This window comes from Saccopteryx bilineata, chromosome 3 (genome assembly GCF_036850765.1).
Source record: "Saccopteryx bilineata isolate mSacBil1 chromosome 3, mSacBil1_pri_phased_curated, whole genome shotgun sequence".
NCBI lineage: Eukaryota > Metazoa > Chordata > Mammalia > Chiroptera > Emballonuridae > Saccopteryx > Saccopteryx bilineata.
Window position 1 is genome coordinate 124,313,849 of NC_089492.1, and position 144,179 is coordinate 124,458,027.

Genomic DNA, 144,179 nt, shown 5'->3' on the forward strand with positions numbered 1-144,179 from the left:
TAAGTCTATGCACATCCCCACTATATGCACATGGCACAGAGACGGCTTTTTAAAAATGTGTGATGAGTCAAATGCACCCCTCAGGGAGGAAGCAACATCGGCTAGAAGCTCCTCTAGTTTCTAGCAATCCCCTATCTCCTCTTAATCATAAGGTATTTGGGGAGGAATCCTTTTTCCTTAGCTTTTTATTTACTAGCTCAGTTCCCATCATTATGTGCGGACTACACAGCATTGCAGAAAGATTTATGAGCCCGATTTTAATCTTAGCTGCAGGGCATGCATCAGTGCTTATCTCTAAGTGGAGGTGTGTTTTATGTGGTCATTGTTTCACTAGATCACAGGGCTCAGCCAGCCAAATGGCTGCATACCTGAAGCCCAGGAGAAGGAGCCACCTTGGAGGAGTAGAAGGAGCCAGAACAAGGGCAAAGTGTCTGAGAGAAAGGTGTTTGTAATGTTTGTTATGGACTCTTCAGCCATGGCACGTAAATTCAATTAATCTCAAACATGTTTGGTGGGAACAAGGAATCTGGACCTGAGATGCGAAAGTCTCATTGGTGGAGTGGACTCCCCCCAGCCTGGTGCTTCTAGTAGGTGTGAGCTCAGGCAAAGTACAGGAACACAAAAGCCAGATTTCTTCCTGGAACCCGATCTGTCCACTCCCTTCCTCTGCATTCCAGGCTGAGAGAGGAGTTTCATGGATGGAACTGATGGGACACACAAGACCTGGTTTAAAGTTGCCATCCACAGTGTCGCAGTGACCTCTCCCTGCCCTCTGAGGCCCAGCCAAGCTGGCTTTCTCATCAGGGCCACAGGGAGGAGCTGAGCTGGGCTCCGCTAACGGCAGCTCCAATTACAGGGCCAAGGAAGGCCCTACTTAATATCCCGGGGCCTTTGACACTTGATCCTCAGTCACTGTCTTCCACTGACCTAATGGGCCAGAGAATGTCTTTCAGATTGAAACAATATTTTTGAACTTGAGAGCTCATCTATTTTTTTTCCAGAGAAGGCCCGTTTGAAGTGACTCTCAACTGTGTTATTCATTCATTCATTCATTCATTCACTCAGTATCTGTTAATGGCCTATTCTACTAGGTAGGGTATATGACACTTGTTAAAGAACAGAACTCTCTTAAGGTATGTGTCTATTTTTTCTAAAATTATCTTCAAAGAAGGTGAAAGATGATACGAGGAAACAACTGCCCAAACACAGCCTTAAAGAACTCTGGGTCACTCTACTCCTTACCCACCTGGGTTTGGAGGTGAGGAGCGTGACTAAGTGGAAAAGCACCCCAACCATCACAGACCTCTTCCCCTGCTGACCTGTAATCATAAATCAGAAAACAGATCACAGCCTGAACGATGTTCTGGGAGTCAGGAGGAAGCGTTACGGCCAAGTGGCCAGCTCTGGTCCTGCCTACCCCTCTCTCTAATCCTTTCTGCACTGTGTGTATGTGTACACGTGTATGAATAATGTCTTCCAGAAGTGCCTGTGCACCCAGAATCTCAGACTGCATTTTAATTTGGAAACAGGGTCTTTGCAGATGTAATTAGTGATGAATCTCAAGATAAAATCACCTTGGAGTTAGGGTAGTGGACCTTAAATTTAGTGTGGGCCTTAAATGCAATGACTGATAGCCTTAGGAGGAAAAAAGAGGACATAGAGAGACACACAGAGAAGGCCATGTGAGGATGGGGGTAGAGACTAGATTATACAAGAAATGACAAGGGTTGCTAGCAATCACCAAAAGTTTGGAGAAAAGCAAGGTGGTTTCTCCATTAGAGATGCCAGAAGGCACCAACCCTGACAGCACCTTGGCTTCAGCATTTTTGACTCCAGAACTCTGAAAAAAATATATTTGTGTTGTTTTAAGCACCCAGTTTGTGGTCATTTGCTGCACCAGACCTAGGAAATTAATACAATTTGGGAGTGGTTAATACTCCTCAGCACTAGATCTGCTTCCCTGTTGCCATTGTCTTCCTCTGAACAGTTCCAAACATCCTATTTTGTGACTAGAGGTAGGTAGAGGACAGTAGACAGACAACCATCTCCATTTTTCTACTCAGTGACGTGAAGGTGAAACTGGCTTGCAAGAACCCATCGCTTACATCTCTTCCTAAATCCATGTTCAATGACATCATGTTAGTACCTGGATATTCAGACATGGTGGGAAGTATTTACACTACAGAAATTGGCAAACACTACATGTCAGGGCTTGTTCCCCCAGAGAGCCAACTGTTAAACACTAACGAACATGCCACTGTCCCCACCTGTATATCAGCTACTTTCCCAATTCTCTTCATAGCTCCACTCTGTCCTATGCCTGCTAGAGAATGAGGGGGTCAGAAAAAGACAGTCATGTTATTATAAGCAAAGCTGCCACCTTCCTCTTGCTGAGAAGGCACTAGTTTAGCTCCTTTTTCCCTCTGAGCTCTGATCATTACTCTGTGTATTATTGTATATGAGGTCAACCCCCCACAGGCATGTGATTATTTATAACTTCAGAAAGTTTCTTTTGCTCAGTTATTTGCCAGGCTTTCATCTACAGCAGGCAGCATTTGATAGAAATATGGAAAATGGCCTGAACCTTAAATGACAAACAGATGAGGAGGTCTGATGAAAATCACACATGTTTGAACACCATGTGTTTTCACATGAAATATATATGGGATTTTTAATTGATGTTGACTCTAGCTCATGGTAACATTTTTAGCTATCTTAATTAGTGGGTTACAAGAAACAGTAAAGGAAGGAATGTGATCAAGGTGACCCTAGAGAAAACCTGATTTGAGGGACCTCTCTTTACCCCCATCTACCCCTCCCCAACCCAGCCTCATTATCTCATTGAAAAGGAAGCATTCTCCTATTCAACCTATCCCTCCTAGCACAATGCAACATTATCAGTCCTGCCTGACTTTGCTGTTTTCCCAGTCATGAAGATCTTAACAGGACATTGTGGCATTCATATTTTAGGCGATCGTTAATGTTGTTCTTGAATATTCCCAGTTGTCCATACTTGGGCACATGGTAGGATTGTACCTCTTAGCCCCCTGTGGTTGGATGGGCCCATGGGACTAGTTCTTGTTAATGAGTTAGGAAAGGCTATGATACATGTCATTTTCTGGGCCAGAGCATTTAATTCTCAATGGAAATCCATCCAAAGCTTTCTTTTCCTCAGGCAGAGTTACAAACGACACTAGAAATTGTAGCTGCCCCGTTAGCCTGGGTTCTAGAGTCCCTAGACACCTACAACAGACACGCAGACACACAAGATGAAACACTGTGTGGTTTAGATGTAATACTGAGATTTGAAGGCTATTTGTTTCCAGGGGAAAACTTGGTCTATCCTAACTATTAGCTTCTCCTTCCTTGCAAGAACACCAGGGCTTAGATAATACTAGGGCTCAGCTCTGATCAGAACTCAGGGAATGAACCCTGAGGGTTACTAACCCAAGCCACTTTAAATATCATAGAAGATGAGGCCCTGGCCAGTTGGCTCAGTGATAAAGCATCAGCCCAGCATGTGGAAGTCTCAGGTTAGATTTCCAGCCAGGGCACACAGGAAAAGTGCCCATCTGCTTCTCCACCCCACCCCCTCTTCTGTCTCTCTGTCTCTCTCTTCCCCTCCCACAGTCAAGGCTTCATTGGAGCAAAGTTGGCCTGGGTGCTGAAGATGACCCCATGACCTCTGCCTCAGGTGCTAGAATGACTCCGGTTGCATTAAAGCAAGGACCCCAGATGGGCAGAGCATCGCCCCCTAGTCGGCATGCCAGGTGGATCCCGGTGGGGCACATGTAGGAGTCTGTCTCTCTGCCTCCCTGCTTCTCTCTTCAGAAAAATACCAAAAAAAAAAATTATAGAAGGTGAGAGCCGAGATGGACTTACAAATAAAATTATGAAATGAAGGCCAACCCCTTCATTTACTTCTGAGAAATCTAAGGCCTGGGAGGAGGACATTTTCTGCCTTATATCATCCAGCTACTTGGTGGTGTTTTTGCATATACCACCTGGTGGGCAGATAAAATATACTATGCTCTCTTTGTTAAAGATGGAAACCCATTGCCCAGGTGATATTAATGTGTGTTGGGAGTGGGCTGTGGGCAGGCAGGATCCCTGTAGCCTGGGGTTTGGTTTTAGGACTAAGCCTTTCCCACCCTTTTTGATGTGGGGTGGTGCAATCTCATCATGCCTCAGATAAGTGACTTTGTATTAGAGACTTCCCTATTTTGTATATTGGATTAAAAGTTTTGATTTCTGCACTATAAAGTGGGGCAGATCGGGAGCTTGCTCTCTTGGTTCCTGAGATTAGCATTAGAGGAGAGAGCAGAGAGGAGAGCAGAGAGAGGCCATGTGGAGGCCAGGAGAAGCAGCCAAGATGGCAGAGTGTTGAAGGAGAAGCCAGTTTGTGCAGAGAGAAAGAGATAGGGAATAGAGGTGAATAAGGTTGGGGAGCTAGAAACCTTTGATTCTAGGAAACTCATATAAGTCAGTAGCTTTGTGAGCACTGAATGAGTGGTTTTGGAGCCCAGTGTATGTTTTTACTTGCCTGCCGGGTGCAAGCTAGGATTAAAGATGATGGCCCACCAGTTCTTGGCTCCATTGTTTCATTGCTGTCTGTCCAAATCCAATGCGAACCTGCATGGGCTGGGCGGCTGTGATAGTGGCCATGTATACTGGCTTTATACCACCTCTTCCACTAAGGAGCTAAGGTCCATTGATCTGATAACAATTTCTCTGGTTTAGTATCCTTATGCTATAATTCCTCTTAGAAGTTTCATGTTGGAGAGCATAGGATCTGGAGTCAAAGTGGCTGACTCAGCTCTGTGACTTACCAGCTGTGAGCCTCACCCCAGCCCCTTGAAGCTCTGCTGGCCTCATGTCCAACATCTGCTGAGTATGGATGGTTATAGGGTTATTGTGACGACATCTAAATGAGATCTATTTAAAATGCTTAGCACAGTGCCCAGAACATACACAGTCCAATAAGCATTCCCCATCATTATTACACTCATGGGGGTCCTGCTGGTGCCACTCCCAGGGAAGGTAGCTGGGACAACTAAGAACATGTCCCCAGAAGAAAGGGTGCTTACCTTTCCTAGGAACAAAAATGTACTGAGCTGATTCACTACATTGTTCTATTTGGATAACTCCAATCTTCGCAACGCATTCGAGACTGTTGGTTGTTTTGCCCAAATTATTCAGACAATTACCTCAGCTCTCCCTGTGCTTGAGCTATAAAGCCCAGGGCAATAGCAACTGATTTATTAGACTTCATCATCCCAAGAGACTGTAAGTTCTATTTTAGCATCAAAAAGAGAAAAACATCCCTCAGAAAGCTGGCCAAGGCCCAGGAAAGAATGAAATTGTTCCTCCGAACCCTATTTGATCCTAAAATGCCAGCTCAAGGATTGTTACTCAGGTAACCATGCGTGGCTGTGAGTGCTGTCTATCAGCAGGGAAAGAGTCCAAATGACAGGACAGGGTGTGCGCTGGCGCTGGCCGGCCGGTTGTCTTACTTCCTCTCCAGTCCCCAGGGAGCTAACGACCATCTCGGGAACATTTTGGCAAAATAAAAGTGTCAGCAGTGGGTTCCAACTGCATTTCCAGATCCCTGGAAAACACAAATACATCTCCCTCAAAAGGATTTCCACCATCTAGAGAAGGTCCTTTTCAAACAGTGAAAAATTTCTCATCCCAATTAGAAATAAGACTTGAATAATACGATGCCCTGAGAAAAGTGACATTTAAATGTTTTCTAAGGTAAAGCAGATTCTTTGCTGAAACGAGACTAGTGGAAAGAGCAGGCATGCGGGCCACATCGGCCCGCGTAATGAGTTTATGCGACCCGCGATTAAATTTTTAATATTCTCCGCTACTTTAAAATCTCAGCTACTCAGAAGCGGAAGCATCTTTGATCATTGGAAATCGAAGTATTTAAGAAGATAGTGATACACAGAAAAGAATTCCGCGTGTGACTAATCTAGGGTTAACTTCCCATAATTGGTTGAATGGATTTGCGATACTTCTTTATTTTTTAAAAAAAATTCCATTATAGATTTACAACTTTTGTACTCGTCTGTACTCAATATGAACTGTTTGACGTTTAGCGGCTATGTGAAACCCACATTCTTTTAGGCGGAGTTTGCCAGTGCGCACCCAAAGTCAAACAGTTCGTTATTTTTGTGGTCAAGTGTGCTGAATCAAGTGTCATCATAGCATAAACAATAGCTGCAGTTGATAACTGAAAACATGTCCAGGCTATTTGTAAAACAAAATAATTGTTTTATTTGCGATATAACCCCTTCAAGCTCATTTTATTAATTAAATATTGTTTCGATTGATTGTGATACAGTTTGGATATTTATACGGTATGTAATAATATTTTTATTAAAATAATATTGTATATTACATTTTTTCACTCACATTTATTCATAAACAAATTACATAATAAAATTTTGTTTCCTTAAACGAATCGTTTTTTTTATTTAACATTTTTTAATTTTAATATTTCGTATGGCCTGTGAAAAAAGTTTTCTTTCTAATCTGGCCCGGGAGCAAAAACTGTCGGCCACATCTGGGAAAAAGAGTTCTGTGTCCCTTGGTGAAGGACAGTAAGGAAGAGCCCATAGAAAGGAATAGCCTGGGCCCTGGCCAGTTAGCTCAGTCGAATAGAGCGTTGTCCCGAACCAACAAGGTTGTGAGTTCGATCCCCAGTCGGGGCACATATCAGAGCCCTCAATGTTTCTGTCACTGTCTCTCTCTCCCTACTTCTCTCTAAAAAAGGGAGGAAGGAAAGGAGGGAGGGAGGGAGGGAGGGAGGGAGGAAGGAAGGAAGGAAGGAAGGAAGGAAGGAAGGAAGGAAGGAAGGAAGGAGAAGAAAAAAAGAGGAAAGGAAGGACCTGCAAGTGTTAGGGTAGATGATTTTCACCCATTTCACAATTTGCTCTGCTTCTAGCTTTATGGACAAGCCCCAGGGCTTCCCTCAGAATCCAGCTAACCAGTTTCATTTGGCATTTTGGGACTTCTCACTAACACAAGTACAGAAGTAACCACAGGTTCATAGGCCAGAGGAAATTACTGTAAAGCAGGACCAGCAGCCAGATAATAAACCTTGTGTCCAGCAAGGCCTGTCTGGCGTTGGCTTTTCCCGACTTGTGTCCATGGTTTTCTGTTCTCTTTGGGAGAGTGCCCAAGGTATCAGTTTGCAGAGAACTGGATTTCAAGGCCCAGGAATTGTTCTTAGACCTCAAGCAGGAAAGGGATGGGGCAGGGCAGTGCAGAGGAGAAGGCAGGGGATGTATTCATCCATGCTAATGTATTACAGATTTGATGTTTGTATTACAGATTTGATAACATTTTGCTTCCTTCAGGGAGGGCAGAGTCTGGTCTATGTCAATTGAGTCAGGCTTGGCTGACCTAGGCTGGGCTCATTCATGCACCTATCTTCAGCTGGTGGGACTAATGGAATTTGGTTGGTCTAGGATGGCCCCATTTTGGACGTCTTAGCCTTTTCCGCATGTGTCTCTCCTATTTCTCCAGCAGGTTACTAGCAAGAGTCACAGGGTAAAAAGCATGAAGACAGGAATGACATTAATTGGGACCATTAATGAATTCAATCTACTACAGTATCTATCTTTCATGTTGGAAGACTCTCAAACATCTCCTGATTCTTGTTGATTCATTCATATTCAAGGGTGAGATAATGGAAAGCCATTGGAGGCTCAGTTTAGGAGGACAGGGCTTGTGGACAGCTGGAGGTCCTTGCAGGGTAATCAGAGAACGACTGACCTTTTCACTGGGGCCTCCAAATGTCAGCAAATGGCTCTTTTCATGAAGATGTTTAGCTTCTCCAGAGAAAAATCTCCTTCTAGGGTGGGGTATAGCCCCTGATAATTTTTGTTTTAGTTTTTCCCAGTTTTATTGAGATATAATTGACATAAAACATTGTCTAAGTTTAAGATATACAATGTAATGATTTGTTACATATATATATTACAAAATGATTACCATAGTAAGGTTAATTAACACATACATCACCTCACATAATGTCCATGTAGGTATATGTGTGCATGTGGGTGTGTTGAGAACATTTAAAATTCACCCTCTTAGCAACCTTCAGGTATATAATGAGGTATTGTTAACTATAGTCACCATGCTGTACATTAGCTATCCTGAACTTATTTATCTTATAAATGGACATTTGTATGCTTTGATCAATATCTCCCCATTTCCCCACCTTATTTCTACTCTCTGTTTCTATAAGTTCAACTTTTTTATATTCTACATATAAATGAGGTCATAATATTTGTCCTTTCCTCTGTAACTTATTTCACTTAGCATAATGCCCTGAAGATTCATCTATGTTGTTGCAAATGGCAAGATTTTCTTTTTTATGGTTGAATAACATTTCATTGTATATGTTCCACATCTTTATCCATTCATCTACCAATGGACACTTAGATTGTTTCCATATCCTAGCTATTAAAAAATTTTGCTGCAGTGAACACGAAAATGCAAATATCCACTTAAGATAGTGACTTAATTTCCTTTAAATAAATACCAGGAAGTGGGATTGTTGTGTCACATGGTCATTCTCTTTTTTTTTTTTTTTTATTTATTCATTTTTAGAGAGAAGAGAGAGAGGATGAGAGACAGAGACAGAGAGAGAGAGAGAGAGGAGAGAGAGACAGAGAGAGAGAGAATTGGGGAGGAGCTAGAAGCATCAACTCCCATATGTGCCTTGACCAGGCAAGCCCAGGGTTTCGAACCGGCGACCTCGGCATTTCCAGGTCGACGCTTTATCCACTGCGCCACCACAGGTCAGGCCGGTCATTCTCTTTTTAATACTTTGAGGAACTTCCAACTGTTTTCCATAGAAGCTACATTTTTAGCAATAGCATCCCAGGATTCCCTTTGTTTCATAACCTCACCAACACCTGTTATCTTTTGTCCCTTGGGTGTTAGCCATTCTAAGAAGTGTGAGATGACAACACACTGTGGGTTTGATTTGCATTTTTCTGACAATCAGTGATGATGAGCACCTCTTCACATACCTGTTGGTTTCTGTATGCCTTCTTTGGAAAAGATCTATTCAAGTCCCCTGCCCACTTTTTATTTGGATTAGTTTTTGTTGCTTTGTTGTCAAGTTATATGAGTTCCTTATATATTTTGGATATTAACTCCTTATCCAATGCATGGTTTGTAAATATTTGTTTTCCATTTCATAAGTTATCTATTCAATCTGTTGACTGTTTCCTTTGCTGTGCATCTGTAGCTCTGATAATTCTGAGAGCAAGTCAGAGGGAGAGCCTGACCTCTGCTTTTGCTGTGTCTGGCATTCCAAAGTCCAGGGTTTCCAGATTCCTTTTAACCAGAGATTAAACTTCTGGACTTCTAGGGGTGGAAGTGAGGGAGAGGGTAGTGTGGGAAGAAAGGTGGCAAGGAGAGGCTGCTTGGTTGTGATGGATTGGTGAGGAGGCGTGGGTCCATGCTCCGATCGCTGTGTGTTGAGACTTCCCCTCAACCTCCATGATGGTACCTAACATTGCCTAGTGCCTCCCAGCATGGAGCCTCTGGGGTTCTGTGGAGAAATCGGGGAGCTTCCCTGCAGCATACTTTTTCCAAAACCACTGAAGCTCCAACTTGAAAGTGGCTACTTCTGCGGAACCCAAATAGGACGTGGGGAGATGACTGAGGTTTTTTATATTTTAGCACTGCTTGATTTTAAAGAACATGCATATGTTTCTAAAATGACCTTAATTTTAAAAGAAAGGTAGACAAGAGAGGAAAGAGAGTTTTGCCACTTTTCTTGAGAGTTCATTTAGGAGCTGCAGTCCGAGCGACCATTAGCCCAGGCCCCTCTCTGCGTCTATCTGCTTACTTGGAGAAAAGATAAGGTTGCACTTCTCAACCTTATTCATTTCATGGCACAGATAAAAGGTGATAATATTTGCATAGCATACTGATTACTCATGTCCAGAGGTTGGTCCCAGGCTTCCCCAGGCCTCTCCCAGGTGCCCTAAGGGCCAAGGGCACAATAGCTAGACACACCTGTAATTTGAGCATGGCACACCAATAAGGAAGCTGTGCCTCTAATTATCTGTGGCAATGAAGCCATTATTTCCTTTCTTTCTAGTCTGTTACAGACTAAGACACATTTTATTTCAAGTGACTGGTACACAGCTCAAGTCACATGCCACTCACCACCCCCCAGTTCAATAGCACCCAGACTGGTCCACATCCTAGTCAATGAAACAACCCACTGATCACACACTTGGAGTCCCAGCAATGTCAAGTAGAGGAAATGTTTCAAAACACACCTTCATTTCTGTATTTCTCTCTTCATGGACAAATGTGTACTCCAGTTACTAAGTCTGTTTCATCAATATCTAACGTGACTTTTGGTAATGCTAACGTGCCAATTGCCAACTCTTATTTAAAATAAGAATAGGGCTGCCAAATTTGCCTTTGATGTGTACAGGAAGGTCTTAGTCCATCTGAGCTGCTCTAAGAAAATATCACACGGACTGGGTGGCTTATGAACAACATAAGTTTATTTTTCCATTCTGGAGACTAGGAAATCCAAAATCAAGCTGCCAGCAGATTTGGTGTCTGATGAGAGCCTGCTTCCTGGTTCATAGATGACCAGACTTGACCTTTGTCCTCACATGGAAGAAGGGGTGGGAGATCTCTCTTGTGTCTCGTATAAGTGCACTAATTCTATTTGTGAAGGCTCCACCTTCATAAGATAATTGCCTCCCAAAGTCCTTACCTCCAAATCACACACATTAAGGGTTAGGTTTCAACATATGAATTGGGGGAGGGGGCACACAAATATTCAATCTATAGCAAGTTGTGTATGCTTCCCCAGTGGCCCTCAAGTTCCACTCTGACATGGTAGGTGTGGATTCTTGACAACACGCACAAAGTTATGTCAGTCAGAGCCATTATTCAGGCTGCCAGATTCTGCCTGGTTATAAGGACTCCAAACAAGCCAGAGCACATTCACAGAGGGGTCTGCCATCCTAAAACAGCATCACAGGTGGGAACACGGAAACAGCCGGAGAGGTTCAGAATGGAGAAGAAAAAACATCCCAGAAGACACAGAGCTATCAATAAATATTTGAAGGGTTGTCACAAAGCAGATGAATTAGACATATTCTAAGAGGCTTCAAAATTTCACACAAGGAGCATATGTGTGGCAATGTCATCTTAATGTGCAGAAGAGCTTTCTAGCGGCCCTGGCCGGTTGGCTCTGCGGTAGAGCGTCGGCCTGGCATGCGGGGGACCCAGGTTCGATTCCCGGCCAGGGCACATAGGAGAAGCGCCCATTTGCTTCTCCACCCCCAACCCCTCCTTCCTCTCTGTCTCTCTCTTCCCCTCCCGCAGCCAAGGCTCCATTGGAGCGGAGATGGCCCGGGCGCTGGGGATGGCTCCTTGGCCTCTGCCCCAGGCGCTGGAGTGGCTCTGGTCGTGGCAGAGCGACACCCCGGAGGGGCAGAGCATCGCCCCCTGGTGGGCGGAGCGTCGCCCCTGGTGGGCGTGCCGGGTGGGTCCCGGTCGGGCGCATGCGGGAATCTGTCTGACTCTCTCTCCCCCTTTCCAGCTTCAAAAAAAAAAAAAAAAAAAAAAAAGAAGAGCTTTCTAGCAACTGTAGCTGCATAATGATGGAATGATTATTTCGCTGGGTATTGAGTTCCCTGTCGCCAGAGATATTCAAGCAGGAATATATTTGGAAAAGTGTCAAGTATTGCCAGATAAAATAAAGGATGTTCAGTTAAATTTGAATTTCAAATAATCCATAAGTGCTTTTTTAGTGTCATCTCATCTCAAACATCACACAGAACATACTTATTCTAGAATGTGTAAGTATACTTGTTTGGTACCTCTGGCCACCCTAAGTATTAGAGAGACGATCTGGGCTATGATTTTACCACTTTTTTATGACTACAGGAAGGTATGCTGAGACAGTCAGGCTGTTGTTGGTCTAAATGAAAAACGTAATTTTTCTAAAGAAAAACAGCCCTCCCGAGTGCCTTAGAGCTAATACAAACTCCCCAGCTGCTGCAGCAGGGGTTGCTGCCAGTCCAAGGCTCAATAAAATGGATCCTCCTCAGCTCTAGGGGATTGAGGGCTGCAGGGCTGCCTCACACAACAATGAGAACTTGTCGGTTTTGTTTAGTAAACATAATATGTGACACCAGGCACTCCCCTCAGCTTGTTTATATCTGGCTGCACTGGCAGCCAGAGGCAAGGCCTGTGGCTCCTCGGTCAGGCATCTTGTTAGAAAGAAAGCAAAAACCATAGGTGTTCCCTGGAGAAAAGACAGAAGATCCAATCAGAAAAGAATTCATGCAAAACTTCACTGCTTCCACCAAGACCTCTGGCCCCTGCCATGCCACCTTGTGGGAGGAGAGGCTCCAACATCCCGTCTCTCCCCCAGCCCCCACCCTGAGCGCTGTGCCCTCAACTCAACCATCAGGTCTGTCTCTTGGCCTGACAGGCCCTCTGGAGCTGACCCACCACATTGCCACGTTCATGAGTCCTAAACTGAAACAGAAAGTATCAGGAAGTAATTCTGAATTTCCTGCCTTTCATCAGTTTAAGCCAGATGCTCACCCCTCACCGGCTTAGCCCACCGAGGAAGGCAGGCTCGTGCCCTGAGCCAAAGCGTTAATGCTGCAAAACCTCCCAAAGCCTTGTAGTCTTTAAAAGGGAAACAGAAACTGAAGCCTGAAAATGCCTAGCCTGACTCCCAGGGCTCTCCTCACACCTAGAGACCTGCTTAAAACTGCTCCACTGCACCTGAGTGCCATTCCTCATCGCACCTGCTGCCAGGTAAGCTGACAGCACCCAGCTACGGACTGTGTGTCTGTTGGGCAGAAAAATATATTATGCTCACTTTGTTAAAGAGAGTGCTGCCCACGTGGAAGCCCATCACCCAGGTGATAATATTAATTGCCCTTCTTGCTTGAGATGGCCGTGGTTATGTTAATATGTGTTTGGGGAGGGCTTTTGCACCAAAAGGTTTTAAAAGGAAGAGAGATCACGTTGTTCTGGGGAACAGTGATTAAGTTCTAGGAGAGCAGAGAGAAGGAGATGGGGAACAGAGGTGAATAAGGTTGGTGAGGTAGTTCTAGGAAACTCGGATAAGTCAGTGACTTTAGGAGCTCTGAATGGAAAGGGAAGTGTTTTCCCACTGTGTGTATTTCTTGCCTGCCGGGTGCAAACTAGGATTAAAGCTAATGGCCCACCAGTTCTTGGCTCTGTTGTTTTCATTACCGTCTGTCCGAATCAAATGCAAACCTGAATTGGCCAGGCGGCTATGATGGTGGCTGTGGCTACTGGCTTCACGGTGTCGGTCCAGCTCCGAACTGCTCTGCGACATTCTGAAGAACAAAGAAGGTGGCGGTGGAGGATGCACCCAGCTTTGTGAGGGGGTTGCGAGGGGGTGGGGGAGAAAAGACCCAGTTCAACCTGAAAATGGCCAAACCCATTCATTAACTGGCAGAACAGAAAGCAGGGAAGGCTGGCTTGTCTGGGGTGGGCATCCAGACCCCCATGCGCCTGCTACAAAGCAGGGTGGTGCTGAGCAGCCAAAGTCAAAACCCATCAGCCCCATGGTTCGGACCACGCTGAAGAGCAAAGCTGAAAACAGACCCGATGCAGCTTGGCAGGCTGCCACAAGACGGTTCTGGTCCCCATCCCGCAGAAATGGGCACTTTGTCAGCAGCCCCAAGAGGCCAGAAAGCCCAAATTCCAACTTTGTTCCATCAAGTATCCGGAAATAAAAAGTGAATCAGAAAGAAATGTGAATCATATGCTTCTGTGCACTTGTGGGGGATCTGCCCTGAGCAGGTGACCTGCAAACTCAACATCCATCCATGTGGGCTGGGTTCCCCACAGGACCCCTCGGGAAGCATTTGTGTTAAGGCCACGATAGCACCCCTGGTGACTATGTTTCATCCAGCTTCAGCCAGGTTCTTCCAGCTGGCTCACTAGAGAATTTTTATATTTGTTGGAGAAAGACCCAGAAGACTCAGGTTGGCTAGGAAGTTCCTCACCCCATCTAGATTCAATATCCCCTTCCCATCCCCTCCACGAACATCCCCATCCAACACCCAGAAAAAAATTTTTAATTCTCTTCTTTTCCCCTTCTAAGTCATCTTAGCCAGTGAGAAAATACGATCCTGTCATCACAGAAAGGAAGCCGGTGTCCCCTGCCTCACCTTACCACGATTTGTGCCAGAATTAAAATAAATGGTTTTAAAAAGAGAATCAAGAGAGAAAGGAGTAGGTGACAGATGATGAAGGGATAAAATGGGCAGGGGGAGGGAATGGGAAGGTAGGAGGGAGACGGAGAGAACAGAGAGTAGAAACAGGGTGGAGGGCTGAGGTGTAGGAGAAAGTAGGAAGAAAGAACAAAGGATGGGGAGGGAGGCTGGCAAAGGGAAGAGAGAATTAGAACACAGTTCTCCCTTATCTCAGCCTTCCTGAGAATAACGTTTCACTTATTAAAGGCTAAGACACTGCCAATTCGGTGGCTGTCCAGGGGCTGCAGGATTCTAGCCTCCCAGCCCTGGGCGAGAGCAAGGGGACAGGACATGAAGAAGACTCCACAGCAGCCCAGGCAGAGGGGCCATGGAGCAGTCAGGGAGGGGTGTGGGGAGCCCAGCCCCTACACAGTGGTAGGTCACAAGTGGCTCAGGGCATTCACCTACACACCCTGGGGCAGGTCGGGACTCCAAGTAGGAGGGACAGATGTCATTCCCTAGGCTTCCTTTCACCAAAACCTTCCTCTGTTTGGGATGGGGTCTTTACTTGTTCACCTCGCTGACTTCCTGCCTTTAAGATCTCCCCATAGCTTTGTTCTCACTAAGACACTCCCCACCCTGGCAGTTCCTTCTAGAGAGTTGTAGAAAACTGGAGTAAAGAAAGATATCAAAGACGCCCTCACGGAGCACTCCATGTCCATCTGGAGAGAAGGACTTGATGGTAGGGTTTCCAGAAGCCTCATCCCCACCCTAATCCAAACTGCTTATCCTTAGAAAATTGCCCCCTGCCTGAAATCCCACCACTTATCACTTTTCAGTTACTGATAACTTATTGTGAACAGGCTTATATCTGATTGCACAAGAAGGGGAGGTCCTAGGATTGTCAGCCATACTTTATGTATGAGTGTGCCGGTACACACGCATTTATACATACCATACATTCACACAACCTTTCCAATGACTATGGAAATTACCCCAAATTCAGTGGTGTGAAACAACCATGCATTACGCTGATGAATCACATGGGTCAGGAATTCACAGTAGAGTGGGGACAACTTGTCTCTGCTCCATGATGATGGGGCTTTCATCTGGAAGACCCAAAGCGGGGGGCTGGAATCCTCTGGAGCCTCACTCACTCATATCCCTGGCAGCTGACTGTGGCTGAACCTGAAATCTTAGCTGGGTGTTGTTGGTTGCAGTGTTTGTCACCAACGCATGGCCTCTCCGTGTGGTGCGGGCTTCCACATGATGGCTACATTCCCAGGGTCAATGTCCCTCGATGGGAAGCCAGTCAGAAGGTATATCACCTTATGACCACACTCAGAAGTTACACAGCCCTTCTCCTGCCACACTGCACCTGTCAAGGCAGTCATGGAGACCTGCCCAGCTGTCAAGGTGGGTGATGACTCTCCAGTCTCTACCTTGGGCCCATTCCTCTCTCCTAGATCCTGGGTCTGATCACCCAACTGCTTATTAAACTTGTCCACCTAACTGATTATCAAACTTCATCCAGGGTATCAGGCTCCACAAGACCCACCCTGGACTCACTGTTTCTGCCCCATTCCTCTTCCTGAGAGAAAGTGGCTCTTCCAAGTCACAGCTCATTTGTTCTACTCTCTCTGAACATACAGCTGTCCCATTTTTTTCCCCAAAATACATGCTTTTTCAAACATTTTATGAAGACTATTCATTTCTTATGTCTATATTACATACAGAACAATCAAATATCATCAGGTAAAATGGTGATCGCATTCCAAAATATTGGGAGGTTTTTGCAAGGAAAAAAATTATTTGCGTAATTCTAAAAGCCTGAGTTACACCATAGGAAACTTGATGAGGTAGAAAAAATGACGTAATGGAAAGGTGGCATCGGAAAGGTTATAGAAAAGAAGGTAATAAAAGGAGGAAGACTGGGTAGGGAGAGGAAGAGAAAAATCGTCAAAGTCTCTGCTTTATCCTGACATCTCACTCACACAAGGAAATAGCTTCTGGAGAACCTGACAAGCTTGTAAGATAATATCTCACCCCTGGCCTTGCACATTTTTATGAAACAGTCATTCTCTCATGAATGCTATTGATAGTTCCCTTTTTGGGAGTGGTGGCTGTCTCACATCACCCATCCACAGAGCCCTTGCTAGTGAAGCATTCAACTTGGACACCCAGGCTATCAACTAGTTATCAGCAAACCACAGCCCAGGCCAGACCTAGTCCACGACCTGTTGCAGTACTGCGTGTAAGCTAAGAATGGTTTCCACATTTTTTAATGGGTGGAAAATACCTAAACAAGAATACTCTCTCATGACACATGAAAATTATGAAATTAAAATTTTAGTGTCCATAAAGTTTTGTTGAATACCCCCATGCCCATTTCTTTATACATGGTCTACAGCGGCTTTCACACCGCAGTGGCAGGGTAGTTGCAACAGAGACCATATCGTCCATCAGTCCTAGGACATTTACCATCCAGTTCTTTCCTGAAAAGTGTGCTGACCTCTGCCTTAAATCCATCCAGTTACTCTCTCCCCTTCCCCAACTTCCTTAATAAAAAGCATATGTACTTCTACACCATCCACTATTAGTTGAACCCAGGGTTATATACAGACAATCTGCATGTGCAGCTCCTCTCCCCTTTGCCAACAAAGCCCTTTGTGATTGCTCCTGTCTACACTGAACTTTTCCTTTCTCTGAAATCCACCTGTTGCACTACTAGCTAGTGTGACAATTTATTCCATTACATTATTTATATTTTGTTGTGTTAGTGCTATAAATCCTTGAAGTAAGTTCTGTATGTTACTCAATTTAATACACATGGCTTGAAGTCTTTGTATGTGCAAACCACTGTAGAGAATTTGAAGATGGTTAAGATACAATCTCTGCCTCCATGGAATTATAATCTTGTGAGAGGAGAAATAAATTAATATCTAATGCACAATGATAGATGATGATGATGATGATAGATAGATAGATAGATAGATAGATAGATAATGGATGGATAGATAGATAGATAGATAGATAGATAGATAGATAGATGATAGGTAGATAATGGATGGATAGGTAGATGATGATAGATAGATAGATAGATAGATAGATAGATAGATAGATAGATGATAGATAGATAATGGATGGATAGATAGATGATAGATAGATAGATAGATAGATAGATAAATGATAGATAGATGATAGATAGATAATGGATGGATAGATAGATGATAGATAGATAGATAGATAGATAGATAGATAAATGATAGATAGATAGATAGATAGATAGATAGATAGATAGATAATGGATGGATAGATAGATGATAGATAGATAGTAGATAGATAGATAGATAGATAGATAGATAGATAGATAGATAGATAGATAGATGATAGGTAGATAATGGATGGATAGATAGATGATAGATAAATGATAGATAGATAGATAGATAGATAGATAGATAGATAGATAGATAGATAGATAGATGATAGATAATGGATGGATAGATAGAGGATAGATAGATAGATAGATAGATAGATAGATAGATAGATAGATAGATAGATAGATAGATGCAAGTGTTCAAAAGAGGGAATGATCTCTTCTAGTTGGGGCACAGAGACTAAAAGCCAAACTGAGAAACAGCATGTCCTTAGGGGCCAACAGAAGACAGTGAAGACAACAGGATGGTGAACCCCAAGGAGACCAAGTTACCCCTGAGTCAGCTATCTCTTCCTACTTAAGGAATTTACCACAGGTTAGAAACTTGGAGGGCACAAGCTTCCTTCCCAGAGGAGAAATGTCTGCTTCCCTTGCCCAATGTATTGTACAGCACCCAGAACTACAGCCAGAGCCAGAGCTGACAAGTGCAGGGAGTGGGACTTTGGTTGCAGTATGAAGAAAGACTAATATTCAGAATTGTTCAAAGACGGAAAAGACCGCTTTAAGAGACTACAGGTAGCCTCTCACAAAGAGAGGTTTAAACATATACTAGGTGTTTCTCTAAGAGAACACAGGCAATGTTTGGACTAAAACCTGTACTCAAAAGTATGATTTACAAACCAGCAGTATCTACATCACCCAGAAGTTAAATGCTCTGCAGGTTCTCAGCCATCACACAGAATGACTAGATAAGAAGCTCCCAGACTCTGGTTATTAGAATTAACTAGACCTACAGATGATTCACAGACACATTAAAATTTAAGAAGCACAAACTAGATAATTTTCAGATTTCCTTCCAACCCTCAGAACCTTGTCTTTATAACTGGGATCTGAGACCCACTGAGAACAAGATATTAGTAATGTTATTAGAATAACATTTTTGCTATTTCTTTAAAAGAGATTCTCAAAACTGACCATAAGCTTTTTCAGATATTCAGTATCATGAGGCATTGCATTTAAGGATTAAGGAGATTCAGGATATATAGAAATAAAGCCTTCTACATGGTGTGCCATTATAGACATCTGAATTTTCATATGTGCTCAGTTCCACCAAGCCATCATGCTCACACCAACCAGTGCTTTCTTGGTTCATCTCAGACCCACACCACATGCTGTCACAGCCAAGAGGAGCCCTATAGCTTATTTCGATCCAACTCCAAGAGAAAGCTGAATTCCTGGGAGCCTCTGCTAGCCCAGCAACCAACATCCTGAGGCCTTCCGCATGTCAAATACTATCTGAGTGTAATTTCCCACTCCCAATACCAAAAGAAAAAAGGAAGGCAAAGCACTTGAGCAGTTCCTTCCCAGCCTCCCACCCCCACCCACATTGTATTCTGCACACACGCTGAAGCATTAGCATCGGCTGATTTGGAAGGAATATTGAAAATGAAGTGATAGCAGAGTAAATGTCAATGCATTCAGTGTGACACCGTGAGCACCAGATCTTAAACAGCTTCATCATTGTGGCATTTACTGTATCCTGAAATAATATTAATTCCACTGTTGTCCTTCTTGATGGAATCATCCATGAATATGGTTTATGGGCCTGGCCAAAGTGATAATAGGTTAAAAGAACAGCCTATCCAGTGTTCCACTAAATTAAGGTCGCTTCATGGAATTTAATGAAACAAGTGCTGCATGGGATTTTCAAAGGACGTTCGTGTAATTCATGTCTATTTAGGGCTCCTGATAACCAGAAACCTAATTTCTTAGAGTAAAATAGCTTTTTTGTAAAGCCTGGTCATATAGAAGAATAAAAAAGGAAAAAAATTTAAAGGGCAATAATCATACCTCAACTGTAATATTTTGTTATTTCTAATCCAAAGTTTAAGCAAAAAAAAAAAAAAAAAGTTGGGAAGGAGGCAATGAGACATTTTGAATAAAACTGAATATAAAAATTAATCAGATTCATATGTCATTCTGCTGTTGCATGCTGAAATAAGAATCCTGTCCTGCCCATTCCCTTCAGCCACATACATAAAAAAATAAAAAGGTCTTGGATAGAGAAAGCTACAACATGCAAGACATGCTGAGGGCTGAAAGAACTGTTCAGACTTTGAAAATGACAGGAGGAACATAAGGACAAATGTCCCTGACACCTATTTCCATTTCACTTGCCGAGGCTAAACAGGGCTCAAGGGTTCAAACCTTCTTTAAGAAAGACAGAACCCCAGATTCACGTCCCTGGAAATATAGGAGCATTCCATTGGAATTAATGCCCCTGGAAGTATACGAGCATTCCATTTCTCCTGCTGAAGACTGAGCCAAAAGTATTAAACAATAACAGATACTTATTTCACATCCAATGTGAGCGGTAGGACATTCCAACTGTGTTTTAGGGTAGAGGTAAGTTTCAAAGGAACTCATTGAGTTCTTTCTGGACTGTGCCTTTTTCATATTTCCTATCACCAATGAATTCATTTTTTTTTTTTTAGGATGGCAGTCACAAACTCAGATACCAACAGAGGTCAGACAGATAATTTATAAATAGGTGAAGTAGACAATGTGAACAGGTTAGGACCTTCTTCAACATGAGAATGCTTGTCCCGTTGATAAGGAGAAGCCAGCCTTGACCTCAGGATAATTGCTTCCATGCAGAAACCAACACTTAGTTGCTGTAGCTTGATTTTTCAAATGATCCCAGGAAATTCAAATTTTATATGAAGTACTCTAGCTCTAAAGCAGCACAACTTACTATTTTTGAACTATTACAGGACATCATGTCTGTGATCCTAACTCAGCTTCCATGTCAGGAGTCGGACCCTCTGTGTCAAGGCAACAGCCAACAGTGTCATTTAGGCTTTGAAACCCTGGGTTAGAAAAGGGACAGCAGTGCTAAATATAAGCCCAAAAGTATGTATAATGACAATGCAAAAAGCAATTAATTGATTTTATACATGAAATAAAGAGGTCACTCTTTTTCTATCGCATCCACTTTCTCTCTGCATTGGGTCTATTCATAGCCAGTTTTCAGTTGATCTTACTTTTTAGGCAAATCTTTGTAAAAGTGCCTGAGGTCAGGGTTATTTTCTCCAACTTCAGGCATTGGGAATGGTCTGTAGCCACTGCCATCTTCTAAGTGGTTCTTGTGTGGGTTCCCATGAAAAAAAAAAATCCTTTTTCCTCCTCCTAATGGCCAAACTCTTCTCTGAACTGCCCCTTTTCACTAAAAATTCGTGGTGATGTTTTTCTGAGCAATTTCAGTTATATCTCTCCAAACTAAACTGGGTTAATTACCGAGGAAGTTGGCTGTCTTTTAAGGGCCCAATTTACTCTGACCCAGAAGACAGATAGGTAATATATTTGGCACAAGCTCCCAGGGCGGTCTATCCGAACCCTCACTCAGGCATGGCAGGATGACCCAGTTTTTCTGCTTCTAAAAATGCAAAAGGTATAATCTGCCCACAGGCAAGTGTCCAGGTACCCTCTGAGAAGGTGTCCCCTAACTGTAAGCCAAAGAGAGAATTCTGTAACAACAGAAACCCCTGGCAGTGGGCAAGAAAAAAGAAAATGGCAAACATTGCAACAGCCATGCAAACCTCCAGGGGTTGGATGAAACCAGACAATATCTCCAGCTGTCTGGATCTCCCAGTAGAAAGACAGAGTGTGAAAATGCAGACCAACAGCTTGCCTTTCGCCTTGCCCTTCAGCCTCAACTATGTCTTTTCCTTGACACAGTAGTCTCTGCAGAATCCCTGCATCTCCTCCTATAAGCTCATAACAAGTACAGTCTGCACCACATGACACCTTGCCTTGCTCTACCTATCTATCTATTCAACTCTTTCTGCATCTATGCTGGAGCTCAATTATAAACTTTGTAAAAATAGGGTATATTTGGGGTATTGCTTTTTATTTAACACAGAGCTAACATGAACCCTTCAGCATAAGTGGGGCTCAATTAATATTCATGAAAAGGAAGAAAGGAAGTGTCCAACATGTAAAGGTCAAACTCAGCCACAGAGTAGAATGCCATTGCATAGAGGACATAGTCCAAAGCAGAAAAAGTGGCACACCACCCACCAGTTAACAAACACTTTATAAAATGTGATTTTCAGGCTGATATCCCAAGCTCCTGGTCACAAAAGCCTGGAGAGAAAGGCTGATATGATTTCTGTACATTCTTTGCTTCTGCCTAAGTACAGTCCTAGAATATTCACTTGAGTCCAATCATCCTAATAAAAAAAACTGTTAAGAAAGGAATATATCCCCTGAAATATGTTCAAATAACTGCAGACTCTGTGTGTGTGTGTGTGTGTGTGTGTGTGTCTTATTGAACAATTTACAATTGGTTTCTAATGAATCTAGTAGAAAGTCATTAATGGTGTGACATCTCTGGCTTCTCAAAATCAAAACAATGCACTCTGATTTGGAAAATATGAGAATATTTTTTCAGTGCAACCCAGCTAAATCTCTGAGGACTCAACTCTATCGGAATCAACATGATCTCCAAAGACTGGAACATGTTGGCTCAGGTCTGCTCTCTCTCCTCCCTGCCATGATGGCTCAACCTCCCTTCCCCTTGCTCCCACCATTGTCCTTACCTCCCCTTGAGCTCAACATCTTTCTCTCTGCTCAGCCCTGTTCTCTTACCTTTGCTCCAACCCAACTTGACTATGCACAATTCCTTACAAAGTCCCACCTATCTCTGGGTTAATGACTGTGCTCAATCTAGTATTTTTTTCTCACAATGCTTTTTCCTCTCCTTTCTTGACAGGATTCCACTCCTGTCCCCATTCTCATCCTTCAAACTGCAGTGTGTAAGTCATTTTCTCCGGGAAGTCTGATCATTCCAAAATATCCCCAAAAGCGTATCTCCCTACCCACCCATAACTCTTTAATTTTAACATTTATTTCATTCAATCTGAACTCCAGGCATTTGTGTGATTTTATTCCCTTTACTCAGCTTTATTTCAGAGATCAGAGCCATCTGTTTTCTTTATTTTTATGTTTCCTAGAACCTAACACTGTGGCTACTTAAAAAGATGATCAATAAATATTCATTGACCTACTTTGAATCCCGTTACTTTATCCCTCTATTAGTTATAAACAGGCTGAGAGATTGCAGATGTGAAAGAAATAAGAGTGGAAATCCCTCTCCAGACTGGACTTCTTCTTCCCAAGGTGGTAACACCTGGATCTGATGAGGTACAGGGGCTTGTGTCATCCCCTAACAACAGTGAAGACAAGTGAGTGGCTGTGCCCAAGAGACGGACACAGAAAATCTGGAGGGGGGTCTGTGGGCTTGTCCAGAAGGGCATCTATAGCAACAGAGACCTTACTTAAGCTGCACACCAGAAACATGTCTACAACATCATCTTGTGGTATAGAGGTGGAGTGGGCCTCCGTTATTTTTGCCAGATCATATATTCACTTTCTCCTTTGTATTTTGCTCCCTGTCTCATGGTTCCAGTGCAATCATTGCCCCCTCTCCCCAGACCCAGGAAGGGCAAATGGGTCTGAAGTCAGATTGGCCAAAGAAAGGCAACCCTAGGACATGCTGAAGCCTGCAAGAAAGAATTGCTTTTCATCTACCGGGACTGTCAAGTTGGTGAAATATGCGCCTAGAGCTCCTGGTGGTCACTTTTTTCTGTGATGTGGAGAGGATGGTCTAAGAATGAAGACAATGCCAAGGACAGCACAGCTGAGGGGGGAGGAAAAAGCAATGTCTTAAAGCTGTCATTGGATCCTTGGATCTTGCCATGCCTGAAGTCCTGATATGTGAGTTGTTTATCCTGCTTAGACCATTAGGTTTCTGTCTGTCACAGTCAGAAGAGTTCTGGCGGAAACGATAGGAAGCACTCTGCACTAGGCGGCAAGCGCCTGGCTACATACAGTTCTCTATGTGTGACCATAGTTAATTAAGCTCCTGAGACTTTTCCTTCATCCAGTTACACAAAGTCATTGTAGTAGGTTGATTCCTGAAGCTCCTTCCAGCCCTGACATTCTCTAAGTCATTTCCTACACTTGACATTCTACAATGCCATTCTCTAACTAAAGGAAAGGATATTAATTCTACCAGCGACCTACCATGTTGTGATACTACCCAGTGCTTTTACAACATTTCCTTTGTCTCAGATAACAGTTTTGCTCTTGACCACACCAGAACCATGTGAAGCTTTTTCTCTCATTGGGAGAGTTTGGGAATCCCAGCACTGGACTGGCAAAGTTACTTAAAGCTATGTTAGTTTTAGACAATAAAATGGTGCGGGCCTTAGTGGTCTTGTCTTAATCAACTAGAACCCAATGGGCAGTGTTAAATTAACTAAAAAAGGAGGCCATTAGATTGATGTGATTCCAAGCCAAAACTTTAGCTGTAAAGGCCTCCAGGTTAAGAAATCCAAGCCTGAAGATAACCAATCACAAACAGCCAAGTAGGCTTTAAGCTATAGCCAATCAAATCATTTCCTCCCTTTGCTTCCCCACCTTCTCAATAGGTCTTTCCTTGAGCTCCCATTGATTGAGCAGCACTCCTAAACGCTTTCAGTTTGGCACTGCACGATTCAATTTTTTGCTCAACTAAACTCAAAAATGTTAATATTCCTCAGTTTAGCTTTCAACAACAGAAACCTGACAGTGTTGCCTCAGGAAACTTCCTGATGAACTTAAAGTGAGTCCCTGTGTGCTTATTAAACGTGGGCATTGTTATCCACTTCCTGGAGAAAATAAAGCCAGAGAGAGTTCTTTTCTTCCAATCACTTAGTGTTAACTGGGAAGACAACATACACATCAGAGAGTGCAATGCCCATGTGGTCGGTGTAAAAAGCAGCTACCACTATGCAGAAATCGGGGAATACCTTCTGAATTCAGGAGCAAGGTGGAAAGGGACCCTCTCTGGAAATGCAACCAAGAGGGACAGGGCCTGCCATCTGCAGGAGTATTCATTCCACTTTGCTCTGTTTCATTTGGTTGTTATATTTGTCTTTGAACCATAAGCCCCTTCCAGCTACTCCTCCACACACACACACACACACACACACACACACACTTTTCTCTACCTCCCTCCACTTCTGTCCTCCTGTCATCTCATTTCTTCTCCTTTCGGAGCCTCTCTTCACCCTTTCCTCTCCACTGAGCTTTTCTGTGGGAACAGGCTTCTAATGTGACACCCTGGGGTCCTGCAGAAAGTGTATATTGAAGGTTGGGCGGGGTTGGAGGCATCAAGATTGAGCTCTTTAAATAACACTTAATGAACAATAAACACAATCCAGCCCAGCCAAACTGGTACTTAGCTACTAAGTACCCAGTCAATGGCCCATCTGTCATATTGTTAAGACCTTTAGAAGTTGTTTAACAAAATGTTAAATGAGATGACATTCAGCAGGCAGCAAAATGCTTGACTGCCTAATACAACCCAAAAGAGCCGGCCTGGTGGCGGTGTTTGATATAATGCTTTGTGTTCCCCTCCCAAGAACCCAGAGCAAGAGGTCTCCCTGCCTGTCACTTTCTATCTTAGTAAAGTGAGCCTGGGGTGGGAAGGACATGATTACCATTGGCAAGGAGGCCCCGGGCAGCCGATGAGGTGCTTTTCTGAGGAAGCATGACTGCAAAGGGGCACCTGGAAGTAAAGCTGGCAAAGAGAAAATAATAATAATTCATCTGGAGTGTCATTCTCCCCTCTTTCTTGTCGCCAGTGGACCCTACCTTTCTCTCTGTTGGCCTGGAAGGGAGAAGGCAGGGGTGGTAATGAGACTCGACTTTTTCTAAGAGCTGAAATATGAAGCCAATTACAAAGGGGAAGATTTCCAGCAAATTGGCACCTGATAGCTCACATTTATCTGCTTTAGATTTGCATAGTCTGGGTGGACAGGCTCTCTGCTTGGTCCAGGTAACAAAGACAGAATCTGTGCAGCAAGAAGTGAACGACTTATTCAGCTTCCCTTCAACCGCTGTTTTCAGAGTTCAACAATTAAAGATAATAAACAAAACAAATCACAATCGCATGAAGAACTGTTCTAAGGGGAGAGAAGAATGTAAAAAAAATCTTCCCCCCCCAAAAAAGAAGTCTTTTACCCCATTGGCTGATGGTGTGAACCCCAGAGTGGGGTTAAACCCAGAAGGTACAGCCCCAAAACTTTTGTAATGACGAAATTCTTCACCAGAGAGTAAGTTTCCAAATTCTTTTCATTTTCTTCCTCCTCCTCTACTTAGAATTCCTTGGCCTTTATTCCATGTTCAAACACTTACTTCAAGGAAGTAACTAATTATCCAGCAAATTTGACCAGCCCTTAGAACTCAACAGGAAATAGAAATTGCTTTCTCGTCTTGCTGGTTGAAAAAATAAAATAAAATCTAGTCTTAAAGAAATGAGTCCCTACCCTATAAAAACAACTCACTCAACTCAACAATAAAAAAGACAAATAACCCAATTGAAAGTGGGTAAAGGACTTGAACATTTCTCCAAAGAAGATGCATAAATGGCCAATAAGCACATGATATGATGAAATGATGCTTGACATCATTAGCCATTAGGGAAATGCAAATCAAACCCACAATGAAATACCACTTCAAATCCCCTGGAATGGCTATAATCAAAAAGACAGATAATAACAAGTGTTGGTAAGGATGGAGAGAAATTGGAATCCTCCCATTGCTGATGGGAATATAAGATGATACTGTAGGGGAAGAACAAACTTTCCCTGCCCTCAAGGTTCTTCTGGCTGGTCTACTAATAAAACAGGCATGAGGCAGATTAGTAAGAGAAAATGACCAAATTTCATGCATACATATCTATGGGAGCCCTGCCTACATGAGAAAGTCAGAGACTCCCACAAGCACAAGGGGATCAGAGGCAGAAAGGGAACATGGGGATTTAAGACATCCTGAGCTAGGGAGGGGATTAAGTGCTTTGAGAGCTGCAAAGGGTCATTGCAGGATGATAAGAAGAACAGATGCTTAGCAAGTAGAAGTTTATCCTGCCCTTCAGATAGGTCAAAGAGGTTATCTCTGATAATCTGCCATTATGGCCAAGAACCTTAATTCAAGTTCTTCTAGGTAGTCAAGGAAGGGGCAGAAGTTCCTCTTGAACCTGAAGCTAAAATGGCCCTTAGCTCAAAACAATCCACAGACCACAGAAGCACATCTTGGGGTGACTTGTTCTGAGCTCCCACAATATAATTACTTTGGACAATCACTCCACAAAATATTAAATGTGAGCTGACACTGACCCAGGTATCTCACTACTAGGTATATACTCAAAAGAGATAACATACCTGCAAACAAAGACTTACACACAAATGTTTACAGTAGCATTATTCATAATGAACAAAACGTGGAAACAGCCCAAATGTCCATCAACTGATGATGAAAGATAAACAAAATGTGGTAAATCTACACAGTGAATTTGCCCATAAAAATGAATGAAATATTGATACATGCTACAGCATGGATGAACTTTGAAAACATCCTGCTACGTGAAAGAAGCCTGTGACAAAAGACCACATACTGAATGATTCCATTTCTATAAAATGTCTAGAATAGACAAATCTATCTGGGCAGAAAGTAGAATACTGGCAGCTCAAGACTGGGGGGTTGTAGGTGTAGTACAGGAGGGTGGTTTTGAGGAGTGACTTCTAATGGGTTGGGGTTTCTTTAAGGAATAATAACAGTGTTCTTAAACTCATTGTAGCTATGTGATTATATTAAAAACCAATTGAGTTGTACATTTTAAATGGTATGTGAATTATATTGCAAAAAAGTTGTTTAAAAAAAAATAAAACAGCCAAAACATTTTTAACCCCCTGAATTACTTTGCTAAGGATTGTCATAACAAAGTACTATAAACTGGATGACTTAAACAACAGATATTTATTGTCCTACACTTTGAAAGACATTTGTAACCACAGAACCATTTTAAAATGGTCCTATCCTGTTTAACAAGATACTGAGTTGCTCTTCAGAGACAACAGACCAAAACCACTTGTCATACAGCCAAAGCAAGCGCAGAGGAGAGAACTTTGACCTCTAGCTGCACCCGGAACCAAAGTCTCGTTCTCCCCCACACCCTTACTACAGAGAGAGAGAGAGAGAGAGAGAGAGAGAGAGAGACAAAGAGACAGAGAGACACAGAGAGACACAGAGAGAGAATCAGAGAACTGAGATATATAACCAGAATTTTAATACTGGAACCCTTTTCGAAGAGTAGCATCTGTTGTCCAGGGAAATACATGCCGATGCCCCTTACTATAAATGGCTAAGCTCAGAGGTCCTCCAATTAAAACTTGCCCCACCAGTGTTTTCGCATATCTGTTTCCCCTTATACCTTTAAAAGCTGCCCTGAACCCAGAAGTGGATTTAACGACAGGCGCACCAAGCACACGCCCTGGGCCCCAACTTTAGAAGGGCCCCACAAAATCCCAACTTTATACTTTTTTCTTTTTGTAAAAAATTTTATTTAGACAATTAATTTTAACGGGGTGACATTGATCAATTAGAATACATAGATTCAGAGAGAACATCTCCAGATCATTTTGACATTTGATTATGTTGTATACCCATCACCCAAAGTCAAATTGTCCTCCGTCACCTTTTATTTTGTTTTCTTTATGCCCCTCCCCTTCCCCACCCCCTCCCTTTCCTCCCTTCCCCTCCCCCTGGTAACCACTGCACTCTTATCTATGTCCATGAGTCTCAATTTTGTGTATCATTTATGTATGGAATCAAACAGTTCTTAGTTTTTTCTGATATACATGTTTTACTCAATATAATGTTATCAAGGTCCATCCATGTTGTTGTAAATGATCTTATGTCATCATTTCTTATGGCTGAGTAGTATTCCATAGTATATATGTACCACATCTTCTTTATCCAGTCATCTATCAAAGGGTTTTTAGGTTGTTTCCATGTCTTGGCCACTGTGAACAATGCTGTGATGAACATGGGGCTGCATGTGTCTTTATGTACCAATGTTTTTTAGTTTTGGGGGTATATATACCCAGTAGAGGGATTGCTGGGTCATATGGTAGTTCTATTCTTAATTTTTTGAGGAACTGCCATGCTTTCTTCCATAATGATTGTACAACTTTACATTCCCACCAACAGTGAATGAGGGTTCCTTTTTCTCCACAGCCTCTCCAGCACTTGTTACCTGTCTTGTTGATCTAACAGGCGTGAGGTGATATCTCATTGTAGTTTTGATTTGCATTTCTCTAATAGCTAGTGAAGATGAGCATCTTTTCATATACCTGTTGGCCATTTGTATTTATTCCTGGGAGAAGTGTCTGTTCATGTCCTCTTCCCATTTTTTTATTGGATCGTTTGCTTGTTTGTTGTTGAGTTTTGTGAGTTCTTTGAATATTTTGGATATTAGGCCCTTATCTGAACTGTTGTTGGAAAATATCATCTCCCATTTAGTTGACTGTATGTTTGTTGTGTTGTCAGTTTCTTTTGCTGAGCAAAAGCTTCTTAGTCTGATGCAGTCCCATTCATTTATCTTTGCCTTCACTTCTCTTACCTTTGAAGTCAAATTCATAAAAAGCTCTTTATGACCAAGGTCCATGAGTTTAGTACCTATGTTTTCTTCTATGAAATTTATTGAACAAAGAATATTTTTCTATTTCATTGTATCTTTTTTTATTTCCCTTAGCAATGCTTTGTAGTTTCATTATATGGATCCTTTACATTCTTTGTTATGTTTATTCCTAGGTATTTAGTTGTTGTTGCAACCGTAAAAGGGATTATTTTTTTAATTCATTTTCTGATGTTTCATTGTTGGCATAAAGGAAGGCAATAGACTTCTGTATATTAATTTTGTATCCTGCGACCTTACTGTATTGGTTTATTGTTTCTAGTAGTCTTTTTGTGGAGTCTTTGGGGTTTTCGATGTACAGGATCATACCATCTGCAAAAAGTGAAATCTTTACTTCTTCTTTCCCAATATGAAGGCCTTCGATTTCTTTCTCTTGTCTGATTGCTCTGGCTAGAACTTCCAGCAGTATGTTGAATAGGAGTGGAGAGAGTAGGCAGTCTTGTCTTGTTCCTGATTTTAGAGGAAAAGTCTTCAGTTTTTTGCCATTTAATATAATGTTAGATGATGGTTTGTCATAAATGGCCTTTATTATGTTGAGATATTTTCCTTCTACAGCCAGTGCTCGACTTACGTACGACCATGATTGGTTCCAACAGACTGGTCATAACACAATTTGGTTGTAAGTTGAGTAGGCTATATGTACAGTACTGTGAAATGATGTTATAAAAATCTTTAAGTTACCTGGCAGTGGCGCAGTGGATAGAGCATCAAACTGGGATGTGGAAGGACCCAGGTTCGAGACCCCAAGGTCGCCAGCTTGAGCATGGGCTCAACTGGTTTGAACAAAAGCTTACCAGCTTGGATCCAAGGTTGCTGGCTCGAGCAAGGGGTTACTCTGTCTGCTGAAGGCCTGCGGTCGGGGCACATATGAGAAAGCAATCAATGAACAACTAAGGTGTTGCAACGAAAAATTGATGATTGATGCTTCTCATCTCTCTCTGTTCCTGTCTGTCTGTCCCTTTCTATCCATCTCTCTGACTCTCTCTCTCTCTAAAAAAAATACAAAAAACAGCCCTGGCCGTTTGGCTCAGTGGTAGAGTGTCGGCCTCGTGTACAGGAGTCCCGGGTTTGATTCCCAGCCAGGGCATACAGGAGAAGCGCCCATCTGCTTCTCCACCCCTCCCCCTCTCCTTCCTCTCTGTCTCTCTCTTCCCCTCCCGCAGCCAAGGCTCCATTGGAGCAAAGTTGGCCCGGGTGCTGAGGATGGCTCTAAGGCCTCTGTCTCAGGCGCCAGAATGAATGGCTCTAGTTGCAACAGAGCAATGCTCCAGATGGGCAGAGCATCGCCCCCTGGTGGGCATACCAGGTGGATCCCGGTCGGGCGCATGCAGGAGTCTGTCTGACTGCCTCCCTGTTTCCAACTTCATTTAAAAAAAAAAAAAAAACAAAAAACTTTAAGTCATATTTTATCATAATTTTCTTTCATTATTGTTATATATTATAATTTTCTTTGTTCATTTTATGCCATTTGTATCATCTCTACACCATTTTGTTTCTTATTTTTACATTCGTCAGGTTTAAGTAAAACACTGCATTACCAGTACAACTGGTTTAATATTTACAAAACATACAAAATTATAAAATACAGGTGCATACAAAAATACAAAATACTGTACAAGTGTAAAAAATACCATAGGAAACATTTTCCTAATTGCAAAACATATCAAAATATATAAACATGTATGAAACATTTTATTGGCCGGCCACTGGTGCTTGGCTGCTGATCATTAATGTTGTCATCTGAGGCAGCAGTTGGGTTTACTGGAGTTGGTTTTTCTCATAAACATGTGTGATCACATTCACTTTCTTTCTTCCTTCGTACTTGTTCATTGATTGCTTTCTCATATGTGCCTTGACCAGGGGGTTACAGCAGAGCGAGTGGCCCCTTGCTCAAGCCAGTGACCTTGGGCTCAAACCAGCAACCATGGGGTCATGTCTATGATCCCATGCTCAAGTCAGCACCCCTGCACTCAAGCTGGTGAACCCATGCAGAAGTCGGATGAGCCCGTGCTCATTTTCGTGTCGAGATCGATAGCCTTTCTTTCCTTCTTGGCAGGCTGAGGTGTAGACAAAGACAATTTCCTCTTGGTAGACATCTTGGGAGGGGTTTGATGAAAAATATCCAAGACACAAAACACAAATTTCTGTACCGAGTCTGGGATAACAGTTGAAATGGTGCACACAGAGATGGTAGTGCTGCCGGAAGCTGGTCAGTACTGTCGTACACCCAGCTGGGCAACGCTTGCGCTGCCAGACGCGGAGCAGTCGCTAGCGATTGTGGTCATAAAGTCGAATGGTCATAAGTTGCATAGGTCATAAGTCAATCAATATCTGTATACCCATTTCGTTTAGTGTTTTAAACATAAAATGATGTTATATTTTATCAAATGCCTTTTCTGCATCTATTGATAGAATCATATGGTTTTTGTTCTTTGTTTTGTTGTTATGGTATATTATGTTAACTGTTTTACATATGTTGAACCATCCTTTTGATTCTGGGATGAATCCCACTTGATCATGATAAATTATTTTTTTAATGTGTTGTTGTATTCGATTTGCTAGTATTTTGTTTAGGATTTTAGCATCTGTATTCATTAGAGATATTGGTCTGTAGTTTTCTTTTTGTGTGTTGTCCTTGCCAGGTTTTGGTATGAGGGTTACGTTGGCCTCATAAAATGTGTTTGGAAATATTGCATCTTCTTCAATTTTTTGGAAGACTTTGAGTAGAATAGGAACCTAGTCTTCTTTGAATGTTTGATTGAATTCACTAGTATAGCCATCTGGCCGTGGACTTTTATTTTTTGGGAGGTTTTTGATAGTTGTTTCTATTTCCTTCCTGCTTATGGGTCTGTTTAGGCTTCTACTTCTTTGTGACTCAGTCTAAGAAGATTGTATTGTTCTAGGAATTTATCCATTTCTTCTAGATTGTTAAATTTGGTGGCATATAGTTTTTCATAGTATTCTATGATAATTCTTTGTATATCTATGTTATCTGTGGTGATTTCTCCTCTTTCATTCTGGATTTTGTTTATATGAGTTCTTTCTCTTTTTTCCTTACTGAGTCTTGCCAAGGGTTTGTCAATTTTGTTGATCTTTTCAAAGAACCAGCTCCTTGTTTTACTGATTTTTTCTATAGTTTTTCTATTTTTTATTTCATTTATTTCTGATCTGATTTTTATTATTTCCTTTCTTCTGCTGGTTTCGAGTTGCCTTTGTTCCTCTTTTTCTAGTTCCTTAAGATATGATATTGGGTTGTTTACTTGGGCTCTCTCTTGTTTGTTCATATAGGACTGTAGTGATATGAACTTCCCCTTTTTACTACTTTTGCTGCATCCCAGAGATTCTGATATGTCGTATTGTCATTTTCCTTTATATATATGTATCTTTTGATCTCTGCTTTTATTTCTTCTTTGACCCACTCATTTTTAAAAGTATGTTGTTTAATTTCCACATTTTTGTGGGTTTGTTTACTTCTTTTTTGCAGTTGAATTCTAGTTTCAAAGCTTTGTGGTCAGAGAATATGCTTGGTATAATTTCAATCTTTCTGAATTTTTTGATGTCATTTTTGTGGCCAAACATATGGTCAATTCTTGAGAATGATCCATGTACACTGGAGAAAAATGTATACTCTGTCACTTTGGGATGAAATGTCCTGTAGATGTCTATCATATCCAATTGTTCTAGTGTTTTGTTTAAAGCCAATATTTTTTTATTGATTTTCTGTTTGGATGAATGATCTAAAGCCGTTAGCAGTGTATTGAGATCTCCAAGTATGATTATATTTTTGTCAGTTTTTATTTTTAGATCAGTTAGTAGATGTCTTATATACTTTGGTGCTCCTTGGTTTGGTGCATATATATTAAAAAGTGTTATGTCTTCTTGAGTCAATGTCCCCTTTATCATTATGAAATGACCATCTTTGTCTCTGATTACCTTTGCTGTCTTGTAGTCAGCATTGTTAGATATGAGTATGGCTACACCTGCTTTTCTTTGGATGTTACTTGCTTGGAGAATCATTTTCCAACCTTTCACTTTGAATTTGTTTATATTCTTGTAGCTTAAATGTGTTTCTTGAAGGCAGCATACAGTTGGATTTTCTTTTTTGATCCGCTCTGCTACTCTGCGTCTTTTTATTGGTGAGTTCAATCCATTTACATTTAATGTAATTATTGACACTTGAGGGTTTCCTATTGCCATTTTATATATTGCTTTCTTATAGCTCTGTATGTTGTTTGATTTTTTCTTTTGTTTTTCTGTTATTTGTTTTTGTTTGGTTGTATTCCATACTTCTTTCCTCTGTTTCTTCTTTTTATAAGCCATGTGTTTCTGTAGCGGTTTTTTTAGGGATGGTTACCATTAGGTAATAAAAAGGATATATATCATATTCATTGTAGTACATTATCTCATGAGTGCTTCTGCACTCCATCCTCCTTTGCTATACTCTTATCTTTGTCTTCTCCCCTTTTTTGTTTTTGTTGTCACAGATTAATCTTGTTTTTATTGTGATCTTGTTGGAGCTTTTACTTGTAATTTTGTTTTGTTTTTTTTCTTTGTATCTGGTCACATAACCCCCTTTAGTATTTCCTGAAGTGTGGGTTTTCTGGTGATAAATTCAAAAACTACAGAGAACGGGGAGCCAGAACTGCAGAAAAATGACAAAGAGATAAAAAAAATTAAGTCAAAAACACGTAAAATGCCACAAAGAAAAATATGAATCCAAAATAAAATAATTTTTTGATAAATGATGATCAAATAAGAGAAAAAGAAAAAAGAGAAAAGAAAAGAAAAACAAGGTTAAGGTTATTGAAATTTAACCCTCATAAAAAAACAAGAATGAAAAATGTAACAACTATGGATAATGGAGTTCAAAAGGAAAAGGAAAGAAGATACAATGGTAAATTTGGAAAAAAAAGAAAAATGAAAAAAAAAGTTATAAAAAATGTAATTTTTTTCTGGTTTTGAGAGGTAGCTTCTTTTGGGGGGAGGCAGGTGGCACTGCACTACAGGCTCTTGAGCAGAGATTTTCTGTTGTGTTGCTATGGCAATGATGTAGGCTGGGCCTCAGTCCTGTGGGTAAGTGGGGCTTGTTAGGGTTTGAAGTTTCCAACAATGGGAGACTCAGTTTTCCAGGTACCTCTCCCTATGGCTCTCCTTCTTGAGCTAGCAACCTGGAGATTTAGCTGTGAGGTTGCCTTAGCCACTGCTTGCAGAGCAAGAGGCTCTAAGAGCAGTCAGGTCCTTCCTCCAGTACTGCTCAAAGCACAGGTCCTTCCTCCAGTACTGCTCAAAGCACAGTTCTGCTCAAAGGCTGTGCCAACCAGAGCCACCAGCAAGAGGAGGCAAGGTTGGGAGCCAATTGCAGATCTAGCATCTTTCTAAGGACCAGCAGACAGGTCTAACATGTCTTGGCATGCTGTGGACTGGGAGCCTATTGCAGATAAGACTGCTTTCTAAGTGCCCCCAGGCATGTCTAGTAAGCTTCAGTGCTCCACGGGTCTAATCTCCACAGGCTTCTCACTTGTGCCCTGTTTGGTAGCCTGCAGCAAACCACGTGTGCACCCAGCCCCCACGACTTCCACAGTGCACACGGAGGTCTGCTCCCACCCACTTAGGTGCACAATGCCTGTGATCTCAGTCAGTGCTGGAATGCAGGAATGCACTTTGAGACCTGTATTGGCTCACAGAGGCACCCCACCCAGACAGGTCCAGGCCTAGGGATCCCAGCCCTTGTGCACTTCCCGTGCTGTTGGTCGGAGTCAGGACCACACAAAAATGCTGGCTACAGCCCACACGAAGTCCACCACTGATCTCGGGCTAAACCCTCCAGCCTGTGAGCACACACACCCATGCCAGAGGCGCCAGGTAGAGACACTCACACACCACCAGTGATCACAGACCCAGGAGCACACAAGGCCATCCAGGCGCCAGCCTCCGCGGGCAACCCATCCCGCAACATCCATCGAAGCCTGCCACCCATGCTTGCCCCACCTCCATGATCTCAGGTCAAGCAGGCATGCTCTCTCCTCTGCTTGATCATCCACCCTATCCCAGATTCTTCCCTCTGCCCCAGATCCTTCATTTCTCTCAGTTCCAAATGAAAACAGCCCTCCTTCAGATCAGTGAGGAAAGCGGAATACTCTGTTCTCTGTTTTATTTCCTTTAGAGTGGATTATATATTCAGCCACCTTTTCGCCCAATCATACTTTTGTCTGGTGTGTGTATACTTCAGATGCTCCTGAGATTTTTTTTCTCTGTCTTTTTTTTTTATTCTTTTTTTTTAGAGAGGAGAGAGAGAGAGACAGAGAGAGAAACAGAGAGAGAGAAGGGGGGAGGAGCTGGAAGCATCAACTCCCATATATGCCTTGACCAGGCAAGCCCAGGGTTTTGAACCGGTGATCTCAGCATTTCCAGGTCGACGCTTTATCCACTGTGCCACCACAGGTCAGGCTCTCTGTCTTTAGTTGTTGAATTTATTAAAATTTCAAGAGGAGATATCAAGAGTATTCCTCACGGCGCCATTTCTCGACATCACCACCACTTTTTTCTAATGTAAAGGGCCCAATATTTTCTTTTGTGCCCGGGGCCTAAACCAACCTTAATCTGCCTCTGTCTAAACGCTGGGTCAGAGAATTTGGGCTTTTGAGCCACAGCTTTCTTGTTCTCTTTACCTAACGCTCTGCAAAGAAAGTGAGTAATTTGTCCACTGCAGCTCTCGGTGTCCAGTGCCCGGCTCTGGCAGTGCCAGTGCGACAGCCTCTTTCTGTCTGGTAACACAGGAAGTCCAAGATTCAGATATCCTCAGGGGCGGTTCTTTCTGCAGGCTGAAAGAGGACCTGCTCCACGCCTCTTCCTGACCACCAGGTGGTTTACTCACAAACTCTGGCATTCCTTCACTTATGGAAGCGTCCTTGTGATCTCCACCTTCATCTTCCCATGGCATTCTCTCTGTGTGTCTACCTCTAAATGTCCCCTTTTTATAAGGACAGATCGGATTAGGCCCATCCTAATAACCTTACTTTAACTTGATAACCTCTGTAAAAACCTTATTGCAAATGAGGCCATATTCTGTGGTGCTGGGGTTCAGACTTCAACATATGAATTGGGGCAGGGCGGGCACAATTTAACTGTTAACAACTTCATTCAATGGATTTACGGTGGGCCGGGACATAGTTCCTATAAGATTACAACTGATTAAGAGATTTTAAAATCTAGCACCAGACCTTAGAATTTTCTGTCCAATGTCTCTTTTTGTCCACTAAACCTGGGCTCTCTCAATCTAAGATACACTCTTAAAGACAGAGTATCAAGCAGCATAGCCTAGATTATGATTCAGTAACATAAACTTCAAAATCTCAGTAGTTTATAACAATAAAAACCATGTAGATCAGTCGGGGACTCTTTATAGTCTTTCAGTGGCTCAGGGTGATAAAGGCTCCATCATTTGCCACAATCTCAGAACATGTTTCATGACCTCCAATCAAAGAAGGCAGGAGTCTGGAGACTCGCATACTGTCTGATGCTTTAACATCTCACTTCCATTCAATAGCCAGTCAGTCAGATGGTCACGTCTAAGCTCGAGCGTCTGGGGATGTGCCACCCTCCACTGGGCCTGGGAAGAACCAGAGCCTGAGGTCAGCCCTAGTGTCTACCACCGACGGGGTCGGAGGGCTCAGAGTGGCTCTTTCTTCAAAAAGTGGTTTTCCTCCTAAACCAATATAAACTCCAGCTCAGTCACATACTTATTTGTTTAAATCATGATTTTCTGGCATCATTTAGAGGAAAGGGCCCTGGATCAGTAGGCAGTAGGCAAGCAGTTCATCTCCTGGCTCTGCTGGTTCCCAGAAAATCCCGTCTCACGTATTCACTCAGGAGAGAGTTATGAAGCATCTTACAAGGCCAGGCATCGTTGATGATCTCGGGGATACAAGCGTGAACAGAGAGTCTGTTTCCTCATCTGTAACATGTCAGGGGTTGGTTTAGATCAGAGCTTCCAGCTCTGTGCTGTAAACGGATCACAGGTTTGCCCATTCTCCTCAGGTCTCAGTGCAACCAGATGCGCCCCACCCCCTCCCAGCTGGTCAGCTCCCGCCACAAGTAGCTTCATTCATCTACCCCAGCATACTGTTCCAATATAATTTTCCATGTATGGTTGGAAAAAAGTTAGCAACTAGTGGGCTAGACCAGGGATCAGCAAACTATGACACAGGTTAAGTCCAACCTGCCACCTGTATGGCCTACAAGTTAAGAATGGTTGGGGAGGGGCCCTGGCCGGTTGGCTTAGTGGTAGAGCATCGGCCTGGCGTGCAGAAGTCCCGGGTTCGATTCCCGGCCAGGGCACATAGGAGAAGCGCCCATCTGCTTCTCCACCCCTCCCCCTCTCCTTCCTCTCTGTCTCTCTCTTCCCCTCCCGCAGCTGAGGCTCCATTGGAGCAAAGATGGCCCAGGCGCTAGGGATGGCTCCTTGGCCTCTGCCCCAGGCGCTAGAGTGGCTGTGGTCTCAACAGAGCGACGCCCCGGAGGGGCAGAGCATTGCCCCCTGGTGGGCAGAGCGTCACCCCCTGGTGGGCGTGCCGGGTGGATCCCAGTCGGGCGCATGCAGGAGTCTGTCTGACTGTCTCTCCCCATTTCTAGCTTCAGAAAAATACAAAAAATAAATTAATTAATTTTTTAAAAAAAACCTGTTTAAATGGTTGAAAGAAGAAGAATAGTTCATAAAACAGAAATTTTCAAATGTTACTGTCCATAAAGGTTTGTTTGTTTTTTTCAGGTGAGAGTAAGAGGCAGGGAGGCGGAGAGACAGACTCCCGCTGGCGCCCTGACCAGGATCCACCCGGCAAGCCCACTACCAGGCAATACTCTGCCCTTCTGGGGTTGCTCTGTTACTCAGCAACTGAGCTATTCCAGCACCTGAGGTGAGGCCATAGAGCCATCCTCAGTGCTCCAGGCCAACTTGCTCAAACCATTCGAGCCATGGCTGCAGGAGAGCAGGGGTGGGGGTGGGGGGGTGGAGAAGCAGATACTTCCCTTTCCTGTATGCCCTGACTGAGAATCGAACCAGGACTTCAACACACCAGGCTGATGCTCTACCACTGAGCCAACCAGCCAAGGTCCATAAAGTTTTATTAGTCAGTTTATCCAGGGAAACAGAACCAATAAGATATATAAAGATATACAGGAAGAGATTTGTTTTGAGAGATTGGCTCACGTGATTATGGAGGCTGAGAAGTCCTCTTGCCTGCCATCTGCAGGCTGGAGGCCCAGGAGAGCCTGTGGTGTAGGCCCAGTCCCCACCTGAGGCCTGGGAACCTGGGAGCCAACAGTACGTCTCAGTCCACATCCAAAGACCCAAGAGCCAGGATCTCTGATATCTGAGGGCAGAAAAGATGAATGCCCCAGCTCAAATGGGAGTAAATTTGCCCTTCCTCTGCCTTTTTGTTCTATTTGGGCCCTCGACAGATTGGACTTACTCAGTCTACTGATTCAAATGTTAACTTCTTCGGGAAGCGCTGCACAGACACTGTCTTATCAGCCATTACAGCCCTGTTGAGTTGACACGTAAAATTAACCTTCACCGCAGCCACACTTGTTTGTGTAAGTGTTGTCTGTCCCTGCTTCTGCTCTATAGCAGAAGAGTTGAGAGGTTGCAGCAGAGACTACAGGGCCCACATGCTTAAAAAATTTACTATGCAGTCCTTTACAAAGAAAGTTTGTCAATATTTTTGCTTCATAAACTAAAATTTACACACATTTCACCAGGGAATACTGTGAAAATACTGATTCTTATTCCATAGTTAAGGGATGGAGCTAAAGATTCTACTTCTCTACTATTGGTAGGAAAGTCTTTTCCTCTGTCAACTGAGGTTCCAGTGGGCAGGGGCCTGTGATTTAACTGACAATATACAGATTGACAAGAAAAAAAACCAAAGTTTATTTATGCTTGCATAGGGGATTTACTCAGTACTAAGTAACTTAGTGAATACCCCAAAATAAAGGTTTATATACCACAATGGTTGTGGAGGAGTTAGGACTTCAATGAGAAAGCATGGAAGCTTCTATAGGGTTTTTATGCTGCTGGAATGGGCAACCCGTCTCCTTAAAATCTGCAAGAAGCCACCTCCCTTGGAGGACGGTAATGACAGCTGTATTTTTGGGAGTTTCTACTTTAGTTAGGTAAGAAAAGTTCAGATAAGATTTCAAATGATTTTACTTTTAAAACATCTTTAGCCTGACCTGTGGTGGCGCAGTGGATAAAGCATCGACCTGGAATGCTGAGGTCACCGGTTCGAAACCCTGGGCTTGCCTAGTCAAGGCACATATGGGAGTTGATGCTTCCAGCTCCTCCCCCCTTCTCTCTTTCTCTCTCTCTCTCCCTCTCTCTCTCCTCTCAAAAAAAAAAATGAATAAAAAATAAATAAATAAAATAAAATAAAAAAATCTTTATGCCAAAACTGTGATCCCTTCACTATCAAGTGCCCACGTGACACTGGTGCTGCTGGTCCACGGACCACAGTTTGAGTTGCAAAGGTCTAGAGACCATCCCAATGTCACCTCCAGCTCTCCAATACTGGGATTCTACACTGCTCTTGGGGAGGAGGGGAGTGGAGGCATAGACCACCAAATATCCAAGGAAGGCCACTTTCTATAAGAAAAAACAGGCCTGACCAGGCAGTGGCACAGTGGATAAAGCATTGGACTAAGATGCAGAGGACCCAGGTTTGAAACCCTAAGGTTGCTGGCTTGAATGCAAGCTCATCTGGCTTGAGTGTAGAGTTGCTGGCTTGAGCGTGGGATCATAGACATGACCTCATGGTCACTGGCTTGAGCCCAAAAGTCCCTGGCATGAGCCCAAAGGTCACTGGCTTGAGCAGGGGGTCACTTGCTCTGCTGTAAGCACCCCCCCTCCCCACATCAAGGCACATATGTGAAAACAATCAATGAACAACTAAGGTGCTGCAACAAAGAATTGATGCTTTACATTACATCTCTCTTCTTTCCTGTCTTTCTGTCCTTACCTGTCCCTCTCTCTGTCAAAAGGAAGGAAGAAAGGAAGGAAGGAAGGAAGGAAGGAAGGAAGGAAGGAAGGAAGGAAGGAAGGAAGGAAGGAAGGAAGGAAGGAAGGGGGAGGGGAGGGTGGGACGGAGGGAGGAAGGAAGGAAGGAAGGAAGGAAGGAAGGAAGGAAGGAAGGAAGGAAGGAAGGAAGGAAGGAAGGAAGATAGATCAGGGCAAAGCCGGTTGGATAGAACATGGTTCTATTATCCCCAATTACTTACAAAACAATAATTCTTCCCACTCTTATCAACTGCCATATGAACAGAGGACAGCCTTGCTCACCAGGCCACTTCTGCCTGAGAGTCTAATATATCCCCAAACCTAAGACTCCTTCACCCTGTGATAGTTTCCAATCCCCATCCCTCCCACCCCTGCACCAGGCTGAGCTGGCCTCCACCTGGGCCAGCCCCGTCCCCCTTCTGCCAAGAGTTGATCTCAATAAGAGAAATCAATATGCAATGGGATCCCTGGGCACAGGTACTATCCTGATTCATTATTGACTACTTTCTTTTTTTTTTTTTTTAACTTATGTATCTTTGTGGTTGTTAAGGTTATATATATAAACTATACCAACACTTTCATAGTAACTGTTTCTGGATATTTACATGGGATATTACTTTTGAAATACTTTTTATTTCCCTTCTTTTCCAAGTTGAGAGGAGGGGAAATAGAGAGACAGACTCCCACATGCGCCCTGACCAGGATCCACATGGCAACTGGCATTGCTCTGCCCATCTAGGGCCATGCTCACAACTGAACTATTTTTAGCACCTGAGGTGGAGGCTCCACAGAGCCATCCTCAGTGCCCGGGGTGATGCACTCAAACCAATCAAACCATGGCTGTGGGAAGGGAAGAGAGAGAGAAAAGGGAGAGTGGTAGGGGTGAGGGAGCAGATGGTCGCTTCTCCTGTGTGCCCTGACTGGGAATAGAACCCGGGACATCCACACACCGGTCATCCACATGCCAGCTGACGCTCTACCACTGATCCAACTGGCCAGGGCCTATTAACTACTTTCTGATAGACGAGTTTCTGTTCCTCTCTCTCTCATTCCTCCTGCCAGTCAGGCAGCCACCTAAAGCCCAGCCCAATGAAGACAGCAGCAAGGTGACTAGCTCTTCTCCCATAAGCCTGAGATTTTCAGTGTTAATTGAGAACCCTCAGAGATCTGGGACACCACAATACCTTAGTCAATTTTTCCTCAAGGAGTTGTATGGGTTTTCTAAAGAATTCATTGTTAGATCAATATTAGTTTTAAAAAAAAAATAGTTGTACCCTGAAGTCAAAGCACCTACATTGCTAAACTACATTCTCTGTGTGATAGAACAAATGCTTACTGGTAAGCACCAGATCTAGACAGGTTAGGAAGCTTATACGTGTTGCTCCCACTTTCAAAGGAGGGTAAGAAATCGGGGACTTTGAATTTATTTATAAGTTAATATGAAAATATGCCTCTCCCACTATACACAGCAATTATAGGTACCAATTGTGTGTGTAAGGAAAGAGATCATCTTACTGTGATAATGGAAAGAACTTGGACCAAGAATCTCTAGAATAGCATTAATAGACCTTTCTGGAGTAATAGCAATATTCCATATCTGTGCTGTCCATGATGGTAGCCTCTGGCCACACATGGTCATTGAGCATTTGAAATGTGGCTAATGAGACTAAGGAATTGAAGTTTTAATGTTAACTAATTTAAATTTAACTGTCCACATGTGGTTAATGGTTACCATATTGGGCATTAGACCCCACTTTAAGCGTGTGACCTTGGGTAAGTCCTGAAACTTCTCTGAATTTTCATCTTCACTTTGAAGAACTTGAGAGTGAGAATAAGAAATGCCTGCGGTTCCTTGGAGTTGTTTCGATCTATAACCATGAATGAATACAACAGTCATCTTCCTCGTTGCGGATATAGTTAGGAATATCTCTCCCTCTCTCTCTCTCTCCCTCTCCCTCTCTCTCCCCAATATGTTAGTGACACAGCATGGGTGGAGGCTTTTTCTAGAATATTAGCCTTCTAGAATATTTTGGTCTGTTAACCTCTCATAGTTTTCTACCAACGCACACAAAAATTAAACTTCTCTTGTTCCATTTTGGCAACAATAAACCCAAGCTGACCTCCACTACGAGCTCTATGTTAGAATAAAAGACATTTTACTTGCACACTGACCAGAATTCTCCAGTGTGGGATCACAGGGCAGGGTGTTGGAGAGTCTGACAGCGCCACAATGCCCACATGACCCGCCCCGACTGTGTGGCCCCACTGTGCAATCCTTAGTTAATTTCAGAGCTGCCTACTATAAGGTTTGAAGGGAGGAAGCAAGATCAATTACAGAAATGATTAGCATTCAAATGGTACCAGCAGGTTATGAGCAAGAGCTCCTTCAGTAAGTAAGGACTGCAGAGGCCAACTGAGTTGGAGCAAATCATCTTGCTACATGCTGAAGAAGTCATTAGCCTTTTTATCAAAGGAAAACACATTTCTCTCATTATTTTAAGTGTGTTATTCTGAAACATTTTAGTCTAGTGGTAAGGAGTTGAGACTCAAAATATAACACTCAAGGTGAATGATAGAATATCATTTTGTCCAAAAGACATATTGTATTTATTCATTTCATTTCACTCACGTCTTTTTGCTCCTGCACTTCCGGTATCCTTGTCTAACTCAAAGCTGTAGCTCTCAAACATCAGGCTAAAGACAGGTTAAACCAACATTTTTACCAGTCCAGGACATATTCTTACAAATAAGAACACTGGAATCAATTATTTAGCCAAATTTATTCCAGTTGAAGGAGGTTCATACTACATTTTTCTTACTCTTTGGTATTAAAAAATCCCGTCTTTTATGAAAAGATTGTGATTCCAAATGAGGTTTGACTCTTTCCCTTTCTTTCACTTTTTATAAATATCCTTGCTACCAAAATTGAAAGTTACCAACTGTCAACTTTGTGTTTTGTCTGTTTTGCTGGGTGATTAAGTCCCAATAGCTGGGATTCCTTGGCTAAGATCTCAGCTCCATCTTCCACCAGGGCAGGGGAGGCTGTGGTCCATAGAAGAGGACTAAGCATGGAGCTCCTACAAAACCCCACTCCTCTATGTTCCCTTGGTGGAGCAAATGGTTTACTAATCCTAGGGACGGGGAAAAGACTTTTCTGATTTCCAGCTCCAGAAGAATCACCACTCCAATGACCTCTGCTTGGCACTGACTAGCTTCAGATTTAAAAAAATTTTCTCTTGACAAAATACTAAGCTGAATCATCAACAAGACAGGTAATAACAAGTGTAGGAGAGGCTGTGGAGAAAAAGGAACCCTTATCCACTATTGGTGGGAATGTAAAGTAGTACAACCACTATGGAAAAAAGTATGGTGGTTCCTCAAAAAATTTAAAATAGAGCTACCATATGACCCATCAATCCCTCTACTGGGTATATACCCCAAAACTCAAAAACACTGGTACGTAAACACACATGCAGTCCTATGTTCATTGCAGCATTGTTCACAGTGGCCAAGACATTGAAACAACCAAAAGCCCTTCAATAGATGATTGGATAAAGAAGATGTGGCACATATACACTATAGAATACTATTCAGCCATAAGAAATGACGACATTGGATCATTTACAACAACATGGATGGTGGATGGACCTTGATAACATTATACTGAGTGAAATAAGTAAATCAGAAAAAACTAAGAACTATATGATTCCATACATAGGTGGGACATAAAAATGAGACTCAGGGACATGAACAAGAGTATAGTGGTTACGAGGAGAGGGGGAGGAAAGAGAGGAAGGGGATAAGGGGAGGGGAGGGGCACAAAGAAAACTAGATAGAAGGTGACGGAAGACAATTTGACTTTGGGTGATGGGTATGCAACATAATCAAATGTCAAAATAACCTGGAGATGTTTTCTCTGAACCTATGTACCCTGATTGATCTATGTCACCCCATTAAAATTAATAATAATAATAATAATATAAATAAATAAATAAATGTTCTCCAGAAAGAGAATTCTATTGGTTTAGTTAAGCTTAAAAAAAAAAATACTAAGCTGAAAAAGAAAGTCTGACTGATGGTGACTATAATGAACTTCTTATTCATCCAGCCGTTACTGTTATAGATCATACCCCTCTGAACAAGAGTATTCCCAAATGAGAGTGGCGCTCACATCACACCCATGCTTTCCAAAAGGAATAAAGTAAACCCCCATTTTGCAAGCTTGAAGTGTTGGGAAGAGCACAGTATCATCAGGGAGAAAAACGGGTAACCAGTACTTGGGAGAAAAATGTTGTTGGGATAATCAAGATCATTTCTCTACCACCAGGAAGCAGTGGGAGGTTTTGCAGGTAGGAAGGGGTGAGTGCTTGCCGGCCCACAGAGGGTAGGCAGTGCAAGGTGGGGGGAGGGGCAGAGGAAGCTGCAGCAAAGGAGCCAAGCCCAGGAGGGCTTCTCGGAAGACAAGGATGAACGCTAAAGGCTCCAGATAGGAGCCAATTCGGAGGGAGCCCCAAGGCAAGACCTAAAACTAAGGTCTACGAAAGGGACACTCAACAGAAGCTGAAGCCTGAGGATTTGTAGTCCCCAAACCAGGAATTACAGCTGGTGTATGTTGAGTGTCGCTCCGTGCTGAGCACTTTGCTGTGTTCTTTGCATAGATTAACACAATCTTCACAGCAACCCTGGGAGGCAAATGCCAGTGCTGATCACCAGCTGCAAAATAAGAAACTGAGGCACAGAGGGGTTAAACAATTGCCATCAGTCACAAAACCAGTCAGTTGGGATTTGAAACCAAGTGTGGCATGATCCCAGGGCCCTTGATAACAGGGACAGCTTTGCTTCCAGAAATACAAGGACAAGGCAATTTCCAAAGGATGCTTGAGATAGAGAAATTAGACAAGAGGACTTTGAGATAGCTATTTCCAAGAGCAGTTTTAATCATTTATGTTACAACATTAAGGCCGCTTTCCTACCCACTCTCTGGGGATGAGGGTGAAGCAGTTTTGGACATTTCCTTTTCTTGGAGTCAGGAATGTGAGAGCTACAATACACATCAGACCCCATCTGGCCCAACGCCTTTATCTGCACCATGATACAGAGTTTCATGAAAGTGAAATGACCACAGCAAGGACCTACACTGACCAGTCAGTGATTTCTACAGAGCTCAAGTTGACAATTCAGCTGAAATAAGTTAATGTATCATTTGATATACGAGATTTTTGAAAGGGTTCAGAACATGTCACCCTACTCTGGTCTATTGATTATTTTGAGGCACTTGAGAAACGGCAGGTGCAAGAAAGACTCTCTGATCTCCCCCTTCTACCAAAAAGCAGGTCATAAAATGTCCCATGAGAAAGTGCCCTCCCTGCACCAGGCACTGAAGAAGACTCTTGTCACCAGAGGCTGGGAGTCGATGCCAAAATGAACCTGTACTAAAAACCTGCTTAAAAAAAAATCAAAAAACCATAGCTTCCGTCAGATCCCCACATAGATGTCCTAGTCACGGTCCTCAATTTACTGCCCCAGCCAAACCCCTTTGTCTGGCCACATCTCCATAATTCATCTTTCACTGCTAAGCTGTTAGGCCTGATAGCTTCTCTGGGTCTTTCTTCATTTTCCTTCAAATCCTATGAACACATAAAAATATTGAATAAACTTGTATACTTTATTCCTGTTTATCCTATTGCCAGTTTAATTCTTTGTCCAGCCATGGAACTTAAGAGAGTAGAAGTAAGCTTTTTCCCCTATTATCACATTCTCATTTCAGTGACTAAAACAAAGTTGGGCTCAGAATGCACTCAGGCAATAGGCTTAAAGAATCCCGTTAACTCAGAAAAACAACAAAAGCCAAACCTCCCCAAGCAGTATAAGACATATGAACACAAAGTTGCAGGGCTCTGTCTGGTTAATAGAAAGTTTCCGTGACCCAGCCACCAGGTTCACTTCTCAGTACATGTAACCAAGCCGAGAACAAATTTGGTTGAAGAAAATGAACTGGTGATGGGACATGCTTATGCATTGTTTATGCCTATAATCAAATGGGATTTCCTTTGACAAAAATGGACTAGATATAGAACTCCACCATATTTTATCTGAAATTACATATGATTCAGAATCGGCTTGAATCAAAATTAGTAACTGGATAATTCCTTAATCTTTTTGTCCTTCTTGAGAGCTCTCGTTTTAAAGTTCATCATGAAGGTGGCAAAGAAGATTAGCCACCGGATATTTCTGCAACCTCTGACTTCTCATGGATCTCTATGGCTTTAGCTAATTTCTCACAAGGTCAATGGTCTTTAACATGAGTGATAGAACTTCACACTGACACAGAGTGCTGCCTCATTCTGGTAATTCACAGTGTCAAAAAAAAAAAGAAAGAAAAGCATATTCCAGCCACAAACCTATAGTATTGCTTTAAATTGAAATAATAAATTTCAAGATAAGTAGTAGTTAAAAGGAAAGAATAAGCCCCTCTAAAGCCGAATATTGTGCTAACATCCCCAAATACATAAGGTATGTGGGTGTGTATGTGTGGAATGGTGGAGTTAGGGCAGTAGAGCTATCATGAATTAAACAGTGATTTCACAAGGTGAGGTCATTACTTAAAAATCAGAATTTGAGCCCTGGCCGATTGGCTCAGCAGTAGAGCGTCGGCCTAGCGTGAGGAGGACCGGGGTTCGATTACCGACCAGGGCACACAGGAGAAGCGCCCATTTGCTTCTCCACCCCTCCGCCGCGCTTTCCTCTCTGTCTCTCTCTTCCCCTCCTGCAGCCAAGGCTCCATTGGAGCAAAGATGGCCCCGGGCGCTGGGGATGGCTCTGTGGCCTCTGCCTCAGGCGCTAGAGTGGCTCTGGTCACAACATGGCGACGCCCAGGATGGGCAGAGCATCGCCCCCTGTTGGGCAGAGCATCGCCCCATGGTGGGTGTGCCGGGTAGATTCCGGTAGGGTGCATGCGGGAGTCTGTCTGTCTCTCCCTGTTTCCAGCTTCAGAAAAATGAAAAAAAAAAAAAAAAATCAGAATTTGAGCCTCAAAAGTCATGTAATTAACTTTTTAAAAGATCTTCATATCCAACACTCATCAAATTACAAACACCTTTTTATACAGGGGAGGTAACGCTGGTGGTCCATGTGAAGATACAGATGGCAGAATGAGGCTGAACAGACTAGAGACATAGTTTAGAGCCTCTGTCACCATAAGTCAGCAATAGGGTCAAGGAGAGGTTTGCACAATCAGACATGAGCCTTAGTTTATAATCCAGGAGAGTGTATTAAAGTGAGAGGCAGGCAAGTAGCTGGTTTACCAAGAGCCCACAAAAATACTGCCAGGGAGAAAACCTAAGGCTAATAATGAAGCTGAATGAGAAACCAAAAAACCAGACAGATGTCAGAGTTGGGAACACCTTCTGTTTGTTTTTCTAGACGTTTAATGAACAAAGGGTTCCATGATCAAAATGTTTGGGTGTGTGCTGGGTTAAATAGGTTTTTGTTTTGTCATTTGACCACAACATTTTTGTTCTTTTAGTATACTAGTGTCACCATGAATCTCCAAGAGGCTTATGTAGGATACAGTGTCTCCAAATTCATTGACAAGGAACTGTTCATTCATTAAAGCATCCATTGAGCCATGTGGTCTACAGCAGTGGTCCCCAACCTTTATTGGGCCACAGACTGGTTTAATGTCAGAAAATATTTTCATGAACCAGCCTTTAGGGTGGGATGAATAAATGTATCACGTGACCGAGACAAGCATCAAGAGTGAGTCTTAGACCAGTGGTCCCCAACCCCTGGGCCGCAGACCAGTACCGGTCCATGGCCTATTTGGTACTGGTCTGCAGAGAAATAAATAACTTACATTATTTCCGTTTTATTTATATTTAAGTCTGAATGATGTTTTATTTTTTAAAAATGACCAGATTCCCTCTGTTACATCTGTCTAAGACTCACTCTTGATGCTTGTCTCGGTCATGTGACACATTTATCCATCCTACCCTAAAGGTCGGTCCGTGAAAATATTTTCTGACATTAAACCGGTCCGTGGCCCAAAAAATATTGGGAACCACTATCTTAGATGGATGTAACAGAGGGAATCTGGTCATTTTTTAAAAATAAAACATCATTCAGACTTAAATATAAATAAAACGGAAATAATAAAAGTTATTTATTCTTTCTCTGCGGACTGGTACCAAATGGCCCATGGACCGGTACCAGTCCGCGGCCTGGGGGTTGGGGGCCACTGGTCTACAGAACAGCTTTTGGAAATTCCAAATCTAGTCAAAATGTCTGATTTCAAAGGTAAAAACATCGAGTCCCAAGAAATTAAGAGATTTGGCTGTGTGTGACATGGCCATGTAGACATAGAGTTAGGACTAGAACCACGTGGAGTGTGTGGTTCCTCTCAACGTACTATGCTGCCTCCCTTTTCCTCTCCTCCTTACTGAGAGCCCCCTTTAGACATCGATGAACTAAAGAATATAACTACACTTTCCCTATTTAACAGCAGCTAAAAACAAACCCCAAGGCACCTCTGCTAAACCTTCCCGACAGGAGCCCCATGACTGTCTCTCTGTTCTGGCCCTTCCCTTCACCCACGTTCGAGTAAACAACTACGATTTCAATTATAGCAGGGACATTTTTTTTATTCCGAGAAAGCTACAGAGAAGCTCTTCAGTGATTAATAGCTGATTAACTTCTCCTGCCAAATATCTGCAAGCTCCATTAATTAGACAAAATGCTAAGCTGTGATCAGATAAGCCCTGCAAACTCCAAGGCTTATTGAATTTTTTTCCCAGTAGGACTCACTACCTGTCACACAGGAACCCACGCTATGCCTGGGGCTCAGAGATGGTCCTCCTTAAAGAAGCCACAATGGAAGCAGGAGAACACTGGGCTCTGAGTCCTGAGTTCTGCATTCTAGATCCTTCTCTTTCTGGGATCCCTGAATGTTGCCAGAAAGGCTGTTTACCTGTTTTGGCAGTTTCCTATGTTAAAAGGGGGAGTGGGATAAAAACAGGGGTGAATGGAAATGACCCACTATAGTCTAAACTCAAACATGCCTAACTCAAAAGCCATTAATGGCTCCTATCGTCACTGAGCATGGTTCAAACTCCCTGGCCTGGTATTTAGGGTCCTCTACAACCTGCCTCTACATTTTCCTCTACTGTCATTCCCCCACACAGAACGCTTTCTTACCCCAATGATGCCTCTTCCTCTTCTGCTTACCTGGCTCTCCCCAACCCATCTCTCCACATCTGTATCTAATAAACTACCAATCATACCTTAAGAGTCAGAGTCTACCTTCTCTATAAAACCTCATTGATCGCATGACCTGGAATCTCTCTCTTCCTTCAGAAAAATCCTATACTTATTCTAGTCTGTACTACTTGTTAATAATCTCCTTGAAATGCACTTAACTCTGCACATGTCTTATCTTATAGACCAAATTGTAAGTTTTTGGAGACCAAGTTCACTGTCTTCAACATTTTCTGCTTGACACTTTATAGGCACTCAAAAAGTGCTCTAAATTATCCAGTTACACTCACCTCCTCGTAGTCTCTTGGTAATGTGTCAACATCTGAACCTGGCTCGTGAGCTCCCTCACTACTTGGCCCCTCCCTACTTCTCCTGTCAATATCCGCCCCTCTTGTCTATACCCTGTCTCCAGCCGCACCAAGTTACTGAGATGTCCTCAGAGGGCCAAGCTTCTACTTGGTCGAGGTTCCCCTCTTTCTAGAATTAATTATACTCATTCATCTACCTGGAAAGCTTAAGACTTGACACCCCACTGTGGAGCCTTCATTCCTGGTCTAGGTTAGGTCCTCCTGCTTCTGTGCCCCCCCGAACCCTTGTAACTTTGTCATAGTACTTGCAACACCTCCAGTTGACATCTCTATATCCCCCACAACCTGAATTTCTTTTCAGAGTTCCTTGAAGACAGGACCCACATTCGCTCGTGGTGGCATCTCCAGGAGAGTGCAGTGCCTGCACACAGTAGATGGTGGGCAGCCTCTGCAACAGCTCCCAGCAAGCACCGCCTCCAGATGTTCATTCCCAGGTGCAATCTCTCCTGGTGAATGTGGACTAGACTTTGTGACTCACTTCTACTGACTAGAATAAGTGATGGAGTGACTCTGGGACTGGGTCAGAGAAGGCAGTGTGGAAGCACTGTCTCGTGCTCCTGGATCACTCGCTCTAAGAAAAGCCAACTGCCAGGTCATGAGCAGCCTCTGGAGAGGCCCACGTAAGGAGGAACTGAAGCCTCCCACCAACAGCCACATGAGTGAGCTTGGAAGAGGACCCTCTGGCCCCAGTCAAGCTTCAGGTGATTACGTTCCTACTAACACTTTGATCACAGCCTCGTGAGAGACCACGAGCCAGAACCAACCAGCTGACCCACGCCCAGATTCTTGACCCACAGGAACTATGTTGCTCAGCATTAGATAAGTAAAACATGTCTTGGTACCTGAGTGTGGAGCTCGCCCGTAACAAAAACCTACCATAGGGGAGTGACTCCGGAACCAGGTAGTGGGCTGAAGCTACAAAGCTGCAACAGGTGGAGGAAAAGGTTAGTAAGAACTTCAGGTGGCTGGAACACAGTTTGAAGACTTTTGTGCTTTGACGAGGGTGCTGGTGAAGAAAATGAGGGATCTTTCTTTGGAAAGTGGAGGAACCGGGATCCTCATTAAGTAGTGGTAGAAAGTTTAGCAACACTGTCATGTGTGATAATGTGGAAGGTCGAACATATAACTTATGAAACGAGTGATCTAGTAAAGACGTGTTTGTCCAGAATGTTGAGGATACCTTGTGGTTGTTTGGTTTTGTTTTTGCTACTTACATTAAAATGCAAGAGAAAAGAGCTAAGCTAAAAGAAAACCATTCAAACAAAAACTACCAAGGCTTGCTGATTTTGAATAATCCCAGGCTCTCCAAATATGAAACAATGCTCAAACTAAGAAATGGCTTCTGAGCAAAGATCAAACCAGGGTACCTAAAAAAGCCTGGTCTAAAGATAAAGACAACAGTATAGCTACAAACTCTATCGTTAAGCCCTCAGATCCTAAAAGGTGAATGCTTTGTTAAGACTAAGAGAAACAAAAATAAATAAATAAGGCCTTTCTGGCTTAAAGTACTGATGGAAGAATCTTGCCCCACTCTTTATCATAACAACACTATAGCTTCCATTGATAAAGCATCGTATTTTTTTAAAAGATTTTAAGTATTGATTTTAGAGAGAGGAAGAGAGAAGGAGTGGGGGGAGAAGCATGAAGCATCAACTCATAGTAGTTGCTTCTTGTATGTGCCCTGGCTGGGCAAGCCCAGCATCTCGAACCAGTAATCCCAACATTCCAGGTCAATGCCCTAACCACTGAGCCACCACAGGTCAGACACATCATATTTTAAAACATTTTTTCCTGCATACCCCAAATTTGATTATCACAACATGGGACTTCATAGGGCAGATATGAATCAACAATCAACCCAGAAAGACAGGCGATTTGCCCATGGTCTCATAACTCAGTCATAAAATAACTTAACTCCCAGTCAAGCACTCTTTGCACATCATCAAGCTACGTCATTTAGTAAATAGGCCTTTGAAAGTGTGCCTAGAATTATGGATCATTCCATAGGCTCTTATATACAGACATTTTAAGATTTTATTTTTAGAGCACATATTTCTTTTTAGCTGAAATCGATGACAGTTTTGTAACTGTCAGCTGATTTCTCAACACCCAGGTCCTGGGTCTACACGTGCTCTGAACTGTTTTCACTTTGCTTAAATCTTGAAGCAGAACACCACGTCCTGGATTCCCTCAAAGATGAACCTGCTCACAGAAGCATCAGTGACCCACGCACATTTTGTGCAACAGTGCAAAAGAGGCAGAACATACCAGGGCCAGCGATATAAAAATCCCCGTGAACTATTTCCTTTGTTCGAGTTCCCCTTAAATTTGCTTCAAAATGTAAAAGGGGGGAAGAAGTACCTTGAGGATACAGATGTGAAAAAGAATTGGCATGAACAGTAGCAAGTACATGGGGGTTCGTTAGAGTATTCTATTTTTGAACAGGGTTCAAATTTTTATGATAAAACATAGCTTCCCCCAGTGACACCTCCACAGTTGAGAGGGCCTTGGGGTTTCTCTTGTTTCTCCTCTTCCCTTTTCTCAGATTCTGTTCCTCAACATCCCAGAATGTGAACTCCTCCTCTCTCTGGCATTCCAGCCCTTCCCCCTCCTCCTCTTCCTCCTCCTACCCCTCCAGACTGGCCTACAAAACTAGTTGCTGAATTCAGAGCAAAACAAAGGGCCCACCCTCCTTCCAAGGCAGTTCAGTAACCATCTTTTGTCCCCTGAGCATACTTTGGGGGCTTAATCCCCCACCAAAGTGGTTTATCAAAGTAATTCTCCCAACTGCCTACAGGGCTTTCCTCAAGGATACTGGTGAATAAAATTTTCTCCATCTTGTTACACTTATTATTCTGAATTCCTTTTCACTTTGTTCAAAAGAAACCAGTCATTGAAACTTGATTTTGAGAACCAAAGCTTGTATTCAACCACTGCTGAAAAGAGTGGTTAATTCTATTTGAGTTTCTCTCCATAGCACCATTCAAAACAGGTTGTGTGTATCTAAGAATAAATGGAGTCACCACACAAGAGGTTTATTATCCGAGCTAAGCTTCGGGAAGCAACTCTCACTACTTGAAGCTGCAAGGACGGGAGAAGGAGAAATACAGGCTGCAGCGAGTGAGGGGGCGGAGGAAGAGGAGGGAGGGGTGGACAAACAGGAGGAACAGGCCAGGGTGGGCAGCATTTGGAAAGCCACTGTTATTGTCCCCATCATACAACTCTCTCTACTGTGCCGGCTCAAAAGAAGGAAAAAATTATTATTACAAATCAGACAGTCAACTTCAATCTCTTATCCTCTCTTCCCAAAGTATTTCTCCTTCTTTTTGTATCTTTATTTAGCTTGTGTTTTGATTTCTACTAGTTTTGTGGAGTTTTACAAAAATTCCACTGTCACTAATGGTTAAAAAAGATCAGCTTCCTTCTAAGGGCCCTGAAGACCTAGACAGTAAGCTGACTCCTTCTTCTGCCTGCACAGGGTCAGCGTTTGAAACAAATCAGCCTGAGCCTGTTTATTTGGGGTTTTTGTTTGTTTGTTTGTTTGTTTGTTTGCTTATTTTTGCTTCTGTTGTTGTTGTGAAACTCACTAGTTTTCTTGCAGCTGCACCTGCTGTGCAGAAAAAAGCCTGGGAAATACAGACTAGACCCTCTGAAGGGGACCCAGGCCAGATTCTGTCAACAATTCCCCTGCCCTGAAAGGACTGGCCTGACAGGCCCCGTGTTGTCAAATGACAATTGTAACTCCTTGCATTTCAAGAGTCACGCACAAATGGTTCCATCTGAAGCCCTCTGGGTAATAGTAGCCTTTTGAGGTTATGATATCTCTGGATGGAATTCAATAAGAGAAATTCACTTTCAGTTGAGCCCTTGGAACTGAGCCAAGCGAGGCTAACAATACAATAAGCTTCCAAAGAAAGCAGGATTTATCCTTTCTTTTCTCCTTCCTTTTTCTCTCTGCTTCTAGCCTTGTTCACACGTTACCTCTTCCCACTTCCACACTCTCCTTCTATCTGGGAACAGCAGAGCTTTTAAAAATAAAGCCCAACACTTAAATAGGAGCAGTTTGTATAGAATGACACAAGCTCCCACATGTGCAGTCTTGAGAATTCACCCTTTCCTCACTGACCTCCTACTTGTACCAGGAAAACGGCAGGGAGCCACTGCAAAGGGGACCCCAGGGGTTATCGCAACCACCAGTTTTCCATTACTTGTTCAGAGAAGGAGTTTGACGTTTTTCTATTTTTTCCTTTTAAACTGAAAGCAGGGGAAATACAATGCCTTCCCAAACACCAAGGCCTAATAGTTGGGTTTTTCCTCTCTCTCTCTCTCTCTCTCTCTCTCTCTCTCTGCTTGGTTTATTCTTCATTTTGCCAAGATTTTTCTCTAAATAATTATTATTTCTTGGCCTGGAAAAGGTTGTAATTCTCTTTGTCTTTTGCATTTGATCATCCAAGTGGATTAATGTGGGTGTTAAATGGGTGGAAAAAAGTCATTTTCTTTGTCAAATTCTCTTAATCATCCTTTTGATTTCACACTCCCCACCCACACGCATGCCTCCCTCTCCTACAGAAGTGTGTGTATGTGTGTGTGTGTGTGTGTGTGTGCCTTCTCATACACTGTTGCCATTTTAGAGCACACTCATGTGAGAGCCCAGAATGAGTTGATGTGCAAAAGAGCACACCACACAAGTGCACTGTTTTGTGTCAATCAACTCCAAGTGTGTGGGGGGGCGGGAGGGGATGGTCTATGCTTTTCTTTTGGTCCATCACTAGCCGCAGCTTAAAATTTGTTTTTCTGAACATCTTTCTGGTTCTAATGTCATCAGCTCAAGGGGCTGACTTTGGGTCTTACTTGTATTTCTCTTAAATAAAGCATAAAGGAGACAGCGGTTAAATCACATTTACACTGACACAAGTTGAAGGCCAGCCACCCAAGTCCAAAGCTCATGATCTCCTGTCCTCTTGTGAGGACAAACCAATATTATCTTCTAACCTCCGGTGCAGCACTTTTGACCACACTCTCTTAGGAAGGTCCCACCCCCTCCACCATCCATGGACTCTCCACCCCCGACCCCAAGTGGCCCACATCGTTTCCTACAGAGCCATGCAATGGTGAAATCAGCATTAAGATTTAGAAACATGAAAGCTATCATGTGTGGGTGAATGGGGAAGCCCTCTACTAACTTAGTAAAAGACACTGTGAAGGGCTTGATGCACCCTTTCAGTAGGACATGTTCTGGAAAGAAGGCCACCTGGGAGGCAAGCCACTGGGCAGAGAAACTCAGACATTGGGCCAACTAGTATGAAGATAGTTAACAGAACTAAAGATTCGGTTAGTGTCTGGAAGTTTCAGTCACTGAAATCAAGTGCCCTTGAAATCTCACCTATGATTTATTCCCTGGCAACCCAAACAGTTCCATGGTGTTCCCAGAGTCATCAAGTCTTTTTCCTCATCCCACAAAAATTCTTAGCCCACCAATAGTGATAAACTCTTAGAGAAAGATGCTAGCTGGCACTGAGTCACTAATATCCTCCGACAACGACCCTGTCCATGAAGCTTCAAAATGATAACATGCCAAGCACAAATGGGGGAGTCACTGTGTGTCAGCATCGAAATCTGATACTCACCATTACTATGTGGTGAGCCAGCCATCAAGATGACTGATCGTATTGATCTGTTATCAGTCTAGGCAAACATGAAAAATTGATTTTACCTCAAGTACCAATTCTTATTGATTGGTATGGCTATTTCTGAAGTTGTCCTGGAAAAAATCTTGAAGCCACATCCACATTTAGCAGAAAAAGAATGAAGATCAACTAACTATGTCTTCCATGGGTGAGAGTTAACATAGATGCCGCCTATTAGCTATTTCTGCCAAGGGGATTGCAAAGGCTAGAAGAGAAGACTTCATAGCAACTGTTTCAAATTCTGCCGAGTAGAAAAGCCCTACGTATTTCCAGAACAGAAAGTGTTTTAACTACTTAAAATCTGTTCTCTCTAATAGCTACCACTGATTATCTACAGTGTGCCAGACACTATACTATGATCAATATTTACATTATTTCATTCAATCTTTTTTTTCATTCAGTATTTAAAATAACACTGTCAAGTAGGTGTTATCCCCATTTTGAAGCTGACAAGATATAAATTCAGAAAGGTTAACTATGTGACTTGACCAGGGTCTCCTAGACAATAAGTGTTGGAGCAAAGTTTTGAATAGAGATTTGCTATGAAGTACAAAGCCAAGGATCCCACCATAAATCCTGCTGCCTCTTTGGGATTAGAAGACACGAAAGAAGAGTCAGGGAGCAGGAATCCTTGGCATTTTTGCTGCCAAGCCTAACGGCAAAGTCTTCAAAACACCCCTCATCTTTTTTTGGCCCCTGACAGTTCCAGCTCATTGTCTGCTATTAGACGTTGAGATTTTTAATTACAGTAATATGCAGCTAAGCTGAAATTTCAGCTAATTATAGTTGAAATGGAGGACTACAGTAAGTTTCAAAGGTCATCTAGTAGTTTTCTTTGGGCATATGTCTACTTTTTAATGTTGAATCAGTAAAACATGTATTTGGTTTAAAATATCAAATCTTATTTGAAATGATTTACATTGAAAATCTATGAGCTGCCTGACCTGTGGTGGCGCATTGGATAAAGCGTCGACCTGGAAATGCTGAGGTCGCCGGTTCGAAACCCTGGGCTTGCCTGGTCAAGGTACGTATGAGAGTTGATGCTTCCTGCTCCTCCCCCTTCTCTCTCTCTGTTTCTCTCTCTCTCTCCTTTCTAAAATGAATAAATAAAATAAAAATAAAAATAAAATTTTAAAAAAAGGAAAAAAAAAAAAAGAAAATCTATGAGCTGCCTGTACCACCCAGTCCTGTTTCCCAGAGGCCAGCACTTTTTTTTTTTCCTCTTTCTTTATTTTTCTGAAGCTGGAAACGGGGAGAGACAGTCAGACAGACTCCCACATGCACCCGACCGGGATCCACCCAGCACGCCCACCAGGGGGCGACGCTCTGCCCACCAGGGGGCGATGCTCTGCCCCTCCGGGGCGTCGCTCTGCCGCGACCAGAGCCACTCTAGCGCCTGGGGCAGAGGTCAAGGAGCCATCCCCAGCGCCCGGGCCATCCCCGCTCCAATGGAGCCTTGGCTGCGGGAGGGGAAGAGAGAGACAGAGAGGAAGGAGGGGTTGGGGGGGTGGAGAAGCAAATGGGCGCTTCTCCCATGTGCCCTGGCCGGGAATCGAACCCGGGTCCCCCGCATGCCAGGCCGACGCTCTACCGCTGAGCCAACCAGCCAGGGCCAGAGGTCAGCACTTTTAATCACTTTATTTATATTCTCCTGGTGGTTACTTTCGATCTCTGTATAATAGAGGTATAGCTCTGTTTCTTGATTTATTATCTCTAGACTTTATATTCTGACTTCTGTTATGATAGATGATAACATAACTTACCTATACTACCTCTACCTACCTTCCCCTCCCCTTCCGTATCCCCATTTTTAGTTCTTCTACTCAACATCTGCAACTTCCAGTGGCACATTAAAGCCTCATTTCTTGTTCCATTCACTATGCACAACCATTTCCTTCTTCCCCTCTTCCATTCCCTAACCTCTATCAGCTATCCCTGTAATGTTTACTTTATCAAGGCAAATAATATTTAGAGTCCTTTGAAATCATAGTTAACTCCTCCATAAATTGTACGAGTAAATTCTAAAACCAGAAAACAAATAAAATTCTCTCCTATTTTATGGATGCAATATTTTCTCAAGTTCCTACAAGGAGATTATTTTTTTAAGTGTTTCTCTTTGCATTATTTCCATTTCCTCCAGGCTCATTTCTGGCCATTTCTTTTGGCCCTTCTCTTTCATGTTACCGACTTTGTTCAAATGTTATAATAACCCTCAGATGTCTTTTCATATTTAAGAAGGAAGCAGTAGAACAGTTGACCAGGAGCTCTGTGAACAAAGGTTTTGCTTATCAACTAACAAGTTTTGCTTCAAGTGAATTGGTGGGAAACCAGCCATAATGATTTGAGACCTCTATGTCAGAAAGAGGAGAGCCTTACACTGCAGGAGTAACCCTCACAGTAATACTCCCAAAGAACATGTTCAATCTCTTTAGAAAAGATTCAGCTTGAGGACAAAGGCTGTTTCAGGTCACACACAAAAAAAATGGAGTAGAGTCAATAGTTCCAAAGATCTTCAACTTGCATTCTGTTTTCAATGCCGCTTCCTACTGCCACCCTCTGCCATGCCTGCTCTCTCCAAAGACAGAGCCTTCTTATCATTCTTTAGGCAATGGATGTCCTCCTTTAGTTAAAGCCCAAATGCACATTCTTTTACCAACCAGTTGTTTCTCCATATGTTTTCTTCCTTCCAGATATTTGTTGAACAATATGAACCATTGCCACCCCTATAGTATACACCTAGTCCTTTTATTTTTTATGTTTATTGTTTCTTTAAAAATTATTTACTATGCCTGACCGGGAGGTGGTGCAGTGGATAGAGCATCGGACTGGGATGCGGAGGACCCAGGTTTGAGACCCTGAGGTTGCCAGCTTGAGCGTGGGCTCATTTGGTTTGAGCAAAGCTCACCAGCTTGGACCCAAGGTCACTGGCTTGAGCAAGGGGTTTCTCAGTCTGCTGTAGCCCCACGGTCAAGGCACGTATGAGAAAGCAATCAATGAACAACTAAAGTGCCACAACAAAAAAAAAATTATTTACTATAACTTTAATGCTTTCTTAGAGAGAAAGGGGGTGTGTGTGTGTGTGCGCGCGCACGTGCTTTTCTTCCAATTTGAAACAAAATCTATGCAATGGTTTTCAAACAGTCTTCCACAAAGCCAAAGTTGTGGGAAGAAGGGTTATAGAAAGAGCAAGACAGGACCAAAATAAATGAGTAGGTGAGTCTTTCCCACTTCAACTAGAGTTCTCTGCTTTTATCATTGTGCTTCTGCAAGTTGTACCTGATTAGATCTTTCTACAAGAAAGAAAGAATAATTCAAGATAAAATATAATCAAGTACTAAAATAAGTGGTCCAAAAAGAAAACTTTCAAGCATAGGCTAGAATAGTCAAAGAAGGGTACTTAGGAAGGTAGAATAGCAAAGGTATGTTGGCACCAGATCCTACAGGACCTTTTAAGTTTTCAGGACCTTGTGTTAACAAGTTTGGGCTTTATCTTAAATATGAAGGAACAATTAGATGTCTTAAAACAAGGAAGTAAAAGAAATTTGTGTGTGATTTTAAAAGGTTGCTGTGACTTCAAAGCATAGATGTGATCATCAGCAAGTGGCCAGGGACTCTTCATAATGTCCTTCATTTGATCCTTACCACACCCTACAGAGGTAGGACAGGCAGGCATTTTTGCTATTCTTAATACACAGGTGAGGAAACCGAGGCTCGGAAAGATCATAGCATTTGTTTGAAGTTACATCAGTAGTAAATGCCAGAGTAAAAGGCATGAATCTGACTTTCTTAACTTCTTTTGGTAAAGGAACCGTTGTGAAAGAGTGGCATTTGCCCAAAACTGACCAGTCAGTGTCACAGCCCAAGCTGAGGGATGATGCCACCCTCCAGGGCTCGTTTCCCCACACTCAGAAGCTCCTACTGATAACTCCCCAACTCTTTAGAGCCTTGTATTCCATTGTCACCAGGTAATCTAGAATTCTGAAGGATAAAATGCAGAAGGAAGACAATAGTGTGAATTCATCATCTACTATGTACCCTTCCTTCTCTTCTAAAATCCCTCTATGAACACAACTCTGGGTTGAACAGTGTTCCCTTCAAAATTATGTCCACCCGGAACTTCAGAAAGTAACCTTCCTTGGAAATAAGGTGTTTGCAGATTTAATTAGTTAAGATGGAGGTCAGACTGAAGCAGGCTGGGTCCTAAATCCATTGACTGGTATTTTTATAAGAAGGTCATGTGAACACATAGAAACACAAGGGAAAAGGCCATATGATGATTAAAACAGAGATTAGAGTGATGCATCTTCAACTCGTGGAGTGTCAAGGATGCTGGGAGCCGCCAGAAACTAGGACTAGGCAAGGAAGGGTTTCCATACAGGTTTTGGAGGGAGCGTGGCCCTGCCAACACCTTGATTTCAGAGCTCAAGACTCCAGAACTGTGAGGAAATACATTTCTGTTGTATTAAGCACCCAATTTGTGGTCATTTGTTATAGCTATTCTAGGAAATAAATACAACTAGTAAATTCTAACCCAAGGAGGGGAAAAAAATAAGTAATAAGTTACATTTTAAATTATCACAATGAAAAAATATATAAAATATAGAAAAGATTTAACATAAAAATTAAAAACTGACTCCTTGTTTTGGTGCAATTACAGATGTTTTCTGTGGTTCTAAGTATTATAAAATAAGGACAATATCAGCTGAAAATATGGGCTTTGAGAAAGAAGGAACACTGCAGAGCTAATATTCAGGAAAAATGCCCCTTGCTCCCCCCAGGACATGCTTGGATATTGGGGTCCCAAGCCTCTAGCATGCTGCTCCACACTGTGGAAGCCACCATTTCTAACACAGGACACACTAGACAATTGGCACTTGACTAGTTTCACTTCACTTCATCCTCAGACATCTTTGATTGGCAAATACTGAGCTCTTCATTGTTATTTGTTGACCATCATACTAACCCTGAGAGGCACATACTGGCCTGCTTCAAGAAGCCATGTGCTGTCATGGGAAGCTTTGGGGTAGATGATCTTGAAAGTCCCTTTCAATGTCTACATGTACAAATTCTTCACCTCTCTCTCGGATAAGCCAGCATGCAGCCAACTTTAAGAAAGGGCTTTCCTAATCAATAAAATACTCCCTGGTGCCTGAGCTCCAGCTTAAGCCCAGGAGTAAACACACTTTAGGGCAAAACAAACTGCTTCTTTGTTCTGGCTTTTTGCTCATGGCAAGCTGAATGAACAAAAGTCTGAGGGTGATTCATATTTGGCTTTGGTACAGAGACATTAGGCATATATGCACGTACACACATCCTTCTTTCCCATACACCCATACCCTTGCCACGTGCCTATTACCAAGGCTCTACTGGCTCAGACATGGCTCAACTGGTATCTAATGGGTGAGGGAGGGTAGAAGGAAAGCAAGAGGAAACCTATTCACAGTTAACCACGAAGCTGGTAGATTTCCAGTATTAAGCCCTCAGGACTATACTGCATTCAACTGCCCAAAATGGGATCCTCAAAGTATCTGTCATCAATGACCCAAAAATAAAGCAAGATTATAGATTAAATAAAGATTTAAAAATTACTCCTTATAATCTAAAATAAGGAAGAGATATCTTACTGAACTGAGAATCAGGAGATGGAAGCTGAAATCTACCCTACTGCCAATTGCTAACCACATGACCTTCAATAACTCACAGCCTCAACTGGCAAAATATTAAGTAATCCAAGGGGTAATGCCACAATTCCTTATGCAACAGGCAAATTCCTCCACCATCTTTCCTTGGTTCCCTGGACTCCCCAGTGCTCTCATACTTCCCATACTGCTGCCCACACATGCCAGCATTTGCATACTCTGCCTCTGCACAGGCTGTTCTCTCCCTTCCCAGACCAACCCCTGAGTGGTCAAATGCAACCCTCCATCCAAGACCAAATCCACAGGATTCTACAAAGCTTGGATCCTTCCAGATCCTTTCAGTTCAAAATAATCTCATTCTTTGGCTCCTATAGCACTCTACCTGTGATGAAATTTTACTCTACTTATTTTAGTTATCTGGGAGATATTTGTTAACAATCCCTTCTCAGCTTCCAGAAGGCATGTTCAGCACCTGATTCATCTTTGAATCCCGTCACTCCTAGCACATGCTCCTCTGGCTACGGAAGTTGCCCAAAGACATAGAGCTCATTAGTCTTTGTTCTTATCACTGTGATTCTTCCTTCATTTTCATTGGGGGCCAGAGTCCCAGGGAACTAATAAAATTGATTTATGCAAATAGCTCCATGTCATATGACAAAGAAAATTTTATGCTACAAACTGTGGGATGCATTAATGATTATGTTTTGAAAAAACAAACAAACAAGGAAACCCCATTATTGCTTGGTTGAGCCTCATTCTGAAGAGCAGATATGGTGCATGTGACTGCTGTCAACAAAGGACCAAGCAGGTGTACCAGCGCTGAGGACTAGATTCTGTGTATACTCCTCAGAAAGACATCTGCGGGTTGCTTTGGAAGCTGTTTGTGGTGGGAAAGAGGAAATGTTTGCTCAGCAGCCATTTAAAACAAAAAACACCCCCCTACCCCGCAGTACACCCCTTACCCATGCTGCTTGGAGAATCAGAACATTTCTTGAAGAATAATGGTTCTGTTTGCCCTTGGAGTCATGACCTGCTTCTTCTAATTAAGATAAACATTAGACTTCAATATAACATGAAGAAATGAGGAAAGTGAAAAGGTTTTGAAAAATGAAGCACTTTTGTAAATTACCTAATCCTGTTTGTTTTGTTTCCCAGGTGTTACAGGCAGCTCCGACCAGAAGTCTAACACAGCAAACACCATCGATTTGTCCTCTAATGACAGACCAAAATTATTTTTAAGGCTATCTTTGTGATTAAAAGCTCAAGAAGCAGCCATATATTACCTGGCAGAGCCATCTATTTACAAATGTCATAAATGATCATAAACATTATACATGTCCATAAATAAATCTCCCAGAGTTCACCCTTCTCCAGCAATTGGACAAAGCCGGCTAGGCGGCCAGATGGCCCCGCTCTGCTGACCCTCATCTGCTTGGTGAACGAGATCTTCCACTCCCGCTGGAAGAATCCAGCTACTCTTTCCGGGCTGCCTGAGAAAAATCGACTCAGTGTGCAATTCCATCCTAATGCTTGCACATTAAATGCTGGTAATCAAACACCATTAATCACCCCCACAGGGCCTAATATTGATTTGCATCTTGGGATTTGTAGTATTTAAGAGCTCTGCTCTGACATCAGACAATAGAATTGGATGGCCTCCTGGCTTCACCATTCACCAACCAAGCCACTTAAATAAAGTTACTAAAATTGTCACAGCCTCAGTTTCCATATGTGTAAATAGAAATGACAATTGTGCCTCCCCCATAGGATTAAGTTAAGGAGTAAATTAGATAAGGTAAATAAATCACCACAGTGATGGACAGATAAAAACCAATTAGAAGAAAACCAGATAGAAGGTGACGGAAGACAATTTGACTTTGGGTGATGGGTATGCAACATAATCAAATGTCAAAATAACCTGGAGGTGTTTTCTCTGAACATATGTACCCTAATTTATCAATGTCACCCCATGAAGATTAATTTAAAAAGTGGGAGAAAAATTAGAAAAAAATATGCTCATTGCTATTATTCCTCAAATGTGTTTCTGGCTCAGAATGGAGTTTGATCTGCTTTGCTGTTTCATGTAGCTTAGAAAACAAGTGAGAACAGAGAAGGACACACACATACATGGAGATGTTCCTGGTAACATCTGGCTGGGAGCACCTATATAACTATCATATTTCAGAACATACGCAGCATTCACTCCAACAGCAGAACCTAAGACAAAGGCTTGAGTACCAGTTGTTTATTTGGGGATGTTATCTCAGGAGGAACAAGCGGGAAGCAAAAGGAAAAAAATAGAGAAGAGGAAAGAGCCAACATAAGAATAAATTACTGAGTTGATCACCACTATGAGATTAGCTGCTGAATCTCATGGGACCAAATAGGATACCCATGTTGTCCACCAGGGAAGAAGAGAGAAAGCACTGCTTCATCAGCAACTGTTGCCCATTGGTCCAAGATTGTCCTGTGGAGCATAGCTTCCTGCACAATTTTGGGTTGCACATGCACGGGAGTCAAGCAATTCCTGAAGGAACCCCATACCGCAGCAACAAAGAAGATGCACAAGGAGGAGCATAACACAGGTCTAACTAACACTTGCACCCATGACGCTGGTGGAAATCTGTGCTGAAGTCAGCACAGCAGTGACTGGAATAAGGGACAAAGATAAAAGGATGTTGTTAAGTTATGAACAGTCCTAATCAACCTGAACAGGTCAAAATATGCTTAAAGGAAGACATCTAAGAGATGACCATTTTCTGAAACACATACCATCTCCAAACTTATCTAAATCCATGCCATTGGATGACTGGAACTTCATTATTTCTCAGCATCTGACTCAAAATATCCACCTGAAAGTTTTCTTCTGAAGTTAACATCCTGGCCTCACCTACTCCACTCTTTTTTATCCCTCTATTTCAAAATCAGAGAATCTCTAAATTGGCAATCCCAACTACCTCCATCAGAAACATTCCTCTCCATAATGGCCATGACAAGAGGCACCTAATTTATGCTGGAACACTCCCAGCAAAGGGAATTTCAGTTCCTTAAGAAGCATATGTTCTCTCTTCCCATAGCTCCATTAGAAAAACTATTCAATTTTTGGTTAAACATGGCAGATCACACACACACACACACACATCAATCAGTACTCTTCCCACCAAACACCTCCAGTCTCTTTTACTATATGACAGAGAGTGGGAGAGTTAACATAGTTCTAGAACAAGATTGTAAATGTATCTTGTTCATTGCAAGTGAATACCAACTATTTCTGATCCTCTCCTCTGAGAAGAATGGCAGAGAATATATTTGCCAAATCAATAAACTCATGCCATTTAACCAAGATTGTGTTAATCTGCTCCAGCAATAATACCACAGTAGCTGTTGGGGCTACAATGGTGTTGAGTTTGCAGTAGTTGGCTATGATTATCCAGAATTTGTCTGGATTTTGTATGGGTCAGTGTGATGAATAAAATGAGAATATGACAAGGACCATTCTGCATCTTTAGGTCTTGATACAGAATGGTCCCTAATTTCTACCATTTCTCCCTCCACTAAGGCAATGTTTTAATTTACTATCTTGGCTAGGGGTGTGGTGGGGGTTGGTTTCAGAGATTTCCATTCAGCCTTCCCCATATGGTTGTTCTTATCCCATAGACCAAAGGTCCATTCAGAGGTTGTGATAACCATCAAGCACATCTCTTCCAATTATACATTCAGGAAATTGGGTCTATCAGTTGGGTCCCAAAGGACCTACTGTGAGATGGACCTGGGCTGGGAATGTCTTTCCTTCCTCATCAGGTCCAGCATGTCTCCAGCCTGGTTATATTGTGACTTGGGCCAAGTAGACCACATAGGGAAGGTTCTGGAGAGAAGTTTTTTTGTGTGTGGAAGAGCCCTACGTACACTCTTCAAACAAGAGGGAGGCAGTCCCAGTCCTTAACAGGGTGAAGTGGCCCACTTCTCTGGTATAAAAAGTTTTAGAAGATTCTAGGGATTGAAGATTTTGGAGTTCACCTAGATGTTTTCATTCTATATGACAAGAGTTTTTTCAACTTTGATCCAGCCATCAACACTGGTTGGGGATTAAAACTTTGGAGTGCAGCCCTAGCCTATTGGCTCAGTGGATAGAGTGTCAGCCCAGCATGCAGATGTCCTTGGTTCGATCCCCAGTCGGGGCACCCATGAGAAGCGACCATCTACTTCACTTTCCTCCCCTCTCCCCCTTTTCTCCCTCTTCTCCTCCCACAGCCAGTGGCTCAATTGGTTCAAGCATTGGCCCCAGGTACTGAGGATAGCTCTGTTGGTCTGAGCATCAGCCCCAAATGAGGGTTGCCGGGTGGATCCCCAGTCAGGGTACATGTGGGAGTCTGTCTCACTATCTCCTCTCCTCTCACCTAAAAAAAAAATTGTTTTGGAGGGAAATTATTCTTATAGTGAAGTTCAAACCCTGGTCCTCAGTTTTCTGTATTACCTAGGATGAACAACCTATCTCAGTTGGCCCTGGGCTGTCTCTGTTTTACACTAAATGTCCCACATATTGGATGTGCTCTCAGTCCCTAGCAAACTAACAGAGTTGGTCACTCTAAAGCTGCCTCCCTTCACATCCCCTGAAGAAGATGAAAGCCTATTTATATGCTACCAAGAAGGCTCTATGGATTTCATACTTAGCTTTTAATTTCTGATTAATCACTTACTTCTTATCTTTTCCAGAGCATCAATTATGTTTAGCAATAGTCACACAATTTTACCTTCTTATATTTAATATTCCCCAGTATTTCTCAGTACTTGATTGATCACTGAATGCTGACTGCATTCTCTTCCAACAGGATGCAATTCTAATTCACTGCTGGTGAAAGTTTTAACTCTGGCACTGCTCTGTTATTTGAGGCAGGGGTTATCTGTGCTCTACCTTCCACTCGAGATGGGTTCTTTCTGAGCAACTGGGGAGCAAGTGATCCAGCTCTAAAATCCCACTCCAGCATCTGATCTCTTGACCACTTATGGGACCAACTGCTGCAAGGGCTCCCTTGGAAGTGGTTCCTGAGATAATAGCATACAGGTAAATTATTAGAAAGTGATCTTAGAATTGACACCTGAGGAAAGGAAGGAAAAATAAAAGGGTTGAATAGAGAGACAAGTGCTACAGTGCATTTTCAAAGGAGGATTCAGCTCACCCTACAGTGAGGTATGGAACCAGTATGACCCTTCAGAGTTAGAGGAGCAGGGTCTTTATGTCCTGTGTAGTAAAGAATTTAATCTTTTCCAGAAAAAATCTTGCCCGTGCCCTCAGCTCCTGGGATTTCATCTCTAAGCCTTGGAATGTCCTGCCTGATAAAAGTGTCTCTATTTACCAAAGGGCCTTAGGCCACTGCAGATAGTCTAACAATATGGTTTATGGTAGGTTCCATGGGTCATGAGGTATCAACTTGACCTCTAGAGGAGTTGGAGCTTGACATCAGCCATGTGGGAAGTCAATCATGTCTATGTGATGGAACCCTAAATAAAGATTATTGACACTAAGACTCAGGTGAGTGTACCTGGTTAGTAATACTCCAAATGTTTTGTCACACATTGTTGCTGGGGAAATCAATGCTGTCCACAATGCCACTGGGGAAGCTCCTTATGTGGAATTTTCCTGCATTCTGTCTTTGGATGTATTTAATTTGTATCCTTTCACTATAATAAACTATAAACATGAGCATAACAGCTTTCAGTCAGTTGTGTGAGTCTTTCTCGTGAGTTACTATAACTGAGGGTGGTCTTGAAGGCCTTAGAACTATGCATTTAGTGTGGGAAGTGAGGGTGGTCTTTGGAAGTCTGCATATCCCTACTTTGATCAGTCATTGGATATCAGATGTGTTGCCCCAGAAAGATGGTAACTTCGGGTGAGGTTTTCTTCTGCCAAGGCAAACCCAGTAGGGGGTTGGCAGCTGGGAGTTTTCTGTAAACACACACACAAACTGAGGAATGCAGCTCCTCAGTTTTGAAGAAGGTTGTGACAACTACATCACAGCACCTACCACAGTAGGACAGCTTTAGTCATCAAATGTACAGTGCTCAATTCATATTTCTTTGAAAGAGAAGATTCACATAGCTACTGAAGGGAAAGGGTATCTCTTGGAATGTAAGAAAAGTTGTATTGCTCTTTCTTTTTTTTTTTTTTTTTTTTTTTTTTTTGGAATACTAGTGATAGTATGCTTGGTTCGTGGAAAGAATCTGTGTTGTTGTGTGTCGATCCATGACTTTCTGCCACGGTTCTGAACAACTCACCTTGTGGAGTTAGTCATTCAATGCTGACTTATAACAATGGCCAAAGGCATTAGTATAATTAGCATCCGTAGCCAGCCCCTGGCTGGAACCCCCTCAGCAATGTCCACACACTGACATTAACAAGTTTTCTAAAATTTGAATTATACATAAAAGTCAGAAGCTAAAATAATTGTTATGTGGTACTTTGTTTATGAGGTGGACAATCTTCTTTGGAAATGATTTACCATATTTCCCCATGTATAAGACGTACTTTTTTCCCCCCTGAAAAATTTGGGATCTAAAAACTGGGTGTGTCTTATACATTGGTTGTAGATTTTTTTTTAACTTGCATTTCCTGCTTTTTTGCGCTTGTTCTTGCTCTCATTGTTGAAGACAGTGATTCATCATCAAATACAGGTGAAGACAAGCTAATGGATGGGAGTTTTGACACTGATGAGGAGTTGTATGATTTTTATGATGAATAAAACTTGAGTTCAATAACTTTATGTAATTTTTTTTTCAAATTTCGGGCCCCAAAATTAAGGTGCATCTTATACATGGGATCGTCATATATTATACATGGGGAAATACCGTACATCATGCTGAACAGGACCAAAGGAATAACCTGAAAACATGGACAGGTGTCAAGATTGCATTAACTTCATAAGAACACAGTTCTAACAGGAAATACCTATTAGCTGTAGTAAGTAATAACCAGCCAATACACACCCAATTCCAAGCCAGTTTTGTTAAGGCCTTCTGCTCTGGGTCTAGAGCCACTGATCAAAGTAAGCAGCAACTCTGAAAGCTCTAAGGGAGATCTCAAGAGGCCAGAAAATTGCCATTGGCCTTTCCTATCTTACCTCTACCTCCCTCCAAAGGTAGAATAACTTTCTCCTATCTAGAAAGCCTTGTTGTTGTTGTTTTATCAAATATCTCTAGATAGAGTTTTCACAAATTTCCTTGTAATTACTTCCTGTATTATTTAACCCTGAAATTTGAGTGAAAAAAAAATTAAGACATTCCCTTCTGTCATATTGCCAAGGAAAATAGATTTGAGTTATTCTGCTCCTGTCTGAATTGTTAGTGTTCAGTAAATATGCAGTTTTTCCTTCCCTTCCTCTTACCCCTTCAGTCATTTGGCAAACAGTCACATTAATAGTCTACTAACCCCAGCAAAGTAAATAGCCACTACTTTCACTGATGGCTCTCTTAAATCAAATGATTTATCATGGCTGCACAAAAGACCTGTGTTTCAACTCAGGAACCACAAAGGGATGGATCCACGCCAAAATTCAAATCCTTTTCCAGAAAGAGCTCTGGTAAAGAAAGGCCTTCCCCAAGAACAAATCCATTCATAACTCCTAAATAGAGTGAGTATTAAGTCCACAATTGAAGTATAGTCTTGTTTATCAAACTGAGTGCAAGAAAGTAATTTTTTTCCTAATTAAACAGTTAATCAATTACTTTTCCATCTTTCTTTATCATGACGGATGGATGCTTAGATATAAGATTTGGGATTTAATGCTCATCTTAAATTGTACTCTTTTATAGCATTAAAAGGTATTCTAGTCATCACTATAATTACTATATATGCAAAGTAGATTACAGTAATGCAACTTGTACTTGAATTTTAGAAGATAAAAGTGAAGAAACAAGAAATCTTAAGCCCTTTCAAACTCACTAACAGGCTATAGGATCATCTAGACCACTCACAAAAATTAGGGGATATTTTACCGCTTCATATTCATGTTGAAATATCCCCTAATTTTTGTGTGAACAGTATATCTTTCAGGTCTACAAACACTAGTACAGTAAACAGACAGGAAGGGCAGTAATGCAATCGGAGTGCTAAGCACCCTAACACTGAAGAGCAAAGGCTCATGAAAAGGAGGTAGCTTGTAGTCAGAAATATAGTACCAGAGCCCTGGCCGGTGGCTCCGTAGATAGAGCATTGTCCCAGAGACAGAGGTCAACAGTTCAATCCCAAAGGTGCTGACTCAACCCCGAGGTCACCTGTTAGAGCCCCAGTCAGGGCACGTATGAGAAGAAATCAATGAGTGCACAACTAAGTGGAACAACAAGTTGATGCTTCTCTCTCTCTCTCTGTCTTTCTCTTCTCTCTTTCTCTCTCTCTCCTCTTTCTTTTCTCTCAAAAATCAATGGAAGAAAAAAAAAAGAAACATAGCACTGTTTTTCTTACCCAGTATTTCCTGATTATCTGATATTCCCAGAGAAACTGGAAAGTCAAGTTTCATGTAAAATTTAATTATTGTTAAAACTCAAATATTCTGGGTGCCAAACAAAATTCTTCTGAATGCCAGATGGAGCTCATTCACCACCGCCGTGTGATCTCTCACTAGAAACAGATGAGATTCTGGGTAGGTAGAAAGTAGCTTAGTCAACACCCAAGATCCTTTTTGACTCTGCAAAATACTACTGCACAAAAAATCACCCCAAATGTAGTGGTACAAAACAAGGACTTTATTCTGCTCAGGATTTGGTGATCAGAAATCTGGATATGACTCAACAGGAATAGTCTACTTGCCTGCCATAGCACTGGGCTTCAGCTAGGAAGGGTCAAACTTCTGGGGTAACTGAATGACTGGGGCTGGAATCAGCTAGAGCTGCTTCAGTTGCGTGCCTAGCACCTGGACTGGGATGTCTCTAAGTCTGAGCTTAGCTGGAACCCTCGACTGTTGCTGCAAGACTTAAACATATGCCCACACCATGTGTTTTGGTCCTCCGCTTACCACAGTGGCATCTGGATGATAGGTTTCTTACTAGTGGTTCAGGATTCCAAGAGCAACTGTCCCAGCAAACAAGGTAGAAGTTCATGGCCTTCTGTGACCCAAATTCAAAAGTTAAATAGCATCGCTTTCTGTCAGTAGAAACAGTCACATGCCCACCCAGATTTAAAGGGAGGGGACATAGACTGAATCTCTCAATGTGAAAAAAGAAAGGATTTGCAGCCATTTCTTTTAAAACCACCACAGGTGGGGAAAGCTGTGTTTGAATCAGGATTCCAGTCCTAGCTCTACCTTTTTCAGAGTGGCACTGAGCAAATTATTTAACCTTGTTGATGTCCAATTTCCTTGTCAGGTTAGAAATGTGCGCAAAACCCAGGACACATTGTGAGTGCTCGGTGAATGGTAACTAGTATTTCCATTTTTATCTATTGTGGAGGAAGATGATAAGGCCTTTCTTAACTGGAGCTGCCTTCTGGTTTTATAGAACATATTCCAGAGTCAGTGACTGATCTGCCAGGCATTTTATTTCCTGAATACATACCCTGAGTACCCAAGTTGATCCAGAGGAGGGAATCTGCAAACAAATCATGATCTACCCAGGGGACAGCAAGGAATTCTCATACCAGTCTCATGATGATGCTCGCTCTGACATGCTCAAAATATGGAGGAAAAAAACAGCCTTCGAAAGTGGCTACCTGCTCTGGTGTCTTTAAAAATAAACCAATAATACGTAAATAAAAACTTTAAAAACAAACAAAAGCCAAAAACAAAAAGAGGAACACCAGCCTCTAGGTTTTAAAAGGAAACAGAGAGAGAGAGAGGCAGTAAAAAAAAACCTAGGAGGGCAAGGAAGGAGGGAAATGACTCAACAGTGCTTGCTGCCTTAAGGTGAAGGGGCTCTGAGAATCCGCTCGTGGGATAAACAGCGCAATGCCTCCGTGCAGCTGGGCAGTACTAATGAGCCCGGAAAGCCCACAGGACATAATACTTATTTGAAAATGATTTCATTTTCATTTTATTTCTGGTACAGCAAAGGATTTGAGTAGCACACGATAAGCCTTTCAACTACGTGTTTAATTCATCTAGGTGATCTGTGCACAGCAAGGAGATCTGAATCCCAGGGATTCCTAGTGAGAATGTCGTTAGATTAATACAGTTCTCACAGGCTTCTTGGATTGGGTTCTACTTAACATCGTTTCACAGACGGAGCCATGGAGGGACACCGACCACCAAAGGGCAGGCAGGCAGTAGCGAAACTTCCCTCTGCCGTGTCAGGTCTTCCTAGAACGCTTCGCGGGCGTTCCTGGCCAGACAGACTCCCACGCTGAACTACTCTGGGATCTTATATCTCTTACATTTGTAATGAAATAGTCATTTGTGTAATTATTTGTGATTATCAAGATCCCAGATCAGGCCCTGGCCGGTTGGCTCAGCGGTAGAGCGTCGGCCTAGTGTGCGGAGGACCCGGGTTCGATTCCCGGCCAGGGCACATAGGAGAAGTGCCCATTTGCTTCTCCACCCCTCCGCCGCGCGCTTTCCCTCTCTGTATCTCTCTTCCCCTCCCGCAGCCAAGGCTCCATTGGAGCAAAGATGGCCCGGGCGTTGGGGATGGCTCTGTGGCCTCTGCCCCAGGCGCTAGAGTGGCTCTGGTCGCAACATGGCGACCCCCAGGATGAGCAGAGCATCACCCCCTGGTGGGCAGAGCGTCGCCCCTGGTGGGCGTGCCGGGTGGATCCCGGTCGGGCGCATGCGGAGTCTGTCTGACTGTCTCTCCCTGTTTCTAGCTTAAGAAAAATGAAAAAAAAAAAAGATCCCAGATCAGAATATATAGATGACATATTATAGAATTGTACACTTGAAACTTAAATAATTTTATTAACCAATGTCACCCCAATAAATTCCATAAGAACATTTAAAAAATAAAATAAATTAAAAAGGTCCCAGACTAGAACGAAACTCCATGTAGTCAGAGATTACATCTTATTTAACTCCAGTGCGCAAAACAATGCCTCGCTCACACCAGGTGTTCACCACATTTTGGTGAATAAACAGTCTGCAATGCAGCATTGTTGGGACTGTTTGCAACTTGACATGAAAATGTATCTATTTATTTTTTTTTTACCAAATCAGGCTATAAAATAGTATATCAAATAAGTAATAGAGTGCAGTGGTTAAGAATGTTAGATGACTATCCACCCACCCATCTTTCCCAAAACCATTGTCAATAAATTTTGTGTTCATTTAAAAAAAAAGAAAAGAAATGTTAGATGAATGTAAGCAAGTTACTTACCCTCAAAGAGCATCAGTTCCTCATCTGTAAAAGAGGGACTAATAATAATCCCAATTATAAAGGACTGTTAGAAGGATTGGGTGAGAAAATTAATCCAATAAAATAATGTAAAGATGAAATAGTTTATTTTTAAAAATCTCAGCAAAGTCTCTGAGACTTGTAAGTGCATGGTAAACATTAACTATAGTGAAGACGGCAATCCTAGCTTACGAAGTTCTTTTCTATGTGTATATTTTATTAAAATCTAAAACTATTCATATAAAATTATTAATATGAATATGTTGGTAGGATTTTCAAATTTTTAATTTTTCTTTTTATGTCTTTCTCTATTTTCTAAACAATAAGACCAATTTAATTGGGAGGGGGGAAGATAATAACTTGGTTTTCTTCTGTAGCTCTACTGTCCAACCCTTTATTATAAAGCAGAATATTTTGGAGATGACTTGTCTGGAAAATGATTTCAGACTTATCTGAAGGAGGAAGAATAAATAAAAGTTTGAGATGGCTAAATGGATTAAAGTATCACCAGGTCACATTCCCTAAATTCTGTTGAAATGATGGAGGAAATGTGCCCACAAAAATAAATTTTACAAGAGCTGAAAAACCAAGAGAGTTGATACTAACATATCAGAACTTTGAGAATTTAGAACAGCGGTAGTCAACCTGATCCCTACCGCCCACTAGTGGGCGTTCCAGCTTTCATAGTGGGCGGTAGCGGAGCAACCAAAATATAAATAAAAAGATAGATTTAACTATAGTAAGTTGCTTTATAAAGATTTATTCTGCCAAACTTAGTGAAAATCTGACATAAGTACTTGGTAAGTAATTATTATTATATACTTTAAATTGCTGTAACTCTGCTTTATAAATTTTATAAAGTAAAGTTACTTTCCTACTTTATAAATCACCATTACTGGCCCTGGCCAGTTGGCTCAGTGGTAGAGCGTCGGCCTGACATGCAGAAGTCCTGGGTTCGATTCCTGGCCAGGGCACATAGGATAAGCGCCCATCTGCTTCTCCACCCCTCCCCCTCTCCTTCCTCTCTGTCTCTCTCTTCCCCTCCCGCAGCCAAGGCTCCATTGGAGCAAAGATGGCCCGGGCGCTGGGGATGGCTCCTTGGCCTCTGCCCCAGGCGCTAGAGTGGCTCTGGTCGCGACAAAGCGCGACCCTCTGGTGGGCAGAGCGTCGCCCCCTGGTGGGCGTGCCGGGTGGATTCCGGTCGGGCGCATGCGGGAGTCTGTCTGACTGTCTCTCCCCGTTTCCAGCTTCAGAGAAACAAAAAAGAAAAAAAAAGAAAAAAGAAAAATAAATAAATAAATAAATAAATAAATCACCATTACTGTGGAACTGGTGGGCGGTTAGAAATTTTTACCACTAACAAAGATAGAAAAGTGGGCGGTAGGTATAAAAAGGTTCACTACCCCTGCTCTAGAAAATCTGCAGTTCCACTAGGACAGATGAGAAGTCCTCCAGGACAGAGCTTGAGGACACTCCTAGCACCAGCAGCAGCAGGGAGTAATGAAGGGACAGGTGGTAGGTCTGGTCACTGATTTTAAAAGAACAGAAGAACTGTGCCCATGCCCCGTGGAGTGCCCAGTGCTGGCGTTTGCTCTGCAATATGGGAATTTTGACACAGGAGACTCTCAGAGAAGATACAGGGACTGAGATGAAGTAATTTCCTAAATAACTTTGGGCTGCCTCAGCAGAAGAAACAAACGGTCATCTAATGACAAACTACTGGTCATCCTTAAGGAAAGTGTAGCCCACCAGGACCCATCGCTGCTCTTCACTACAGAGCATCCATCAGCACCTCTGACCAGAGTAGAGGAAACAAGGATTTCCTCCTGCTCTAGGAAAACACAACTGAGAATCAGTTCTGTTCATTTACACACACTTATTTAAAAACATCTATTGCCAGAGGATTGTCAAAAGAAATCAATAGCCAAAGGAAGGAAGAAAAGAAAGGTGGAATGGAGGAAAGAGGTAATAAGGGAGGGAGAGAAAGAGGAAAAAAGAATAGTTTCAGGACATCTGATAGAATCACTGAACTCCAGAGATTAAGAGAGAATCCATAACAATTAATAGAGAAGGGAAGGAAAAAAAAAAACAGACCTACATTCAAAAGAACAAAGATCTCTGGGTGTAGGGCTTCTCTGATTCAGAGCAAAATAGAGAAATGTCTTTCCATTCTTATGAAATTCCCTGATGAACAAAAATTCCAGGTTCAACTGTCATATACGTATCAGAGCAAAATAAAGACATTTTCAGACACACAAGTACTCAGATGTTTTAAAACTCAGAAAACATTTCTGAGCAAAGTATATGAGTATATACAACATTAAAATGGACAATGAATCTAAGAAAGAGAAGAAGTTGTTTAAGAAAAGCCGTAGTGGGTAAAAATAAACCATGAGTATATGATTAATGCTAAATAAATTTAAATAGCATGGCATTAACCTTCAAGAATTTTTAAGGGAGAAGGGGAAGTCACACACTAGTTCTTAAGTGCTTGGCTTGGGGGTGGCACACATCACTTCCGTTTAGAGCCCATGGTCAGAGCTAGCTCCAAGCCACATCTAACTGCAAGGGGCCAAGAAGTCCAGCAGAGTGCATGAATACTACGCTAGGTGAATACGAAATGTCTGCACCCGAATGATTTTATCTTCTCAGTGGACTCTGTCTTTCAACAACATGCCGTATCCCTCTTTGACCTTATAATGGTTTTTATACCGGAGTTTATTTTTCTAGAAATTAATATTGACCCATCTGTCTTTTTTGGTCATAAGTTATCTGGTATAACTTTATGTATCCCTGCATTTATCTATCACTTTTTCTGTGTCACTTCATCTTGTGCCTCTTTGTAAACATCAAATAACTGGAATTTGTTCCCTATCTCAATGCCTCTCCCACTTTATAGCTTACTTCAATTTAACCACCTTTACTTTGATAACTGATATTTGATAACCAATTATAGTTCCCATTCCTGCTATCTCTTTTTCTTTTATTGTATGCTATCTGTGTATTTTTTTTTCTTCATCTTTTATTTTTTGCTGATTACAGACATTTCCTCTGTTTCTGTTTTTGCTCTGGTGGTTTGGAAATTACGTGTTCCATTTCCACTTTTCTCTAGTTTACATTTATGCTCATCATATGTGTTTAAAAATCCTTAATTAAAGGTTGAAAATAATTTGTATATATAAGCTCTTTTGGAACAAGGCAAGGTGCTTATCATGCTTCCACTTCACTCTTTTCCTTTGCCTCCTCTGTCAAAAGTATTTGAAATCCTTTGTTGTTTTTTATTTGTTTGTTTTTGTATTGTTGGGTTTTTTTGTGACAGAGACAGAGAGAGTCAGAGCGAGGGACAGATAGTAATAGACAGACAGGAAGGGAGAGAGATGAGAGCATCAATTCTTCATTGAAGCACCTTAGTTGTTCATTGATTGCTTTCCATATGTGTCTTGACCGGGGGGCTCCAGCAGACTGAGTGACCCCTTGCTCGAGCCAGCGACCTTGGGCTCAAGCTGGTGAAACTTGCTCAAACCAGATGAGTCCATGCTCAAGCTGGCAAGCTAGGGGATCTTGAACCTGGGTCCTCCACGGCCCAGTCCAACATTCTATCCACTGCGCCACTGCCTGGTCAGGCAAAAAGTATTTAAAATTCTTGAGAGCAAGGAGGGTTGCAGACAGGAGCACCGGGCACCATGGGCCCAGCCTCGCCACCTCAGTATGATGACCAATGCAGTTAAGACAGTGTACACAGCGCAGCCCCATCTAGCACTGAGCGGCATCTCCCACCCCCACATCTAAGAGTTTATTACCTGTTAAGCCCAAAGAATTCAATGTTTCCAGAATTTTTCATTCAGGAGTTTCAGAGAATGATCTTATAAAAATTATCAAACTGAACTGAGAGACTAGACAGATGAAAGCTGCAGGTACTGCTATCAAGAGGAATGTGAGAGTCCTGGCTGCCTGATTGGGTGGGTCAGTGGAAAAAGCATCATCCCAGCTCAACAAGGTCACAGGTTCAATCCCCAGTCAAGGCACAAAGGAGAAGCAATCAATGAGTGCACAACTAAGTGAAACAACTAGTTGATGCCTTTCTCTCTCCCTCTTTCTCTCTCTCTCTCTCAAGCAATGGAAAATTTAAAAAAAAAAAAAAAAGGAATATCAAGAAGAGCTACAAACCATAGAGTAAGCAGAAGTCAGAGGAATTGTTCAGGGATAAGAACCAGCTCTCAGAGGCCATAAACAAGAATTGGAGGACTTGCCTCAAAAGGTGGATCTGCCAGAGAAGTTTTGGGACTACTGTTTGGCAATTTGGGAGAGCAAGGGACTCACCCAGTCAGGGACACCCTGGTGTCACAGCAAGACTCCAACCCGGATCACAGGGACTCGATGTTGCTGTTTGAAACTCTGCAAGATGAACTGAAGCTTTTTAACAACATCTGAAAAGCAGATGGAGGAGCTACCAGCCTTAAAAGTAAAGCTGAAGACGAAAGAAAAGAAAGCTTTGTTCCTAGAACAGCAGACCTTAGGTAACAGCCAAGTAAATGATTTTACAGCAACTATTAGAAGCAAGTGGCCACCTTGATAACATTATACTGAGTGAAATAAGCAAATAAGAAAAAAACTAAGAACTATATGATTCCATACATAGGTGGGACATAAAAATGAGACTCAGGGACATGGACAAGAGTGTGGGGGTTATGGGGGGGAGGAGCACAAAAAAATAGATAGAAGGTGACAGAAGACTATATGACTTTGGGTGATGGGTATGCAACATAAATCAAATGTCAAAATAACCTGGAGATGTTTTCTCTGAACCTGTGTACCCTGATTGATCAATATCACCCCATTAAAATTTAATAAATAAATAAATAAATAAATAAATAAAAAGCAAGTGGCCAGCGGGCTGGCTCCCTCTTGGGATTAACTCTCAGAGGAAGCCACTAAGGACAGCTGCTTCTTAGCCATGATCTTCTAGGACTCAGCTGTAGTAGGATTAAAGGCAGTTCATGTTGGAATGGTGGTTCCTCCTTAAAGAAAGTGTCCCCAAGCTTCATATTGGTCACCTCTCTGAACCGCATATGTATATAACAGAGGTCTGTAAGAGGGGGGGGCCTGGAAGCTTGGACCAACTCCTAAGCAGCAAAGCAACACCCCGTTAGAATAGGGGACTATCCCAGCCACAGCGAGAGGATCCAACAGGTACATTCAGATGTGCGGAAGAAACCCGAATTGTCCAGTGGAGTGCGGGTGCTCCACCGGAAACATCACTGGGAGCCGTGCAGCCCCCATCTAACTGGGGCACACACTGTCCCGTCCCAGCTGGGCTATCTACCTCATTGTAAATTATAAACTTAAAAGTTACTTGAAATGGCTTAATAAATGGGTGAAAGTACAGATAGCAGTAACACCAACCTGAAACAACACACCTTGGAGCTCTTACTCTAAACTACTTCTGTTTTATATGTATCTTATATACATAATGTTTTATGTAGAAAGTGCTAATTTTAAAATAAATACTCGCATATTTGAATTGCAACATTAAAAAATACTTGAAATTCTTGTTTCCTGTTTTTATTATTTTATTTATTATTATTATAAAGTTTTTTATGTTTATTTATTTTATATTTATTATAAAGTTGATTTACTAACAAACTGCTTTTTAAAATTGTTTAGTTGGGTTTATTATTAGAATACAACAAAGGTTCAAATTCAGGACATTTACTATTGCAACTCACTATATTAACTTAGTAAATAAAATGTCCTTAACTTGATAAAGAGTCAGAGCCAACATTGTACTTCAGCGTGAAATACCAAAAACATCTGATAAAAATTCAAACAGGAAAAAAATGTTACACAGCATTATTCTGAAGATCCTAACCAATGTAATCAGATAAGAAAAGTTAATAGAATTTTATAAGTATTGGGGGGAAAGAGACAAATCTGCCACATTATCAAGTGACATGGTTATTTTTTTAAAAAGACTATAAATCAAAAACCATTAAGAACCAATAAGAAGATTCCGTAAGGTACCTAATCACAAAAATCAATATATAAAAATCAATACCAAAGGATTAGCCAGAAAACATATCTACATGACACACAGACACAGACAACAGTGTGGCAACAGCCAGAGGAGAAGCATGTGGGGCAAAGCGGGGGGGGGGGGGGGCGTGGGGACAGAAAGAGACCTTGTTGGGGCGGAGGGTACATGATGCAGTGTGCAGGTGGTGTTTTATTGAGTTGTACACTTGAAACCTGCATGGTTTTGTGAACCAGTGTAATCCTAATAAATTCAATTAATAAAAAATATTAATAATAAAAAACCTAACTGATATTGCAATGAAATTTAAAGATCCCCAGAGAAACAAAAATATGCTATACCTAGAAATAACCAAATAAGAAGTTGCATAAACATTTTGAAGAAAGCTATTTTACTGAAGTTTTTATTATTATTATTATTATTATTATTATTAGCAAGAGAAAGAGACAGAGAGAGGGACAGATAGGAATAGACAGACAGGAAAGGAGAGAGATGAGAAGCATCAATTCTTTGTTGTGGCACCTCAGTTGTTCATTGATTGCTTTATCACATTTGCTTTGACCAGGGGGCTCCAGCTGAGCCAGTGATACCTTGCTCAAGCCAGCAACCTTGGGCTCAAGCCAGCAACCTTGGGCTTCAAGCTAGCAACCTTTGAGCTCAAGCCAGTGACCATACAGTCATGTCTATGATCCCACACTCAAGCTGAAAACCCTGTGCTCAAGCTGATGAGCCCATGCTCAAGCCAGCAACCTCAGGGTTTCAAACCTGGGTCCTCTTCATCCCAGGCCTATGCTTTATTCACTGCGCCACTGCCTGGTCAGGCTGAAGTACTTAAAATTTTCCAAGTAAATGAGAAGATAAATTTTGTAAAATATCAACTTTACTATAATTAATCTATAAACCTAGACAAATGCCAGTCAGAATATCACCAAAGTTTTTTATAGAACTTGAAAAGTAAGATTTAAATTCACTTAGAAAAAAAAATGAAGATATTTTGATTCTGGCTAGTTGTCTCAGTGAACAGAGAATCAGTCCAGTGTATGGACATCCCGGGTTTGATTCCCAGTAAAGGCATACAAGAGAAGCTATCTTCTGCTTCTTTTCCCTCTCTCTCCCTCTCCTCCTCCCGCAGCCAGTGGTTTGAGTGGTTTGAGCATCATCCCTAGGCACTGAGGATAGCTCAGTTGATTCAAGCATTGGCCCAAGATGGGGATTGCTGGGTGGATCCCAGTCGAGGTGCATGCGGGAGTCTATCTCCCCTCCTCTCACTTAAAAAAAAATGAAGGTATTTTAAAGGTTGATATTAAAAAATGAAATAGACTAGACAGTTTCAGAAACCAAATGCAAGTTTAGCATACAATGAAGAAACGATGAACTAGATAATAAATGATGTCGAGACAAATGACTATCATTTGGAGAAAAAAAAAGTATAGGATTAGATTCTCCCCTGACACTATATGCAAGAATAAATTCTGGTGAGATTAAAATCTAAATATTTAAAATGTATCAGAAAAAAAGTTTGAAGTAATAACTTTATAATCTTGGAGAAGGTTTTCTTAAGCAAAACACAAAATATAATACATATAAATCATAAAACAAAAGGTCACTGAGTTGATGACTCACAAATTTAAAACATCTCTAAAGCAACACATATGTATGTTTTGTATCTACATATAAATGTATAGAAAAAGGTCTGAATGTGTTGCAGGAAACAAAGGAGGGCAAAGACACTCAGACAAGTGCTGGAGGAAGGGGGGTTTATTTAGCTGGCGGAGCAGCGTGACCCCAAAAGGCAACAAAACACAAGCTTCTCAAATTAGATTTCTTACATTTTACATACCTTTTACAAGGTCCAGGCAAGCGGCACGTGGTTCCTTTGTCTGAGGTCCGATGTGTACCTCGGCTCAAGGTGGGGCAGGGGAGTTTCAGCAGGGCAGCAAGGGAGGAGGGGTTTCCGGATCCCAGTCCTATCTATTTACAGATCTTGCTTTTCTTGTGAGTAATGTAAGAGTTTCCAGGAGATCAGTTAGAAATCTATAGGACGTGGATAATCTTTAACTGGCTAAGTCAGTCATTCCTGCAGGCCCCTTCTCCTGAATTTTTCTGGTTTCTCCCCTCTCAAATGATACAAACCAAATGGTGAGCCGTCGTTACCTTCAGGGAGGAGAACAACATCAGGAAAGAAAGGGGATAGATGTTTTAACTTCTTATTCTGTATCCATCTGCACTATTTGAACTTTGGTAAGGAACAAGTATTCACACTTTACTTCTTCCTATAATTTAAAAAATACAGACACAGACAATAGTGTGGGGATTGCAGGAGGGAAAGGGGGTGGCGAGACAGATGGTGATGGAGGGAGACTTGACTTGGGGTGGTGAACATACAACACAATATGCAGCTGATGTAGAATTGTGCACCTGTAATCTGTGCAGTTTTATCAACCAAAGTCACCCCAATAAAGTTAATAAAAAAAAGTTAAGATTAAATGTCTCCAGATTTTCCTGTTTTCTTCCTAGCCACTCAGTCCTGTCCTTAGAGCTCACATTCATTCGGAAAAGGCGGCTACAGTCACTTGGCATTGTGTAAAGAACTGAAAATCCACTCAGTAAACAAAAACCTTACTCCAAACTTTACCTTGCTTGCCAGGTTTATTTTCCCATTGCCCATGTGTGTGTTGTGTTGACTGTTTTGTGTATGTCTCTGTGAGTGCCCTTACACCCTTATGGAGAATCTCTGTAAGTTCCATCAACAGGAGAGGGCCCTGAGCCTGGAGCCCTGGGATCCAGTCCACTCAGGTCCGCTCAGTAGCTGTGAAATCTGGAATAAGCCCTAGCTGCCCTGGACCTTGTGTTCTCCATCTGTAAACTGCCGTGGCTGGCCCAGGGCTCTCCAAGTGCCCCTCCGGTTCTTAGCCTTTAGGATTCATGTTCCAGGCTCCCTCTCCTCTCCACATCCGAAAGGTCAGTGCTAGGATTCAAATCATTTAACAGCTAGTTCTCTGCCCTAATGACCATTTTAAGTATAAAAAAATATATATCAAAAGGTACTTTATTATTTCATGTATTTAATACTTACATAAGAATAATAAAAGAGATGCACGAAACTAATTATGTTGTAAGAAAAAGTTTTAAAATAGTAATAAAAAATATTAAATAATACCTGACAAAAGCCATAAAACTGTTATTTAAGATCTTTCCGTATTGCTTCTTTTTTTTTCTTTTTCTTTTTTCTTTTTTCCCCTTTTTTTGTATTTTTCTGAAGCTGGAAACGGGGAGAGACAGACAGACTCACGCATGCGCCCGACCGGGATCCACCCGGCACGCCCACCAGGGGCGACGCCCCGCCCACCAGGGGGCGACGCCCTGCCCCTCCGGGGCGTTGCTCTGCCGCGACCAGAGCCACTCCAGCGCCTGGGGCAGAGGCCAAGGAGCCATCCCCAGCGCCCGGGCCATCCCCGCTCCAATGGAGCCTCACTACGAGAGGGGAAGAGAGAGACAGAGAGGAAGGGGGGGCGGAGAAGCAAATGGGCGCCTCTCCCATGTGCCCCGGCCGGGAATCGAACCCGGGTCCCCCGCACGCCAGGCGACGCTCTACCGCTGAGCCAACCGGCCAGGGCCCCGTATTGCTTCTTGATTGGTGTCATCACTTGCAATTTTTTTCACCTATGGATGGAATAAACATTAATATAGATGCTTAGAATATGCTATTGTGCAAATGAATGTTAAAAAAAGTAAGAAATGTAAATTTGTGATTTTCACATTGGGCGGCTGCCCAGGCGCCGACCTTAGAGAAAACTCTGATTACAAGTGCCATTTTAACAACCAGTCATCAGACTCAACAAAAAAATCAGGTCTCCGTTCTGCCAAACCAGTGCGGACAGGTTGAACCCAACCGCTGCTAAAGGTGCTGCAACAGGAAGAGTGTGAATGTTCAGCTCCCTTATCAGCACAGTCACTGAGATTTGGCTTTACAGGGGGTCATCAGGATAAGACAGACTCAACATATAACATTTCGAGTTTTCGATGCTCACTCCCATAATAACTTTAAAAAATTAAGACATGAGTGTTTCGGCTAACACCGTTAGCACGGTACTTATGGACTACGTTGGCAAACTAGTGTGGTTGCCCGTGGCGGAAGAATACTCAGTAACATGGCATGAGTGAGGGAGTTGGCGTCCACCGGTAAGCTGACCTATGCTATTTTGGACTGTTAAAAGCTCAAGCATTTCTTTTGTTAGGCTAGGGTGTGTTTCGACTTACACCAAATTCAGGTTACATCACTGTCATAGGAACGGAACTGTGTAGTAACCCGAGGACCCCCGAATATGTCTGTGCAGGGCCAGGGGCTGACAAGGAGGTACTGAAGCACTCACCTGCCGTCAGAATTTACACGGAAAGTCATTTTCAGTCCCCCCACAGCATTACTCATCTGGAAGACAGATCAACAGTTCATGCTGGGGCCTCCTCATGAGGGTCCCATGTGGTTTCTCACCAGCAGTCACAGTGACCCAGATATGTGAACCAGGTGTCCCCCCTGGGAGCGACTATCTCTGTGGGTCTGCCCTTGGCCATGAAAGAACTCCTGTGTTCCACCAACCACCCTTGGTTCTGTTTGGGTTTGTTTTCATGTTTATATATTTTTCCCACCTGATATAGCATATATAAACGATAACACACATGTATGTGTGTGTGTGTGTGTGTGTATATATAGAATATATAAAACTTAAAAATACAACAAGTACCCATCCATCCCCACAGTTGTGTCCCCTCAATCCCATTCCCACATCCATGACAGCATTGCTCTTGCTACCATCCAGTGCTAACTATTATCCCAATCCTTTTGTTACTAATAATTTTTTTCCTTTACACTTTTACCAAATATGTAGAACTACCTTTTAAGTACAGATTTCTTTTTTCCAGAAAGATCTTACAAGGATTAAATGAGATGATGCATAAAATGCTTAGCACAATGCCTGACACATTAAGGACTCAGAAATGTCAATCATTGTCATTATTCTTTTAAACCTCCATTAATATAATGCAAAAGAACTTGTGTTCATTCAGCAACTCACCTCATTCATTTCTTAATCACCTACCACACACATCATCTCATCTCTGTCAGGCTAGATGCTATAAAGCCATACCGCTTAGCTTTTTTTTTTTCCTTTTAACTTTTTATATTTAAATAATTATAGGCCCACAAGAAGTTGTAAAAATAGTACAAGTAGGTTCTGTATACCCACCACCCAGTTTCTCTCAACTTCTTATATACCTAGAAAGCATGATAAAAACCAGGAAATTAACACTGGCAGCATAAAATTAACCAGACAACAGACCTTCCTCAGATTTCATCAGTGCTTGGACTCTCTTATTTGGTATGTAATTCTGTGACATTTTATCCCATGGGTCGACGTGTGCAACCACCACCATTATCAAGATGCATAGAACTCCGTCACAGCAAAGGAATGCCCTGTGCTTTATAGTCACACCCTTCCTTGCCTAATCCCTGGCAACCACTAATCTGCTCCCCATCTCTATAATTTTGTCATTTTTAAGAATGTTATGTAAATAGAATCACGCAATATGTGACCCTTTGCGATAAGCTCTGCTGTTTCAGACTCATGAGAAATTGGCTTCACGTGCTGTCCCTGGATTTCTAACTGGGGAGAATTTCTTGACTAGATTTTTACCGAGGATAATTAATTCCATCTTCAGATCATGTAGTGTTTCTCTCGTGAGGAAACTCAAGAATCTAATGAAACTCTGAATAGAAAGGATTTAAGCATTAGAATCCCTCAGGACATTACAAGGTGTGTCCATGAGGCACCTGCCTGGAAGGGAACTAGATCCTCTAAAATTTCAGGGGGTCCAGATATGAGCTTTGCAATTAATGGCAAGAACGTTCAGTTGCTGCTGGTGCTGGATATTAACAGGCTTGGAAGAGGTTTCTCTATAAATGTTAGAAATGAGTGTCAAATACTTTTGTCAATCCCACCCACCCACAACCAACCAAAAAAAAAAAAAGAGAGAGAGAGATAGAGAGAGAGATTGCAAATTGCACAGCAGGCCAGGAAAACAATCTGAAAACCCTTTCAATCAGATATTTTGGAAGGCACTTGTCTACAAACAACCCTTGCCAACTTTCCAGGCTGCTCCTTTGTAAACTCATTTTTGAAGATTCGTCACAAAGCAGGAAATGGAAGGAGAAACATGTTTTATTTTGTGATACAATGAAGTCCTTTGTCCAACAAATCGATGTGATAATATCACTGTGCTGGATACACTATCCCCTTCTCCAAAGTGGTTGTGGCTGCTTTTTAAATCTTTGCACCTTCTGTCTGGTTGAGAGCACTGAAAGAATGGTGCTAAAAAGCTCTTTTTAGACACTTCAGGGGCATTCTTTTGTTTGAATTTACTTCCCCTTTCCCACCCTGTCCCTGGCACGAAACCCAGCCTCACAAATCAGCTTGGACTGGCAGGAGGATGAAGTCAGCAGGGGCTGTGCCAAGTTCTTCTCCAGGCTCTGCTCCCCAGGCCTTGCTAAGCCCTCTCTCCACACAGAACGGCCACCTCGACTGCTCTCAGAAGCGGAACTTTGTACACACACCAGACTGTGTTTTGGGACAGTTACAGTAGAGACCGTCCCCAATTTCATTTTACTTAGAGAGGGACAGACAGAGAGGAACACTTTGCAATTTACCACCATAGCCCTTATTTACCATGAGAAGCCCTATCTGCTCCTGAGACCAGTTCCTGGAAGGGCATTCCAAAGGAAGAAGCATTTCTGCCAGGCGTGCCCAAACTACAGCCCGCAGGCTGCATGCGGTCCCCTGAGGCCATTTATCCGGCCCCACCGTACTTCCGGAAGGGGAACCTCTTTCATTGGTGGTCAGTGAGAGGAGCACTGTGTGTGGCAGCGCTCCAACTGTCTGAGGGACAGTGAACTGGCCCCCTGTGTAAAAAGTTTGGGGACCCCTGCATGACACCGAAAATTACTTTCTATGACAAACCATCTACTGTCTCTCACTGGATTAGAGAGATCAAACGTGTCAGCACGACAACTTTCAAAGAACACAGAAAAACATATGAAAATGTAAGGCTATGATCCAATGGTGTTTCCCCACTGCAGGTGCATGAACTTTTAGCCATTACAACTTTGAATGAGCTCAGCTGTATGGTTTAGAGCACTGGTTCTCAACTGGGACAGTTTTATTCCGCAAGGGATGTTTAACAATGTCTGGAGACATTTCTGGTTGTCACATCTGGGTGGGAGGGAGCTAGTAGTATCTAGTGAGTCGAGGCCAAGGACGCAGCTAACCATCCTGCAATCCCAAGACAGTCCCACAGTGAAGACATACCTGGTCCTAAATGTCAGTAGCAGCGAGGCTGAGAACCCCCGCTTAAAGAAAAACACAGGGTCTTTGAGGACAGCTAATCTAGATTTGAGTCCTACCTTTATTCTCTACTTAACCTAGCCAAGCTTTGATTTCTCTTCTTCAAACTTAAAATCTTTCCACTTGCCTTACTGAATTGTTAGGAAAACCAAATGAGATCAGAACCTGCAAAGAGCCTGCTGCTTAGCATACATTGGGTGCTCAATAAGAGAACAGAGTCTTTCCCCTTCATTCCTTGCCTTATACAACCTCCCTTGAGACTCCTGAGCCTCAGAAGCCACTCTCCTCTCCCTCACCGCTGACTCAGCTATTGGAGTAAATTCCCGCTATGCCTCCCTTATGAGCACAGACCCTCTGGTCTGGTAGGATTGGCTACCACCCATCCTGATTCTGTGTGAGGATGAGATCCAGAGTACCCCAAGCCCTGGCCACAGAGACTGTGTCAGGTTGGGACCACAAGCAACTCTGACCAATCACAGCCATCCTGAGAACAGTAGCCAGAGCGTTCAGGAAATAGATATTCTCTGGGATTGATCAGAAAATGCAACAATATAGGCCTAGAGCTGCCCATAGCTATCTTTGCCACTGTAAAGGGAAAAAAATTGAATCAAGAATGAGTCAACATGCAGAAATAAGAGACAACAGAAAGCATGGAGAAAGAAATATGGTGTTCTGGCGCTATCTTTCAATGACCTTTGAGCTGATATAGGTTTGAGTTGGGTTTCTGTCACTTACAACTTAAAGGTCTCTGACTAACAGAGGGATGTAGAAGGAGAAAGAAAGCACAGGATGTCAGGATAATAATAACCAAACCACAAATATTTAGTTGGTGTCATGCCAGCCCCTGACAGGAATGAAAGATAAAGATCCTGCCCCCAAGCTGTTTCCAATCTATTGTAGTTGGGTAGACAGACAAATACATAGAAACAGGCTGGCATTACAAGGGTTTGTAAGTGCTGAGAGAATCACAAGACTTGTTGCTGATAAATTGGGGAAGGGGGCATTCTTTTGTATTGGAAGGAGAGGAGCCACTTCGGAGAGGATATGGCTTAACTGTCATGGCCTCCTAGCTGCCTGAGCTAAGAAGCTTTTTATTATTCAGGTTTGATTTTTTGTGAGTTCCATCAGCTGGATGTTGGACATGGTGTTTCTCTAGCTTTTTTTTTTTTTGTATTTTTCCAAAGTTGGAAGTGGGGAGGCAGTCAGACTACCACATGTGCCCTACTGGGATCCACCCGGCATGCCCACCAGGGGGCGATGCTCTGCCCATCTTGGGGCGTCGCTCTGCCACAATCAGAGCCATTCTAGCGCCTGAGGCAGAGGCCACAGAGCCATCCTCAGCACCCGGGCAAACTTTGCTCCAATGGAGCCTTGGCTGCAGGAGGGGAAGAGAGAGACAGAGAGGAAGGAGAGGGGAAGGGGTGGAGAAGCAGATGGGTGCTTCTCCTGTGTGCCCTGGCCGGAAATCGAACCTGGGACTCCTGCACGCCAGGCCGACGCTCTACCACTGAGCCAACCGGCCAGGGCTTTTTAGCTTTTATTATTTTCTTTAATATTTCCTCGTCTTTTTATTCTATCTTCTAAGGATTTCCTCAACTATAGCTATCTAATAAAGTTTTTATTTCTACTCTCACATTTTTTTTCACATTTTTATTTTTAAAAGCACTTTTTTTTCTAGCTGTTCCTCTTTGTAGTATCCTGTTCTCATTTTGTGGTTGTGTAAAGGAATGTTGAATGGCTGTGCCATTATCTCATTCATTTTTGTATATGCAATACCTAGCACAATACCCAAACAAATGTCAGTTAAATAACCGAGTTCCTTATCTATAGTTGAGTTGGAAGAATGGTGAAATAAAAAGCAGATCAGAAATAAAAGGCTTTCCCTGGAAATGCAGGCATAGCTACGCAATAGCTGTCATGATCTTAAGCAAGTCGTTTTTCTCTCTGAGTCCCAATTACTTCATCAGTGAAACAGAGACACTGTGGTCTGCACAGGCTACCACCTGGGGCTGCTGTAAACATCAAGTGTGGTTCTGAGATCAACACATAAGGCAAAATCTCATAGAGAAAAATTACCCTCCAGAAAATTCTTAAAATATTTATTGAGTATATTACACATGGTCTTATGTTTAGAGCTTTAAACAGTTATTCTTTGCACACTAAAATTCGAAAAACACTAAGCTACATGTAAATAAATGAAAACAAGTCTGTATCTTCATGAGCATTTATAGCATTGTGCTTTCCAGAGGTTATCACATCTCTAAGGCAGGTTTTCTCATTCTATTGACATTTGGAACCAGATCATTCTTTGTTGGAAGGTACTGTCCTGTGCACTGTGGAATGTTTAGCGGCCTCCATGGCTTCTACTAACCAGAAGCTAACAGAAAAGTCCCTTTTACTCTCCGCCCCAGCCTCACCCTCCACAGGCATGGAAACCAAAAATGCCTCCTGACATTGCCAAAGTCCCCTGGAAAGGGCGCAACATCACCCCAATTGAGAATTGATCGCCACTGCTGTAGGTTCAGTGGAAACCAGGTTTTCTAAAACTTTCCTACTCACCTGCAGTAATGTATTCATTCTTCTTTAATATTAAGTCTCCAAAACCATATTACCTCTTAATACATCAGTTTGTTATGCTGAGGATTAAATGATATGTATGTAAAAACATCTATCACAGGGCAAGGAACTTTGATAAATACTTGCTGGCTTGAATCTGCACTTGGCTTTGTCAGACCCATGGCTACATTGTTTTGTTTTAAAGCAAGAGAGAAGAATGTGTCCACCCACTTCCTGTCTTTCCAAGCCCCCATTTCCTGACAGGTATCACGGAATTACCGCTCGCGCCCTGGGTTTTATCCTATGAGGGGGTTGGGTTTAAAGCTAGCATATAAATTAAATGCACTGATCAGGTGACTACGTGCCATGGGAAAGTGTTTTGTAAATATACTACTATTTTTCAGCTTTCAAAGTTTTGTTCGAAGCTACATTCCCAGACCTCCTTCACCAGAGAGGAGTCATTTCAAGATCTTCAGATTCCCCAGTTCTGTCTTTCAATTTGTTCAATAATTAATCTCTTTTAGAGACAGTGGTCCTACATGTGTTTCATTGTCATTTCACTCTTCTATTGTCCTTTTGATATTTTCTGTAACAAGACTGCGAGCTTCTGATGAGAGTGGGGGCCACAGCTGGGGTCCCCTTGGCCCCAACAGCACCTGCGTGGGTGCCTTGTGTCGGTGCTGAAACACATCTTAATGATTTTAGTGCTTTTAAAAATGTCTACAAATTCTTTGACACTATCAAAAGTGGAAACAAAGTCCATTGCCCTTGGACGAGGGCCAGCTTAGTGACTCGCATCTAACCAACAAATGAAGTGGGAGTGATACAGTATATATCTGAGACTGGTTCTTAAGTGGTGTTAAAGCTTCTGCCTTGTGCTATTTTATTTTATTTCATTTCATTTCATCTTATGGCGGTACGGGCACTTGACCTCTGGTAAGAAACAAGTGTACAATACAGTATTTTTCACGATAGGCTTAGTTCTGTCTTGGAGCACACACCTGGGGAGGCCTGAGCTGATGTGTGAGAAGGCTGGCCACCCCAAATTTGCCATGCGAGACCAGAGAAGCCCTACAGAAATTAAAAGATGCCCAAGGAATCCAGGTTGTGCTGGTCCCTACTTTTTTAGTCTTCCCAGGATTAATCCCCAGACACGTGAGTGAACAAGCCTTCAGGTAAGTCCAACCCCAGCCTTGAAGCTACCCTCGCTGACTTCCCAACTGCCCCTATGTGCCCTGCCCCAACTGCATATGTGTAAGCAACGTAAATGTTATTGCTTCAAGCCGCTAAGATGTGGGTGGTTTGTTAGGCAGCATTAGGTAACTGGAAGAGATTGGGCCCAATGACAAGGCACTATGGAATACTAACCAGAAATAGTACCCATGCAAATGCAGCCAAGAGGTGGGAGGTGAGTGGTTAAGGTCACTCTAATTGCACCATCCCACTTTGCAGGTTCCCTCCTCAAACTTTAGAAAGTACTAGTGTAACTTTGATGAAAAGACATCCAGAAACTCTCTGGGCAGATATTATTAACCCCCACACTCCATCGTCCAGGGGATTTATATTTTACTTTCCAACCCACACTTTTATTTTTTTGTGCTAGATGTTTTCAACTAATGGTTTCAATGGTATTAATGATGAAATGTGGCATCTTGTTAGACACAAGTGGAACATTTGTCCTGGACTCTTGACCAATTGAACTGCAGACAGGATCTCATTAAAGCCGTCTAAGAAATTCAGCTCAGCAACCGGACTCATTTTTGCTCAGGATTGCAGGTGCCCCGGTGCAGAACCATTGCTGGCGTAGAGTCCCACTGGGATGGAAACAGCCTCATAGACCGGGGTCGGTCTCTCCCATCAGCCCTGACGCTCTCAGGGGGTCCCTTTGCCCTCTTCTGGCTGCTTTTCTTTTCTGGCTTCTTGTTTAAAAAATTAAACTCCTCTCACCTTCACAGCAATTTACCAGGAACTAAACTTAGACAACTGAAAAATGTAAACTGGTGTCAGATGTTAGATTCATATAAAATCCAGGAAAATCAGAACATTGCATTTTAATCACTTGGCAGGTGGTCCATGATCATGATGAATTTCTTACTCTGGTTGACACATTTTCAAATGTTAATGTCCTCTTGAGGAATAAACTGTGTTCTAATGATTGAAATAATGGCTTGGGAGGTGAGCATTCAGCTTATGATGGTTTCAAACCTTGGCACTGTGCGTGGAGAGGTGTTAGGTTATGCACTCGACAGAGAAATAATTATGACCATCTAATGAAAAGGAAGAGGTTTTCAGCGAAGGATTATGAAGTGGACCTGAGTGATGAGAAAAAGAAACTCCTTCAGCAGGATAAAACAATCTTAATCAAGAGCAGCACAATGTGGAAGACGCAAGGTCAAGTTTCCTTGAAACTGCAAAATTCACACCCACCAGGGCCTATTTGTGAAAGCATTTTCTTTCTCTAACCTGAAAGGATGGAAAGTCAGAGAAAGAGAGAGAGAGAGAGAGAGAGAGAGAGAGAGAGAGTGTGTGTGTGTGAAAATTCAACTGTCTTTCAAGCTAATGTTGTGTCCAGAGAGATTGGAGTTTGGAAACTGAAAAGTAACGGGTAGGTCCCAGCCTTTTCAAGTCGCCAGGAGGAAAGCAGGGCAGACAACCTCCTGACCAAACATACTTCCAACTCCAGGCCAACTGGTAGAACTTGCTTGAAAACAAATAAAGAGCAACTGTCAGCAACAGGAGAGAAGAACTGGAAATATTATCTGGAAAGGAATTACTGGTCTCTCATGGCACTGCTCCTTTAACTTTAAGCCGTGGCTAATAAAAGCTTCTCATCCTCTTTGCTTTGCAATTCCTAATTAAACCCCTCCTGGGCCACCTTCCTAGGAAAACATGGGAAGTGCTTTGCCACACAAATACCATCACACATGGAGCACACGACATAGCTGGACTTTTCATGCTGAAGCTAATGCAGAGTGCCTCCTTGCTTTGCCCAAGATGAATAAATGTGAATCATATAGGTACAAAAATTCAGTTGAAGGGCACTAAGAAAGAGAGGGAAAACTAGTTACCCCCTCTCTAAAACCTTGTCCTGTGCCTGAGCAAATGCAGACCTCCAACAGGCACCATAAATTCATTTTCTGTGCTGTGTAACAAATTATCACAAATTTACTTGCTTAAAATAACAACCGATGTTATTTGACAATTCCCAGGGGTGAGAATCCTGGGCACCACTCAGCAGAGTCTCACAAGGGTCTCGCAGGGCTGCTTTTACACTGGAACTCACAGTTGTCTTCCAAACTCACTATTGGCAGAACTCAGACCCTCACAGCGGTGGAACTAAGGCCCTCGGCTCCTAAAGACCAGCTATCCCTGCCACGTGGCCCTCTGGCTCTATGGCAGTTTACTTGGTCAAGAACGCATTAGTCTTCTCAGGCTGCTGTATCAGAGTATGGCAGATTGGGTGCTTAACCAACAGAAGCTTACTTTCTCACAGTTCTGGAGGCTTAAAGTCTGAGAACAGGATGCCTGCATGGTTGGTCAGGTTCTGGTAAGAGAGCTCGGTTTCAATTCTTTTCTTCCCAGCTCTCACCTGGAATTCTTGCCTCTTCCTTAATACCTCCAGTGATGGGGAGCTCACTACCAAAGACATGGCAACTCCATCCTCAGTCGCCTCAACTGCTGAGACACTCTGCCTTCTAATTTCACATAAGGTTTTCCTGAGGTACCTGAAATAAGTGTAAGTCCTTCCGGAGGCCATTGTGTCTCATATTTGAAAATGATTACCTTTTTCAAATCAGTTCTCCTCCCAGAGTTTCTTAGTGTTGGTGAGAAGTCTTACTCTAAATGCTCATTATCATTTAGAGTCAGACTTCTTCCTCAAGTAGGAGTGCCCTGTGTATTACAGGATATTTAGCATCACTGGCCCGCTGGGAACTAAATTCCAGTGGCCCCTGTATTTGTAGGCCATGTTATGACAGACTATTCATTGTGACAACAAAAGATTCTCCCACACACACACACTCCATATTTCTAAAAGCCTTTGGGGAAGGGAAGAATATTGTCCCTGACTGAGAACCATAGCAAGTCTGGGCAACTCTGCCCAAGTGCCCACAACCGTTGACTGTATTGGACATGGTACAGCTGTAGAGTGCTTTGTCAACCATGGAATTCTAAAGCAGCCCTTGATGGGAGCTTTGTGTCAATACCCTCATGAACACAGGACTACAGAGGGAATAAGAGAATTAATGACAAGAACTTAACATTGACTAGAAGGAAACCTCTTCTCTTTGTCAAACTTAGGGATCTGCCATCTTGCCCAACTCCCATATATACCCACCTAAATGCCACCCTCCTCCTATGGTGATTAGAAAGCATGTGTTGCCAATTAAGTAATTTTGCTGAATTAGAAATCCAAATTACATTGTTTCCCACCCAAATAGCATCTCTCAATTATTCTGCCAACATAAGTGCCTTGTAGTTCTTTAAAAATCTTTTACCTTTGGCCATTGTTTTCTTAGCTATTAACAGACTGCAGCCTTTGATTTTGATTAAAATTGCTTAAGTCAGAGTAGTTATTAAGACAGAAAGTAACTGAAATCCAAATTGCCCTTGAAATTGCTTTGAAATCAGAGCACAACACTGGCAAGAGCTGATGATGTCATCAAATGCGGGACCACCACACAGGCCCTCTAATGTCTTATCCACTCTTTCCCAAGAGTTTCTTGATTACACACATCAAAGCAGCTTGGTTTGGGGCAGCAGTGAGCAATATGCAGGATGGTGCTAAAAGCATGGGTTTCTTGCTTTGAATCTTGAGTCTGCTGCTTACCAGCTGTGTGACCATAGGCAAGTTTGTTAACCTTTCTGTCTGTTTCCTCCTCTATAAAATGGAGATGATGTGTACCTCCTAGGGTTGTTGTGAAGCCTGGATGAGCTAAGGCATGTGGCAGGTGCTGCTACACTCTATCACACCCCTTGGGGCATTTGCATGGTTGCTGTGTACCTACCCCCTTGGCTACTGTGTTAGGACTGATCTGGTTGTTTTTGTTGCTCAGAGTCACCATGAAGGAAGACAAACTTCATGGTGTGATTTACACTCCAGAGCACCCCCTGTAGTCAGACTGAGACTGAGAATGTCACCTGAAATTACACCCCTGCTCAATTTCCTCTGTTCTACTTCTTCCTGGGAGAAACCTTATTTAAGTCCCTGAGTACAAATCCTCTTCTCCAGGTCTGGAAATCCAACCTCAGACAAGCACTTGCTATACTTCACACCTAGTAAGCATTTAATAAACATTAGTCTTTATTATGTTTGCGTTAGTAGCCGCTATGAATTCAATAAAATTTTTAAATGAACCTGCATTTTATGTCACAACCACTTCTAAGTACATCTGAGAAGTAATTACATATGTGCAATACATTATGTATTCAGTCTGCAGCCTGCAGGAGAGTCTGGACACAGTCAGCTTCCCACAGTCCTCCATGGCCCAGGGAAATGCGGCTTTAAAACAACGCCCTTATGTTGCTGAAAATTAAACCAAGAACTGGAAGTCTGTTAGAATAATACCAGGCCAGGGGCTGGCGAGTAGCAAGCAGAAATAGAACCCAGGTCTCCTGCCCAGTTCAATGTAATTTTCTACGTCCTGTTTATAGGCTCACCAGTCAGTTTTCAGAAAGAGATAAAATGTGGGATCTCAGAAGCCTTCTTGGAACAATGCTGGCAACAGTTCCTCTATAGCAGTGGTAGTCAACCTGGACCCTACCACCCACTAGTGGATGTTTCAGCTTTCATGGTGGGCAGTAGTGGAGCAACCAAAGTATAAATAAAAAGATAGATTTAACTATAGTAAGTTGTTTTATAAAGATTTATACTGCCAAACTTAGCGAAAATCTGACATAAAGTACTTGGTAAGCAATTATTATTATATGCTTGAACTTGCTGTAACTCTGCTTTATAAATTTTATAAAGTAAAGTTACTTCCCTACTTTATAAATCACCATTACTGTGGAACCGGTGGGCAGTTAGAAAATTTTACTACTAACAGAGATACAAAAGTGGGCGTTAGGTATAAAAAGGTTGACTACCCCTGCTCTATAGTGACCAGGAGCCTGTGTATGGTCCCATGCTAGATGTTTTAACAAAAACCAAAGTATATAAAAACTCCCTGGCTTCTAGAAGTTCCCAGAAGCACACTGAACAGTATGAACAAAAGGCTAAATGCATAAGAAACATAAAAAAATATCCAGAAAGCATCAGGAAGTTGAGATTACTTAGAAGTGGGAAATAAATTTAGAGATGGGAGGAACCTTGTCAGATGTCACCTGGTAATTTTCAGTGTATTTTCTAAGCAGTCGATTCTTTTGTTCAAATGAGGTCATACATCCAAACTCAGATTATGGGAAAGGTAAAGGCAGGGACACTGGAACTGAAGGGGAGTGAAAGCCAGGAGCCCCCATCTCCCTCCCTCTTCGTCCCGTCTGGCCCAGGCTGGCATCCACTCATTTTCAGTGGAGAAAACAAAGGCCTCCCTTCCCTTCCAGTGCAGTCCCAACCAGCTCCCTGTCCACGCCTCCCTGCCCTCCCCGAGCTCTCACACACACACTGCTCTGTCCGCAGGGGCCTTCCTGCTCTGCACCTTCTGCAATCACACCGACCTTCCAGGTCCAAGGTCCAACAGAAACTCTGCCTTCTCCAGGCAGTCTCCTGGGATCCTCAGGGTCAAAGTGCTCCTGCCCTGTCTCCCCAGCACAGCCCTCTGACAGGGCTCTCCTGGCCCCTGCCCTGGGGATAGCTGGGAACCCCTTACCTGCTCATGGTGGGTAGTGTGGTTGGCTTTGTTTCACCCACACTCACACCCTTAGGAACGCACTTTGCCCACAGCACAGGCTCATCAAAAGGTTCTGGCGGTGTCACATCCCAACACTGGTGGCATTAACCTGCAAGGACGGAACACCTGAGGCTGGGCGGGAAGCGTCTGGAAAGTCTTCATAAACAATCCACATGCTCCCTTCCTGAGACGTGTCATTATCTGTAGAAAAAACCAGGCCATGAATCTGTTTAAACCACGCAGGCAGAGAGCCGTGGGACCCCTGGGGGAAGCCACAGCCAAGGGCTGTGTCTATAAATTGACAGGAGGTATCAATCAGGAGGGGGTGTAGGGGCAGTGAGGAACAAGCTTGGAAAGTTCAACCTCACTGAGAACAAAACCATCTCGTTCAGTATATTCCCTCCACAGGAAAATTTTCTTATCTGAGGATGAGCAAGGCAAGTAAATCCTCAGGCAAATGTTCCCTGGAAGGGCTTGCTGTCTTCCAGGTTCCCAGGACCAACCTGTCATAATTGCGGGGGGGGGGGGGGGGGGGGGGGGGGATGCATGCGATTAGTCCACTACCCCCATGCTGGTGAGGTTCTAAATCCACAAACATAAATAGGGTCTGGAAGCCAGAAACTGAACCCCTTGCTGCCAAATGTGCCCTCCAGCATCCCTTCCCCCACCCCATCCCCCGCCCTTGCCCGGCAGATGTCTGCGCCTTGTCTGCCTAGCTCCACTCCTCAAAATCCACCCAGCAATGTGAAAAACGCAGTTTTGTGACCTGCTGGTATCGGCTATAGGGAGCCGCAGCGGGGCCCCCAGCGGGGCCGAGGCCAGAGAATTAAAGCCATCTTATTCTCTCCCTATGGTTCAGCCACTGGCTTTGTTGTCAGCCCAGAAAGGAAAAAGATGGTGATGAGGTAGCAGGAAGTGGCCTCAGGCCAGGGGTCAGTCTCTGAGGGCCCCAGCAACCACTTTGACACACCACCTCCCAACCCATCAAAGCCTGCTTTCAGGATGGACTCCAAGAGCCATATTTATGCCCTAAGGGACACAGTTTCCCAAAAGATATGTCGGAAAAAAGATAATGTTTTTCCCAAATGGGTTTGGGAAATCCAAAGTTAAAAGACATTTTCTTGAAGACTTTTCAGAGCCTTTGAAATCTAATGAGCACTGGAAAATTCCAACAATATGATACAGTATATTGTATTTCCCAACACGACTTAATCATGGGACCCTTTACCCCAGTGGCATGTCCTAGAAATGTGAATTTTTAATTGAATTTTTTGGGGTGACACTGGTTAACATAACTATACAGGTTTCAGGTACCCAATTCTACGACACATCTCTGTACACCATATTGTGTGTTCACCCCCCCAAGTCAAGTCTCCCTTCCGTCACCATTTATCACCCCATCCCCTCCTCTTCCACTCCCCTCCCAGCAATAACCACACTGTCCTACATATCCACGAGTCTTTCTCTCTTTTCTGTTTTGTCCTTTTTTGCTCAATCCCTTTACCCTCCTCACCCAACCTTGATCCCCAACAGCTGTCCATCTGCTCTTTATGTATGAGTCTGTTTCTATTTTGCTTGTTAGTTCATTTTGTTTATTAGATTCCACACATGAGTGAAATCATATGGTACTTGTCTTTCTCTGACTGGCTTATTTCACTTAGCATAATGCTCTCCAGGTCCATCCATGCTGTCACAAAGCGTAAGATTTCCTTCTTTTTTTACAACCAAGTAGTATTCCATTGTGTAAATATACCACCAGTTTTTATCCACATATAAAATGCTACTGATGGGCATTTGGAAACGGGAATTTAATTCTGTCTGTTCCTCTCTGCCTGAGGGCATTCTCAAAGTTTGGTCCATGTACCTACTTTTAAGGATCCACAAGGTCAAAACTATGTTCCTAATAGTGAGACATTATTTATCTTCTTCACTGTGTTGATGTTCACACTGATGATACAATAACAATGGAGGGAGGGGGTAAACTGCTGTTGCCTTAGCCGAGCGGCCTCAAATTGTACTAGTGGTCACTATATTCTTCACTGTCATATACTCTCAAGAAAGAAAAAACAATTCTCCTTAATGTCTTTGATGAAACTGGTAAAGTATTAACTTGATTAAATCACAGTTTTTGCATGGACATATTTTAAATATGTTGTGTAAATAAATAAGAATGATATGAAAAGCACTTCTACAGCATACTGAATTGCAATGGTTGTCTCTGGAAAATACTCCTGAGCAATTGTTGGAGTTGCAAGCTAGGTTGGCTCTCTTTTTAATGGAACACCATTTTACCTTACTGACAGACAAACTGGTTATTCGAATTTGCGTTTTTGGCAGATATTTTCTTGAAAATGAATAAAATGAGCAGATCGTGACAAGGAAAACAATTGATAGTTTGATGTCATTATAAAATTTGAGCTTTCAGGCAAAAATTAGAATTTCAGAAAATTTGAATGCACCACCATGAGTTTGACAACTTAAAGACTCTTAACTAGCTCACTGGTAAAATTAATAAATGTGCTATTTTGATATGATACAAAATTAAATATGTCAACATTTAGGACAGTTGAGTAAGTCACTGAACTAATAGTTTCAAAATAATTAATGCATGATGTTACAAAATCTTACATGGGGGTAAGATCCATTCAAAGTGCAGTTTCGATCAGTGGATTTTAATGTAACAAAGTATGAAATTTTCATTGCTATGGTTTCAGGTTCTACATGCAACTTCCTAGAAATTACCACTTGTCAAGATTTGTTATAGTGTCTAAGAAGAATATCCATAAATATTTGAAATAATTATTAAAATACTCCTCCCTTTTTCTAACTACATACCTCTGTGAGGCTGGATTTTCCTTCACTACTTCACACAAAGCAACAGAGCACAACAGATTAAATGCAGAAGCAGGTGAGAATCCAGCTGCTCCTATTAAACCAGATATCAAAGAAATTTGCAAAAGTATAATACACTAATTTTTGTGTTGTTTTGGAAAGTATAGACTATTTTCTTTCAATCTAGGAATGTAATCTTTTCTCGTTTTGGTTTTATTATTTATATTTTTAATAAGTTAATAAATACTTTAAACATTTCTCATTTTCATTTTTATATCTGGGGGGGTTGACAAAATTTTCTACAAAGGTACAGGTGATAAATACAGTCTCTCCTGCAACTAATCAACTCAGCCACTCTAGTATTCAAGCAGCTACAGACAATACATAAACAAACAGGCTCTGCTGTGTTTCAGGAAAACTTTATTTACAAAAAAAAAACAGTGGTGAGCTAGATTTGGCCCATGGGCCATTGTTCGTTGACCTCTATCTTATCTGATAAATATTGATATAACCAACTTAAACAAAAGCTCTTTGGAGTCCTCATTCATTTATAACTGTAAAGGGACCCTGCAACAAAAAATAGACTGAAAAACACCATTCTACCTAAAGTAGGAATACTTCATCATCTTCAGAAGGAATTCAAGACCTAGGAAAGAAGAGGGGGAGGTATGTTGGGGTGGGCACCCTTTATCCTGGGCTATGAGCCTGCTCTGGCCCGCCGTGGGACTGGTCCCACAGTCAGCTGGTAGCTTGGGAAGGTGAGCACAGCAGCACTCCACTTGAACATTCTCTGTCACCTCTGGAACCCACTTTATCTAGAAAAAGACTCAAGGTTTGGCCACTGTGGTCATTGAGGCCATGAGCCTCAAATGGACAAATCAATGAAATCAATAAAATTCCCCTCTTCAAGGATATGAATAGACACTTCTCCCAGGAAGAAATACAAATGGCCAACAGATATATGAAAAGATGCTCATCTTCTTTAGCTATTAGAGAAATGCAAATCAAAACGGCAATGAGATACCACCTCACACCTGTTCGATTAGCTGTTATTAGCAAGTCAGGTAATAGCAAATGTTGGAGAGGCTGTGGAGAAAAAGGAACCCTCATACACTGTTGGTGGGAATGTAAAGTAGTACAACCATTATGGAAGAAAGTATGGTGGTTCCTCAAAAAACTGCAAATAGAACTACCTTATGACCCAGCAATCCCTCTACTGGGTATATATCCCCAAAACTCAGAAACATTGATACGTAAAGACACATGCAGCCCCATGTTTATTGCAGCATTGTTCACAGTGGCCAGGACATGGAAACAACCAAAAAGCCCATCAATAGATGACTGGATAAAGAAGATGTGGCACATATACACTATGGAATACTACTCAGCCATAAGAAATGATGACATCGGAACATTTACAGCAAAATGGTGGGATCTTGATAACATGATACGAAGCGAAATAAGTAAATCAGAAAAAAAACAGGAACTGTATTATTCCATACGTAGGTGGGACATAATAGTGAAGCTAAGAGACATTGATAAGAGTGTGGTGGTTACGGGGGGGAGGGGGGAATGGGAGAGGGATAGGGGGTGGGAGGGGCACAAAGAAAACAAGATAGAGGGTGACAGAGGACAATCTGACTTTGGGTGGTGGGTATGCAACATAATTGAACGACAAGATAACCTGGACTTGTCATCTTTGAATATATGTATCCTGATTTATTGATGTCACCCCATTAAAAAAAAATAAAATTATACAATAACAAAAAAAAAAAAAAAAAAAATTCCCCTCTTCACAAGACAAAGTTCCCACTATGCAGGAGCACATCTGTAGAACAACCTTCCAGCAGCCCCAGAAAAACTAGAGGGGGTTCTCCCACGCTTGGCCTAGTGGGGAGAGTGGCTTACGTGGTCGTGAGGGTAAGCAGTCTGATCCTCACACTGACCAAACAAAACATGCAGACGGACATAGCACACAGAAGATTCCAGACTGCTCGGAGCGTGCCAGTGAAAGAACACTCATTAGGCCTGGCGAAGGCCTGGCAAAGGCTTGGCGAAGGCCTGGCGAAGGCCTGGCAAAGGCCTGGCTGTTCGGCCCTGGGCTTTTATTGTACATTTCAGTGCAGGAACTGAGTCACACTTGCAAATCCTATGACAAATGATGTTTTATTAACTTCGAGGCGTGCCAGCTCATTTCCTGTGTTCCAAGCCAACCTGACATAATTGAGTCCTTTCAACAACCACTACAGAAAGTTGGTATAATGTCTAAAATATTTCAAGAAATAAACACTTCTTAATTTGTTAATAAGTCCTATGTCAATCAGCTTTAATAGGATAAAAGCCTATCATTAGAGACTCGAGGCAAACTCAGAGCGGCTGCCATCGCCCTATTGCCCGCTGGACCTTTTTTTCCTTGACTGTGTGTGAGGTTTTTTTTCCCCTCTTTTAGCAGCGCTTTGTGTGACAGTAGAGGTTTCTGGTGCCTTTCGCACAGTCGGCTCTCCCGTCCACCGACCTTTTATTTCATTCCCTTGATGATTTTATGGGATCAGCACATCCAGCTGTGAGTTTTGCGCACATGAAATGTCGACACACAGATACAGCCCGAAAAGCAGCACCCTCCCTCTGCCAATAACGAGCACCCCCCCTCCAGCCCTGACACACACGTCTCCGCCTTTCCTCAGGCACCACAGCTGAATTCTGCGTCAGCCTCATCGAGTGGCACTACACAGGGGTTCCAGTGTTGTCTTTGCTCTTAAAAGGGACAAGCTTACCACAGAAGCAAGACAAACACAGACTACACACGTGTAAAGAAATGGCAGTACCCCTTTTAAAAGACAGACTTGTGGCCTCAGCGTGCTTGGAGTGGATAAAAGGATCCTCAAGGCAAGAGAACAAGAGAGCAGTAGTCCTGAAAGGTAGGAAGAACTGCTTTCTCAGAGCAGCATCTGCCCTGCGGGCCCTGAGCGGTCCGAGGAGGGAGGGAGCTCACAGGCCTGGGGCAAGGAAGGAGGAGGGAACCGAGGCTGGTGCAGGCTCGTGCAGGGGGTGCGTGGTGTGCTTGAGCTGAGTAGGGCGCTATAGCTCCTGTCTGAGCTGGGCAGCTCTCTGGAGGCAGCATCTGGAAGACTGAGACCTAGATCCGTGAGGAAGCATCCAGGGCCGTGCACATGTGACAAATGACACAGAGGGTCATATCACTAAGGCCCCAGCCCAAAGCAGAGATTTAAACCCTCAGCTGCCCAGGAAATGTGAACCTTCAGGTAGACAAGGATAGGCTCACACAGGCCAGAACTAAAGCCACTCTGCTGCTTGCTCGTGGGTGAACCAGCATGGGCACCTTGGCCTTTCCGAGCTTGTTTACTCATTCGTAAAATGGGGTAATAATAATACTGTATTAGCTCTGGCTGCCATCACAAAATGCCATTGACTAGTGACTTAAACAACGGAAATTTGTTTCTTACAGTTGGAAGGCGAGAGCCCAAGATCAGGTTCCTACACCCTCAGTTCCTGGTGAAGGACCTGGTCCTGGCTTGTGGCCTTTGGCTTTGTCCTCACATAATGGAGACAGAGAGTTCAGGTCTCTTCTTTTTCTTATGAAAACACTAAGCCCATCAAGGGGGGTTCTACCCTCATGACCACCAGCCTTATTTAAACCTAATCACCTCCCAAATCCCCCACCTCCAAATGCCATCACACTGAGGCTTAGGGTTTTGATGTACGGATTTGAGAGGTGGGGGGCACAAACATTCAGATCGTGACTTACCCCAGAGAGCTGTGATGATTAATGAAACTTATCCCTACAGGGCTTATTCAGCACGGCGCTGGGCTCGTCGCTGGAGTTTATTAAAGAGGGCCATTATTCCTATCTACGTCAGGGAGTAGACAGAGGAAGCATTTCCACAGGCAAGCACGACAGGTCACCCAGAGCTGTGTTTGGCAGGCAGTTACAACGACATTTCCAGCAAGGAGTTTATTACACTTCACTGGGAGATAGCTGCCTGGTCCCAGGAACCCTCCTTCCCTGTGTCTCTGTCCTAGGTGCTACAAAGAGATCCCAGGTCCTGGGAGGGATATTCTTCCTCAGCGCCTGGTGTCAGGGTCTCCCTGACAAAAAGGTTTGCCCTGGGTGCAAGTTTATTTGAGCCATCCTAGCCAGTATCTTTTCGGATGCACACCAGGTCATGCCCAGATGTTTCCTGGACACCCTCTAAGCGTGACTCTTTACTTGCATTTCATGGGAGATTAGGCTGTTGTCACTACCATGCCTGCCTGTGGTCTGTTCTCTTCCCTTCCAAGAAAGGTTCTAACCTTGAACACAAAGTCATAATTACAGGATAAAGGCCTTTGCTCAGTTCACAGCTTGGATTATTCAATCCAGGATCCAGGTCTTCATAAAGTTCTCTTATTAAAGGATGCCATCCACTCTGCACTCTAAGAAATTCAGTGTCAACTTCCCAAGTTACTTCTAGACACCAGCCAGTGACCAGCTTCTCTAAAGATGTTAGTTTCTCTCAGACCAAGTATGACGACCAGTGAACTCTCACTGCCACACAAGAATTCATCTAATATATACTTTTTATTCTTATTGTATTGGGAGAAGGTAGCTCCAATGCAAAAGGGTAATCTCAGAGATGTTTTTCAGGGTACCTTCAGTATATCTTTCTCTTCCTGTTGTGTGATCAGAAAGCCTCAAGTGTTCTAAGCAAACTTGCCACATTAGACCTACACATCCTTGATCTCATTCAGTGGTTCTCAACCGTGGGAAACTCTGGCCCCCAGGGGGACACCTGCAATGTCTGGAGACATTAATTGTCAAGACTATGAAGAGGAGACTCCTAACATCCAGTGGAAAGAAACCAGAGACTGGTAAGCATGCGACAACCAATGCACAAGACAGCCCTCACCTCAAAGTATTATATTTATTTTCATCTCTAAATGTCAACAGTGTCAGTGGCCCAGAGGAAATGGGCAGCCCTACTCCTGAGGATTCCGCTCCTAAATAATGAACAGAATTTCTGGTCAAATTTCTCCCCTAAGAGAGCTCAAGGAAACCCTGAGAACAGGGTTGCTTCTTCACATCAATGTGAAAATAATGAGAGTTTTAACCATAACATCATCCTTGTATAAAAAGTATTTGAGGTTAGGTTCTACCAGAAGAAACAGGTACAAGTGGTTCATTTGAAAAGGGATCCCTGGAAACAGCATCAGGGGAGTAAATAAGTGAGACAGGAAGGCAAGGAAGCCATTAGGTTGGGTGTTTTCAAGCAAGTTGCCACTGTGGGCAACGGGAGCCTAATCCCACCAGGAAATGCCAGGAGAGACGGCAGAACATTTCCTTCAGTTATCCCAACCAAAAGTCAAGGAAGCTGAAGTGTTCACTCCCATATCCCAAGGGACAGAAAGGCCTCAGTCCTTCTAGCCAGCCCAAACACAGGGAGAGCGGGCCCTCAAGCAACATCCTCCAGCAAAAAATGTCAGGTGCTGGCCGCTGAAAGTCAGGCTGGTGTGGACGGAACTGAGGAGTGTGAGCAGCTGTGGATGGGGCACCAACAGCAACTGCCAAATGGGTACATCAGGAGCATTCATCACTTACACTGTATTTCTCTCCTGTTAGGATATTTACATTTCTTACCTTAGTTGGAAGAATAAAACATTTATAATCAAAAACACCAGTGGGAAATGCAAAATGCAAAATTAAAAGGTAGGATTAAATATAGCTCTTGAGATGACTTAAATTAATTCAAAACCAAGAACAAGGTGATTCAGAATCACACGTCACCCAGCATGACACAGAGGTCACCCACCACTCGGTGTCAGTCACATAGTCAGTGTAGATCCGTCATGTCACCGGCCACAAAGCTCTGAACTGCACATTCTTCTCAGGCCCGTTCCAGCACGACAGGATGAGGACACGAAGACAGGGCCCCTGGTTTTCTAACCCTGATGTCTGACACTGCTCACCTGTCCACAAAATGTGAAAATTCGAAGAGTTAAACAGAATATTAACCCAAATTCCAATTTTTTTAAAAATACCTATTTGCAAAGTAATTCAAGCAGACACAAGAATGTGATAGAAAAATGAACTGACTTCCATCAACACTGGAGCATCAGAGCTACCCAGCCCATCTGGTGAGATCCCGCTTCTCAGTGTGTCTGGGCTGTGGATTCATATATAACATCACCGGGAAGTCTAGACCTCAGCAACCGTCAGTACCTTCTTTGTTATCTTCTTTTCACATTTTAATGCCCGATAGTTGGAACTGCACTCACAGAATACGCATAAGAGAAAAGTCTCAGAACCGATACAGGCACAGTCTTTAAGCAAGTTTTGAGAGGCCCACAGAGGGACCAAGCTGCTCACTGCAAACACCACGGAGGGTCTTCTTTTCCTTCTCTGGATCTTTATATAAATCCCCTCTTGTGGATGTGATGTGGTTGAGGTTCATTAGATTCTATTCCCTGCAACCAAAATATCCTACAGGCTACACTGGTCCACTGCTGTCAGTCTGGCTACAGGAAGTCATACACAGCATTTGGACCTAATGGTTTGCTACTGCCTGGCGGAGTTGCTAGGCATTGGTGACACAAAGCATGTTATTTTGGTGGGTGGTTATAAAACAGTCCACTTGCCAGGTCAATTGATTTGGCTATTTGGTATGAACTTATGAAGATCCAGTTCTTCTAAAAAGTACATGTTCTGCCTGACTTGTGGTGGCGCAGTGGCTAAGGCGTCAACCTGGAACACAGAGGTCGTTGGTTCAAAACCCTGGGCTTGCCTGGTCAAGGCACATATGGGAGTTGATGCTTCCTGCTCCTCCCCCCTACTCTCTCTCTCTCTCCTCTCTAAGATGAATAAATAAAATCTTTTAAATAAAAGAAAAAGTATGTGTTCCACAGGAGTCACCCTGAGCTTCATTCCAGAGGTGTTATGGCACTCAAAGAGTAGTTGGCCTATGCCCTAAAACTTTTCAGAAAGAACACTTTCCTTCTTTGCTAAATAGTGTTTGATTCCAAAGAAGTACTTATATACAAGATTCTAAACCCTTCAGAAGCCTGGATGTTGGCTCTACAGCATCTATTTCTAGGCTCCCCGCTTCCCAGGCCTGCATTCTGGCCTTTGGATCCTCTTTCACAATCAAATATTTTTTTAATTTAATTTTATTTCTTTACATTTTATTTAGAAAATTATTGATTCTACCCCCACCCATCTGATTAAAAAGCCTAAGGCTGTCACTTTCACCAAAAGCAGATCTCCCAAGGAATTTAGTACTGAATACACTATGCTTCAATTCTGCCAATTATTGAGTAATATTTTAAAATAATCTAAATATTCTTCCAAACTGCTCAAGCTCCGTTCTTTCATGAGTTATATTGGCTTAAAGCAAAGTAATTGGATGGCATTATGTTCACCATCTGCAGACATGCTACCACCACTTAAAGCTCAACTTATGACTTCCATCTTTCTAGATGGTCCGTGGGTAATGCATTTAAAGGATTTAAATGTTACTCTTTTTTTTTCTTTCTTTTTCTTTTTTTTTTTTACAGAGACAGAGAGAGAGTCAGCGAGAGGGGCAGATAGGGCCAGACTGACAGGAAGGGAGATAGATGAGAAGCATTAATTTGTTGTGTCTCCTTAGTTGTTCATTGATTGTTCTCTCATATGTGCCTTGGGGGCGGGGGTACAGCAGAGCCAGTGACCTCTTGCTCAAACCAGCAACCTTGGGCTCAAGCCAGTGACCATGGGGTCATGTCTATGATCTCATGCTCAAGCCAGCAACCCCATGCTCAAGCTGGTGAGCCCGCAGTCAAGCCAGATGAGCCTGTGTTCAAGCGGCAACCTCAGGGTTTCGAACCTGGGTCCTCTGCGTTCCAGTCCGACACTCTAACCACTGCACCACTGCCTGATCAGGCCATCATGTTGCTCTTACAGAATCAAAGTTTTTGATGTTGTCCACAATGTCTCCCCATTTTTCCTTTGAGTTTATTTCCTGAGTAACAAACTCATCAAGGTTCCTGTTGATGAACCTTTATAATTCTGTGGGCAGAAAAAGAAAACCACATAAGCCAAAGTGATTTCTTTGTGATTCAGGGGTATTTCCTTTTTCCTTAGCTTCCAGGAAATGTCAACCCAGACCCATGGCCATACTGTTGTCATCAAATTTTTCATCTCTGATACCAGGTGATATAGGTGATATCATGTTTGTCCCCCGTTTTCATTAGTGGGTCTCAACTTTTAGCGTGCATAAGAATTCCCTGAGAAGAATGTTTTGAGGCAGATTCTTGGCTTCATTCTAATTTTATCACTAAAAGCTGGTGCTTGGGCCCCAGATTCTGGTTCAGTGGGCCCAGGATGATGCCCAAAACCTAAGTGCCAAAAGTGGCCAGATTCCATTTTGAGAAATGCTGACTTCGCTGCTTGATATCCTTTCTCATTTTTTTTTTATTTTTTTTTTCAATAGAGAAAGATGTATTTAGTCCTTTTAAAAATAGAAACAGAGGTATGAATTCTGATATTTTTAAAAGCTAACAACTTGTTTCAATTGCATTAAGTAACACAAGTTGAATTGATTGAATTGATTAAAATTATAACACTTTTCAGAAAAATTCAGTATCAGTCTAGGATTAATTTTAGCATCTTTCTTACCAAAAGAAAATTTTCAGTTATTCCAAACTTAATAAAAATAAAGTAAATTTAAAGAAACTTTTCAGATTTCAGTGCCTCAGAAAATAATATTTATTAATGTGTATATTTGTTTATTTGCTACTTAGCTTTAATTTGAAAGATTAATCATGAATATTTGGGCAGGAAAAAGGATGGAATTTTTGTGATGTCAGATAAGGAAGATAATCCTAAAATTCAAAACAATACTTTAAATACACACACACACATCTTTTTAAATTACAAAACATACTTCAGACACTCATTTAGCTTAAAATATGCTTTTAACTAGAAATACACATACTTTTGAAATATTAACTATTCAATAATTAATGGAAACTAAATTAATAAAAAGTATTCTATTAAAAAGTAGAATGCAAGTAAATACATTATTTCTACATCAACTTGAGAACTTAAAATATTGGATATGTTATTATAAAGTAAAGCAGACTTCAACAAAATCAAGCCTCATTGAACAACTCTCTGGAAGCACTCTACCTGCTTTTGCTTATTCCCAACACTAAATACATAGGTCTCCCCATCTGCAAATCTATGGACATTACCTGAAAGAGTCTTTTAAGCCAAAACTAAGAAAGCAAAATAACGGTTGAGAGGAGAAAACTCACATTCTAGAATGAGAGTGATAAAGTTTGCTGTAGCTGACCTGGGGAGAAATGCACCCAGCAGAGTTCTGATATGCAGTTCCTCCTCCTACCACTGGGGGCAAGACCACAGGTCTTCAGCCTGACGGGCTCGGAGCACTTGGTCTCCTTGTGTGTCTCATGACCATGAAAGTCCTGTCCCATGTCATCATGCACTGAAATGTCAACTTATTTGTTTAAAACATCTTATAAATGGATGACTATTTCAAAAATTCTTTTCACCCTTTCATTCAAGGTGGTACAAGGAAGCAATGCTTTGATTTACCCCCCCTGCCCTATGAGGAAAGCAATGATAAAATATAGCGACATAAAAACTTGAGCTCAAAAGCTAGATAAAAAATCTCTGTGGACCAGAAAAAAATATAAATGCGAAGTAGTGAACTGGACTAAAGCTGCAGACTCATTGGAATCGGGTCAAAAGTATGCCACAGACAACTTAGAAAGACTCTTACTGGCCAAAGATGGGCCAGCTGGGACATTGAGAATATAGGATCTACAAAAATTGAAACAGTTAATATCAATACTTCTAGAACTATTTTTTAAATTAATGAACAAATTAATTTTAAAATATTAAAAAATAATACTTAAAATATCTAGTCACCTTTAAGAATGCTAAAGAATCAACTCATTATTCTAAAGGCTGGCAAACAAAAGAAAAGAGTCAAGTACTACTCTGCCTTCCTGAAAGAACTATACCTCAGGGTAATAGTAGTTGAAGAGGTAACATTCCTATCTATGAAATGTTCTTGCAAAAAAAAAGAAATCTGGCCCAGTAGCTCAGTTAGTTAGAACATTGTCCTGTTATGACAAGGTTGTAGGTTCAATTCCCAGTCAGGGCACATCCAAAAATCAGCCAAAATAAATGGAACAACAATTCACGTTTCTCTCTCTCTTGTTCAGAGAGAGACACACACACATGCTCTCTCTCCCTTCCTCTCTCTAATGTCAATTTATCTGTTTAAAACATCTTATAAATGGATGAAAAAAATTATTTATTTTATTATTCATCTTATAATGGATGAAAAATTATTTATAAAATCAATAAATAAAATTTTTAAAAAGTCAACCCCGATCAAACTTCATCAAATCTATGACTATTTTACAGTTAATGAATGAGGTGGAGGAGCATACTAAACCACATCACAGAGGAAAAGAGAAACCGTCAATCAGTTCTCTGGATAAGCAAACTGTAAGAAAACAAGAAGGGAAATTTCTATATATTTGATGACTTTCTATATATTGAAAACTTTCTATATATTTGGTGGTTTTGATAAATATGGTCAATTTTTCTGAATGTGATAACTGTATTGTGCTTATGCTGGAAAAAGATTTCTAAAGAATTTACAGATGCAATGATGCAATGTCTAATTTTACTTCAAAATAATCCATTGGGAGGAAGGGTAACAGAGGAAATAAGACAGACTGTATGCTGAGAACTGTGGGAGTTCCATTCATCACAAATTGATATTACAGAGATGAGAGAGGAGAAGAAGGGAACTGCTCAGACACGAGTGAGACTTCATTGAATCTCTCCATCTTTGGAGGCCAATGTAATTTAAGAGCCAGCAGCGTCAGCAGCACCTGCCTGCTTGTTAGAAATGCAGTCTCAATGGACTGAGACTGACTTGGGGTGGTGAACACACAATGCAGTGTACAGATGTTGTGTTGTAGAATTGTGCACCTGAAACCTGCATAATTTTGTTAACCCCAATAAATGCAATTTTAAAAAATATGGAATCTCAGGCCATGCACCAAGCCTTTTCAATCAGAAACTGCATTGAATAAGACACCTTAGTAATTTGTGTACAAAGTAGAGTTTAAGAAGTTCCTTTGTATATCATTTGAAGAAAATTATTATCCTCCAATCCATGAACTGCTATACTACTCCATTTAGATCTACCCTAAAGGCTCTCAATATATTTATTTTAATTTTTTAATTTTGTTTAGAAAATTAACTTTAACATGGTGACATTGATCAATAAGGGTATATAAGTTTCAGGTGAACATTTCTATAGCATTTGAATTGTTCATTACGTTGTATACCCATCACCCAAAGTCAAATTATTTTCTGTCACTTTATATTTGTCCCTTTTTACACCCTTCCACCCACCCCCTCCCCCTCTATATATAGTTTTCCAAAGAGAGGATGGATTAGTACAGGCTGCTAGAGCAAAATACCACATGTTGGGTGGCTTAACGGCAGAAATTTATTCTGCCACAGTCCAAGATCAAGATGTCAGCCTACTCCGTTCCTAATAAGGGGCTCTTTCTCACTTACCAACAGCCACTTTGTCCTCACATGGCCTTCCCTCTGAGAATGAGCAGAGGGAGGAGAAAGGAGAAGAGAGAGAAGGGGAAGGGAGAGGAAGAGAGGGGAGGGGAGGGGAGGGGAGAGGAGAGGAGAGGAGGGGAGGGGAGGGAGGGGAGGGGAGGGGAGGGGAGGAGAAGAAAGGAGAAAAAAAGGAGAAGAGAGAAGGGGAAAGGAGAGGAAGGGAGAGGAGGGGAGGGGAGGGAAGGGGAGAGGAGAGGAGGGCAGAGGAGAGGAGAGGAGAGGAAAGGAAAGGAAAGGAGGGGAAAGGAGAAGAAGGGAGAGGAGGGGAGGGGAGGGAAGGGAAAGGGAGAGAAGAGGAGGGGAGGGGAGGGAAGAGGAGAGAGGGGAGAGGACAGGAGGGGAAAGGAGAAGAAGGGAGAGGAGGGGAGGGAAGAGGAGAGGAGAGGAGAGAAGGGGAAAGGAGAGGAAGGGAGAGGAGGGGAGGGGAGGGAAGGGAAAGGGAGAGAAGAGGAGGGGAGGGGAGGGAAAAGGAGAGAAGGGAGAGTACAGGAGGGGAAAGGAGAGGAAGGGAGAGGAGGGGAGGGAAGAGGATAGAAGGGGAGGGGAGAGGAGGGGAGAAAAGGGGAGAGAAGAGGAAGGGAGAGGAGGGGAAGGGAGAAGAGAGGAGGGAAGGGGAGGAGAAGAGGGAATTCTCTGATGTCTCTTCTTTAAAGGACACTAATTCTATCAGATTAGGGCCCTACATTTTTTTAAAACTGATTTTAGTGAGAGAGGAAAAGAGAGAGAAAGACAGGAACATAGGTCTGTTACTGTAGGTGCCCTGACTGGGATTTGAAGGAATCAAACTGGCAACCTCCACAGTTTGGGAAGATGCTCTAACCAAACGAGCTATCCAGCCAGGGCCAGAGCCCCACACTTATGGCCTCATTTAAATTTAATAACTTCCATAGAAGCCCCACCTCCAAATATAGTCACACTGGAGATGTGGACTTCAATATATAAATTTGGGGGGTACACAACATTCATAACCTTAACACAGACCATACACCAAGTTTTTTGCGCTTATACCTACATAATTGGTATTTTAACTAATTTATGAATTATAATAATTTACTTGTAGGTTCTTTTAAATTTTCTATGTGCAAAACTCTATTATCTTCAAATAAAGGCAATTTTATTTCTTATTTTTCAGTCTTTATACCTTCTACTTTTCCTTACATTACTCCCAAACTCAAAGGTGAAGTGTGAAGTTTTCTGCTGACTTTGTAGTTACCATATTTTCCCATGTAGAAGACAATTCCATGTATCAATATAAGATGCACTTTAATTTTGGGGCTCAAAATTTGGGGAAAAAAAGTATTACATAAAGTTAATGAGCTCAAATTTTATTCATCATAAAATTCATACAACTCCTCATCACTGTCAAAACTCCAATCCATTAGCTTGTCCTCATCTGTGTCTGATGACGAATCACCGTCTTCAACAATGAGCACAAAAACAAGCACAAAAAATTGGGGAATCAAGTAAAAAAATATACAACCACTGTATAAGATGCACCCAGTCTTTAGACCCCAAATTTTTCAAGGGAAATGTGCATCTTATTCATGGGGAAATATGGTACCCTTTATCAGATCAAGGACCTAATTAACCCAGAGGTTTTATCATGAATAGATGTTGAATTTCATCAAATGTTTATTCTGTATATATTGAGGTGATCTACAGTGATGCCCCCTTTTCCATTCCTGGCATTGGTTATCGGTACCTTAACTATTTGTTTCTCCATCTATACTGCTAGAAATTTTATTAATTTTTGGCTTCATTGATTTTCTCTATTGTACATTGACTTCCTATTTTATAGATTTTTACTCTCTATTATTTCTTTTTCCCTCCTTTCTATAGGTATAATTTACCTTTTTTTTCTAGCTTCTTGAGAAACAAGCTTAGATTATAGGCTTAGATATTCTTCTTTTTTAATACAAGCGTGTAAGGCTACAAGTTTCTTTCTAAGTATTACATTAGCTACATCTCATAAGTTTTACTATCACATCTCCATTCAGTTGAAAATATTTTCTGATTTTTATTGTGATTTCTTCTTTATCTCATGGTTTATTTCAAAGTATATTTCTTAATTTCCAAATAAATGGGAATTTTCCGGTAATCTCTGTCATTAATTACCTAGCTTCAACTTTGTGTTATGATCAGAGAATATGTTCTGTTTAACTTCAAGTACCTGAAATTTATTTTTATGGTCCACAATCAATTTTAAAATATCTCCCATATGTGGTTAAAAATAATCCCACAGGCATTCAGTGCAATATCCTGTATATCAATTAGGTCAAGTTTATTAATTATGTAACTCAAAATTACGACACCTTTGCATTTGTTTTTCTGCTTGTTCTATCAATTACTGAGAAGTGTGTTAGCAACAACTAAGAGTGTCCATTTCTCTGTTACTTTGAGTGTCCATCAATTTTGCTTATGCATTCAAGATTATGTTATTACATACAAAAGTAGAATTGCTACATCTTCCTTTTTATCAGACACTTTATTATCCTTTTACCTTCAACTTTTCTGTATCCTCATGTTTTAGATGAATCTCTTGAAATTTTTATATAATTGACAATTTTAGTCCATTTACAGTTGATGTAATGACTGATTGTTTTACTTATTTATTTTTAGCAAGAGAGAGAGAGAGAAACAGATGGGGACACATAGACAGGAAGGGAGACAAGAAGCATCAATTCTTCGTTGCGTCACCTTAGTTGTTCATTGATTGCTTTCTTATATGTGCCTTAACTTGGGGCCTACAGCTAAGCTAGTGACCCCTTACTCAAGCTAGCGACCTTCAGCTCAAGCCAGCCACCAGGGGGTCATGTCTATGATCCCGTGCTCAAGCCAGCAACCTCATGCTCCATCTGGTGAGCCTGCACTCAAGCCAGCGACCTCAGGGTTTCAAACCTGGGTCTTCTGCATCCCATGCCAACACTCTATCCACTGCACCCCTACCTGGTCAGCCATGACTGATTCTTTTAGATTAAGTCTACTGTCTTACTCAGTACTCTTTACCTTCTTGCTTATTCTATGGTTCTTATCTTTCCTATCTTTCTGATTCAATTGAAAAAGAAATTTTATTATTTTGCTTCTCTTTCCATTAGAAGTTGTGTACCCTTTGAGCAGTGACTTTGGATAGCAACACATATCAAAATTATCCTCTGGGCCCTGGCCGGTTGGCTCAGCGGTAGAGCGTCGGCCTGGCGTGCAGGGGATCTGGGTTCGATTCCCTGCCAGGGCACATAGGAGAAGTGCCCATTTGCTTCTCCACCCCCCCCTCCTTCCTCTCTGTCTCTCTCTTCCCCTCCTGCAGGCAAGGCTCCATTGGAGCAAAGATGGCCTGGGCGCTGGGGATGGCTTCTTGGCCTCTGCCCCAGGCGCTAGAGTGGCTCTGGTCACAGCAGAGCGATGCCCCGGAGGGGCAGAGCATCGCCCCCTGGTGGGCAGAGCGTGGCCCCTGGTGGGTGTGCCGGGTGAATCCCGGTTGGGCACATGCGGGAGTCTGTCTGACTGTCTCTCCCCGTTTCCAGCTTCAGAAAAATACAAAAATAAATAAATAAATAAATAAATAAATAACAAAATTATCCTCTGATGGACAAAAGAGTATAGAACACTTTAACTCTGGGTATCTGTCCTTATATACATGACATTTTGTCATATATTTTACATACTGTATGTATTCATTCATTCACTTAAAACATCATAAGACATTATTATTATTATTATTGTTTTATTATTATTATTTTATGCAATGACTACTCACTTACATTTGCCTGTATAGTTTCTTTGGTGGGGGTGGGTCTTCATTCTTCCTTTCATCTCCAAACTTACATCTGGATTCATTTTCCTTCTGTCTAAAGAAAACCCTTTAGAATTTCCTTATGTGAGAGTCTGCTGATGACAAATTTTCTAAATTTAGTGCTTGCCCAAAATGTCTTTATCTTTATTCTTGAAGGATATTTTCAACAGGCTTAGAATTCTAGGTCAGTAATGATCTTTTTTCAGCACTTTCAAATATGATTCCATTGCCTTCTAGTTTGTATCATTTTTATCAGTTGTCAGTTTAAATGGTACTTCTTCAAAGGCAATCTATCTTTTTTTTTAATCTGGCTTATTTTAAACCTTGATTTCAGTACTATTACGGTGTCGGGCCTAAATATAATTTTGTTTGTATTTATCTTGTTTCAGGTTTGTAGGCGTTCTTTGTAGCTTGATGAATTTCATTCCCTTTCTTCTCTCCTTCTGAAACTGTTATTATTCATAAATTAGAGCTAATCACTTCATGTCTTTTACCCTCTACTCTGATTCTCCATCTTTTTTGTTTCTTCATGTTTTATTCTGGATATTATTATCATCTTTAACTCATAGACAGTTCACTAATTCTCACAACAGCTGTGTCAATCCACCATTAAACCCAACTGCTGAGATCTTCCAAGTTCATCACTGTGTCCTGTTCCAGATTTTCTATTTGGTCATTTATTATAGTTTCCACATTGGCCAAATTTCCCCATCTTGTTTTTTTATCACCTTACTTACCAAAGTAAGTATGTTTGTTTTGAATTCTACGTCTGATAATTCTAGCATCTGAAGCCCCATGAGTCAATTTCCAATGTGTTGTTTCTGTTGGTTCTCATTCATGTCGCCTGTCTAGATATTTTTTATTATGACCTAATAGCAATTTTATTTGTAAAATTCCTTGCAGAAGCAGTTTAAGGAATGCCCAATCATATTATTTCTTCAAAAGAAATTTATATTTTGGCCCTGGCCGGTTGGCTCAGCGGTAGAGCGTCGGCCTAGCGTGCAGAGGACCCGGGTTCGATTCCCGGCCAGGGCACACAGGAGAAGCGCCCATTTACTTCTCCACCCCTCCGCCGCGCTTTCCTCTCTGTCTCTCTCTTCCCCTCCCGCAGCCAAGGCTCCATTGGAGCAAAGATGGCCCGGGCGCTGGGGATGGCTCTGTGGCCTCTGCCCCAGGCGCTAGAGTGGCTCTGGTCGCAACATGGCGACACCCAGGATGGGCAGAGCATCGCCCCCTGGTGGGCAGAGCGTTGCCCCTGGTGGGCGTGCCGGGTGGATCCCGGTCGGGCGCATGCAGGAGTCTGACTGTCTCTCCCTGTTTCCAGCTTCACAAAAATGAAAAAAAAAAAAAAAAAAAAAAAAAAGAAATTTATATTTTTTCACTGAGTGCCTAGAAACACCAGCACTCCTCATCAACCTCCCATCCACCATTCTCTGATCCTTGAGCACAATAGCCCTTTGGAACCCCAACTCAAAGTGGGGCGGAGAGCTCCTAGAATTCTTCTCAACCCTGGTGGCCCTGGACAACAATCCCTGTTGTGTTAGCTGCATGGGGCATCACAACCATTGCATGGTCACATGACCTCCCAGGCTTTCTCTCTAAGAAAAGGGGAAAAGCAGCCCCAGTCCCAGATCACCTCTCTGAGCTTTGCTCTCTCTCTCTAAATCCTAGCCTTGGAATTCTTTACTATATCACACTCTCTAGGATCTTTAAGCAGTGGTTGCCTGTTTGTTTGCTGGGTTTGGTTCAGCTTTTCAAGTTGGACTCAGCAGGAAGGACAGTCCAAGCTATTCTGTACATCATTATTAAAAGCAGAAGCCACTTGAACATAATTTCCTCCTTTCTGCTCAATCTTAAATGAGAAGAACTAGGAAAACAAAAAAGTTTTTAAAACTGTGCTACGTGGCCCTGGCCGGTTTGCTCAGTGGTAGAGCATCGGCCTGGCGTACAGGAGTCCCAGGTTCGATTCCCGGCCAGGGCACACAGGAGAAGCACCCATCTGCTTCTCCACCTCTCCCCCTCTCCTTCCTCTCCTTCCTCTCTGTCTCTCTCTTCCCCTCCTGCAGCCGAGGCTCCATTGGAGCAAAGTTTGCCCGGGCGCTGAGGATGGCTCTGTGGCCTCTGCCTCAGGCACTAGAATGGCTCTGATTGCAGCAGAGCGATGCCCCAAGATGGGCAGAGCATCGCCCCTGGTGGGCGTGCTGGGTGGATCCCGGTCGGGCACATCCGGGAGTCTGTCTGCCTCCCCATCTCTTGCTTCAGAAAAATACAAAAATAAAATAAAATATGGCCTGACCTGTGGTGGTGCAGTGGATAAAGCATCGACCTGGAAATGCTGAGGTCGCCGGTTCAAAACCCTGGGCTTGCCTGGTCAAGGCACATATGAGAGTTGATGCTTCCAGCTCCTCCCTCCCTTCTCTCTCTCTGTCCTCTCTCTCTCTTTCTCTGTCTCTCCCTCTCCTCTCTAAAATGAATAAATTAAAAAAAATTAATTAAAAAAATAAATAAAATAAAATAAATACATAAATAAAATAAAACTGTGCTACGCAGCCACAAACTTTATCATGATTGATATAACTTGAAGTTTTTTCATTGAAATTATGGTTTGTAAAAAATAGGTTAAAGAGTAAAGTAAAAAATGGGTTAGAAATATTTCAAAGTTTGCTGTAACTTTGTAAACTTCTCAAAATGATTTTCTAAGTATATTAGCCCACGCACTATTTAATTGAAAATTGTCATTTCTGTTTCATGATTTTTTTTCCAATTTTACTAAACTCAAATTTTAACCGTTTAAGGAAATCCAATTTAAATAAAGAGTTATATTTTTACCAAAAAATACTGTTTAGAACATCTTTAAATTAGCATTTGAGAGTGAGAATCTGCTTTCCAACCTTTAAAACTCATTCACCATTTCACAAACATTGGTTGAGTACCAAGTATATGTCAACGACATAAGTATATTGCTAGGTTCCTTTTAAAATTATGTCAGGCCCTTGCTCATGCTGATTTATGTGTCATATTAAATACTAGTGTCTGTAACATAATCAGTGGAAAGAATATTTCCCAGTTCTCTGTGTAATGTGTCTTTCTAAGACAGCCTTGCAATTTCATTCAATGTCTGCATTACCTTCTTCCTTAAAAAGGGACAAATGCAATTGATAGTAAATGACAGCAACATCCTTTTCTACTCACCCAGTAAAAATTATCACCTGTGGCTGGAATTTTTCAAAGGCAAGTCTAGGACTAATTGGATCTTTGAATCTCAACATCAGGAATATACTAAATAAGGAGAAGAGTAGTAGATAAAGTCTCTGGCTCACCAGAATCACAGGTGCAACCCCTTTTTATAAGCAAGGACACTCAAGTTGAGAATAAAAGCAATGTTTAAGGTTCCAGCTACCCAGGGCCAGCTCAGGCCCAGAATCTCTGTCTACCTTCTCAATCTTCTCTACCCCACAGTGAAATCAAGAGTTCTGATTCTGCGATGACTATCTCCTGCATGTATTTTAGTTTGTGTGTATATAAAATTATTTAACATCACCATTTGAATGTTTTGAGTAGTGAGAATATTGGGGTTTTTTACTTTTTTTCTTAATCTTTTCAGACAAAATGGAGAAACCATCAATTTCTTAAAAATTATTTTATTAAATGGGCATATATTCAAGTTAGGGGAAAGATTTCTTTTGTTTTGTGACAATATCTAAGGATTTGAGAATATCTGAGATGGTTGAGGTGGGTTTTAAGTCCTTTTTAATGGCATAGTGAGTAGATGGGCTGGAAGAGAACAGTGTTTCTTCCAGTCATGCGGCCATAACAGAACTGTCCCAGGAAGGACTATGGTTCACTGACAAGATTTGCTGTCTGGAATTGAGCACATCTTTATTTATTTATTTATTATTTATTTTGTCTTCAAATTACAGGTCTGCTTTGGGAAAGTAAGATAATAGAAACAGGAGTAAAGTAATGGATGTTGAAGACTGTTCTCTTGTTAAGTCATTAAGTCCAGAGTAGCTTCCAACAATACTGAGGCCTGGGTCCCGTGTCTAGGAATTCTGATTTGTTAGTCTGGGGTGGGGCCTGGACATGGAAGAAATTTTTTTAAGCTCCACAGAGTGATTCAGAGCTGAGAGCCACTGCTCTAGAAATTGCTCTGGGCCACAAAGGACAATTTCTATTTGTAACAAGTAACATGGGGAGTCTGTTCCTTGCAGTGTGGCATTTTTTCTCCAAATGAATTAGAGATGAGTTATCACTTTCACATGTAATGTCCTTTGCTTTGTTAGAATTTCTTCACTGCCTGACTCCTTCAAATAACCCAGCAAAACCTTAGCTCTCCAGAGTACTCGGATCCCAGGTAAGATTTCAGGCAAAGAACCTTACAGGCACAAGGGCTGAGAACTCTAACTTCTCAATATCCCTTATCCCTTCAACATTAACTTGGAAACTTTATGTGAGTCAAAGAAAATAGAGAATCAACTAGAAGATAAACTTTTCATTAAATATGTTAAATTTTTGAGGTAAAACATCATCTTGATTTTAGTACTAACAACATTTAACGTTTTAAATAGCATTTTCTTTTTCTTTTTCTTTTTTTTAGCAAGACAGAGACAGACAGAAAGGGAGAGAGATGAGAAGCATCACCTCATAGTTGTGGCACATTAGTTGTTCGTTGATTGCTTTCTCATATGTGCCTTGACCAGGGTGCTCCAGCTGAGCCAGTGAACCCTTGCTCAAGCCAATGACCTTGGAGCTCAAGCCAGCAACCATGGGGTTTTGTCTATGATCCCACATTCAACCAGCAACCCTGTTCTCAAGCTGGTGAGCCCATGCTCAAGCTGGCAACCTCAAGGTTTCGAACCAGGGTCTTAGCATCCCAGGTCAATGTTCTATCCACTGCACCACCACCTGGTCAGGCATTAAATAGCATTTTCTTTAGAAAAACTGACTCCTTCTCATTTGAATGTGACCAGTTGATGGGGGGAAATGGAATGGCTGTGTCTCCTTCACAGGAGAGGGGTGCATAATTTGTCATTGATTCCAAATCAGTAGTCACTGACAGCATCAAGAAGTCAAAGCTGTGTTGTAATGTTCTCTCTGGTGTTCCACAATTTATTCCAAAAAATATTCTATTGAGATATTTACCTCAATATATACTTTAAAAATGAATGATATTAGGCTGGATGATCAAAATCCATGAAATTTAATATAAGCATAAAAATAATGTAACAAAATAAATCCTAAAACTTAAAAAATAGGTCTGTACAGTTTGTAAAAATAGCTACGAATTATATTTTGTTTCAACCTTTAGTTTTACCATCACTTATTTCAAGAGCATATTTTGTTTCATTATATTTATAATTTCCCTTAATATCCAATACAAATAAATGAAAATCATGTGACCAAATGATAGGCATAAGAGGAAATTTATAGATGACCAAAGTAATGTCTTAAAAGTATTAATTTAAACAATTAGCTATATCAGACTATAACTTCCATTTCTGTCAAAATCTTAACAACACTGTACTTCATAGCCACACACTTATCATTACTGAGGAAGTATATAAAACTTCCTAGAAACTTTCCAAGAAAATACAACCCACGAGCCCCCAAATACTCAGGACACTGGAAAGAGCAAATCACACTCTCTCAGCGTGGTCACTCTACACGGTTTCTAGAGAAGGAATCAAATACATCTCACACAAATCTACCTTGCATTGGAACAACACATATGTTGTCCCCCGCCACCGAGAAAAAATTGTTCCAAAGGGAGGGTATGGTGGAAATAATCTTTCTCTCCATGTTCTTCATTACGCAGACTCTGACGGCCAGAGTCCAAGCCCAGGAAGGTATTAGCTATATTTCAGGTCTCGGTACCTGTCAATACTACGGGGACACCTTATCTGAGTACTGTTAAAGGAAGGTAGCCATACTTCTCATTATGAGGACAAAACTTTTCTGTTTTCCAAAACTTCCACTTAGAGTCGAGTAACGTAGGTCCACTGATGCAATGATAATGCTTCCAACAGAGCTGAGGCTCTGAGTACAGCCAGTAGGTCCCAAACTCAACAGGGAAGGAAACACAAACGTGGGTGTTCTATTACCCTCCAGACCAAGCCCCAGAATGAGATCCCGGCTTTGCTCAATATTCAGCACTCTGGACAAAAGCAACCCTTCTATTCCATACTTCCTATAGTTTGTAACTCATTTAGAAGTTTCCAGGTAGGCTAAATATTTTTTGTCTAAAAATAAAATATATATATATATATTTAAGTATCATGTTAGAGACAAGGGAAACTGCATTTTCTCCTAAACAGAATTCAAATATCTATACAAAATAATGAAATAACAAATATTGTTACCCTGTCATTACTGCATATTATTTCACTTTATTTTATTTATTTATTTATTTTAATTTTTCTGAAGTGAGAAGCTGAGAGGCAAAGAGACAGACTCCTGCGTGTGCCCGACCAGGATCCACCTGACAAGCCCACTAGGGGGTGATGCTCTGCCCATCTGGGGCATTGCTCCGTTGCAACCCAAGCCATTCTAGCACCTGAGGTGGAGGCCATGGAGCCATCCTTAGTGCCTGGGCCAACCTTTGCTCCAATGGAGCCTTGGCTGCGGGAGGGGAAGAAAAAGATAAAGAAAATGGAGAGGAGGACCTGTGGTGGTGCAGTGGATAAAGCGTCGACCTGGAAATGCTGAGGTCGCCAGTTCGAAACCCTGGGCTTGCCTGGTCAAGGCACATATGGGAGTTGATGCTTCCAGGTCCTCCCCCCTGTCTCTCTCTCTCTCCTCTCTCTTCTCTCTAAAAATGAATAAACTAAAAAAAAAAAAAAAATTTTTGGCCTGACCTGTGGTGGCGCAGTGGGATAAAGCGTCGACCTGGAACACTGAGGTCGCCGGTTCGAAACCTTGGGCTTGCCTGGTCAAGGCACATATGGGAGTTGATGCTTCCTGCTCCTCCCCCTTCTCTCTCTCTCTCTGTCTCTCTCTCTCACTCCTCTCTCTCTAAAAAAAAAAAAAAAAAAAAAAAAATGGAGAGGAGGAAGGGTGGAGAAGCAGATGGGCACTTCTGTGTACCCTGGCCGGGAATCAAACCTGGGACTCCTCCACACTGAGCCTACACTCTATCACTAAGCCAGCCAGCCAGGACCCATTTTATATTTTTAATTGGAGCTATATATCATATAAGGTACTCGGCTTGGAACTAAGCCATTGTAACTTTAAAAATGGGATGAAATCTTCAGAAAGACTCACATTACTTAAAAATCTACTTAAAAAGTGATTTTTTTAAAAGAAAAAGAAAAGCAAACTCGTGTCTCTGAACAATATCTACAAACTCACTTTTTCTCTAAGAATGCTCTTTAAAACAGGCTATCAGAAAGATGACTTCTTTCCATTGTTCCTTGACATTTAAAATCTGTGTTCACAAGTTTCTTATTAAACAAGTTTTTCTTAGTATCTGGCTTCTTTTTAACCTTTATAAATAGAAAAGTAATTGCATAGAAACCTTGAGAGATATTTCTGCGACTAAAAGAAACTGAAAGAGAACTTTACAATATGGTTTTGATAATAATAAAGCATAAATTTAATTTTTTACCCTTAAGGTAACACACACACTTAGTGATGAGTTGTTTTGGGGTCTCATCTTCTTTAGCTAAATGTCAAGTTTTAATCACTATATTTTTTTCTCCCCATCACCCATGAAATGCAGAATAGCTTTCACTTTATTTTTGTCTTCACAAAAGCAGAAACAGAAAATCTTCTATGTTCTTTTGCTGCCACCCAGTGGTTTCAATCAGTAAGTGCAATAATGACAAATCTAACTTGGAAGAGACATAGCACATCTTTAAGAAAATACACAGCATGGAAATTCAAATTATTAAAAATGATCAATTTTGAAGAGACATTTTGAAGTAGTTACCTATAAAATTTACATTTAGGCAAAATTTATTTTGCATAAATATTGAGTAAATTTACCCACCCCACCCCCACCCCCATTGTAAATTCAGGCAAGACGGGAGCACCGTCCTTCACTCTTCGGAGTCTCAGGAGGCGGCTGGACATCAGCACAGAGCAGGCACTCAGTAACCATTGTTTTTCTCCACCAACTATATCTTTAAACTGTTTCATTAAAATTTTTATTATAACCAAGAGAAGCACAGTACAAAAACTGTATTTGCAGTTGAGTTTAAATGCATTTAAGCAGAAAGGAAATATTTTAAATATTATTGAGTTATCTCCTGATGGGGAGAATTTCTTCTCCTTATTTCCTACAAAAAGCATGTTTTACATGGCAGGGAGGAAGAGTTAATCAACAAACTAAATTAATTAAGGAAAGAATTGGTTTTGAGGCATATACCCAGGCGTATCAACAGTCTACTTCTTAAATATATAGTTTTAAGAGGGTCTCAGCTGAAGAGCAAGTGTTCAAATCTGGTCGCCAGGGCCAGGACGCCTTTCCCGCCGCTGACACCAGCAACAGCACACCCCACAGAAATATGTGTGGCTCCAAATCATGCTGAAAAGCTGGGGTGCAAATTTAACTCTGACTCCACATAAACCAAAAGTGAAACCAGCTATCATGTGTGAAAATTCAGTGCAAGTCTGGCTGGCCCATCGGGAAGGGCATCCGGACCAACCCGAACCGACTGGGTCCTCCCGTCCTGCGAAGCCTGCCCGAGTGCAGTTCCTGGAGTCAAGGAGCTGCCTTCACAACCGACTCAGATCACAGCCTCCCCGTGTCATCTCAGACAGTCCTCCCCTCTCTGAGCCACACTAACCTTGCCAACTGGAAATAATATATTCTCACCTCGAATGGCCAGTGCAGATTACAGGTGAGGTAACACAAGACTTGGCTCATTCCTGGGGGAGACGTGGTGTGTGTGAGCTGCCGTAAACGCACAGACCCTCACACACAGGCCATAGCTGACCTTAATACACACACACACACACACAATTACCATTCAGAGAGGAATGGATGATTAAAGAATCTTTTTATTCAGCAGTAAATCTTTTAAATTGAATAATCTATGCTTTAAGATACTAGTACAAAAAAAGAGTAACATTGAGCCCAGTTTCCAGCTATAAAAATGACAATCCAGTGGGAATATTAAGATATTGCTTATTTCACTTTATTCACTTTATATCTGACAAAAGGCAAAAAATATGTAAAACACTCTTAAGGAGGGTATTATAGCAAATTACTAATCAATTCAATTGTGCTTCCCAATTCACACACTAACAAACATTTCTTATTTACCTCTGACAAAGATAGGAATTTGTGAAAAAGGATTCCAATACTTCGCCTTTGTAGAAATTTGAATATATTGAAAATGTCTTCCAATGTGTCAGAAAATTTAAGGAATTCGAAGACACATTTTAAATTAAAGCCCATGTCTTATTCTGAATAAAATGGTCTAGTTGCTACCTTCTCAAGATGCAGTTCTTAGTTCCACTCCAATTTTATCACTAAGAAATTTAAGATTTTCTACATCTCCTTTGGTTACTTCAGTAGTTTTGTGCTTTGAACTTCTACAAATAATATATGGCAGAATCTACAAATGAAAGCTTTAAAAATAAATTATACCACCAGCAGGTGCTGGTGAGGGGTAGAGCAACGGGAACCCTCATTCATTGCTGGAGAAGAGGCAAAATGGTACAGCCGCTTTGGAAACCAGTTTGGCAGTTTCTTACAAAACTAAACATAGTCTTACCGTAAGATCCGGCAACCACACGCCTTGGTATTTATCCAAATGAGTTGAACACTTATGCCCACACAGAAACCTGCACATGGATGTTTAGAGCAGCTGTATTCATAACTGCCCAAACTTGGAAGCAACCAAGATATTCTTCAGTAGATAAATGGAAGAATCAGCTGTGGTACATCCAGACAGTAGAGTATTATATTACTTAACACTAAAAGGACATGAGCTACCAAGCCATGAAAAGTCATGAAGAAATATTAAATGCATAACAGAGTGAAAAAAGTCAATCGGGGCCCTGGCCGGTTGGCTCAGTGGTAGAGCATTGGCCTGGCATGCAAAAGTCCCGGGTTCGATTCCCAGCCAGGGCACACAGGAGAAGCGCCCATCTGCTTCTCCACCCCTCCCCCTCTCCTTCCTCTCTGTCTCTCTCTTCCCCTCCCACAGCCAAGGCTCCATTGGAGCAAAAGATGGCCCGGGCACTGGAGATGGCTCCATGGCCTCTGCCTCAGGCACTAGACTGGCTCTGGTCGCAACAGAGCAACAGCTCAAATAGGCAAAGCGACGCCCCCTGGTGGGCGTGCTGGGTGGATCCCGGTTGGGCGCATGCGGGAGTCTGACTGCCTCCCCGTTTCCAGCTTCAGAAAAAATACAAACAAACAAAAAAAAGTCAATCGGAAAAGTTGAAATTGTAAGATTTCAACTATATGAAATTCTGGAAAGGCAAAACTATGGAGACAGCGATCGATGGGTTGGAGGGAGGAGGGATAAATAGATTTAATACAGAGGATTTGGGGGGCAGTGAAACTATTCTAAATAATACCATAATGATGGAAACAGTTGTCCAAACCCACAGGATATATGACACCAAGAGTGGACCTATGTCAATTATACCCTAACTTGAAAAAGAGAGAGTGAACCCTAATGTAAACTATGGACTTGAGGATAATGATGTGTCAATGTAAGTTCATCACCTGTAACGAATGTACCTCTCTGGAGAGGGATGTTGACAGCGGCAGAGGTAATGTGTGGGGGGTGTCCAAGGAGCTGTATGGGAACTCTGCACATTCTACTATGAATATAAACTGCTCTTTAAAAAATAAGTCTATTAACTTATTTAAAATTACATATAAGGGGGAAAGAGGACAGGCCACAAACACATCTCACACAAATGTTTCTGTAAATTTCAAGGCAGCACATGAGGATTAAGCTAAGCAAGATAAGGTCTAAGAAGTTATTATGAGGCTATACATAGTGCTTCCCTTAAAAGGATTGAAGCATACATTAACACTATTTCAAAAGCTGCTTTAACACTTCTTTTCAATATTATATATTTAATTATATTAAGTTACTTTAAAATAAGCAACGTATTTTAAAGTGAAAGAATGTCTAGCTAAGTGAAAGAATACAGTTTAACTGCAGGTTTTTCCAATATTATTCATTTAGGCAATATAATATAGCTGGGTAACTTCAAATAACAACTGTGCTAAAATAAAAATTCTGGTGTCCATAATTAAGAAAACACTATTAGGTTAGTCTTTACAAGTGCTCACTACAAATTTAACAACTGGTAGATAAAATCTAGCAATTTTAACTCCTTAAACCCTAATTTTAATTGTTCTTAGGACAAATCCTAAAAAGATTTTACATTTTGCTATACTTCTGAGGTGTGTAAATTCTGATAGCAAACAATAATTTCTATTATAATCTAGACAGCCGTGAGAAAACTGATCTTGAAAAAAATCATAAGCATGTTTCCTATGAACTAACTTCCTTTTATGAAAACTGGGCACAATAAAAATTCCTTCTCCAATTGAGTATTAAGACATTTAAGCAAAGATCACACTATCTCTTATGTATAACCCTACTGCAGTGTCTAACCTTAAGTAACACTAGGAAGTTTCAAAAGAGCGTGGAAAGCAGATTAGAAAGAGTCGCTTCCAAATAAGAATTTGTATTTTCTGGCTATCTCTGGAATGTAACTTGTCTCAAATTAAAATTAAAAATAAACTGAGCCCAAATTTGGGGAAATGATTCAATGCCGACAGACATTTTTATATGGATTCTTGTGCCATGTCCCTGTCACTGAAGGACTTTGTTACCTAGCATTTCAGTAACTAAGTAACCAGTATTCCCTGGGTTATCTGATGGTCCATCCTGCCGCGTCTTTGAACAACTTTTGCTGCTAATCAGTACAACTTTCTTAGTTTCTCACCAAAGAAATTATGTCCATGACAAAACAAAAAGCGAAGAGCCTGTGCTCCCACTTAACCTCTGCTCACACGAGGGATTATCCCTTCTCCGTTATTTCTGTCTTTAATTCTGATGATTGCCTTCATAATACAACTGATATGGATATTTCATTGGACCTCCTCTGTGACTCCTCACCCTAAAAATGAGGATTTAATTTATATAAATCCCCCTTCCAGTTTTTGACAAAAAGAATTAAAAAGAATAATACAACTATGACCTTTGGCAGTTACATTTATGGCCGTATTCATCCATCACTGTTGTGCGCCACCTGGCCTTCCCGCCCTCTGAGGATGCCCTCTGCTCTCCTCCCCGTCTCTAACTCACTTCTGCCTACTGTACCTGTGCTTCTACATCATCAAGGTTGATTTTGTTTACACTCTTGTACTCAACGTTGAATCCACTGATTGATTCTAACAGCTGAAATCCAACGAGCAGCATTTAGAATAAAGAAAATTAAACTGGACTTAAATCATTAAGAGTAAAAAACCCACTTCTGAGTTCTCATGACACCTACCTTTAAGAGAAGAAAATCGAAGCGCACACTAAAAAGAATTTGAAAAAATTAAGATTTTTTTTTAAATCTATCCAGATGAATTCAATATGAGACTTTTTAAAGTGGTATGTACTCATCCAAGAGCATAAATTACATACAACTTATATAAGATGTTTTATGAATTTATCTCCATTATTTGAACTTGACTGCTGCATTTTATTAGGAAAAGACCACATGGCTGGCACATAATGATAGGCTTGGAGAAAATCTCCTCTTCATGGAAACCTGACAGGGTTTTCTTCCATTCAGGGAAGTGAGTTCCTTCAAACCCAGATAACAAAGTTTAAAAGATGCCACACTCCCTCATCACTGACTACGTCTGCCAGGAAGGTCGAAGCATTTTCGCTTAGAGATAATAGACCTTTGACATTTCAAGATCTAAGTCCTGAAATCTTTGCTCAAATTCAGAACTATTCCTGGATAGGTTTACGCAGGTTCTTGGTTTTCTTTAGAATTACATTTTCCTCTTGTGTCCTAAAGTTTCTTACACATACTTTAACACCCAAGCCATAAATCACTTTAACTACTCTCATCTATTGGCCATTGCATCAGCCATAACAAAGCACCACAAACTGGGTGGCCTAAACAACAGAAATGCATTGTCTCCCAGTTCTGGGGGGCAGAAGTCTTACAGCAGTGGGAGCAGGGCTGGTTCCTTCTGGAGGGCTGAGAGACAGAATCTGGGCCATGTCTGTCCTCAGGCTCCCAGGCGTCTGCTGGCAACCTGGCATTCCTTGGCTTACAGAGGCATCACCAATCTCTGCCTTCATCTTCATATCATGTTCTGTGTGCTTTTCTATGTTCAAATGTCCTCTTTCTATAAGGACACCTGTCATAGTGGATTGGGGCCCACCCTAATGGCCTCACCAAAGACCCTATTTCTAAATAGAGTCACATTATAAGGTATTGAGAGTTAGGACTTCGATATATGCATTTGGGGAACATGATTCAACCATAGCTGCCATTTTTCATGACAAAGTTTGACCTTTCCCAATCACTACATACTGTTTGAACACCTGCTGAACTCCCCACGCCTACAACAGAACCTGTAATACCGGAAGAGCTCAATAAGTATGTGTTGAATGAACGAGTGAATAAATCAGGGGTCCCCAAACTTTTTACACAGGGGGCCACTTCACTGTCCCTCAGACTGTTGGAGGGCCGGACTATAAAAAAACAACTATGAACAAATACCTGTGCACACTGCACATATCTTATTCTAAAGTAAAAAAAAACAAAATGGGAACAAATACAATATTTAAAATAAAGAACAAGTAAATTTTAAATCAACAAACTGACCAGTATTTCAATGGGAACTATGCTCCTCTCACTGACCACCAGTGAAAGAGGTGCCCCTTCCGGAAGTGCAGAGAGGGCCGGATAAATGGCCTCAGGGGGCTGCATGAGGCCCGTGGGTCATAGTTTGGGGACCCCTGGAATAAATGAATGAGACTACAAGTGAGAAAAAAATCTGTGGATGCTCAGAGTTGAGCTCAGCTGACTCACTAGCTTGAGAAATGCCTTCCCGCATGGATTTTGCAGAAATTATGTGCCTCGGCAAAACTGCAAAATACTACGCACCTCACAGATCTCTAAGGTCACTTGCAAATAGAATCACAAATGTGATAACTCACAAATTCAAAATAGTCAAAATCCACAAAACCCAGGAACTATTATACAGAGTATATACATTTAATAATGATTTCTTTCTTAAAGGAAAAAATAATAAAAGTATCAGAAAGTTAGGGTAGCAAATGATTTGTTTAAATAAGTCTAGGAATACGTTACTAGAGAGAGCAAGGATACTGCAACCAGGATCAGGCAGAGGCATGAGAGCACGGTCTACAGGAAATCGACTGCTATAGCCCTATATGATTCTTCATTATAATTCTTTTCTTATTTAATAACTAAACTTCTTTGGACAAAGTCCAAGATGAATTGTTTACTGTAGCAAATTGTGTATAACGATCCTCTATTATTTTCACTATAACATTTTTCAATGTAGCCTCTCAATAGATATACCTCCATGACAAGGAATTGAGGGTATTCTTTTCTGTTTCTCCTAATCATCTCAGTCAAATCTTATCACCATGAATTTCCTGGGTACCTCAATTTAAAATACTGTATTACTTACTATCAACTTTAAATTCAAGCCCTAGGTAGGTCTACATTCATTTCAGCAGAAGCATCTTGAAATGTTGAATTATCATCTTCAGTTTCCCTCAGTCATTTATTGTAGCTGCCAAACTGAAATGGTATGCCTTAGAGGCAACAGTAAACTGAAAGCAAATAATAAAGAGTCTCTTAAATGTTTCATTTATATAAGCTTATTCTTCCCACCATCAAGTTTTGTATACTATCTGAAATATATCACTTTACAAAACTGACATCTTGCATGCAGTTATTTCGCCCTGACACATTTGCTAACCCCCCAGGATGGGGGTGGGGGGGTAGTTTAGCATCTTTTTTCAACCCTTCAGGAACAGATGAGTAATACAGAGCCAGGACGGTTTTGGTTTTGACCTTTGGTGGGAGGAGGCACAGACTTAAGATTAAACCTCAGTTGCTGATAGAAAGCACTACGTCTTCTTTCCTGGATAGCTTTACTAATCTCTCTGGATATATTAAAAATTATGCAATAAAATAAACACTTTAAAACAAGTCAGGGAGTGGCTGCTCCAACGAGTGGTCCATCTATGACAGTTCATGCTGCTAAGAAAACGAATCTGCCAACCAAAAGCAATCAAAGCATTTTCTTGAAATACTGCTCACAAGCAGCATATAGCAAATTAATCAAGTAGAACATCTACAGAATTCTACTATAAAACCCTGCACACTTTCCCCCACCTAACATACTGTTAATGACAACTATAAAATACTAATATATAAAATAAACAAAAGATGATTTGTATTTCAAACAATAATGGCTTTTAGACCAGGATATAGGGGACAGGAAATGTTTTCATTAGTCAAGTACATCACATTTAGAGAAAGTAGGTTGCTACCAAGCTCGTTTAGTAAGCAAGTTGTGAAGTGAGAAAATGAGATGCCAGTCCTTCCTTTTCTTCCCTTTATGCATCAAACTTAGCTACTGCGTGAGGGTCAGAATCCCTGTTCAAAGCTTTCTCAGTTCATTGCACTTTGTAAAACTAGCATTTCTAATAAACGTTTGCATAAATTAGTTTTAACTTTATCATAGCTGATTCTGAAAGCACCTTTTACTCCAATGACCTACTTAAGAAAAAAGGATCTGTATTCAATACAATGTCCACTTTCAAAGCATTTCCTGACTACATTTGCGGCTAATTTTCAGTCTTATTTAGAAATAATGTCAATCCACTCCTAACAGCTAAGTAGAACATTTTTTTAATCTACAAGGTATTTTAAAAACCAATCAATTTGCCATAACCTCCTAATTCCAGGAATGTAAACCATAATTCAAGCTTCGATTTTTCCCCGTAACATATTCTACTTTAATAAAATAATTTTCATCCTGCAACTATGAACAAGAAGGAAATTGTACTTAAAATAATATTAAAAGACAGAATCTCATTTTTTAGTATTAGATTAATAGTCTATAATTCTAGCCTTAAAAATATCTGTAGCTATAACCTCTCAAACTTGGTAATTCCCAAAGAGATTAATAATAGGTGTAATTAACATCTAAACTTAGAGGAGACTGCCATTTGGAGCAAACTGTGTTAACAATGACTGCACCAGAGTCAAAGAGATCAACCCTCACCCTTTATGGTTCTAACTAAGGTTAATGAGCACAATTTGTCATAAATTTTCCAGTAACTCTGAAAATCTAAATTGAACAAAAAGACTAATTTTTTCATAACACTTGATAAAATAGAATAAAGGCTGGAGTTGTCTTAGTTAGAACTCAGCCTAGTGTTTCACAACAGAAATGCTATTAAGTATATATGAAATGAACAAACAACAAATAACCCAATGCATGACTACCATTCAGCTCCCTATGATGTGCTAAGTATTTGAAATTATATATAATAAAATAGAATATGCTCAAACTGTCTTTCGTTTCTAATAGTAAACCCTGAAAGAATTATTCCCCTAAGAATCTCCAATTTAACAGAATACAGAGTTGGGCTTTTACAAACCTATAATTTGGCTAATGATTTTCTATAAATGTATGATTTTTTTTTCTTTATGAAATTAGAAACATACAGAAATGTACAAGTTATGTTTCTTTGCAATAAATACTGCCACATATATGGTACACTTAATTTCAATAACATTTATATTCCTCATAAAGAAATGTTTTTAAAAAGGCAAAAATTTGTAGAGAAAAAAATAAAATAACTATAAATATTCTTCCACTTCAAAAACTGTCCAACATCTGAGCCAGAAGACTTTCTGCGTCTACCACTGACTTCCTCTTCATGTGTCACCGAGAGAGTTCAACATGCTTTACAAAATCCATTACATTTTAAGACCATTTCCAATATCTGCTACCATAAATCAAGAAATCCATTTATTCAAGGTTACTTATGGAAAATTAATCACACAGAAAATTTTAACAACTTTTTTTTCAAAAATTAAAGTACTTTATTGTACTTGGCATCCCTACACACAATATGATTCAAACACTGGAAATATTAGAATATTAATTAAAATTCATAGGCTTAGACAGAAATAATAATTTTAATATTAGAATTCTCTGTAACAAATATTTCAGAAAAACAAATCAGAATATAAACACAATATAATCTCATTTGGATTTCTCCTCTGCTTGAGTGGTGCTCCGTAACACAGAGTTGTCCCAAAACAGTCGCATGCACTTGACTCGTGTATCCACCTGGAAAAGGTCGACCGGTAGCACTGTGGGCACTATGCATCAGGAACAAAACTTGTGAACTTCTCTACTCCTAATGATTTCTAAAACCTATCTTCCTACTTTCAAGGGTAAGTTTACTCCAAAAAGAAGAATAAACCGGTCAGCTACACAACATTTCCAGCCTTTATTGTTAGAACATAGTTATTATGCCAAAATTCAGCCATCAATATAAAACCACATTTCCCATCTACAATTAATGAGAATATATTTTACTTTAAACAGGACAAAGAGGCAAAGTGCCAAAAATTAATATATCACCTTATAAAGACTTAGATTCACACTTCAAGTATCAAAAGAAATAATTCTCAAAATCATAAAAACAAGATGAAGTAACTATACAGAAAAAACAACAAACATTTAAGTCATTTCACTTTTTCTTGTATATAGTGACACAAATGTATTTATAACTTCAGCTTTCAGAAAGCATACTTCATAAAGTCATTATATATTTAAAATAGACAAATGTTTATGAAACACTGAACTTAAATTTCATAGTTGCTTATAAAATGGTACTTGAAAGGTTGACCTATATAAGGAAATAAGAGTCCTGTCAAGAGAGATGGTAAACTATAAATATAAAATATACCACTATATTAGAAACCTCATAGTGCTCTGTAGGAAAATCAATACAGATAACTTAATCTTTCTGGGGAAAAATGTATTTAGCATCACAAATTCCAATGTAAATTTTATATATGAATTCAATGACGAATACATTTAAACCACACATTGCCACATAATCAACAATTTTGTGTAAAACAATAAAAATGATGTACTTTTTGAACATGTGTACATCACAACCAAAAGGTTATTTTTTACTTTTTCCTTTATTGGCAACTTTGGGTGTATTTTTAGGTTTTGGTTCCCAGAGGGCATTTTTTACAAATCTTGAAGCTGCGCCTCTGTCCAGCTTGGCGGCCTTTTTCTTGTCTGTTATTTCCTTGACTCTGTTCATATACACTCTGATTCTTTCCTTAAAGATAAAAGGAGAAAGGCAATAGATTTACTAAGCTGTTCACCACCACTGAGTTTTATTACACTGCACCCCAGTTACATCAATAGGTATGTATTTATCGCTGATTGAGTGGAACTAGGAGTGCCAGCGAACAGGCTAGACAAGCACATGCTCTCCTGGCGTTCACTAGGGCAGCGATTTGCAGCCTTTTTCATCTCATGGCACATAAACTAATTACTAAAATTCTTCAGCAGACATAAAATATATATTTTGCTGATCTGACAAAAAATAGGTATAATTTTGATTCATTCACAGTGGATGGCTATTGTGTTAGCTGCTGTTATATTTTAATTTGACATTCTACGGGAAAAGAGGTCAGTGTCCTCCACTAAATAATCAGGTATGCATGTTTGTTCTTGATTGTTATAGATGTTACAGAGAGAGAAAGAGAAAGAGAGAGAGAGTGACATCAACTTGATGTTCCACTTATTTATGCATTCATTGGTTGATTCTTATATTTGCTCTGACTAGGAATTGAATTCACAAACTTGGTAATTTGAGACGATGCTCTAACCAGCTGAACTACCCAGCCAGGGCTGCATGTTTTAAGAATTCTTGCAGCACACCAGTTGACAATCTCTGGTCTAGGGAAACACAGATATTAAAAAGTTATTTCAGCCCTGGCCGGTTGGCTCAGTGGTAGAGCGTCGGACCAGCATGTGGCAGTCCCAGGTTCAATTCCTGGCCAGGGCACACAGGAGAAGGACCCATCTGCTTCTCCACCCTTCCCTATCTCCTTTCTCTCCCTCTCCTTTCTATTTCTCTATTCCTCTCCCGCAGCCAAGGCTCCATGGGAGCAAAGTTGGCCTGGGTGCTGAGGATGGCTCCATGGCCACCGCTTCAGGCACTAGAATGGCTCAGGTTGCAGCAGAGCAATGCCTCAGATGGGCAGAGCATCGCCCCCTAGTGGGCATGCCGGGTGGATCCCGGTTGGGCGCATGCGCGAGTCTGTCTGTCTGCCGCCACCAATCCCCACTTCTAACTTCGGAAAAATACCCCCAAAAAAGTGACAAGAGTGGTCTGAGTGTTTCAAAAGAGGGAAAACTAGACTGACATCACTACAGCAATAAACACTGAACTGTTCATATGTAGTTATACTTTCTTTGACTTAGCATTAATCTAAATCTACATATTAGCTCTTATTTATCTAAAGTCTATACCTAAAATAGAACTCTCATGTACTTGTAACATATAAACTAAACTCTGCTAAGTTTTTCTAAATAGGACATGGGTGAGGGAGGATTGATTTTTGTTGTTACTTTGGAGTGTCACAAATAAAATAAAATAAGCAAAATGAAAACACAAGGTATTTCATTCAATTTCATAGTTTTGACTAATAAGCATTGTTTTCTAATGCTATACAGTTCTAGTCAGACTTAACAAGATAGGAAAAAAAATAGGTTGCTAAACCATTAAAATCTTTTGAGATCATTAACCAGATTGAAGGGCTACACTATACTTCATCTAGAGAAGTGAAGGTGATGAGAAGCATAAAATAGAGTAAATGATTGATTATTGCTTTTTTAAAAGCAAGTTACATTAAAATAACCAAAATAGTGGCATAAACATGCACCAAAAACTGCAGATCCTCCCAATTTTTTAATTGTAAAAGACTGACAACTCTGCTCAAAACCCACTCACAGCCCCTTATTTCTCTCAGAGGAGAAAGCCAAGTCCTAACAGCAGGCTCCCACCCCAGCCCTGCCCAGGGGACCTAACACTGAACACCCACAGCCACTGCCCCCTCCCTCCCAGTCAATTCAGACAGCAATCTCCTGTAACAGGCTGACCATTCCCACCTCAAATGGCAATCTTACCAAGACACTACACTCCTCCCTACAGCGGACTGTTTTGCTTTTTCCCACAACATACATTATATTTCCCCTAACATATATATTTATATGTAGTTATCATTTGTTTGTTTTATTATGTTAATTGTGTGTCTCCTTCGACAACTGCCACAGGGCAAGAATATTCATTGGCTTTATTCACTGAGGAAATCACCTCACTAAAAATAATGCCTAGCTCCTGCCAGGCACACAAGTATTTGTTGAATGAATGAATTCACTATTTTCAATGTCTTTCCCCATTCATGATACATCTCTCACACACTAACTCTATGATCAATTAGTGATGTTTGTCACAAGGCCAGAAAAAGAGAAAAGGTTCATGAATTCCTGTACTTTGTCAACCCTTGTCCAGAATATGAATGTACTACTCCATAAAGTGGGTTCTGAGGGAGAAAGATTTTATCTTTTCCATGACAGAACCAAATATTAAAATACTCACAATAACTCTGCGTTAAGAGAAAAGAGAAATATTTTATAAATGTAAAGCCTGTATTAGAAAGTTGAAAACAGAACCTCTTAGGACTTAAAGCAAATATCACTACTCAGATCAAGATCTGTGTATCATATTGCTTTATACTTTGTTTTAAGTATTTTATCACAATTTCTGTTTTTAAAAATAAATTTATTTTCCCTCAAGAACTTTAAAAGGAGAAACTATCTTAGTTCACACATTAACAAAATGAAGACAACAGATTTGGTTATTCATTTTTTAAAACTAAATGACCAACTACTTAACTGTTATATACACTTTACTAAGTTGTACATAACATACATATCAAATACCGTAAGACTTACGGACAATAATATAGTGTCAAGTGTATTTCACAAATCTATTTATCTAATATTTTATAAACACAAAGAATAAATTAATATTTTTATTCATAAAGCCAAGTCAAGAAGGTAACCATAGTTTGATTTCTAATTTTTCTCTTTTAAGTTGAATGATTTGATTTCATTTTTGAAGTCAGCAAAAACTCTACGATACCAGACCTTATATACAGTACTTATACATCCAAATGGAATACAAAGACAAACCTAGAAGATTTATTACAGGTTGTAAATATGTCACTAATGCAGAATTACTGGACAGTACACATACAACTGGTGCCAAAAAAGCTTTTAGCTTTGTTGCTGAACTGAATTCTTTACTGCTGAGAAAATGAATTAATGGAAGAATTGAAAAGGTGGGGGAGAAGCTTTCCCGTCTTTGCTAGTAAATCAACTAGAATATACTTTTAAGAATTGTGTAAGAGTTTTTTAAAAAAATGCAGTTGTAGAGATGAACAAGATTTCAAGAATTTATAGGAAAAATAATATGGAAGTTATAAATAATTACTAGAATCATAACATATTTTTCCCATCCAGAGATTTATATAATATATGAAACACCAATTCTCTGACAACACTAAGAAAAACTAAGGACATGATGAAATCTGACTCGCTTTCATAATTTCAACCCGCAATGATTTTATTCTCTCCAGTTAGTGTGGTGGAGGTGCTGGGGCTTGGCTTTGGGAACACTGAGCAGACCCGGGAAGGAAGAAGCCCCCTGCCATCTCACCAGCTCCTGCTTCACAGGGTGCTCCTTAGGATTGACTCCCTGAGTCGCCAGGTAAACTATAAGAGAAAGATTTCATGAAATAAAATGCTGTATCTATTAATTAAGAGCATTAATTAAAGAAACTCTAGTTACAAAAAAAATGTCACACATATGATTGATTAAATTTTAAATTATTCAACCTTTATGTAATAATAAATATGTGTGTGGTTTATGGGCATATGGTATTATGATTTAAAAGAAATAAATATCTGACTATTAAAATTGTCATAAAGTATAACTATATATAAATTGCTAGCAATTAAAGAATAAATCACCCTTGACTCAATAAATAATTTGCTTTCTAATTAGCTCCAAAGTAATATACGTACCCCAAAACATTGAATTTAATGTGTAAGCAGAAACTAAATCCACTTTCGCTTGTTCAAGTGGGTCCAACTAAAGAAAGAGATAAGAGAAGAAATTCAAATTTTGAGGACCATCACGTATTTTAAACTTTCACCAAGCACAATGCAAATGTTTTTTTCACTTCTAATACTCCAATAGCCAAATGATCTGTAAATCATTTGCAAAAAGAAAAAGTTTTGTTAACCAGTGATTTTTGCCCACAAATTTCCAATTCAGAGTACCATCTTTAGTTAGACAAGGAATGTGTATAATGCAAGAAAAATTCTTTTGAATTATTTTAATTTGAGGAGTTACGATCTGGGCTTTGTACGTCAAAAGTAATTTATCAATATAAACATTGTACATGATGCATTTATGTATAAGAAGCAGGCTAAAATGCTTAGGCAATACCAAAGACAGAAGAAACATAATGAGATTTGTTTTAGACTGTCAAAGTCAATTTACTCTTTTTGTCCTATAGGGTTTCCAGAAACCCTGATAACATCATTGTAATACTTAAAAGGTCAAAGATAGAGTCTGTAGAAAAGAATGCTGGGAGTGCTCCTTTTTTTTTTTTTTTTTTTTTTTACAGAGACAAGGAGAGAGTCAGAGAGAGGGATAGATAGGGACAGACAGGAACGAAGAGAGTTGAAAAGCATCAATCATCAGTTTTTCGTTGCTATACCTTAGTTGTTCATTGATTGCTTTCTCATATGTGCCTTGACCGGGGGCCTTCAGCAGACCAAGTGACCCCTTGCTTGAGCCAGCGACTTTGGGTCCAAGCTGGTGACCTTTGCTCAAACCAGACGAGCCCGCGCTCAAGCTGGCGACCTCAGGGTCTCAAACCTGGGTCCTCCACATCCCAGTCCGACGTTCTATCCATTGCACCACTGCCTGGTCAGGCTTTTTTTTTTTTTTGTCAAAATAAAAATATAGCTAAAAGGTATGTCCTAAGGTTGGAGTTTTATCTCCTAAAAATACCCCAATACTTATAAAATTGAAATAACGGGGGAAAGGATCATGCATATATCATTATTTCTTAACACAGCACTCTTTTATGAATTACATTTTTAGAAATTACATTTTTAAAGTACCTTCTGCAACAACTCATTTCTAGAAACAGACATCATAGTCTTCAGCATGTCATCTACAGCACCAATGGAATTCTCAAATGTTGATAAATACTCATGGATTTCTGCTGGATAGTCTTCATTCATTTCTTCTCCTGCCATCATGACCAACTGGAAAGAAGTAAATTCTTAGAATTTACACTGGAGACAAAGGTTGCTCTTTAAGTTACAAAAGAAAAATGCATAGGTCATACCATGTACTTCAAAAGTGCTAAAAGAGTTAAAACCGGAAAAATATTAAAGAAATCTTAGAATATAATTCTAGAGCTATTATGTATAAACTTCCCTTCTTCTTAAGTTGCTCGAAGGGCAGGGGTGGGGGCGGAGGGACAAGGAACAGACCCACCCAAGGTCACTAATGCTACACATATCAAACTCTCAATGCTTTTTGAGAACTAAAGACATGACTGCCACACATGAAATATCAATTATCAAAATTCTACATTTAAGGAAATTTCTGTTGAAGTTAAAGATCAAGCAAAGGAATGAAAGTGTGATGAGTATATCCCCTAATGCTTGCTGAAAAAATGATAAGCAAAGCTCTTCTATTTTCAAAAAACATGTATTAGAGCCCTTCTATATTTAGGTGTTGACCTAGTAGCAGGGTATATTAAATTAAAAAATGAGAAATGCTAGGTCTGAAATATGATTATTTATCACTAAAATAATTTTTCAAGCCTATATTTATATATTTCTTAAGCTTCTTTAAAATATTAAGAAGAAATTCAAAAAATCCATAAATTACATAAAGCAGAAAAGAGGAAGTTTGGGAGAAATAAACTACAGGATTTTCATTTAGGCTAGAGCATAGCTGACAGCCCATTCTTTTAAAATTCACATTTATATCATAATATTTAATATATATGTGAGAAAAAGCAAAATACACATCAGTGTATTTCAAGTGGTTTCTAAGATCAGATTTCAGAAGCACTTCTAAGCCATACATATGTACCATCTTTAGGTTTTAAATTATTTTTTTAATTAACTGAAAATACCTCTTTCATTACATAGCTAAAGAAAATAGCAAGAATGTGGTAAAACAGCACAAAGAACAGCAGAATTGAAGTAAAGATATGTGGGCTTTACATCTTGCTTGATCAATGACTTTGTTACTTCAAATAAATCACTGAGTCTCTCTGGACTTCAAATTCCTCATCTATAAAATGGTCTAATGATCTATAAAGGACCCTTAGGTTCTAAATGTTATGACTAGGTCATTTAAGTTTGAAAAGTACTATTTGAATACTTAGTCACAATATATCAACATTTCTATTCAACAAGTATGTACTCCCCTGAGACATCTGGATTCATTTAAAAAAAAAAGTGAAGTCCATCTGACTCTCACTACTTGTGCTGTAAAGTTACTATCCAACTACTGTGCAACCAACAATTAAACAAAGAACAATGATAAAAGAAAACCACATAGAACTATGCCTTCCTATTTCAAAAGGCTAACTGAAAACACAGATTTGTCTCATCCCTCCCAGAATTCTCTCCAAAATGATAGAAGAAATATCAAATTAAGTCCATAGTAATGCTGAAAACCAAAAGAGGCACATAGCCATCAGCTAGCCTCAACAGTAGAAACTTTTGTAAGCTAAAGAGCAAATTGGACAATAGAAACAAGGAGCCTACAATCTCCTACGAACAAAGGGGAAGAATCTACGAATAACCCCAAGACAAGGGCAGTAAAAGCTTGGCCTCAAGGGCTGAAAACAGCTAACCAACCCCTAGCACTGTCAAAGAATGGCTCCAGCATCTGCTGTCCAGATCCAAGTGCAAGAACAGGGGTATACTGCAAGTACAGAGAAGATGCAGTATTGCTCTGCTTTATGTAAAATCTTAAACCAATATATTTGAAAATACAAATAAAAAGAATTAGTTGCTGAGAAAAAATTATCAATTACCAAAACTAACCTAAAAGAAGTATTTAAACAAAGAGATCATTAACCATAAGGAAAAAATTTAAAGGAAGTCAAAGACCTAGCCTCCAAAAGGGATCCAAACCCAAAATATAAGTAATTTTTTTCAAACCTTTAAAAACCAATTCATTCTTATGGTATTTAACTGGTTAAGAACATAGAAAAAGAGGCCTGACCTGTGGTGGTGCAGTGGATAAAGCCTCGACCTGGAAATGCTGAGGTCGCTGGTTCAAAACCCTGGGCTTGCCTGGTCAAGGCATATATGGGAGTTGATGCTTCCTGCTCCTCCCCCCTTGTCTCTCTCTCCTCTCTCTCTATCTCTCTGTCTCTCTCTCCTCTCTAAAAAAAAAAAATGAATAAATAAAATAAAATAAAGATTAAAAAAAGAACATAGAAAAAGATAGAAAACTTAAGACACCTATTTTACAACATACACACAAAAAATTCCAGATAAATGTAAAAGGTAAATGAACAAACATATTAAAAACATTATATAAAATATTTATATAATCCAAATGCTATAAAAGGAAATGGCTGACAGAATTACATAAAAACTAAATTAAAAAGCATCTATATGGTAAAATTACAGCATAAGCAAAGTTAAAAGAAACAACCTGGGAGAAAATATTTTGCCAAAATACCACAAAGGATTAGTTAGATTAAACTGAGTTGCTACAAAGCATAAATCAAATTAAAATAATGAGGATAGCACCCATCAAATTGGTAATAATTTTAAAGATTATCAAAGTTCAATGTTAGAAAAGGGTATAAACTGAAGGTAGACTATAAATTGCTACAGGTTTTTTAAATGCATATACCCTTTGACTCTGGAAAACCTCTTAAGAATCTAGCCTCCAGAAATCTTTGTATACATTCATACAAATCTATCAAAATGGATTCCTCAAACTCCTCTCTGAATTTCCCCCACTTTCTTCTTGCATCAATTTTTCCCTCTGCTGAATCATTACCCATAATTCTTAAAACATTTTATTTCTCTATCTTAGACAAGAAACATCTGACTCCATCTCCCACTCCAGCTAACGCTCCACTGTCTATCTCCCTTTTAGAACTCCTCAAAAGGACTACTTATACTAACAGTCCAATTCCTCTCCTTCATTCTTTCTGAAATCTACTACACACAGTCCTACTACTTCTCACTCAAAACTGCTCCTGTCAGGGTCACCCACCTAGCCACATTTTTAAGTTCAATGGTCAGGTTTCAGTTCTCACCATCTGACTTCACTGCCTCCCTTCATTGGTTTCCAGGACAACATATTTTCTTGGTTTCCCTCCTACCTCACTGGGTGCTTTCTTGGTGTCCTCGGCAGCACCCTTCTCATACCCAGCCTTTTAACCTTGAAGTGTCTCAATATCTGTCCTTGAGTCTGTTCTCTAATTTACTCCATAGGTGAGCTCAGAGCTCTAAATTGCACTGAAACACTGATGACTCCCAGGTTTGTGTCTCCAGCCTGGCCTCCTTACTGAATTCCAAGTCTACATTTCCAACTGCTTACTCAATAATACCTCTGGTTGAATACTGATAGATTCTCAAGCATAATATGCCCAAAGCCAAATGCTTAATCTTGCCTACTGTAGTCTTCCCCACTTCATTTCCTGGTAACTCCACCTTTCCAGTTGTTTAGCCCCAAAACTTCAGAGAGGCCCTGGACTCTCTTCTCTCTTAGCCTGTCTAAAACATATTCAGAGTTGACCACATCCTACCACTGCTACTGCTGCCACCCTGGTCCAAGCCAGTCCAAGCCATTGTTGTGCCTCACCTAGATTATTGCACTAGCCTTTTAAATGGCCTCCCTGTTTCCAGCCCAGTAGTTTATTATCAAGAAAAAGCAGAGTGGTCATTCCAAATCTACATCATACCTCTGGCTTGGAAACTTCCAAAGGCTTACCACCTTACTCAGGGTAAAAGACAGTCTTTACAATGTCCTATAAAGCCCAACACAACCTGCCTTCTCAGCATCTTTCTGTGACCTCAGCTCCTCCCATTCTACCCCTTGCTCATTCCACTCTAGGCAGGATGGCCTCATTGCTCCTCCTCCATCAGCACAAGCATTCCCCTACCTCAGGGCCTTTGCATTTCTCCCCTTTCTAGAATGTCCTGCTCCCCCTCTCACCAACAGTCTCAGAGCTCATTGCTCAAACATCACCTACTGGTAAATTTTCCTGATCATCCTCTTTTAAAATACATGGCCCACCCATCATACCCTACCTCTCAGACCCTGCACTCCCTATCTCCTCTACCTTACAGTCCTCAATAACACCTGACATATTCATGATATTTACTTATTGTCTGCCCACCTCAAAAGATGCTAACTTCTTACATGAGAACAGAATTTGTTTGTGTTTTGTTCATTAGCACCGCCTGGCAGTCAATAAACATTTGTTGAATAAATGACCAGTAACAAAATACTAAAAATAATCTAGGGAAACAATTAAATAAACTGTAGCACATTCCATCCAAAAGAATATTAAAAATGAGTTGGCTCATGAAGATTCATTTGGATAAAGCCCAGCAGAAATACATGGAGCACAAGGCTGAAACTTTTCCTGATGTCTACAAGAGGTGCATGGACAAGAATGTTAATTTTGAACTCCCAGAGTTTCGGTTGCACACAAAAATTACTAAATAAAATATTGTTCACAGTATAAAAAAAAGAAGAAAGAAAAAGAGAAAGAAGTAAATCTGTATGTAATAACACATAATGATAAGTGGTAAAAAATGTCATAGAACACTGTATACAACACGTAATATATTTAACATATGCCAATTGTTTTTAAAAAGCTGTATCTGTAGAGATACTAAAAAAGATTTGAAGGAGACATAAGAAATAGACATTCTCTCTGAAAAGGGATTAAGAAATAGGATCAAAGCAGGCTCATTTTTTTTAACTCTTCATTCTTCAGTGTTTAAGTTGTTACTTCAAAAAGCATGTTAAATTTGTAATAAAAAATAATTATTAAATTTAAATAAATGCATATACTAATAAAGTATTTGGCTTTTAACAAATACTGCAAGTATAAAAATTCAAAAAGACCATTATTTAAATGTAAATTTTTCATCTGACTTTTTTTATTAGAAAATATTTTCCCTCTCTAGAATCATAATGGAGATGTTTTCCTGCAATTATTCCATGTCCCTAAGCCCCAATAAACAAGTAGCTATTTATTGTTAAAATGGGTTAGGGTGAAACACTGAAAGTAAGGCAGTAAGTAAGAATAATTACCCTCATTAAATCTGAACTGAACCATTTGCCTTTCACCTATCTAAAAAAATAAGCATGACAAAGACAGACTAAAAAATAAAGGTTCTTCTATTATCAAAAATTCCCCCCAATTCAAATGATTTCTTCTAACATCTTATATGGACAACCCCTGTATTGGCTCCTTCCACACGAAGAGTTGCAAAAGGGAGCTACATAAACTCCCCCGTTCCCAGGGGCCCCAGGAGGGAGCAGTGTATCAGCACAATGGCAGACATCTGAACACCGCTGCATACCGGCCAGACACTAGCCTAAGCACACCGCACACATTAACTCATCTACTCCTCACAGATGAGGAAGTGAGTTTCAGTAACTTGCCCAAGGTTGTACATGGTAAAATGTGCAGAGAAGAAACAGAACTCACCCACCCCTGCCTGTCTGGGTTCTATCCGTATTCCTCACCCCTCCACCTACTCCTTCCAAAGCCTGGCTGCAGAGGTGGCAAAGTGGAAGAGGGCAGGAGAAAATGTGCTTCTTTCTCTTCATCCCTCAGCAGTCTGGCTGAGACTCAGGGCAGAGAAGGGGAACCCCTGCACAGTAATCTCTATGGCAGTGGTCCCCAACCTTTTTTGGGCCACGGACCGGTTTAATGTCAGAAAATATTTTCACGGACCGGCCTTTAGGGTGGGACGGATAAATGTATCACGTGACTGAGACAAGCATCAAGAGTGGGTCTTAGCCCTGGCCGGTTGGCTCAGCGGTAGAGCGTAGGCCTAGCGTGTGGAGGACCCGGGTTCGATTCCCGGCCAGGGCACACAGGAGAAGTGCCCATTTGCTTCTCCACCCCTCCACCGCGCTTTCCCTCTCTGTCTCTCTCTTCCCCTCCCGCAGCCAAGGCTCCATTGGAGCAAAGATGGCCCGGGCGCTGGGGTTGGCTCCTTGGCCTCTGCCCCAGGCGCTAGAGTGGCTCTGGTCGCAACATGGCGACGCCCAGGATGGGCAGAGCATCGCCCCCTGGTGGGCAGAGCGTCGCCCCTGGTGGGCGTGCCGGGTGGATCCCGGTCGGGCGCATGCGGGAGTCTGTCTGACTGTCGCTCCCTGTTTCCAGCTTCAGAAAAAATTAAAAAAAAAAAAAATTTATAAAAAAAAAAAAAAAAAAGAGTGGGTCTTAGACGGATGTAACAGAGGGAATCTGGTCATTTTTTAAAAATAAAGCATCGTTCAGACTTAAATATAAATAAAACAGAAATAATATAAGTTATTATTTCTCTGCGGACTGGTACCAAATGGCCCACGGACTGGTACTGGTCCACGGCCCGGGGTTTGGGAACCACTGCTCTATGGGACATTTTTGCTCCTTCCCTCCACTCACCAGTTACGGAGGCGATAGAACCCACAGGAGAAAAGGAGGAGTGCAAGCATCACACACACAACTGAAGTCACCCCCTTCCCTCCCGATTCTCTACTCCTGGGAGGTCAGTCCAGCCAGGAACCTAGGAGTCACCCCTCGCTCCCTCCTCAGGCCCCAAATCCAATCAGTTTTGCAAATACAGCAGCTTTAATATCCTTACACAAGTTCTCTCCTCACTGACTAGATTTTCTCAATCCCTGAATAGTCTTTCTTCTATCAGTTTCTTCCCATTCTAAATTTTAGAATGTTACAAAATATGATTTTTTTATAAAATAGTCTGGCGATGGTATGCGCCTCTGCTTAAAATTCTGCAATTGTCCCCCAGCACTTTGAAGATAAGCTCCAAACCCCACAGGAATAGATGTCAAGCTCATTACAATGTGTCCCCTGTCTGACTAACCTCATCTTTCATGGTTTCCCTCATCCAATCCTAAGGTTATAGCCATGAGGGCAGTTTTCCAAATGTGCCACAATCACTCTAACCTTTTACCCCTCTGGGTGGCATCCTCTTATTCTGTCTAAATAAACAATGTCATTTGAAACACGATCTGGTAACATCACTTGATTTACCTGCCTTTCTTTTGACTATAAGCAACTTCAGGGTGTGGTGTCATACTGATGTATCTATCACTGGTGGCTGACACACAGAATGTCTCTATGGCACAATTTGCCCAGGACAGTCTCAGTTTACACCTGCAGTTCCACTCAGCTCTGCA

At 41.4% G+C, this 144,179-nt stretch overlaps 1 protein-coding gene and 1 pseudogene across 5 annotated transcripts in view; one reads left to right on the top strand and one right to left on the bottom strand.

The window, feature by feature from the left end:
* Nucleotides 1–15,549: 15,549 nt before the first annotated feature.
* Nucleotides 15,550–77,088, top strand: LOC136329856 (small kinetochore-associated protein-like; annotated as a pseudogene).
* A 53,989-nt stretch (nucleotides 77,089–131,077) lies between these two features.
* Nucleotides 131,078–144,179, bottom strand: part of C1D (C1D nuclear receptor corepressor) — a 20,166-nt gene continuing 7,064 nt past the window's right edge. For 4 of the 5 annotated variants that reach the window (XM_066267268.1, XM_066267270.1, XM_066267271.1 and 1 more), the window contains exons 2-5: nucleotides 136,877–137,023; nucleotides 135,767–135,833; nucleotides 135,399–135,454; nucleotides 131,078–131,945 (exon numbers count right to left, since the gene is read on the bottom strand). In XM_066267268.1, the coding sequence (XP_066123365.1) occupies nucleotides 131,781–131,945; nucleotides 135,399–135,454; nucleotides 135,767–135,833; nucleotides 136,877–137,017 (429 nt within the window). In that variant the 5' untranslated portion in view covers nucleotides 137,018–137,023 and the 3' untranslated portion in view covers nucleotides 131,078–131,780. Of the gene's footprint in view, nucleotides 131,946–135,398; nucleotides 135,455–135,766; nucleotides 135,834–136,876; nucleotides 137,024–139,010; nucleotides 139,174–144,179 lie in introns of all 5 variants that reach the window. The other variant, XM_066267269.1, reaches the window with a different exon arrangement.